General features: G+C 48.1%; 3 protein-coding genes across 3 annotated transcripts in view; all 3 read right to left on the bottom strand.

The window, feature by feature from the left end:
• LOC119978279 (ataxin-7-like protein 1) overlaps positions 1 to 25,450 on the bottom strand; it is a 38,980-nt gene extending 13,530 nt beyond the window's left edge. The window contains 9 exon segments of the mRNA XM_038819778.1: positions 420 to 615; positions 8,916 to 9,142; positions 12,431 to 12,513; positions 14,514 to 14,833; positions 16,177 to 16,393; positions 21,077 to 21,181; positions 21,398 to 21,460; positions 25,322 to 25,429; positions 25,432 to 25,450. Coding sequence (XP_038675706.1) covers positions 420 to 615; positions 8,916 to 9,142; positions 12,431 to 12,513; positions 14,514 to 14,833; positions 16,177 to 16,393; positions 21,077 to 21,181; positions 21,398 to 21,460; positions 25,322 to 25,429; positions 25,432 to 25,450 — 1,338 coding nt within the window.
• A 6,120-nt stretch (positions 25,451 to 31,570) lies between these two features.
• Positions 31,571 to 52,464, bottom strand: sypl2b (synaptophysin-like 2b). The gene is made up of 6 exons (XM_038820714.1): positions 52,254 to 52,464; positions 52,066 to 52,137; positions 43,098 to 43,216; positions 41,102 to 41,303; positions 34,479 to 34,670; positions 31,571 to 32,291 (listed from the first exon to the last, which is right to left on the bottom strand). Exons 1-6 carry the CDS (start codon positions 52,269 to 52,271, stop codon positions 32,166 to 32,168), a joined length of 729 nt encoding a protein of 242 aa, XP_038676642.1. The 5' UTR covers positions 52,272 to 52,464; the 3' UTR covers positions 31,571 to 32,165.
• Positions 52,465 to 66,023: 13,559 nt separating this feature from the next.
• On the bottom strand, positions 66,024 to 143,120 carry LOC119978681 (serine/threonine-protein kinase TBK1-like). Its single transcript, XM_038820471.1, has 21 exons — positions 143,032 to 143,120; positions 130,195 to 130,313; positions 126,913 to 127,053; positions 126,165 to 126,294; positions 124,226 to 124,407; positions 120,848 to 121,008; positions 120,377 to 120,487; positions 117,189 to 117,368; positions 108,815 to 109,011; positions 106,957 to 107,015; positions 103,681 to 103,772; positions 95,294 to 95,395; positions 92,105 to 92,162; positions 87,930 to 88,042; positions 84,281 to 84,357; positions 83,343 to 83,382; positions 82,052 to 82,153; positions 80,484 to 80,580; positions 78,846 to 78,952; positions 75,370 to 75,441; positions 66,024 to 67,349 (listed from the first exon to the last, which is right to left on the bottom strand). The coding sequence occupies exons 2-21, from the start codon at positions 130,279 to 130,281 to the stop codon at positions 67,319 to 67,321; spliced, it is 2,139 nt and encodes a 712-aa protein (XP_038676399.1). The 5' UTR covers positions 130,282 to 130,313; positions 143,032 to 143,120; the 3' UTR covers positions 66,024 to 67,318.
• Positions 143,121 to 144,179: the final 1,059 nt, after the last annotated feature.

Below are 144,179 nucleotides of genomic sequence, written 5' to 3'. Positions count from 1 at the left end.
TGCTATATAAATGGCAGGAGGGCTGGTAACCAGGGGGCCAAAGATTTTAGATAATTGACAAGGGACAAAAAGCGGGGATGAGGGGAATATTTTTCTTTTACACAGCGAGTTGTTGTGATCTGGAATACAATATCTGAAATGGCAACAGAAGCAGATAAATAGCAACTCACAGAAAGGCAATTGGAAAAATACCTGATGGGAAAAATGAGAAGGGCAATGGGGAAAAGAGCAGCGAGATGACTAATTGGACAGTTCGCTCAAGCAGTCGACGCAGACATGACGGGCTGAATGGCCACCTTCTCTGCTGTACCATTGTACGCAAGTACAGAGAAACCTCAACGTTCCCAGTGAGACAAATGAAAAGTGGAGAGAGAGAGAGAGAGAGAGAGTGAGAGAGCGCGAACGGAAACAGTACGTACTGCCAGAGGCTTCGGATGCAATCGTGAATAGTGACAATCTGGCTGCTCCGATTCCTCCATCATCTCTCCGTCACTCTCCTCACTCGATAGCCGACTGTTTATCTCAAACCTGAACAACGGATAGGGGAGCTCGGGGTGTGGTACGGGATCAGCAGGGGGTGCCTCATCATCAGTCAGTTCACTTTCCAAAGAAACCCTGTGTAAAAGAGATTAAACGTATTAACGTGGCAGCGAGATCTCAGCAGAGAGAAACAGCCAACAGACCCTGGATCCACTGTCCCTGGAAGCGAAGAGAGTGTAATTTCTTTATTCCACAATACAACTGTGGGTTTCAAATGAACATCTGTGTTGATCAAAGCATGACATAATACCAGGAAAGGGAGATTCTTGGATTTTAGAGGGGAGGGTGTGTGATCCAAAAGTGTGTTCTTCATACAAACCCAGAGGGCAAGATCCTCCAGTCGTTCATGTTGGCAGGATCGTCCCGTCCCATCAACAGCGCATCCCAGCTGCCGGTTCCCCAGAAGCGTGGGGTGGTTTCAATGGGAAATCCCATTGGCAGTGGCGGGTTCTTCCAACAGCGATCTGCTTCCCACCATCGAGAAACACCCCACGGGCAGGCCAGAGACTCTCGCCCACAGTTTGAGAAAGAAATTGAATGAATTGTAAATGCAAATTTCACTTGGGAGGGCTTGACATGGTAGCCATTACAGCGACATGTCTGCAAGGTGGGTTATAAGGTCTGCAGGAAAGATAGGGGAAAAAAGGTAACACAGGAGGAGCAACCAAAATGATTAAGGGCAGAATCGTTTCAATGATGAGAGAGGATGCAAGAGGTAAGGAGGCAGCTGAGACGTTATGCGTTGAATTAAGATACAGAAGAAGGATTTATGAGTGAGTGTTGTGCACAGGCCTCCTGGTAGCAGTTGTGAAGTGGTAGGCCATATAAATTCTGCAACTAGGCAAACATATAACAAAGGCAAAGTGATTTATAATGGGAGATTTTTAGCTTGTAAAAAGATTGGGATAAGCAGATAAGCACCGCAGAAAAGTAGTGAATTTCATGAGTGCAGATGGGATAGTTTCATGCAACAATGTGTCTTGGAACCAACAAGGAGGTAGGGTGGACATATTGAATATTGAACAATGGGCGCAGGATGGGGATTGGGGCAGGGGCGCAGGTTGCAGAGTGGAACGGGGGCGCGGAATGGGGAGTAAGATGGTGCCGCGGGACAGGGTGGGGAGTGCGGCGGGGTCAGTGTAGGATGTGGACTCGGGTGGTCGGTTAGTTGGGGAGGGGTGGGGGAGCGGAGGTGGAGATCAGGTGTTCAGCTCATCAGTGAGGCGGAGGGTCGCCGGATCTGTGGTCAAGGGGTCTTGGGTGGTCAATGGTTTTGCGTTGATCGGTGAAGAGAGGTCATCGGCGAAGACAGTCATGTGTTTGGGGTTCAGTCGGGAGATTGGAAAATAGTCGGTAGGTCAGTAAATTAGTGGTCCCCAGCGCATCTTTGGGGTATCCCCACCCCGATCAAAAGTTACGGGCCTATAATTAAGGAAATTGCTTGAATTATTTGAGGAGGTGACTAAAGCAGTAACAAGGGAATGTTTATGGTTGTTATTTATATGAACATCCAAATGGTGTTTGATAAGATCTCTCATATAGACTGTGAGCTGAACTGAAGACAAATTATTGAGCTGGTGAGGAAATTGTGTGAAAGGCAGGAGACAGAGAGTGGGAGAAATTGGCAGGTGCTTGAATTGGCAATGGTGTGACGCATGTGCTGCAAAGCTGCGTGTCGGGGCCTCAACTATTCATTAACGATTTTGATGATGGTTTAGAAAGCCACATATCCAAGTTTGCTGATGACACAAATATAGGAAGTATGGTAAACAGTAAAGGTGGAAACCTAAAATTACAAAGAGATATTGATATTTCAATGTGAATGGACGAAACTGGCAAATGGATTGCAGTGCGAACCAATGTGAAATCATTCACTTTGGATAAAAAGGCTATGTGTAAATGGTGAAAAGCGTGAAACAATGGTGGTCCTCAGAGACCTGTCTGGAGCACTTCTGGGCACCACAATCCTGTGAAGGATATAATGGCATTGGAGGGCGTGAAGTTTAGATTTACCAGAAGGATACCTGGACTTGAAGAGTGAAGTTGCGAGGAGAGATTGTACATGCTAGAATTTAGAAGGCTAAAGGATGATGTGATTGAAATTTTCACAGTATTAAGGAGTGGGTAAATTGGGAGAACCAATTCCAATGTTTGGGGAGTTCAGGACTAAGTGATGTAGTCAATAAAATTAAGGCACATCTTTTAACAGTGAAATTATTAAACACCTCCACACACGGTGTTTGTGGAGTCTCCTTTACAATTGACACCAGATCAGTTGTTAATTTTAAAACTGAGATTAATAGATTTTTCTGAGGCTAAGGCTGTCTCACTCTGTCACACGGTAACCACATCTCCCAAATGCATTGTGCGACCGACTGGATCTCTATTAAGGTTAATCCAACTCCCTCCGAGCCCAGCATCGGTTAGCAGTGCCACAAGAGATATCACAAAGCAAATTGCATCGTCTGATTTCACATCCAGTGATACTTATTAAACGGACCACAATTTTTACAGTAAATTATGATTTCAACATTGAAAATTAAAAATACTTAATGCTTGTTGTTTTTGCAGAATACTTCCTTGCAGTGCATCATTCGTACAATTCATGAAGAAGTATCACAAATCAGGGCCCAATGGGAGATTTATATAGTCAGGCCAATGAGTGAGCGTAATGTGCGACCAGCGGGCAAGGTGCATGTGCACCATCTGCTGGCTGGAACTGTGTACTGGAAGACACACGAGCCAGATGGCAAGGTGCTGCTCCATGGACCACCTTTACTTCCAATGATGCATTTTAGAAAAGAGTTTGTACTCTTGTCTGAGGTGCTCCTAAGAAATAACATAATTCTGCAAATTGCAACAGCATGGAAAAAAAATAGCTAAATAAATCAGTTGAAGATGTTCACAGAGTCGCAACTCCAGCTTCCCGCAGTGGAAACCCTTACTCCAGAGTTGGATGGAGTGTGTGGGAGGAGACTTGTGCAGGGAATGGACACCAGCAGGGATCAGCTGGACCATATGGCCTGTTTCTGCACTGTAAATTCCATGTAATACAAAATAAGCTTCAAAATCCCATTTTCAGGTGTATCAATAATTTCTAAACGTGGTGATCAGCTTCAGTTGACTTTCTACCCTTTCACCTCTGAATCACGAGGTTACCCAATTGGTTTCAGAACAGAATCCAGGCCAACATTCTCACTGCCGTACTGTGGAATTCCACTGGCAACCTTGCGAGAGCAAGCAACGCAGCACAAAGCAGAGAAACTGGAGACTTGACCAGCCTGTGTTGTTCAATAACCATTAAGGAACGTAGAAGCGAGAGGAGGCAATTCAGCCCCTCGAGCCTGTTCCATAGACACAGGAGGAAGCCAGCCAGTCACTTGAGTCTCCTCTGCCCCTCTATGAGATTGTGGCTCATCTGCACTCACCTACATTTTCCCACCTTTGTTCTAGGTGTGATACCCGTATCCATCAAAATCCAATCAATCCCAGTGTTATAAACACCAAATGAGACCCAGCAATCCACAACAATCTGACGGAGACTGTTGAATATTTCCACTGTCCCATGTGTTAAGTAATGGGTTAAGAGACATTGCAATTAGTTGTCTCATTTATGTTAAGTGTTCAATGATTGTCTCATTTATGTTAAGTGTTCAATGATTGACACTGATATGTAAAGAGGCTTCAGGTGGACTCTGTAGCTTGTGATAATCTGTAGAGTTCTGTGCAGAGTGAGTTTGAACCATTAAAGGTGTGTTGGTGAAAAAGGAGCTGAACTCTTGCCTCTTCATACCACAGCATCTAGTACATGTTAACAATGGTAGCAGAGGATGGGTGCTGTGTAAATGTGAAGGCTTGAAAGATACAATTTTTCCAGATCAAACCAAGGAGTGAAAAAAAAGGGAAACAAGGCTGAACCCAGGACAAAGATGGCTGGTTATGATTATCCTCCCCTATTTTCTGAAAGGGAATCATATGACCAATGGAGAAGTGCAGTAGTTATGTGGACTAAGGTGACTGCTTTAGGAAAGAGAAAACAAGGTATGGCATTAGCTCTTTCTTTACCAAATGGCAGTAAAATCCAAAACAAAGTGTTTTCTGAGCTGGAGTTGGAAGAGTTAGACTCAGAAGAAGTCTTCTGAAGCTAGACTCAGCTTCAGTGCTTGAAGCGACACATGACATGGAAGAGTCAGAAGAGGAAAAAGATAGTGACCAGAAAGAAGGCATTGTCCTATTAATAAGCTGTTTTACGCCAGTAATGAGGGTGTAGGTTGCAGAATCTTTTAACTGTGCTGTATTGGACAGTGGCTGCATATCTACTGTGTGTGGGATTGACTGGTTAAAATGTTATCTGGACTTATTGGATGCTGAAAATCGTAACAAGGTTAAGGAATTGAAAAGTTCCACAAGTTTCAGGTTTGGGGATGATAATACTCTGAAGTCGCTGAAAAGAGAGGTGATCCCTTGCAATATTGCTGGAGTGAATCATTTTATTAGCACGGATGTTGTATCAAGTGAGATACCTTTGCTTCTGAGCAGACCGTCGATGAAGAAAGCACACATGAAGCTGGATATGGAACAGGAAAAGGCAACAGTTTTTGGAAAGACGGTGGACTTACAATTTACACAGTCGGGACATTATTGTATTCCATTATTGACAAATAATGTTTCAAGTAGAGTGGTTAAGGATGTATTAATGACAGTTGATAATGCGACTTTAGCTGGTAAAAAGCTTATTGTAGTAAAACTGCATAGGCAATTTGCACATCCGTCTCCTCGGAGGCTGAAAAATTAATTAAAGGATGCAGGGGTACGGGATGATGACTATTCTAAGCTGATAGAACAGGTTAGTGATCGCTGTGAAGTTTGCAGGAAGTACAGAAGGACATCAGCACGACCGATAGTAACCCTACCTTTGGCCAGGGATTTTAGTGACATTGTGGCCATGGACCTTAAGATCTGGGATAAAGCAAATAATATATTTATTTTGCATTTTGTAGATTTAGCAACCAGATTTAGTCAATCAACGATTGTACGAAGTAAAGAAATGAGAATAATTCTGGACAAAATTGTGGAAAAATGATCGGGACAGGAATGGGTCCACCAGCAAAATTCTTTACGGACAATGGGGGAGAATTTGCTAATGATGAGTTTAGGGATATGTGTGAAAACATGAATATCAGAGTTAGGAACACGGCTGCCGAAAGCCCGTTTAGTAATGGTGTCTGCAAAAGAAATCATGCTGTTATCGATGATATGCTTTGGAAAATTTTGGGAGATCGACCAAACTGCACACTAAATTCAGCTTTAGCATGGCCGGTACATGCAAAGAATTCATTGCAGATGGTTGGGGGCTATAGTCCTTATCAATTAGTGTTTGGTAGAAATCCTAAAATTCCCTCCATTTTGGATGACCAGCCTCCAGCTTGGGAAGGGACTACAATTAGCTCAGGTTTTGCTGAACATTTAAACGCGTTACATAGCAGTAGAAAAGCTTTTTTGGAAGCAGAAGTCTCTGAAAGAATTCGCAGAGCTTTAAGACATAATGTACAGCCATCAGATGTCGTTTTTCAACAAGGAGAAATGGTATATTATAAGAGAGAGAATTCTAATGAATGGAAAGGCCTAGGGAAGATCATAGGCATAGATGGCAAAACATTTATTTTGCAACATGGTAATCAAACTGTTAGGGTACATTCATCAAGGATAATGGGTACCGATTACAAATTTAGACAGAGCAGACAGACAAGACGAGGAACCAGAGTCATCTGGTACACATGTGTTACAGAACTATGAGGCCCAGTTAACTGATATAGACAGGGTTTCTGTAGAGGAACACGACACTTCTGATAAATTAGATCAGGCCATTTTTCCGAAAGGGCAACTGCCAAAGGTTGGTACAAAAGTGACATACTTGCCTGAAGGGTCTAGTCAATGGAAGGAAGCAACTGTTATTAGTAGAGCAGGGAAGGCCACTGGAAAGCATAAACATTGGTTGAATGTACAGCATTCAGGGGAGGAAGTTAAGACAATGGATTGGGAAAACAAAGTTCAAAAATGGAGGCCACAGAAACGCAGTGCTAGTTCAGATAGTACATCGGATAGTGAACAGGTTCACAGGAAAAGGTAGAGAACTATTGAAAGGACATCCCGCTACAGAAGAGAAAGATCAAGCAGTAGCAGTACAGAACGAGATACCAGGCAGGAAAGGGGACGTAGTTTATCAAGATCTTGGAACAGGAGTAAGACTACGAATACTAACAGAAGTAGAAGCCCACATGCACGTGAGATTTTGGTGGCTTCAAATAAATTAGATGAAAAAGTTATCAAAGATGCTAAACAGCAAGAATTGCATATTTGGAGTGAATTTGGGGTATACACGGAAGTACCGGATAGGGGACAAAAAGCTCTATCCCACAGATGGATTTGTACAGAAAAGGTTCTTCCAGGTGGAACTTATAAGGCAACGGCCAGGCTTGTGGCAAGGGGATTTGAAGAAAACTTAGACGATCAGGACTTAAGGGTAGATTCACCTACAGCAGGAAAGGTTATTTTAAAGATCATCTTGGCTCTATTAGCCACAAAGGCATGGGACTGCAAATCTGCAGAAAAATCTATAAAAGCTGCCTTTTTGCAGGGGCATCAGCTCCAGAGAGACATTTTTCTCCGTCCTCCTAAAGAAGCAGGTAACACAGAAGGGGTACTGGAGGAAGTTGAACAAATGTGTATATAGATTAAATGATGCATGTAGAGTGTGGTACTTTTCGGTGAGGTCAGTCTTGTTAAAGTTAGGCTGTTGACAGTTGAAAGCAGATCCTGCAATGTTTTACTGGCACTATAAAGGAAATCTTGCTGGCATCTTCATGGTGCATGTCGATGATTTTTTGTGGGGTGGGACTAGTGATTCTGAAGCTATTGTAATCTCTGGTTTGAGGAAAGAATTCAGGGTTGGAAGTCAGGCTTCCGGTGCATTTAAATATATTAGTTTGGAGATCGGACAGACTCAGTTAGGGGCAACTTTATGTCAGCAATCTTACTTGGAAAGCATCAGTCCAATAGCAATTAGTCGTGGCCGGGTTTCACAAAAAGACGCAATGGTTTCGAAGATTAAAAAAGAGCAACTGCGAAGTTTAATTGGGCTACTGAACTGGTTAGGAAGACAGACTAGACCGGACGTGAGTTTTGATGTTTTAGAGTTGAGTACAAAGGTGAATGATCCCAGTGGAAGACATAATAAGAGCAAATAAAGTGTTGGCCAAACTAAAAATGCAGGAGTGTGTTTTGAAGTTCCCTGTTTTAGGTGATCCTAGGCATTTGAAACTCATAGTTTATAGTGATGCGTCCTATGCAAATTTATGTGATGGAGTTTCAAGCGCAGGAGGTTTTATAATTTTTCTTTTGGGGAACAATGGTAAATGTTGCCCTCTTGTGTGGGAAACAAAGACAATAAGGAGAGTGGTCAAAAGCACTTTGGCTGCTGAGACATTAAGCTTAGTGGAAGCGGTGGATATGGCCTTTTATATAAGTCAAATATTGACAGACATTTTGGGATTAGAGGATTTAAGTAATATACCTATTGACTGTCACATTGACAATAAATCTCTGTGGGAAAATGTGCACTCTACAAAAAGTGTCAATGAAAAGAGGTTACGGATAGACATCGCAAGTTTGAAGCAGATGTTGGACAGAGGGGAAATAACAAAAATTAAATGGGTTGACAGTAGCTATCAACTGTCAGACTGTTTCACGAAAAGAGGGGCTAGTTCACAGAAACTTTTAGATATCGTGAATGAAGGAGGCCGGTTTCTGTGAATTTTTTTTTCTTCTACTTAAAAAAAAAAAAGGGGGGGAATCAGGTGTGTGTTTTAGTTTCTTGAAATTTTGTTTTTACCTAATTGTTTTTTTTTCTCCAAGGAAGGGAAGACTGTTAAGTAATGGTTTAAGAGACATTGCAATTAGTTGTCTCATTTATGTTAACATAAATGAGACAATCATTGAACACTTAACATAAATGAGACAATCATTGAACACTTAAGTGTTCAATGATTGACACTGATATGTAAAGGGGCTTCAGGTGGACTCTGTAGCTTGTGATGATCTGTAGAGTTCTGTGCAGAGTGAGTTTGAACCATTAACGGTGTGTTGGTGAAAAAGGAGCTGAACTCTTGCCTCTTCATACCACAGCATCTAGTACATGTTAACACCATGTGTGGAAAAGAACTCCCTGATTTCACTCCAGATGTACGATTATCACCCCCACCTTGTTCTAGATTCTCCAACTAGAGGGAACAGTGTCTCTAAGTGCACCCGACCAAAAGCCCTGAAACCCCAAGCAGGGCTGATGGGCATCAGACGCCTGGAGATTTGGATCGTACCTCGAAGCAGAGCAGCTGGCAACCTTTGGCTGGTTCGGAGACAGCCCCAGCATCACCGAACTGGGAGCGGTCTCCTGCACAGGAGAGAGCGGCACGGTCTCCTTGGCCTGTTGCTTTCTCTCTTTACCGGTTTCCTTGTACTTCAGACTTGCCCGATGTTCTGCCAGCAACTCATCAAAGGCAAGCCGGCGCCCGGGCACACTCCTTCTCTGAGTCAGCGAGTGCGTCTAACACAGAAAAGAGAGAGAGAGACGAAAGTTTAACATCAGCCGATGCCAAGCAAAGAGATCAATCTGCATTCATAGAGCGCCTTTAAGGTAGCAAGACATCCCAAGGTGCTCCACAGGAGCATAAATGAAGACAAAATTTGACATGGAGCCAGAGAGAGAGATGTTAGGACAGGAGATTGGTCAAAGAGGGAGGTTTTAAGGATGCCTTAAAGGTGGCCGTGTGGAGTTTGCACATTCTCCTTGTGTTTGTGTGGGTCTCACACCCCACAACCCAAAAAGATATGCCGGGTAGGTGAACTGGCCACGCTAAATTACCCCTTAATTGGAAAACAAAAGAGAATTGGGTACTCCATATTTTTGAAAATGGATGCTTTAAAGGAAGATAGAGGTGGAGAGGTTAGAGAGGGAATTTAAATCTGGAATGTTCAAGAGGCCAGAATTGGGTGAGTGCAGATATTTTGAGACAACATGGTTCACCATCGAATCCCTACAGGATGCCATACAGCCCACCGAGTCTGCAGTGACCCTCTGAAAGCGCATCCTACCTAGGCCCACTCCCCTGCCCTATCCCTTTAACCCCACCTGACCTGTGCATTATTGGACTGTGGGAGGAAACAGGAGGAAACCCACGCAGACACGGGTAGAACATGCAAGCTCCACTCAGTCACGCAGGGCTGGAATTGAACCCATGTTTCTGGCGCTGTGAGGCAGCAGTGCTAACCACTCTGCTACCATGCTGTCCTGGGTCTCCAGCAGATCAGAGAAAGGGAGAGGCAAGGCCAAGGGAGGTTTCAAAACAAGAATCCGAATTTTAGACTCAAGTGAAGTATATCCATCAGAATGGACTAATTGGGCTTTTTTCTGTGTTGTATAAACTCTGTAATTTATGTTGCTAAACTAGTTGCACCCGAGTCAGAGGGTTCAAGTCTCAATCTAGATACTTCAGCACATAATCCAGAGGGAGCGCTTCACTGTAAGAGGGTCAGTATTGAGGGAGTGCTACGCTGTTAGAAGGTCAGTGCTGAGGGAGTCCTATGCTGTTTGGTCAGTACTGAAGGGCTGCTATGCAGTCAGAGGGTTGGTGTTGGGAGAGTGCTGCACTGTTGGAGGGTCTGTACTGAGGGAGTGCTGCACTGTCGGAGGGTCTGTACTGAGGGAGTGCTGCACTGTCAGAGGGTCTGTACTGAGGGAGTGCTGCACTGTCAGAGGGTCTGTACTGAGGGAGTGCTGCACTGTCAGAGGGTCTGTACTGAGGGAGTGCTGCACTGTTGGAGGGTCTGTACTGAGGGAGTGCTGCACTGTTGGAGGGTCAGTACTGAGGGAGTGCTGCACTGTCAGAGGGTCTGTACTGAGGGAGTGCTGCACTGTTGGAGGGACAGTACAGAAGGAGCGCTGCACTGTCAGAAGGTCAGTACAGAGAGAGCGCAGTACTGTCAGAAGGTCAGTACTGAGAGAGTGCTGCACTGTCAGAGGGTCTATACTGAGGGAGTGCAGCGCTGTTGGGAGGTCAGTACTGAGAGTGCAATATGTCAGAGAGTCAGCACTGAAGGAGTGCTGCACTTTCAGAGCTGCCAGACATCAATGAAACTTTAAATTGAGGACATCTGTGAATCATGTTGCAAAGAGGAGTAGAACGTTCACCCGGTGCCCTGGGAACAACATTCCTTCTTCCCACTATCACAAGCAAATACAGAATTATGGATCAGTCATCTCATTGTTTTTTGTGGGATACTTTTGCATGTAAATGGCTTCAGATTTACAACAACTGCATCCACACAGAAGTTCAGCGTATTTGAGCAGGTTGTGAGGAGCAGAAAGGTACCACGTGTGTTAGTGACCAGCCGGCATTTCCTGACACAGTAAATAAGAGAAAATCGGATGATGCTATACCCCTGTATCAATATATTACCATTTTACAAAACTGTTGTATCATTTTATTATTGGGGTGCCTGCTCTGTGCAAAAAGTGCAGGTTCACAGGACTCCAAATATGTAAGACCTTCATACTGTTTAAATTCTGTAGCTATTCTAATCTCAGATTCGGATGTTAGGAACAGGCCTGAATTTAATCCCTCCTGAATTGAAGGTTCATCCTTTTTGTTGCTCTGGAATAATGTACTTGCAGTGACAGAAGATGTGACAGAAAAACATTCCAAGCTGATGGGCAGGAAAAGACTATTGCCTCCATCAAGCCTCTTCACACCACAATGACCACAACATCCAGAATAAAGGTTTCTTCCCTCCTTCCCTTTTCAGGAGAGGCAAAAGGCCCAGGGCCAATAAGGGTAAGAAATACTACCCTCCGAAAGTGCAGCACTCCCTCAGTACTACCCTCCGACAGTACAGCACTCCCTCAGTACTGACCCTCTGAAAGTGCAGCGCCCCTCAGTACTACCCTCTGACAGTGCAGCACTCCCTCAGTACTGCCCTCCGACAGTGCAGCACTCCCTCAGTACTGACCCTCTGAAAGTGCAGCACTCCCTCAGTACTACCCTCCGACAGTACAGCACTCCCTCAGTACTGACCCTCTGAAAGTGCAGCACTCCCTCAGTACTACCCTCCAACAGTGCAGCACTCCCTCAGTACTGACCCTCTGAAAGTGCAGCGCCCCTCAGTACTACCCTCTGACAGTGCAGCACTCCCTCAGTCCTGCCCTCCGACAGTGCAGCACTCCCTCAGTACTGACCCTCTGACAGTGCAGCACTCCCTCAGTACTGTCCTCCGACAGTGCAGCACTCCCTCAGTACTGCCCTCCGACAGTGCAGCGTTCCTCAGTACTACCCCTACAAAAGTGCAACGTTTCTCCAGTACTACCCCGCCAACAGTGCAGCATTCCCTCAGTACTGCCCCTCCAACAATGCAGCACTTCCTCAGTACAGCGCCTCCGACAGAGCAGCACTCCCTCAGTACTGTCCCTCCGACAGAGCCGCACTCCCTCAGTACTGCCCCTCCTAAGTGCAGTATTCCCTCAGTAATGACCCTGCAGAAAAGCCATTTCTGACCACTCAGGTGATCAATGCTAATCCAGAAGATTACATGCACCAAGTGTTATCTATAAAAAGACAAAAAAGCTTTTATTTTCTTGAAATTACAGTGCTAACTCTTAAAATGGGTACCTCGTCTAGTCCTTTAAATTATTTTCCTTTATTTACAGTCAAAAATCTGGATGCCTTGACACTCTAAATCCAGAAACTGAGCCCCTGGAAACATTGGATTAGGTCCTTTTCCTGCATTTTACTTAAGGCAAAGTAAAAATAATAGCTGAGACAGGAGAGAGACAAATTACCTTACAAGTTAGCGAACGTGTGCAGTGTTTCTTGGTGTCTGGGTCCATGACTCCGCAGTGTTTATTGAGGTCACTTTCTTTCTCTGCTAACAGATGAGATAGAGGTTACGCCTTACGACAGCTGTTTCCTGCTAAAGGCCCTGAGACACCTCAGAACTCCCCCCCCCCCCCGCTCCACCCCCACCACCACCACAGCTCCTGTGCTACTGAACTGCACAGTAACTACATTTAATAGTGCCTTTAACGAGAATGATTATCAAACGTAAATTTGACATCGGGTCACTTGAAGAAGTATTGCAGGTGACCAAAAGCTTGGTCAAAGGTACGTTTTAAGGACCGTCTTAAAGGAGGAAAGAACAATAACACAGGGTGAGATACAGTGTAACGTCCCCTCCACATTATCTCCAGCAACCACTCCCAGGACAGGTACAGCATGGTGTTAGATACAGAGAGGCGGAGAGGTTAGGCAGGGAATTGTAGGACAGTTCCGACCCTATTCTCTGTTGGCTAGTCCCAAAGAGAACCACATCAGCCTGCTTCCTGGTCCTGCCTTTATCCATTGATCCACGCCAAAAGATGATTCTGCATGGAAATAGAACCCAGCTCAACTGTGACAACCCACGGGTAAGATATGCTCTTGTAGACCTTGATTCTTCCGGTTCTGCAGGTGAAGTACCTGACACAACTGGCCATTCTTTCAGCACTGGCCAAGACAGCTGATTTTCTGAAAGGCATTCGATCAGGTCCAATTCTGCACCCCCTCAACCAACACATGCTCATATCAGGAAAGGATTATTGGACAGCAATCAGGGGAATGTGCCCTAGTTTCCTTCCTGTCCTTAGAATGGATGCGAGTTGGGGATTGCCACTGCATCATCCCATTACTGCCATTCAAACTAAAGTCAGGTAACTCCATGCAAGCCAGATGTGAAACACCTTCTTCGTACAGAATGATACGCACACCCATCAGCAAACAATCGTTTGATACCAGAAGAGAAGAAACACTTGAAACCACAATATTTCCTTTTTGAGAAAGAGACAAGGATTTCACATAGAATGCTGAAGTTTCTTTATGGAGAGGCCCTCACACATACCTGGAATGTTTTACTTTTTTTTGAGATGGAGATGTTTGAAATGTGATCGACAATGGAAATATCCCAACTATGCAGAGAGGTCAAAGGTGAGAGTTCACTGTATGCACACAAATTTGAGCTACCACATTCCCCACTTTTCTCCCAATTTCTCCTCCTGCTCCCCGCTTAGTGTGCTTGCTTATATTTCAACTTTTTAAATTACATGAATTTTGTGTTAATGAAAGAAGCATTTCCTTGAGTTACAGAATGGGTTTGATGGAGAGTAAAGCCCCCTCTACACTGTCCCCAGCAAACACTTCCAGGGCAGGTACAGCATGGGGTTAGATACACAGTAAAGCCCCCTCCACACTGTCCCCATCAAACACTCCCAGTACAGGTACAGCACAGGGTTAGATACAGAGTAAAGCTCCCTCTACACTGTCCCCATCAAACAGTCCCAGTACAGGTACAGCACGGGGTTAGATACAGAGTAAAGCTCCCTCTACACTGTCCCCATCAAACAGTCCCAGTACAGGTACAGCACTGGGTTAGATACACAGTAAAGCCCCCTCCACACTGTCCCCATTAAACAGTCCCAGTACAGGTATGGCAATGGGTTAGATACAGAGTAAAGCTCCCTCTACACTGTCCCCATCAAACACTCTCAGGACAGGTACTGCACGGGGTTAGACACGGAGTAACACTCTCTCTACACTGTCCCCATCAAACACTCCCAGGACAGATACAGCATGTGGTTAGATACAGAGTAAACCTCACTCCACACTGTTATCATCAAACACTCCAAGACAGATACAGCACAGGGTTTGATGTAGAGTAAAGCTCCCTCTACACTGCTCCATTCCTAGTTAGTGAACATTACTGATCTAAGTCCTGAAAATGCAATAAATTATTCAAATCAGTTTTAAATATAACAAACGAGTGCCCATCTCCTGTCTCCCTCTTTCCACCATTTAACCCTCACAAGATTTTATGATAACTGTAAAACTCACCCATTGTTCTTCTGTGAATTTTATGGTTGTTTCTCCTGTTACTAAGTGTCGGCTCCTCCAGCACAGGTGACCTCCCCCTTTTACCGTTCTGAATCACCGCAGCCGGCAGTAGAGGATCGGCCGCCTTTGGGATTGCACTCGCTGTCATAGTCTTTGACGTGGGATCAAGGGCAGGTGCCGAAGTGGGTTTGGAAGATGGCAAGGTGGGATCGGGAGGGGACAGGGAGACGGCAGGGAGCTTGGAGCTCAGTTTGATGCAGGAGCTGTCCACCTTTCTGAGAGTTGGGATCTTTTCCAGGTTCACCACAGGAACAAACAAGCTTGAGAGGAAGAAAAACATAAAATTTGATAAATAAATTCCAGGCACTTGGTTAAATCCAAACTCACTCCAAGTGAGCCTCCACAGCAAGTACCGGTACAGGTATCCGTCCAGATGGGACACTGCAGCACAACTCAATCCGTGCTTCGCTCAACATCCACACACACGCGGTTTCCAGCAAGATGCCCAAGAGGAATGGGATTGAAGGAGTATTTCGGAACCTGCAGCAAGAGCTCTCCCCGTTGCTTAGTGGGTATAGACACCAGCTGTGAAACTAGTCACACCAAGAAAACCTCAGGTCCAACCTGTGACTTACGCCCCAACATCAGACTGGTCCAGCGTGAACCTCAGATCAGGTTTAGGATCTAAGGGCAGCAAGGTGGCTGGTGAGGTCAGCACGGTAGGATAGTTGGGTAGCACGGTAGCACAGTGGATAGCACAATGGCTTCACTGCGAAGAAGACTGGACAGGCACCGGGCCTGACCGTGAGGCTCTTCACGGTCAAATAATCAGCCTGACATTGCCTCATGCATGAAGAATGGCCACTTATGTAAGATACCACCTGCAGCCATGAAACTGCACCCGAGAAATAGTGAATACCTTCAGAAGAGCACAGCGGTAAACTGGAGAGTAAAATTAAAACCACTCAGCATCACTGCACACATTTTGAGACTTTCTCATCAGTTACCTTAATATTAATGCTCCTTGGGGGGAAAAAAGAATCAACTGGGACCCCTATTCCCAATCAGCATCCAGTGAGTCTTGCTTGAAAGTTTGTGCCAATGACTATCAGGTTAATGTACAATGCTACCCACAGTCAAATAGCTAGATGATACTAACTGTCTGGAGCTGAGTACTAAACATTACCCCCATTGCGTGTGTGCTGATTCCATGAAAGAGCTCTCCTATCAGTCCTACTCCACTGTTCCTTCCCTTTAGTGCTTGCCTTTCCAATATTTGCTCAATTTCCTTTTGAAAGCTACTGCTGAATCTGCTTCCCCCCCCCACCCTTTTCCAAATCATGATTTGCTGCGTAAAATAATTTCTCTGGTTCTTCTGCCAACTCCCTTCAATCTGTGCCGGCTGGTTAATGGCCCTCCTGCCATTAGAGTCAGTTTATCCCCATCTACTCTATCACAACCCTTCATCATTTTGAACGCCTGTTTCAAATCTCTCCTTAACCTTCTCTGCTCGAAGGAGAACAATCCCAGCTGCTCCAGTCTCCCCATATTACTGACGGCCCACACCCCTAATTCTATAGTAACGGCCATCCCTTTAAATTAGAATTAAGATCTCTTTTTTCCTCTCTCTGCTTTATCACAGCCAAAAAGTAAATCGAATTACCACAGATTTTCTTTTGGTCCCATTGAAGGCACTTCTAACTGTAGCACCTTGTTACCAGGGCTCTGTAGCTTCTCTTTGGAGGAACTGGTGCCATGGTTAGAGGTAGCTGCAGTTTGGACACTGTTGTATCGCGATTTCTGTAGGACAATGGAGCTTGGGGAATTCAAGGCAGGAACCCTTCGTGCTGACAGTTTGTTCAGAGACCCATGTCTTCTCTCTGAAAAGAGTTCAAGTTATTGAGATGCTCAATTCAATGGCTTCACATAAAACACACAACATGTAATCCAAAGAATGAGAGTTCAAATCCCACCCATCCAGTTTGAAAATTGAGATGTAGCCGTGGCTTTGTGGGTAGCCATTCTCTCACTTCGCACACAGAAGGCTCTGGGTTCAGGACCCATTCCAAAGACTTGAGAGTATAAGCCAGGCTGACATTTAGTGTAACACTGAAGGGGCTGCTGTACTGTGGAGGTTCCATCTTTCACATAAGGCGTGAAATCAATAACCCGTCTTCCATCTCGAGTGGGCGGAAAAGATCCCACAGCATGATTTCAAAGAGCAGGAGGGCTCTCTTTGGTGGCCCCATCAACATCACAAAAACATGGGATCTCACTGTGCACAATTGGCTGCTGCGTTTTCTACATTACAGTGGGGAATACACTTCACTGACGATAAAGTGCTTTCGTAACTTTTGAGGTTGTGCAAGGCATTACAGAAATAGAGGCATCGGGACTTCCGGTGATGGCGGGCGGGAGGCAGGCGCACACTGGAGGGCTCCCGCTCGGAATAGGAATTTTGGAGTTTTAACGCCCGGTCCCGGGGGCAACGGAGGCTGAAAAGGCTGTAAGAAGGCACAGGGAGGAGAAATGTCCAAGTTTGGGGGAAAAACGGCCGTGAAAAAGGGGGTTAACGTTACTCCACCGGGGTGTGAAAAGGTCAGCGCAGGAACTGTAAGGAAAGCGGAGGCTGGAGCACCAGGGGAGGCCGCATCGCGGACAGCAGAAGAAATGACCAAAGTGATGGCTGTAGAACTTGAAAAACAGTTCACAAAACACATGGAAGCGATGAAGAAGGAGATAGGGGCGGTGTTGAAAGTGCTGGTGGAGGAGGCGATTGCCCCGGTGAGGGTGGCGGTATCAAGCGCAGCGGCGGAGGTGCAGGAGCAAGGCGAGACACTGAAGGAAGTAGAAGAGGCACCAGCGCAACACAGTGATCAACTCACCTCGATGGAGAAGGAGTTGCGGAGGGTGATAGAGATCAACAAGGCTCTGTGAGCCAAAATGGAAGACCTGGAAAACAGATCCAGGCGACAGAATCTGAGGATTGTGGGTCTACCCGAAGGGGTGGAAGTCCCGAGGCCGACAGAATAATTTGCCACGATGGGGGGGGGGGGGGGGAGAGAGGAGAGAGAGAGAGAGAGAGAGAGAGAGAGAGAGAGAGAGAGAGAGAGAGCCCTCCTGATATGAACTGGATCGGGCTCATCGGTCCTGGAGGCCTATAACCAAAGGCGAGTGAGCCGCCAAGAGTAGTAACTGTGCTTCCGTAGGTATAGTGTGAACGACAAGGTCCTGTGCTGGGCAAAGCAGAAGCGGGTGGTGCAGTCGGCTGGAGCTGGTATACGCATCTACCAGGACTTTACGGTGGAGCTGGCGAGGAGGCAGGCTGCCTTCAGCCGGGTGAAGAAGGCACTGTACATCAGCAAGTACAGTGCGGCATAGAATACCCAGCTAAGTTGAGAGAGACCTACAAATCCAAGGACTTTTATTTTGGGACAGCGGAAGCAACAGAGGAGTTTGCGAAGGCAGAAGGACTGTGGCAGAATTGAGAAACGGTCGTGTACTGATGTAACTTTATTTTTTCCCTTCGTGTTGGTTTATGTACTAAATGAGTCAACGTTGTATATATTTGGACAAGGGAAGAGATGGGACTTTCACTTGCAATGATGATCTTTGGGGCTTGGGTGTGTATGCGGGGGCTGTATGTTAAAGGGGATTTCTTGGTTTTCCTGGGACCGTGCAAGGGGGAAGGAGACCCGGGCGGGGTCCTCCACGCTGGCCGGTTTAAGCCGGCCAGTCAACGAAAGTGAGGTGGGGGGAGGGGCTGCAGCCATCGGAGCCTGGTAGAACAGGTTTCGGTGAGTCTAGCCGGGGTGAAAAGTTGGGGGAAGGAACCGAGGTTGGGGGAGGAGTTTCCAAGAGGCAGTGGAGGGGAGGAGTCTGGGAGGGGGGTGTCTACAATTCATGGGTGTCATTCACAGTACTCTTTTGGGGATTGGATGGCATGGAATATTGGGGAGGGGTTTGGATTATATATGTCAATGGTGACCATAGGTGATTCCTGATTCCTTTGTCTCTTTTTCTTTTTTTCCATCTTGGGAGGTTTTGTTTTATTTGATGCTTATATTGTCAGGCGAGTCGTTGTTTGGGGGTTGGTGGGAGGATGGGATCGTTGTTGTTTATAAGGGGATTGACATTGTATTCGTTACCATTTACTGTTTTTGAGGGGGGGTGTAAATTCTGAAGAAAATGTGAAAATGGCGAATAAAAATATTTATTAAAAAAAAGAAATAGAAGCATCGAATCCCAACAGTGCAGTAGGAGGCCATTCAGCCCATCGAGTCTGCACCGACCCATCAAAAAACCGCCAGTCAATGCAAATCTTCCTTCCAAAAAGAAAATCTGAAGATAAAATGCTGGTAGCCATAAAAGTGACCATAAAGTTGTTGGACTGTTGTTTAAAAACCCAATTCGTTTGTCAATGTTCTTTAGAGAAGGAAACCTTGGCTGAGCCTGTACATGTCAATGTGGGTGGTGCTTAACTGGCTCTGAAGTGGCCGAGTAAACCACTCAGTTCAACAAACACAACAACTTGCATTTATGTAGCACCCTACATAGGAAAACATCCCAAATTGCTTCACAGGAATGTCATCAAACAAAATTTGGCACATCAGGAGATATTAAGCCATGTCAAAAGCTTGTTAAAAGAGGCAAATTTTAAGGAGCATCTTAAAAGAAGAGAGGAGAAGGGTTTATGAAGGGAATGCCAGAGCTTTGAGCCTTGGAAATTGCAGGCACAGCCAGCGACGGTGAAGTGATAAGATCGGGAATATGTAGAGGCCAGAATTGGAGGCGTACAGAGTTGTTGAAGAGTTGTAGGGCTGCAGGAGGTCACAGAGATAGGGAACGATTTGAGCTCCAGGACAAGAATTTTAAACTCTAGGTGCTGCGGGCTGGGAACCAACGTAGGTGAGTGAGAGTACAGGCTGATGTGCAAGGGAACCTTGGTGTGAGTTAGGCCATGGGCAGCAGAGTTTTGTATGCACTCAAGTTTACAAAATGTGCCATGTGGGAGTCTGACTGGGAGTACATTAAAATAGTCATGTCTGGGGTCAACAGAAATGTGGGCAAGGATTTCAGCAACTGATGGGTTGAGGCAGAGGTGGAGATGGATAACAGTAAAGGTAAACAGTTGGAACAATACCAGTGCTTCACTGAATGGCTATTGCTGGTTAAATTGCAACAATAGCCCAGTTAGCATACAGCACTCTTGGCACTCTGTGGCTGTTTTATATTAGACAAAACCAAAACCAAACTGGACCTATTGCCGATCTTGTACCTATCCTGGGAGCGAGCCTTGATCATCCAGCCAGATTTCTCCACATTTGGGTCAAAACAACTTAAAAAAGAAACACTTTGAATGTTTTGGGTAACCAGAGTTGGAGAACTAAATACTTCAGCACTCAGGACAGAGTTAGATACAGAGTAAAGCTCCTTCTACAATACACTGTCCCAGCAAACTCTTCCAGAATAGGTACAGCACGGGGTTAGGTACAGAGTAAAGCTCCCTCTACACTGTCCCAGCAAACACTCCCAGGACAGGTTGAGCACAGGGTTAGATCGAGCAAAGCTCCCTCTAACTGTCCTCGTCAAACATTCCCAGGACAGACACAGCACGGGATTAGGTCCAGAGTAAAGCTCCCTCTAAACTGTCACCATCAAATACTCCCAGGACAAGTACAGCAGAAGGTTTGATACAGAGTAAAGCTCCTTCTACACGGTCCCCATTAAACACTCCCAGGACAGGTACAGCATGGGATTAGGTACAGAGTAAAGCTCCTTCTACACTGTCTCCATCAAACACACCCAGGACAGGTACAGCAAAGGTTAGATACAGAGTAAAGCTCCCTCTGCACCGTGCCCAAACACTCCCAGGACAGGTACAGCACAGGGTTAGATACAAAATAAAGCTCCTTCTACACTGTCCCCATCAAACACTCACAGAGCAGGCACAGCACGGGGTTAGGTACAGAGTAAAGCTCTCTCTACACTGTCCCCATTAAACACTCCCATGACAGGTACAGCACAGGGTTAGATACAAAATAAAGCTCCATCTACACTGTCCCCATCGAGCACTCCCAGGACAGTGCCTGGGCTAAGAAGGTGTGCTATAACAATGAACGGGATCGCTTCTCAGCCTTTTGGCTAAGATGAGCGTGAGGTCAGGTGTAATGCCTGGATCTAGTATGTCTCTCTTGTGGGGACCATGAATTGGATTCAATTTGAATTGGTCTTTGAAGCAGGCTAAGAGCTGAATTAGGGGTTTGCCCCTGTCCACACACTGAGCTCTGGCTTTGTAACTCTGATAAAGTAATTTAAAAAAACAATGAACGGAACATAAATTGAAAAGCGTAGCCTGTCTGCACAATGCATTTGCCCAAACAGCCCTCGACAGAGAATCCTGGACACAAATAATCTTTCTCAATCACAGGGCTTGTGTGAGGGAGGGCTGAAAAGCAAGTGAGTTTCAAAGATTGTTTTTCAGGCACATCAGACTCGCTGAGTGAGCAAACAAGTTTTTTCATTTAAAAAAGACCAAAAGACTGACACACAATATCACTTACCACAGTGCATCTGGAATGCCTGAGGTTTAACTACCTGTCCACACTGGTTACACACCACGAGGAAGAACTCATCATGGGCTGGACAGTGACCAAAGATTGGCATATCTGAAACAGAGGGGAAAACAGCAGGTACACACACTGACTGCGCACAAAGAAAACTGGGAGAGGGAGGTGGGGGAAAGAGGTATTCTGGTCTCAATAACTCTATCACACATTCCACCTGCCACCACCACTCCCAGCAAAATTGTGATGTTCAGATCATTCAGAAATACAAGTAACTGTGACTTGCTTCTTTCATTTATATCCAGCCCAGTCCCTTACCTTCTCTAATGAGCCTCATTGTTTCAAACTTCTTTCTCACATCCTTGCCACTATCTTCCGATTCTGTAGATCGAAAAACAGGAAATGCTCAAACGGTTACAATGCCTGGATGCAATCACCAAAAAACAAATTCACGCACCGTACTGTAACGAAAGGAAAAACCTGACCTCCTGTGCTAGCTCACCTTGTTCAGTAACCCTCCAGCCCCTCTGCAACATTCACCCATTGTTACATTAATCGTACAGCACAGTTGGCCATTTGGCATTGTGTCTGAGCAAGCTCTTTTGAATGTGTTATCCGATTCTTCCCACTCCCTCCGCTCTTTCCCCATATTCCTGTAAATTGTTCTTTTCAGCTATTTATCCAATTTCTTTTCAAAGTTTCCAATGAATCTGCTGCCCCTTTCAGGCAGGGAAGCCCCAATCATATCTTGTTCTATAAAATATTCTCAGTTCCTTTCTTCCGCCAATTATCTTACAATTGTTGTGTGGTTCATTCTATCAAAACCCCCCAAAGTTTTGAGAACTTCTGTTAATTAGGGGCTTTTCACAGCAACTTCATTGAAACCTTAACCTCCTCTGCTCCAAGGAGAACGGCTTCAGCTTCTCTAGTTTCTCTGCGTTACAGAAGTCCCTCATCCCCAGTACAACTCAAGTAAATCTCTTCTGTAATTTCTCTGTTGCCCAGACATGGACCTAATGCTCGAACTCAGGCCTAACCGGTGAATTTTGTTTCTGAGGAAGATACAGCCCCAAGAAAATAAGCTGAGAGCAGAGTCAGTTAAGAACAATTTGCATCCGTACAGCATCTTTAACTTGGTGAAACGCCCCAAAGAATTTCACAGGAATGCAATCAAATACCATTTGAAGCCAAGGCAAACAAGAAGATATTATTAAAAACAGAAAATGCTGGAAATACTCAGCGGGTCAGGCAGCATCTGTGGAGAAAGAACCTGAGTTTATCTGAAATAAATTTAGAGTACCCAATTTTTTTTTTCCAATTAAGGGACAATTTAACTTGGCCAATCCACTTAACCTGCACATCTTTGGGTTGTGGGGGTGAGACCCACGCAAACACGGGGAGAATGTGCAAACTCCACACAGGGACAGTAACCCGGGGCCGGTATCGAACCCGGGTCCTCAGCGCTGTGAGGCAGCAGTGCTAACCACTGTGCCGCCGTGCCACCCAGACAGAACCAGAGTTAATGACCTTTCATCAGAGCCGAGCTTCCAGTCTTACCTGTCATTTTAATTTCCAGTCTCACTCATTTCTACAGGCTTACACTGGTCCAAGTGCAGCTCATGCCAGCAACTCCGATGAGGCACTTTACACCCATCGAGACGCAATAATGATTTCAACCACTTCAGACCATAACCATGCCCCCATGCGTTTGGACGGGAGCTACTGGTGATGATCCTGTCCTACTTGGACCTTCTCCAGCCACATCAGATGAACCATTTGCCAGAACTGAAAAAAGTTAAAACTTTAAGAAAGTACAGAAAAAACAAAAGGGAAGGTCTGCGACAGAGTGCCGTCAAAAAACAGTGATTATGATCTGAAATGTTTGACCGCATTAGAGAATCTGTAAAGGTGTAAAGTACCTCATGAAAAGATGTGGTTCCGTTCTTTGAGCTTATGCTGACCCTCACTGGAATGATAATCGGAGATAGAGAGGTCAAAATGGGAGTGGGATGAAGAATTGAAAATGACTGCCGACTGGTGCCTTGGGTCCAGTTCTGACAAACAGTCAGCTGAGTGTTTCCAGCAGTTTTTACCTTCATTTCAGATTTCCAGCATTTGCAGTATTTTTGTTTCTGTGCCAAGGAGCCTGAAGTAGGACTTGAACCCACGGCCTGGCTCAGAGGCCAGAGTGTGATACCCACTTGAGCCACACCGGCACTAATGACCCGGAACTCACTGCTACCGGGGTGTTGGAAGCAGAGATGATTTCAAAAGGACGCTGGATGGGCACTTGGAACTTGCAGGGCCACGTGGGATATGGGGGATAAGGCCGACTGGATTTCTCCACAGAAAGCCAGCATAGACTCGTTGGGTCGAACAGCCTCCTTGCGTATTAGAAGCAAAAAACTGCAGATGCTGGAAATCTGAAATAAAACAGAAAATTTTGGATAAACGCAGCATACCTGGCTGTACCTGTGGAGAGAGAAACAGAGTTTCTCTGTGCTACGACCAAGTGCCGTTTAGCAGATTGGGGGGGGGGGGGGGGGGGGGCATGCTCTGTGCAGGGTGGTATCCTGACTCTCCTGATGCACTGCCAACCTAGCTCCCTGGCAGTGGCACCATGACAATTCTAGGGTACCAAGTGTCACTGCCAGCCTGACAATGCCAAGGTTACAGGGTGGCATCTTGTCTATGCCAGGGATTGGGCCCGGGGGTGCCCTGTCCTTATGAGGTGGGGTTTGGGGGGCTCGAGGGCCCCCTAATTGATAAGTTGGAGCATTAGGGGAGAGGTCCGAGGCTGTGGTGGGGAGGCCATGCCCCCCTCATAAAAAATGGGGCTGGTTTAGCACACCGAGCTAAATAGCTGGCTTGTAATGCAGAACAAGGCAGCAGTGCAGGTTCAATTCCCGTACCAGCCTCCCCGAACAGGCGCCGGAATGTGGCGACTCGGGGCATTTCACAGTAACTTCATTGAAGCTTACTTGTGACAATAAGCAATTATGATAGGGCAGCACAAGTGGTTAGCACTGTGGCTTCACAGCGCCAGGGTCCCAGTTCGATTCCCTGCTGGGTCGCTGTCTGTGCGGAGTCTGCACGTTCTCCCCGTGTCTCCATGGGTTTCCTCCGCATGCTCCGGTTTCCCCCCACAGTCCAAAGACGTGCAGGTTAGGTGGATTGGCCATAATAAAGTGCCCTTAGTTACCAAAAAGGTTAGATGGGGTTATTGGGTTATGGTGATAGCGTGGAAGTGAGGGCTTAAGTGAGCTGGTGCAGACTCGATGGGCGAAATGGTCTCCTTCTGCACTGTATGTTCTAAAACAAAAAGAGTTAACATTTCAAATCCATATGACTCTTCTTCATTGTGTCCTGTAATGACTATGTTAGGTATTAAGACAATACAGCTAATTGCTAGATCCTGGCAGGAGCCTAGATGTCTTCCCTTAACTGATGGGCACTCAGACCCAGCAGGAGCAGAGTTGCCAATTTGGAGGAGTGAGTACGAGGACCTGTTGTACAGATACCAGTATAAAACCTTGACCCTTGGACCAAGCAGGAGCCCCAGTGCCAGTCTGAAGTTGTCGGCACTAGGGCCCAGCGGGAACCCAGAGGCCACATTGGATAAGTGCACAACAGGACCCAGCAGGAGCCCAGATGCCAGTTTGGAACAGTGAGCATTAGGACCCAGCAGGATCCCAGATCAGTACAGCAGGCATTAGGACCCAGAAGGAGCCCAGATGCCAGTCTGGAAAGTGGGCAATAGGACCCTGCAGTAGTCCAGATGCAGGTATGGAATAGTGAGCACTAGGTCCGAGCAGGAGCCCAGGGGCCAGTCTAGAGTAATGGACGTTAGGACCCAATGATAACAAAGATACCATATGAAGCATGGGTATAAGGACCCAGCAGGAGCTCAGGTGCAGTGTGAAGCATAAGCATGAGGACCCAGATGACAGTCTGGAGTACTGGGCATTGGGATCCAACAGGAGCCCAGATGCCAAAAGAAACGGTGGGCACTAGGACCCAGGAACCCAGATGCCAAAAGTGAGGTGGGCACTAGGACCCAGCGGGACTCCAGATACTGAACTGATGGGCGCTAGGACCCGGCGGCCGCTGTCTGTGAGGGAGGAGGTCGGTCGCAGGTTGTCCGTTTAAACCATTTCAAGGCACTCGCAGCCAAACCGTTAAAGGCCCCGCGACCTCCCCGGAGCCGGGCGAGCGCTTCCCCCGGACACCGCAAACACTCACCGTCCGACAGCCGCAGCACCTCGGCCCGCTCGATCCACTTGCTCCAGGACTGGCCCACGAACGACTCGGGACTCGGGAGCCTGCGCTCCGAGGCCGCCATCATCACACCGCGCGCTCCCGAGCCGCCATCACCGCGCGCGCGCCTGCCCGCCCGGCACGCTGCGTCTCCAACGCGTCACTGAGCGGGGGGGAGGAGCCTGTGCAGCTCCTCCTCCCAGCCGCCAGAGGGAGTCGGAGACCTGTGCAGCTCCTCCTCCCGGCCGCCAGAGGGAGACCGGAGGTTGCACTGCAGGAAGCGTAGACGAGCAGCAGGGGGCGAGCCAGCAGTCTGGAGCCAGCCCAATGTATTAACTAATCTGTAATCTTTATACTGCATTAACCAACCAGCGCAGTGCATTAACCAGTCTGTAATCTTTATACTGCATTAACCAATCAGCGCAGTGTATTAACCAGTCTGTAATCTTTATACTGCATTAACCAACCTGCGATCAGCACAGTGTATTAATTAGTCTGTAATATACACACTGCATTAACTAATCTGCAACCAGCGCAGTGCATTAACCAACCTGCAATCCTCGCTACCAATTAACTAGTCTCAAATCAACACACTGCATAAACCAGTTTGCCAAGAGCACACTTAATAAAAACAGGAAATGCTGGAAATATTCAGGCGGTCTGGCAGTTATATTGGACACGAATCGTTAACTGTGTCTCTCTCTCCACAGATGCAGCCGGCCCTGCGGGATTTTAATAATAATAATAACCTTTTATCGTCACAAGTATGAGGTTACTGTGAAAAGCCCCTCGTCGCCACATTCCAGCGCCTGTTCCTGCTGGTACGGGAATTGAGCCTGCGCTGTTCGCCTTGTTCTGCATCACAAACCAGCTGTCTAGCCCACTGAGCTAAACCAACCCCAGAATTTCGTTTTTATTTCAGATTTCCAGCATCTAGTGTTTTGCTTTTATTAGCACAAACTCGTCTGCAATTAACAACACGCTGTAATGCATGTTGCATGAAATGCAAGAAGCAGACTTCATTAAAGGCTTTGCAATCGTCAATGTGAAGAAAGTAGTGTCCAGGTGTAAAATTGCTCAGTTTCCGGTATGTCTTGTCCACAATACAGCAGGTCAAATCCAATCCTGTTAATTACCATCTCACCAACACCTTTTATTTATATTGTCCCTTTTATGCAAGAAAACGTGCCAAAGACGCTTCTTCGAAATGATTATCCGCCAAAACATTAATGAGCCACATAAGGAGCTACGGGTGCAGCTGGCTAGGGACTTGGACATGGCAGGAGAGACAGGAAAGGTTTAGGGAGGAAATCCCAGCATCTCAGTTAGGCCGGGAACCACCGAAGGCACGATCGTCAATGGTGAAGGGATTAAAATAGAATGGACAAGAGGCAAGAATTAGAGGAGCGGAGATATCTCAGGAGATTACAGTCAGAGGGAGGAGATGAGACATTTGAGGGAACCAGAGGGTGTGAGTTTTAAAACCAAGGCATTGCTTGACCACGAGTCAATGTGCTGGATGGTGTTGGTCTTAAAAAAGCCTTTATCCCCTTTTTCCGTATGTTAGCATCAAGTCTTTATTGATTTATTGTATCTATATCCAAATTAACAGACCAGATCTCATGCTCTTGCCCTGCTATAGAAGTAGAAGCTAGTTATTTGGTGAGAATTTCAACTGCTATGAGGAAGCAGTGGAAAAATAGACAACAGTGACTCAGGTGCTGAGCTCTGAGGGAGGAGGAGGCTGAACAAAGTGGTTAGCACTGCTGCCTCACAGTGCCAGGGCCCCGGGTTCAATTCCGGCCTCGGATGACTGTCTGTGTGGAGTCTGCACCCTCTCCCCGGGTCTGCGTGGGGTTCTTCCGGGTGCTCCGGTTTCCTCCCACAGTCAGGCATTTCGAAGTCTGCAGACGTGACTGCAGGATGGTGTGTTGTCTTCCTGGTGCCAGGGTCAAGGATGTTACTGAACGGTTGTAGGGCATTCTGAAAGGGAGGATGAACAGTCAGAAGTTGTGGTAGACACTTGTACCAATGACATAGGTGGAAAGAGTGTTTGAACTAATTTGGCAGGTGGATGGGGTACAGAATGGAGCTGTGGTGGTGGGGGGGTGATGCACAGCCGAATACAGAAGAAAAGTCAAGTCAGTCTACAAGGCAGAGAGAGGATAAACATGTTAAGGCACAAGGGAATATGGCAACGCTGAATGGCATTTATTCTAATGCAAGGAGTCTAAAAAGGGCTGGTTTAGCACACTGGGCTAAATCGCTGGCTTTTAAAGCAGACCAGGCAGGCCAGCAGCATGGTTCAATTCCCGTACCAGCCTCCCTGAACAGGCACCGGAAAGTGGCGACTAGGGGCTTTTCACAGCAACTTCATTTGAAGCCTACTTGTGACAATAAGCGATTTTCATTTCTCATTTCATGTGAGTCAGATTAATTGAGGGTGTTGATTAACACATAGGAATAAGATATCACAGACAAGGAGTCAATTGCTGCAGTGAGGAGGAATTGTATTTTAGCAGGCTCCTCAATTGAAGCCATATGGGTAGAACCTAACAACAGAAGGGGGGCAATCATATTGCTGGGAGTGTACTATAGGCCCCCAGTCAGGGAGAGATAGAAGGGCAGATATGTAGGCAGATCTCAGAAAACTGTAAAAACAATAGGGTAATAGTAGGGAATTTCAACTTTCCCCGATATTAATAGGGATAGGCAAAGTGTGAAAGACTTAGAGGAGGCAGAATTCTTAAAGTGCACTGGACCTAATTTTAGGGAATAAGGCTGGGCAGGTGGTAGAGGTGTCAGCGGGGGAGCATTTTGGTGATAGTGACCATCACTCACTAAGACTTAAGGTCATTCTGGATAAGGATAAGATGGAATGGTAATAAAGGCTCTGAATTGAGAGATGACCAATTTTAATAGGATACAACAGGATCTGGCCAAAGCAGACTGGGAGTTGCTGCACTGAATCTGATTAAATCCAAATAAAACTGCATTAGCCCAAGCTTTTTACGATGGTTTAATTGCACCCCTGGTTCCCAAACTTTCAAATGGCAGCACGGTAGCACAGTGGTTAGCACTGTGGCTTCAAAGCACCATGGTCCCAGGTTCGATTCCCGGCTGGATCACTGTACGGAGTCTGCACGTTCTCCGTGTCTGCGTGGGTTTCCTCCGGCTGCTCCGGTTTCCTCCAACTAGTCCCGAAAGACATGCGGTTAGGTAATTTGGACATTCTGAATTCTCCCTCTGTATACCCGAACAGGCACCCGAATGTGGCTACTAAGGGCTTTTCACAGTAACTTCATTGCAATGTAAGACTACTTTTGACAATAAAGATTATTAAATTAATTTTAAAACGTGACTACAGTAGGGGAGGCACAGTGGTCCAGTGGTTAGCACTGTTGCCTACAGCATTGAGGACCCGAGTTCGATCCCGGCCCCGGGTCATTGTCGGTGTGGAGTTTGCACATTCTCCCAGTGTCTGCGTGGGTTTCACGCCCACAGCCCAAAGATGTGCAGGTTAGGTCGATTGGCCATGCTAAATTGGCCCTTAATTGGAAAAAAATAATTGGGCACCTTTTTTTTTTAAACGTGACTACAGCAGTCATACACTAACTCAGACGTTTAACCCTTACTGCACCAAATACCTCTCCCACAGTATAAAGGTCATGAACCAATGGCCACTCAGTGCCAGAAATGCAGCTCGTCACAGCGCAGTACCAAATGCCGTCACCAGTACAGAATGCAGCTCATCACAGCGCAGTACCAGAAATGCAGCTCGTCACAGCGCAGCACGGCCGATAAAAACGGAGATCTCCCACTCTTGGGATCTACCCGGCCCATAGGGCCTCACGAGATCCAACGCAATCTCGGTAGACGTTGTGATGTAAATCCTGCTCATTGGGGGCAGGATCACCGTTTGGCAAATCTGCATATTAAAGCGAGACTTACTATCTCGCTCGAATGTGCAGATTCCCGAGGCTTTGGGATTCATTCCCGAGGCTTTGGGATTCATCCCCGAGGCTTTGGGATTACCCCCTTTGCCTCAGAGACCATTGGGTGAGTGCCATTCAGCACTGCTCAACACAAACAGGAACCAGACTTAAAAGCATTCATGGGGGTCCCCCAGGGGCTCAGAGGCCCCAGCTGCATTCCCTTTGGGCAGGGTGGTACTCTGGCAGTGCCAGCCTGCCTTGGTCACAGCTAGGACAGATAGTAGTAAACTTTTCCCCTTTAGTAGAGGGGTCAATAACGGGGGGCATAGATTTACGGGAAGGGGGAGATTGAGAGGGGATTTGAGGAAACGCGTTTTCACCCAGGGAAAGCCTGAAAGGGCGGTAGATGCATAAACCCTCAACGTTTAAGCAGCATTTTGTTGAGTACTTGAAACATCATAGCATACAGCGCTACGGACCAAGTGCTGGAAAATGGGATGATAGGTGCTCAATGGCTGACACATACCCAATGGGCCGAAGGGCCTCTCTCTGTGCGGTAAACTTGACTCTATAGATGCCTGGCCAAAAGCAAATGGGACCATGGTCGAGGTCATGTACCGCTCACATCACTGTGTGGGTGGTACTGCACTCAGTCACACTATATTAACTCCGTATATACCAGACCCCAGTACAGCACAATGTCGGGTAGTGATTTAGGGGATGATGGGTGAACAGGAATTGGTACAAGTTAGGACAAGAGCAGCAGAAATGCGGGGGGAGGGGGGAAATCAGAGTTTCTAGAAGATGGGAAACTATCGAGGTGTGGGTCGGAATAATTGAGTCTTTAGATGGGAAGGGTATGGATGAGGATTTCAACATCAGATGATCTGAGGCGGAGCAGGATCAGACAATATTACAGGCGAGTGGGCCGGAGTAGGGTGTTCTTTCAAAGGGTCAGTGCAGATTCGATGGACCAAATGGCCTCCTTCTGCACCGTGGAGATTCTATGAATTTTTGTTTTACAGAATTGTTGGACATGTTTTGGAATGATCTCATTCTCAGACTGGATCAGTTTGGGGATCCAGGTAACCTCTCAGTTCTGGTATCATTTGTTTAAATTCGACAGCGTGCCTTTTGCTAATCCGATTGACAGAGAGGCAAATTCACACCGAGTCAGTGACTGGGTTATCAGCAGTGATCGGTTCACTGGTTACTGCAAACTTCCTTCTCGACCACCCCTCCTCCGCCCCGATGAACACGGACGCACAATGACTTTTCAATAGTTTAATTTCAATCACAGCATTTCAAGCGATCACAGTGTTACATTTTCTTCATGTTTAAAGTCAGTATATTGTCACTGCAGGAAACTGCTCGCACGCCTGATCAGCGGGGAGTGTGACACAAACTCACCACTTGCTGCAAGGGTGTGTCTCTCTGCTCACAGCTTGGATCCACTTAAAAAAAAAAACGCAATGTTTTGTAAACCAGCTCCCTGCTGGAGACAGGAAACATTTATAGATGATGAGGCCTGTGTTTGGAGTGAATGATGAGGCAAGTACCTAACTGGCTCTCAAGCAAGTGCTAATAACCCTCCTAAATCATGTGTACCCTCACCCAGTGTGTATGCTAGACCTGGCATTGTAACTCCAGCACCCCCCCCCCCCTCCCCTCCCCCCCCCCCCCCAACCCCCCACCCCCACCCAAAATTAGCGTAATAGTTTCCCACCACCTTACCTGATTTCAAGTCAATTAGCTTTCCCCTCGGGTATTCCATCCTGTGGCCTCTCCTGCTCCATGAGAGAGATTTGCTAGTAACCTCCATTCCTAGGAGGATCCCACAATCCCCCCCCCCCCCCCTCCCCCGACCCACGAGAGTTGTCTCTTGGTGTTTCCCCAGAATCAAATGCATTCTGGGTGCTCACTTTTTCGATGATTGGACAGAATTGAGGCAGAATTGTAACACTCAGGCACGCTAACCGATCATTTTTAAATCGATCAGCTCCCAGACCCAACCCCACCACACCACTCCTGTTCAACGTTTGTCAAGAAACATGGACGGAGGACACAAGAGTTCAAATGCACATCGACAGGAAATAAGAAAGGAAAAGCCTGGGATCCGAAGTGATTAACACACATGATAAGGATTCAATCTATATAAAGTGATAGTATTGCTGAGCAAAAGCTTTTCCAGGGCGGAGGATCTCGGTACAACGTTAGAAGGATATCGCATTCCATTTTACATTTAAAGTCCCAATTGACCCAGGAACTGGTACCCAGCACCAAGATATGGAATTACCTTCTCTGATATTACCTTTGTTACTCTGATATTAGCACAAGTTAAAGCTCAGTGGAGGATACAGACTCACAGCTACAATCAAATGACCAACTGAGAACCATTTAAATGTAACAAGCACAAAATATAAATATGTCAGCAACAGGGGGGAGTGAAGAGTCTGTTTAAGGTTCAAAAGTATTTATCATCATTGGGAGCGAGGGTGGGCGGAGGTGTGGAATGGTCAGAGCTGAATGGAACTCCCTGCACTCGGCTGCGTAACCATTTATTCGGCTGTGTAACCATTCACGCAGATCGCCAAAGCTCCACATGATCACTTGGGCAGGTTAAAATCTGAAAGTGACAGTAATGATCATCCGAAAAATCTGATTGGTATTGGATTTGAAATGTCGAAACATTCTACCCATTACGTTAGGTGGTCCCAGGGCGTGTGCATTGTCTAACCTCTGCCTGCGGGCAGCTGAGCAAGGTTCTACAGTAGAGGGAGGGGTAACAGCGGAGTGGGAAGGGGATGGGTGGAATGGAGGGGCAGAAAGACAGGCACAGCAGGAAGAGGAAGAGGATGAGAAGACGGCAAGGGGAACAGCAGTTGGAGGTCACATCAATGTTCCACACTGGCGCCTTGCTCAGCAACACCCTGTGGATTGGCTGGTTTATGCCAGGAAGTTTCCTTGAACGCAAACCAGCTGTTCCCTGACCATAGGATGAAGTTCATGAAGCCAAATATCTGTGGAGAGAAAGAAAATTAACAGGTCATTTCCAGTCATGGTGAGCCGTGAACCCCTAACCTTTAACGGAGGCGGGAACGGAAATGGAGTTCCAGCAGATTTTTAATTTTTTTTATGTTTAAGGCAGGCAGGCCAGAACTTGGAATGTTAACAGAGACAATAAAATGGCAGCTGATCTGCTCACGAAGAGGGAAAATATTCTGGCTGCAAATGAAAGTCCACCTGTATCCACAGGCGACCCTTTATAGGGAGAAAGGACCTGTTGCAAACTGATGCCAGTTTTCGGCTCATCTTGCCCCCAAGCAAGAAGGTTCCTGCTCCAGAGGCTCAATAGTATAATCCAGCTGGTCATTCCCAGTGCAGTACTGAGGGAGTGCCACACTGTTGGATGGGCACCTTTCAATGAAATGTTAAACTGAGGTCCTGTCCGGTGAATGTATTATTAAGAAGAGCAGATGATACACCCAGTGACCTGGTCAAAATCCATTCCTCAATCAACGTTACTAAAACCCATTATCCAAATACTCATTTAATTTCATTCTGTGGGCTCGGGGGCGGCAGGGTGATGCAGTGGTTAGCACTGCTGACTCACGGCGCCGAGGTCCCAGGTTCAATCCCGGCCCCAGGTCACCGTCCCAGTGGTGTTTGCACATTCTCCCCGTGTCAGCCTGGGTCTCACCCCCACAACCCAAAGATGTGCGGGCTAGGTGGATTGGCCACGCTAAATTGGAAAAAGAATTGGGTACTTGAAATTTATTTTTAAAAATAATTTCATTGCGTGGGACTTGCTGTAGACGAAATGGCTGTCCCAGCTCCGACACAACAGTGACCACGCCATGAAAAAAAAAAGCACTTCATTGGCTGTGAAGCAAATGTCGACATCCTGAGGTCATCAACAGTGTGATACAGATGCAAGATCCTTTTTTAACTATACGGAGCGATTAGTGCGTTGAATGAGAAGGTTAGTCTTGAAGTTAGCCACTCAAAATCATAATGTACTAGAGTGATCCTTAGCCTATCAGAATATACTGAGGTTATCCTTAACCTATCAGAATGAACGGAGGTTAAATTTGGCCTATCAGACTGTACAGAGGTTAATTTCAGCCCATCAAGTTCATTTGCAGTGTTCCAGAAATCAGACGTTCAGAATAATCTCGTTGGTGGGTGGGATCGAAACAACTACACAGATAGAAATAATTAAAAGTGATTCCTTAAAATGAAAGAAAGACTGCTAATTCTAAAAGCCGACAGAAACAGGTGCAGATACGAATCCACATTTCAATTTGCAAAGACAGCGGCCTCCACAAACCTCCGTTTCTGTAATATTTTACAGATGGAAACTTCCTCTATAAATTATCTCAAAACCATAAAGGGCTTTGTTGGTTAAGTGGTTTACTGGTTCTTCGTTGTTGACTTTGGCTTTACGGAAATATTTCATTTGTATATTTCACTCGCCCAATTTATCCTAAATCCAGATCACGACTAAGCAGCAATTAATGATCCTGATGTAAAAAAATAATGCTCCAGATAAAGGAGTAGGCAATGTGTCCACACATAACCATCCCATCGATGTCATGTCCGAGGGGACAGGTGTCTGACATTTTGTCTGCCAATACAAGTCAGCACTGGGTGAAAATCCGATTGCAACCGTCATGGCTCGAGACATACACTGGATGCTTCCAGTAATAAACACAAAGTGGTTTATTGATGAACGGTAAAGGCTGTTAGTTAACAGGCACAGAGCAGTAGACAACAAATCTTTACTCTTCAGCTCCCCGGTCAGCACTGTCTGAGGTCCTGCACCCAGGGCCCCACGCAAACACCCCCAATGGCCGGGTTTCGCGCTCTCCCACGCGATTAGCCCCGAGTCTGTCATGTGGAGCCCACCCGCTTGAAAGGGGCCACGCTACCACAGTAACAAGCATTTAGTGAAGTTCAAATCCAGAGGCTTGAGTTTGTAGTCTAAAGCTGTCACTTCAGTGCATTGCACTGTTGGAGTTGCTGCTCTTTTTAAGATGTTAAACCATGGCCCCACCTGCCATCTCAAGGGGACATAAATGACCAAAGTGCCTCATTGACTGAAGTCACGATCGGCATTGTAATAATTCCTTTTCGCATGAGCAGCAAGGGCAGACAGGTGTTGAACTGCCGCAGCTCAGTGACACTCTGTAACCCCCTGCACTTACCACAGATGCATTCAGGCGCCCCATTGAAGGAAGAGCACCCTGTGTGCACACAACATTCTTCACCTGGCACACGCTTATAGCACGGATGAGGGTCGTTGGCCTCGTACTGTTCTTAACATCAGTCAGACCTTGCGCCCAAGCCGAGGAGGAGACCAACCAGAGGAAAGTAAAAAGTGCAGTCACTGCAAAATCCTAGAGGGAGAAGAAAAGAATTTAGTTCAAGAAGTGATTGCTGTCAAATTTACCAGTTCAAGCTGGAAGACGTGCTTGCAGTTCCAAGCAAGGAAAGATTGTTCCTATTCACAAACACCACGTTCATCCGCATTTGTTTAGTCGATGCAGAATCTGATTTCTTCCTCCCTCCAGGTGGTAATCCAGGAGAATTTAATCTTTTTAAAAAAATTTCATTCAAATTTCAACAATTAAACATATCAGACACATAGCAACAAACCCAAAATAGCACAAAACCCAAAGCCCTCCCGACCCCTCCCCTCCCCCCTAGCAGTTAGCAGCAACCAGTTCCCCAAAATGCAATATAAACAAACCCCAAAATTTTGTGGAACCCCCCTCCGAGCAAATTTCCCCAAATTCAAGAATTGCATTAGAACCTCTAGACACACCGAGGCACAGGGTGGAGAAGCTTGACCCCCACCCCAACAGGACCCGCCTGCGAGCAATCAACGAGGCAAAGGCTAAAGCATCTGCCTCCGCTCCCGTCTGCAACTCCAGCAAGGCTGACACCTTGAATATGGCCCCCAGGGGACCGGGCACTAATGTCCGCATGTAGAATTGCCGCCATGGTGCTGAAGAACGACCTCCAAAACGTCTCCAACTTTGGCCAGGACCAGAACGTACGTATGTGATTGGCCAGGCCCCTCCCACACTGCTCACAAATTCACAAATATACTCCACCCCCTCAAACAGCCGGCTCATCCTCGACTTTGTCAGGTGCTCTGTGCGCTGCCTTTAGCTGTATCGACCCCTCGCACACAAGGTTGAGGCAATCACCCATCACAGCACCTGACACCACAGTCCCTCCTCCAGCACCATCTCCAACTCCTCTTCCCACTTGGTCTTATCCTCCTCCAAAAATCCTCCCATAAAGCGCCGAGATGACCCCCCCACCCCGCTCTCCAACCCCATCACCTCCAGCAACGAAGAGGGCGATGCTACTGGAAAGGTCGGACAGACCTTCTTCACAAAATCCCGCACCGCATGTACCCGAAACCCTCCCGTTGCGGAACCCCAACTCCTCCAGACTTGCAAACCGTCCTTCTAGGAACAGATCCTTTATTTCCAACTTCACTCGCTGCTCCCATCCCCGAAACCTCACATCCATCCTCCCAGGCTCAAACCTATGGTTCCCCCAAATTGGCATCAACTTCGACCCCGCCCCCAACTTTATACCGCTGCTGAAACTGCCTCCATGTTTTCAGCGTGGCCACTACCACGGACTTCCGGAATACTTCCCCGGGGCAAACTAAAGTGGCGCCGTTTCCAATGGCTGCAACCCTAACCCCTTACAAAAACCTGCCTCTTCATCCACAAAGCCTCCATCTGCTTGTTCCAGCCCTACACCTCCTCAGCGTCTGCCACCCAGTAATAGTATAACAAATTCAGAAGGGCCAAGCCCCCCACCAGCTGTCACCCTCTCGGGAGCACCGTCCTCATAACCCTTGCTGCCGTACCTGCCATCACAAAAGAACAAAATCAGCCTCTCCACCCCCATGAAGAACGTTTTTGTCAAAAAGACTGGCGGGCACTGAAACAAGAATAAAAACCGCGGCAAAATGTTCATCTTAACCACCTGCACCCAGCCTGCCAATAGGGGAAGGCTATCTCACCTCAGCAAATCCGTCTCGACTCTGCCCACCAAACTCGTGAAGTTCAGCTTACGAGTCAAGTCTAGTCCCGAGCCACCTGCCCTCCAGATACCTAAAGTGGGGCTGTTGCCACCTGAAATGGCAATCCCCCCCACCCCCACCCCAACTCCCACCCATGGAGAAGATAGCATAAAACACTCACTTTATAAAAATCATTTATTCCTCATCAATATCTTCAGCACATTGTTTTTCAGTAAACTGGTACAGCTCCCCAACCTCCCCTACTCTATGTTATTCTACGCCCCCCGGCCACCCCGCTGACGATTAATTCTCCACGAAGAAGTTGACGAGTAGTTTCCACCTCCGGGCGAACCCCGATAGTGATCCTCTTCAGGTAAACGTAATTTTTTCCAGGCCAAGAAAGCTCAATGTCATAATATACACCAGTATATCATGGTGCAGCCACACACTGATGGACACACACAGGGACCAATCAACATGTACAAACACCGCAGCCAATCACCAGTTAGAATACACACACTATAAAGGCAGAGGGCACCACGGTTCCTGCTCATTCTGGGTGCTGCCTCTCAGTGTAACAAGAACTCATCCAGCCCAGCACAGACTCACACCACGTGCTGAGAGAATCAACTGGTTCGGACAAGGTTTAGGTCTCTAGTTTAAGTTAGCAATATTTAGACCCACAGTCATTGTGTGTTAGTTAGTTAGAAGTAGTTAATAAAATTGAGTTGAACCTTCATCAGTGTTGGAAGTGTCTGTTCATCTCTCAAGCCTACACTAGCCAACACATCACTCAACATGTCCGAAAGCCATACTTCGGTCTTTGGGGGCTTTGAGTCCCTTCAGGCCAACAGTACTCATCGCCGGGCTACCAGGGAAGCAAAGGCCAGACCGTCGGCCTCTATCCCCTCCTGGACTCCTGGATCTTCCGAGACCCCAAAAACTGCCACCTCTGGACTCATCGCCACCCTTGTTTTCAGTACCTGGGACATGACGTCCGCAAATCCCTGCCAGTACCTCTGTTCCCATAAGCTCTTTATAAATATCCAAGACTCTCCCCTCTCCGCTGGAAACTACCCTGTCCTGGATCCCCCTCGGTGGAAGGCGTGGAAAGGACGGGACCTGTCTATGTACGAAATCCCGTACCTGCAAGTACCGAAAGTCATTCCCCCTCGCCAGCTCAAATTTCTCCTCCAGCGCCCTCATGCACAAGAAGCTCCCTTCCAGGAACAAGTCTCCCATCCTTCCCACCCCAACCCTCCACCACGCTCGAAACCCGCCATCCATTTTCCCCAGGGCAAATCAGTGGTTGTCACATATTGGGAACCAGACCGACGCTCCCACTTCCCCCAAATCTGCAGAGCCGCCACCTCTATGGGGCTGGTGGAGTACCTGGCCGGCGGGAGCGGCAGAGGAGCCGTGACCAGGGCTGCCAAGCTGGTGCCCCTGCACGAAGCAGCCTCCACCCGCTCCCAAACCAACCCCGTACCCACCATCCATTTCCTTATCATGGCTATGTTAGCCGCCCAGTAGTAGTTGCTGAGGTTCGGCAACGCCAGTCCCCCCTCACTACGGTTCTTTGCAAGCCCAGGGCACGAGGTGAGAGACAAAGGGCTTTTACCCCCCAACGATGTCGAAGGCCACTATCGCGCGGATATTGAAACGGGATAAAGACCCCGAAGCATGTGGGTCCTATAGGCCTGTAAAGCCCTTTGTCTCTCACCTTCTTTTCCCCAGCCCCTCTACTAATCCCCTTCTTTACCCGCGGGGACTTCCCCACTCAAACAAATCCCAGGATGTTTTTATTGATCCTTTTAAAGAAGGACCGCGGAAAGAAAATAGGGAGACACTGAAAAATAAACAGGAATCTCGTGAGGATCGTCATCTTCACCGTCTGCACTCTCCCCGCTAGTGACAGCGGGAGCGCATCCCATCTCCGAAACTCACTCCTCATTTGCTCCACCAGTCTGGACAAGTTCAACTTGTGCAGCCTGCCCCAGTCCCGTGCCACTTGTATCCCTAAGTACCTGAAACTGTCCCCAAGCAGCCTAAACGGCAGCTCCCTCAGCCTATTCTCCTGACCCCTCGCCTGCACTACAAACAACTCGCTCTTTGCCATGTTCAATTTATACCCCGAAAACCGCCAAATTCCCTTAAGTTTTCCATAATCACATCCATCCCTGCCACTGGATCAGACACGTATAAAAATAGGTCGTCCATGTAGAGCGAGACCTTGTGTTCTATCCCCCCCGACCATTTCTTTCCAGCCCCCTACAGCTCTCAGAGCAATTGCCAGCGGTTCAATGGCCAACGCAAACAGCAGTGGAGAGAGGGAGCATCCCTGTCTTGTCCCGCGGTGTAGTCTAAAATATTCAGATGTCGTCCTATTCGTCCTTACGCTAGCATCCGGGGCCTGATATAGCAGTTTAACCCAGTCCACAAAGCCTTCCCCGAACCTAAACCGTCCCAGCACCTCCCATAGATAGTCCCACTCAACCCGTTCAACAGCCTTTTCGGCAACCATTGCTACCACTACCTCCACCTCTCTGCCCTCCGGGGGCATCATAATCACATTAAGGAGCCTTCTTAGATTGGCTACCAGCTGCCTGCCCTTTACAAACCCAGTTTGGTCCTCCACAATCACGTCCATTACAGAGTCTTCAATTCTGAACACCAGGATCTTGGCCAGTAGCTTAGCGTCAACATTAATCAGGGAGATTGGCCTATAGGACCCACATGCTTCCGGGTCTTTATCCCGTTTCAATATCCGCGCGATAGTGGCTTGCGACATAGTCGGGGGTAAAACCCCTTTATCTCTCACCTCGTTAAACACCCTAACTGTGCTGTCTACCTCGAATTGAACCCATTTGTTGATCATGATAACAATCCCTCTGGTCTTAGTGTCAAGCCCCGAATGGAAGACCTGGCTAATCCAGCCCTTCCTTAATCTAATCTGGTCCACCACTTTCAAATGCGTCTCCTGCAGCATAATTACATCCGCCTTCAGAGCCCGTAAATGCGCAAGCACACGTGCCCTCTTGACTGGCCCGTTTAGCCCTCTAACATTCTAGGTGATCAGCCTGGTTGGAGGGCACCTTGCCCCCCCCCCCACCCCAATCAACCATCCCCGTTCTTGGGCCCACCCCTAGTCAATGTGCCGCGCCTCTCCTGGTCCGCCTCCTGGCAGCTCCCACCCCTGACCTCTTCACTGTTACCTGGTTCTGTTCCCTCCCTCGTCAACAGATCAACTCCCCCCCCCCCCCAGCAACAACCCCCTGTAACCCGACCCCTGCCATATACTGGCTGTATGCACACCCCCACCTTGCTCCCGTTGACTAGCTCACCCAGCTAGCCTATGACTCTCCACTCCGGCGCCAACCTGTCTCCCACCTATTGTTCCCCCGCTCCCTTCCCCCCCTCCCCGCCCATCAACACCACTTCCCCAGATCAGCCCTGTTCGAGCAATCGCTCTGGGGAAAAAAGAAAACGAACAAAGAACAAAGACCACCCCAACAATAGTCCAATTCAAGTTGTGTAAAGCGGTGGGCGCTACCAACTACCCCCCTCCGAACATTAAAAGAAAAATAGCAAAAAGAACCCGTAAAGCCCCCCCAGCACCTAATAACTTTGACTCCCGTTGTTTCTCAACAACGCTTCCATACACAAGAGGACACAAAAAACAAACGAAGAGCACCCTGAATTGTGAATAAAAGAACGTGCAGAGCCAAATAACTAAACAGAAGGGCAATCGAAGAAAACATGTAAAGGTCACTTAAAACACTCTAACTTGAGTCCATGGGTCCTCATTTCGGAACCAGTCCATGTCTCTTTGCGAAGTCCATCACGTCCTCGGGGTCCTCAAAATAATGTTGCTGTTCCTAGTATGTGACCCAAAGACGCGGCGGGAAAAGTAGTCTGAACTTCACCTTTTTGTACAGAATCTCTTCAATTTGTCTGTAGGCTGCCCTCCTTCTGGCCACCTCCTGGCTCAGATCTTAGTAGATGCGCAGGACACTGTTGTTCCGTGTGCAGCTCTTCGTGCTCTTGGCCCACTGTAGAATCAGCTCCTTGTCCACGAACCTGTGGAACCTGGCCACCTGTGGAACCTGGCATCCACTCCCTCGGCCCCCTCCGGGAGGCCAATGATTCTTCGGTTCTGCCTGTGAGACCTATTTTCCAGATCCTCCAGCCTGACCATCAGCCTTGTTTGTTGCTCCTTCAACTTTCTAATTTCCACGTCCGCTACCATTTGGAAATCCGGCTGCTCCTCCACTGCCTTCTCCCGTGCCTGGACCTTCTTATCCTGGGCGTACAGCCTTTGGTCCAGCCGCTCAAACGCTTTCTGAAGCGGTGCCAGATTATCTCGCTTCAGCGCTGCGAAGCTCTCTTTCATGACCTTCAGCATGTTGTCCAGCGCTGTTTGGACCGTCCGTTCCGTGGTCCGTTCGTTGGCCATCTTTCCTCCCGCTTGAACTTCCACACCGCCTTTGTTCAGCCCCTTCTTCGCCTGTTTTCGCTCCCTTCTACTCCTCAAGTCCATACAACTCTAGAGTGCTATTGTTTTCCACTCCAGCGCTCAAAAGTTTTAAAAGTCGGGGGAAAAGGTCTAAAAGTCCGGCCGGAGTGAGAGCCATCAAATGTGCGACTTACTCCTTCATCGCCGCCACCGGAAGTCCTGGTTTAGATTTTCAATTAGGAACAGGGTAACACTAGCAAACTTCAGAACAATCTGATTAAGCATTTCCTTATACTGGCTGATAGGGAGTTCAAGACACTTACAGCAATTGGCAAGTACTTGTTCTGTTGGTAGAGTCTCTGGTATCCCACATACAGGACTAGGGCAGCTGTACAGTACAGGAAAGTAAGCACTCCGACAGCAACAAAGAATTCTGCAGACGAGGAGAAGTCTCCAATGAGATCCTGGGTCTCGTAAGTGGACCCATTCTTGCAGGTGGGTGCTTGGTAGGAAATCTTATTTAACCTGGAACACAAGACCACAAAGTGGTGAGGAAGAGTCACGAGTCTACGAGAGCCAAGAAGCTCGACCTACCAGGAAACACTGAACCGGATGAGACTCTTAGAGAAGAGCGAACAGAAAGCCAAGACAATTTTATATTCATGTTGAAAGAGTTTGAGGGGTAATAGAAAGATGTTTCCACTTGTGGAGAAACAAAATCAAGGGCCACAAATACAGGACGGTCGCTAATACATTCAACAGGCAATTCTGGAGAAACAGAAATTTGAGACGAAACAAATTGCCACAGGGGGTAGTTTGAGGTGAAAAGCGGACATGTATTTAAGGGAAACTAGATTGGCACGAGGGAGAAAGGAATAAAAAGGACATGTGTATGGAGACGTGGCGGGGGATTGAAGAGTGGACCATAAAAACCAGCATGAACCACTTGGGCTGAATGGCCTGTTTCTGTGCAATAGATTATCTGCCATACTATGTAAAAGATAGCCGATTGAGACCCTGGGAAATTCTGGAGGCCAAGTAGAGAGGAACACAAAGTGTGGGGAGGGGGGGGGGGGGGGGGTAACACTTTGGGCTTTTGCTCTCTATATCCACGGCTACACTCCGCAACCCCCCACCCCCCACAACACCGTTTAAACACTTTTTTGGAAAAAGCCTGCCCACTCCCCATTCCCACTGACAGGGCGAGCATAACATTCGTGTTTAACTGGCTTGGTAACAAGCACAATTGCCATTAATTATTTATACAAAATGATAGGTGGACTCCTCATTCCCCTGTTCTATGGGGACTGGGTCAGAGTCATATTTTACGTGCCCCCTCTCCCTGCCGTCTGCCAAAAAACATGCCTGGCGAGGGGGGGTGGTGGTGCACAAAACCAGGTCATCATGTATGGGCTCAGCTGCCGTCCTATCACATCCACCATTCATAAACAACTCGCGGCCTAATTTTGGAAAGAAGATGGATGGAGAAAAACTTTGACAATATAAACATTCACTTCCCACATATTCCCACTCTCTGATTCACTGGATTGGATGTCCCCGACAGAGCCTGTATTTGTTGCCCAACCCTAGTTGCCTCACTTTCCTGAATCGTCGCATTTTCTGTACTGTGGGTGCACTCAATGCTGTTGGGATTTCTACTCATGGATCATGTGGATGGGCACTTGGAGGGAGATGGTCCCATGCGCCTGCTGCCATTCCCTTTCCAGGTGGCGCAGGTAACTACAGGCAAGTTCCATAAATCCTGCGACATGCAACACTTCATCTATTTCAAGCTGCCTTGGCTTGTCTCAGTGGGAATAATCCCACCAGATGTAAGTCCCACTTCAAAGACATAATCCAGGTTGACGTTCACCAAGAGCAATACTGAGGGAGTGCTGCACTGTCTTTCAAACAAGGCAATAAATCAATGAATGCAGTGCGTGTTTTACCTCTTAGGTATCCCTCTTCCTTCACCCCACCATAACCAGCCAGACCTTTTAGCTGTCTAGACCCGAAACCCTAGGGTTCTCTCAGGAACGTTGGGGAGGTGACAAGCTGTGCAGAGAGAGAGAGGTAGCGAGGCGAGTAAGGAGTTAGGTGGACGGTTGTAGAGTGTGGGGGGAGTGGAGATTCTGTCAGTGATGATAAAGTGAAATGAACCCTGTGCGAAAGGCAGGAAGAGGCTTGCCCAGCAACGCAGGAGAATGTTGTAGAGCAAGGCAGAGTGCAGCCAACAGAAGGATTACTGAGGACAGCAATGGAAGCAACAAACTTCAGAGACAATGGTTGGTTGAACTGCACTGGTCCAGCGTTACTAACCTGAAAGGATAACTAAAATTGATGGAGATAAGATCTTCCTTGCTGTTCAGACACTTAACAGAAGCCATACTCGTCCCTGTGTAACCTCCACAAGTGGCAAAGGCAAATATAGCAAAAACCTGCAGCAAGAACACAAACGGAATAAAAAACAACAATTTACAGAAACAGGCCATTCGGCCCAACTGGTTGATGCTGGTATAAATGTTCCACACAATCCTCCACCCAAGCCCCTTCAACTCACGATCAGGGTTTCCTTCTTTCCCTTTCTCCCTCATGTGGTTGTCCAACTTCCCCCTCAAGTGCATTATTATTATTCATCTAAATACTGCCTGTGGTAGCGAGTTACAAATTCTCACCACTCTCTAGGTAATGACGTTTCTCCTGAATTCCCTGTCGGATTTCTTAGTCGCTCTCTTATATTGATGACTCCTAGCTTTCACCTCTCCACAAGCGGAAACATCTGTTTCTCTATGTTGACCCGACCTAACACTTTCAGAATTTTGAAGACCTCCATCAGCTCAGCCCCTCAACCTTTTCTTCTAATGCAGGAAAGAACCCCAGCCTGTTTAACCTTTCCTGATGGTTCAGGTATCAGCCTTGTAAATATTGTTTCAGCTTTGCAGGCTGCCTTGATATTTTTTTAACAATGTGGCGGCCAGAAATATTCACAGAGCTCCAAGAGTAGTCTTAAAAAAGGAGAACCATTTGCATTTATATCTCACTTTTCACAACCACTAAGTGTTTTACAGCCAATGAAGTGTAGTTAATGTTGCAACAGAGGAAATGCAGCTACTAATTCATTCACAGCAAGATTCCCGCAAACACTGTAATAAGCAGATACTCTATTTTTGAGAGTTTTTGAAAACGTTTCAACTAAATTTACAGTATCCACTTTTTTTTCCAAATTAAAGGGCAATTTAGCGTGGCCAATGCACCTAACCTAACCTGCACATCTTTAGGCTGTGGGGGTGAGACCCACGCAGGCATGGGGAGTGTGTGCAAATTCCACACGGACAGTGACCCGGGGCCGGGATGTAACCCGGGTCCTCGGTGCCGTGAGGCAGCAGTGCTAACCACTGCGCTACCATGCCACCGGATTTGTACAGTTGACTGAGGGACAAATATCAGCCAGGACACTGGGGGGAACTCCCTTGCCCTTCAAAATAGTGCTCTGGGATCTTTTACCTCTACTCAAGGAGGTTGATGGGACCTTAGTTTAACGTCACACCCAAAAGACAGATCCTCTACAGTGCAGCCCTCCCTCAGTATTGCAGTGCTATGTCAGTCTTGATTTTTGCACTCAGGCCTGGATGGGATTTAAAACTGGAATCTTGTGACTCAAGGAGGCCAGAGCTGACTTCTCCTAACCAAGACGTACAGAAGCCAGAGCAGGGAAATGATCCTGTCACTGCGATCACTGAGACACCAGGCATTCATCCTTTGCACAAAGCCACAGGGTCAGAGGGGAGCAGGCGTTACAATCGGACATGGCACAAGTCAGGTTATTACACCAAGATTCGGTGTCCATCAGCAAGTCAGCCCACATCAAGGGGCATAATTTTTTTAACAGATTACATTAAATTATTTAACATATATACACTGCAAGTGAAGGCTAGCCTAACCACTGCCCTGATTGAACATGATGCACCATAATCCTGGGAAAGAGGGGTCAGAGACAGATACAAAATTAGCACCAGGAGGAGGGAGACACAGAGCGGAGGGAGAGTGGTGGAGGGGGAAGAGGCAGAGACAGACAGAGAAAACAGACGCAGAGAGAGAGAGAAAAACTGAAATTATATTTTAAGAATGTAATAAAAGAGTGAAGCGACACCATTAGGCCTGTTCAAATACTGGAATGTTGGGACCAAGCTGGATAGAACCAGGAATTCAACTACCTCTCCCAGGATGGTGGGGGGGGGTTAATCTATAGACAATGCAATCACCAAGTGCTGATTATCGTTGCATAAAGTCCACTCAAGGAGCTAATAATAGGCAGATAATGGACAGCCGCAGCAAATGCAGTGAGAGCACACCACACTGGTGGGAATCAGACACACACTCCACGAGCTAAGCTTAAATAAGACTTCACATTGGGCAGCACGGTGGCCTAGTGGTTAGCACAACCGCCTCACGGCGCTGAGGTCCCAGGTTCGATCCCGGCTCTGGGTCACTGTCCGTGTGGAGTTTGCACATTCTCTCCGTGTCTGCGTGGGTTTCGCCCCCACAACCCAAAAATGTGCAGAGTAGGTGGATTAGCCATGCTAAATTGCCCCTTAATTGGAAAAAATAATTGGGTAATCTAAATTTATAAAAAAAAAAAATTTTTTAAATTAAGACTTCACACAAGGAGAAAAAAGGCTATGGAAAGTCCCAAACCGCCAGCCAAGCAGCAGAGCGTCTCGTACAAGGGAGGACAGTGTTCAGTCTAAGCTGCTGAGGGGGATTTGTACCCGTCGGGGCAGAGTCAGCTGATGTGACGCCAGCTGGTGTTGTCCCTGCCCATTCCTTATATCCCTCGATTCCCTAAGAATTCAAAATCTACCACTCGGAGTACTGGATATACTCAACGTCAGAGCAGCCCTAACTCGATGGGGTAGACAATTCTCTCCACTCATATTCCTCTGAGTGAAGAAATTTCCCCTCTTCTGAATCCTAAATGGCCAAACACCTATCCTGAAATTGTGATTCCGAGTTCTAGATTCCGGTCAGCGGAAACACGGGTTTGTCAAAAATTTACCTGAATAAGTTGTGACTTTGAGAAGTAAAGACCTGCCGTCATCTGGAGACGTCATCCCCCCCCCCCCCCCCCCCCCGCCCACCCCCAAAAGTGATTTACAGCCAATAGCGACAGTGAAGCTTTACCATCGAGTCAACAGTTTTTAAAGTATCATCTGAAAAATGGCATCTTCCTTATTACGAACACTAAAACACAGCAGCAAGAAGTGGCTATTCAGCCTCTTGAGCCTGCACTGCTATTCAGCACCTTAGATACATAGAAACATGATGCAGAAAGAGACCATTCGGCCCAACTGACTGCGCCGACCAGAAAAAGAAAGAAACGAGCCAGTCATTTAAATCCCACTTTCCAGCACCTGGTCCGTAGCTTTGCAGGTTACAGCCCTTCCGATGGACGTCCTTTTGACTGATTGGAGAGTTTCAGCCTCAACCACCATTCTCAGCAGTGGTCCCTTCTAGAAGTTTATCCAGTCCAATTTCACCAGGTTGTAAAATTGCTCTTCCCTTTCTCAGCAATGAGGTCATGACTGATTTCTCATGGCACTGACTCCACTTTCCTGCCTGTCCCCCATAACCCTGGACTCCCTTGGCAATTAAAAATCTGTCTGACTCAACCTGGAATATGTTCAGTGACCACTGCCCTCTGGGGAAGAGAACTTCTGATCATCCGCATCTTAAATGGGAGACTCCTCATTTTTAAACTGCCCCCCCCCCCCTCCTTCCCCCCCGCCCCCCCCCCCCCCCCAGCTCCAGCAGAGTACCTCTGTCGATTCTGCCACAAGAGGAACCATCTTCTCAGCATCCACCCAGTCAAGTTCCCTCAGAATCTTATAGGCGCAATTCTCCCATTGGGAGACTAAGTCCCGACGCCGGAGTGAAAACCGGAGTGTTTCACTCCGGCGTCGGAGGCCGCTCCTCTTACGCGCGTCGGGCCTTGGCACCGCATAAAAGTGGCGCCGTGTAAATTACACGTCCACCGCCGTGTAAATGATGTCGCCCGCACATGCGCGGTTGCCGTCCTTCCTGCGGCCGCCCCGCAAGAAGATGTCAGATCGATCTTGCGGGGCGGCGGAGGAAAGGAGGTCCTCCTTCAGAGGCGCCGGCTCGCCGATTGGTGGGCACCGATTGCGGGCCAGACCCCTTTGAGGCCCCCCCCGGTGCAAGAATCCCCCTCCCACAGGTCGCCCCCCCCCCCCCCCCCCCCCCCCAGCGTTCCCGCACTGTTCCCGCCGGCAGCGACCAGGCGCCGGCGGGAACCTGTTGTGTTGGGCAGGCCGTTCGGCTCATCCGGGCCGGAGAATCGCCGCTCGCTGATTCTCCCAGCGGCCAGCCGTGAATCTCGCCCTATATGTTTCAATGAGATCACTTCAGATTCCTCCAAGCTCCAATCTGCTCAACCTTTCCTCTTTCGACGACCCCTCACCCTAGGAATCAGCCCAGTGAACCTTCTCCGACCTGCTTCCAATGTGCACCAGGTTTCCGGAATGAGACGTGAACCCACAACCTCAGACTCGGAGGCGGAAGCACCGACCACAGTACCACAAGCTGGGAAGTGGCACAGATTTAAAAGTTATGTTTTGGCAACTCAGATTATTGTAGCAGGTTTAGCACAGTAACAAATGGCCCAAGGTGCCTCACAGCAGGAGTCCAACAAACAAATATTGACGCTGAGCGGAATAACGGGACATTAGGACAGGAGACCAAAAGATAAATGAAAGAGGCAGGATTTAAGGAGATGACATGGCAGAAGGGTTCAGGTTGTGAGTTCTAGCGTTGTGGCCGTGCAGTGAAACAAGTGGCAGAATTAGGAAGATTGATATATAAAGGGATACTAGGAGATCAAATTACCAAGTGAAAAGAAAGATTCACAACAACCAATTACTCCCAATGCACTCCAGACTGGACTCCTCCAACCTCCGTACACTTAAATCCTGCTGCCCAATCCCACCATGTCCCATTTATCCATCACCCATCAGCTCACTTGGCGTACACTGGTTCCTGGTATGGCAATGCCTCCTTGCTTTCAAATCTCTCCATGACCTTCCCCATCTCTCCTCCAGTCCCACAACCTCTGTGATAATAAGAATCTTTATTAGCGTCACAAGTAGGCTTATATTAACACTGCAATGAAGTTACTGTGAAAATCCCCTAGCCACCATACTACGGCGCCTATTCAGGTGCACTGAGGGAGAATTCAGAACGTCCAATTCACCTAACAAACAAGTCTTTCAGGACTCATGGGAGGAAACCCACGCAGACACGGGGAGAACGTGCATATTCCCAAGCCAGGAACCCGGAACCCTGCGCTGTGAAGCAGCAGTGCTAACCACTGTGCTACCGTAATGTCTACTCTCCTCCAATTCTGGCCTCCTGTGCATCCCCAATTTCTATCATTAAATCATTGGCGGCTGTGTTTTTAGCTACCTTAACCCCAAGCCTCTCGGTTCCGTTAAGAGATCACCTTAAAAGCTACCCCTTAGGGGCGGCATGGTGATGCAGTGGTTAACACTACTGCCTCATGGTGCCGAGGAACCGGGTACGATCCTGGCCCCAGGTCACTGACCGTGGGGAGTTTGCACATTCTCCCCGTGACTACTTTGGTCTCACCCCAACAACCTAAAGATGTGCAGGGTAGGTGAATTGACCATGTTAAATTGCCCCTTAGTTGGTAAAAAAAAAAATTAAGTACTTTAAATTTATAAAAGTAAATAAATAAAAGTTACCCCTTGACCAAACCTACCTTATAGAACAGTACAGCACAGAACAGGCCCTTCGGCCCTCGATGTTGTGCCGAGCAATGATCACCCTACTCAAACCCACGTATCCACCCTATACTCGTAACCCAACAACCCCCCCCTTAACCTTACTTTTTTTAAGGACACTACGGGCAATTTAGCATGGCCAATCCACCTAACCCGCACATCTTTGGACTGTGGGAGGAAACCGGAGCACCCGGAGGAAACCCACGCACACACGGGGAGGACATGCAGACTCCGCACAGACAGTGACCCAGCCGGGAATCGAACCTGGGACCCTGGAGCTGTGAAGCATTTATGCTAACCACCATGCTACCGTGCTGCCCCTTCTTCTCCAAATAATTATCACCTCCTTTTGTGGGCTGGGTGTCAAATATTGCTTCAGGGCACCATGATACGCTGTGGGAGGTTTTAGGTGAAGGGTTCTATATAAATGCAATGTGTCATTTAACGCAGGATTGAAAAAGGGTGGCAAGGATGATAAGAATTGATTGGAAAGGAGTGGGTCAGGAATACTTGCTCCCAAAATAAAAAGCTGCATTGGAAGAAGTCTGATCCAGCTTTCACATTCCAAACCATCGGGCTCTGCCCTCTACTCAAATCGGGAGTGCAGTAAACACCAGCCCGTGCCAGCCTCGCCCTGAACAAGAATCTGCACACAGCTGTACTCAATCTCATATCCCTTTCATAGGATGTGCTGAGCAGAGACATGCTGCCATTAACATGCTATAACTTCACTCCTCCACAGCTTCCAACTGCCCTCTTTCCCTTCCACGTCCAGGTATGTTTGCAGACCAAGAATACTGATGGGTTGGGTGTAACAGAATCAAATAGGACATCCAAACACTCGCAGTGACTGAGGTTCACCAGCAAATTTCCGATCTCGGTCATGTGATTCTGTCAGTAAGTCAAGTGCTTTCACGGTGAGAAGGGATAATGTGGGGGATCACAGAATGCTCTCATTCTGTGCTATAACCATTCAGATCAAATCCATGTCAGCTCCCATGAGAACAATGCAGCTATTCCCCCTTCCCACCGCCTTTAATTCAAAGTCCCTCAATGTTTTTCAGCTAATGATCCAATTCCCTTTTGAATGTCTCGATTGAATCTGCCAACACCACTCTCAGAGCATTCTACTTCCTACTGCAGAAACAAGCTTTTCTCTCGTGTTGCCCCTGTAGCTTCACCCAATTAACTTAAATTGGTGTCCTCTGGTCCCCTACCAATGAGAACAGTTTCTCTATATTTAATCTCCTCTTCTTAAAAGAAGACTAGCCCCTAGCTTCTGCAAACTATCCACCCTGCTGAAGTCCCTCATCTCTGGAACCATTTTGGTGAATCCCTTCTGCACCCACTCTGATGTCTTCACATTCCTCCCAAAGTGCAGTGCCGAGAACAATACTCCACTTGAGGTTGAGCCAGTATTTTTAAAAGATTCAGCGTTAATTTTTTTACTTTTAAATGCCACGCCTCTATTTATAAACCCCAGGATCACGTATGCCATTTTAATCACTTTCGCAACCTGCCCTGCCATCTTCAATGATTTGTGCAGATACACATCCAGGTCTTCCTGTTGTCCAGGAATGAATGAGAAAGGAAAATAACCTAGGGGTAACCCTATGTGTGGTTCGACTTCTTCACGTGTGTGTCAGCTCTTCCACTGCTCCAATTATACATCCCCAGTCTTTCCATGTTTTCGTCTATTTTCTTCTTCTCCAAATAATTATCCAATTATCTTTTAAATTATGTTATAGCCTCTACTCCCGGGCCTGGCCGAACAAGGTGGCTAGTAGTAGGTTCAGCGTGTGGACGGTCGCGTGGAATTGTCTGATCCGACTGTCTAAACCTCTGCCATGGCTATATTTATGGCTGGGAGCACTGGGAGAGCGGGCAGGTGGTGCCCACTGGTACGCTTGAGGTCTTTAACAACCGGTGGGCACTGCAAGGGCTGGAGTGCACCAAAGATATTTGGTCAGGGGTCGCTTTGGGGCCTTGGAACGTCATTTAAAAATGGTGTCCCGCTCTCTCGCGGCACTGGGGAGTTCCGTCAAGCGGAGCTCATCAGTGTACAAAAGGGGGTTACGTTTGGCCTTGACCATGCATTCCCCGCTGAGGCCCCTTATACATACAACGTGAGTCACATGTACAAACATGTGTTTCCTAGCACTCACGCAGTTAAACGCGCTCGCTATGGGACTTTCTTCTCATTTCGTCGAACCGCGCGCTTTGATTTAATTAAATAAGTTTCCTATGGACTTCTCATTTGGTTTTAACCCCTCTAAGTGGATAGCTCTTTAATTTAATTTGTTAATTTGCTCATTGGCTTTGTTCAAAAGAGGTTCTGCTCTGTTCAAATAATCAATTATACAAAACATAGCTGCTAAATGCCTCAAATAATCTTCCAGTGTCAAGGGAGCTTTACTCTGTAGCTAAACCTGTGCTGTCACTGCCTTAGGAGTGATTGATAGGGGCAGTGTAGAGGGAGCTTTACTCTGTACCTAACCCAATGCTTTACTTGTCCTGGGAGTGTTTGATGGGGACAGTTCAGAGGAAGCTTTACTCTGTATCTAACCCCACACTGTACCTGTCCTGGGCATGTTTGATGGGGACAGTGTAGAGGGAGCTTTATTCTGTATCTAACCCCATGCTAACCTATCCTGGGCATGTTTGATGGGGACAGTGTAGAGGGAGTTTCACTCTGTATCTAACCCCATGCTAACCTATCCTGGGAGTGTTTGATGGGGACAGTGTAGAGGGAGCTTTACTCTGTATCTAACCCCGTGCTGTACCTGTCGTGGGCATGTTTGATGGGGACAGTGGAGAGGGAGCTTTACTCTGTATCTAACCCCGTGCTGTACCTGTCCTGTGCATGTTTGATGGGGACAGTGTAGAGGGAGCTTTACTTTGTATCTAACCCCGTGCTGTACCTGTCCTGTGCATGTTTGATGGGGACAGCGTAGAGGGAGCGTTACTCTGTATCTAACCCCATGCTAACCTATCCTGGGCATGTTTTATGGAGACAGTGTACAGGGAGCTTTGCTCTGTATCTAACCCAGTGCTGTGCCTGCCCAGCCAGTGTGTGATGAGCACACCCAGCGTACTGGGTGCAGTTGCCCAGGGTGTTACAGGGAGTTGAGTAGAACACAGACCAATTCTCACTGAATGTGCTTTGTGGTTCGGTTCAACCTGCTGTACGCTATTTAAGATCCTTTCTTTACAAACCAAGGGTGTGCACTCCGAACCACAGGTACAAACCTCACAACCCAGACCTTAATCCTGACATGAGTCACATTAATTTAGGGCTGCTCCACACAGCAGTAATATAGACAAAAGCTTCAGCTTTTGATGCAAACGACCCCGAGGTTAATCATAAAATTACAAAGTGCTCCGCCCAGCCCGGGGAGCCCATTCACACACCCACAGAAATAACTCTGAAAACCCTGGGGACAAGTTAGAGTGGAAGGCCTGTTACACACCCATTGCAAAACTTTGATGAATCCGAGCGGCTCTTTAAGAGGGCTGATGTCCAGTTTAAATGCGGGGAATTTCTGAAATCACAAAGAAATAAAGCTTCAACAAGCAAATAAAGAACGCGCGCGTCAAAAGTAAACTTGAACAAAAAAAAACTTTTGAAACTTTCCGAACTTTCGGCAGAGTCCCTGACCTGAGCCGCCGCCTCCATTCCGTCAGTCCCTGCAGTTTATTTTCTGGCTTTCTGCTGCAAAGATCGCGGTTCGGAGGCAGAGAGAATGAGATGTGGGCGAGGATGATTCGATTAGCGAGAATTAAGCAGACGCAAGAAAACACTTCCGCACTTTCAGCAAAGAACTGAAACAAGCGGCACCACAGCAGCATGTGACCACGGACTGCAACTCAGTCCCAACAGGATGTCATCAGACACAACTCCTCTTAACGGTGCAGATCACACACTCAACACAATTACAATGTGCCATATCCAAATCTCGCAATGTGGAGCAAACAATACCTTGACCCCCCCCCCCCATTGTAAACACTGACATCAACCACACACCCCTAAATACTGATATCACCCCCCCCCCCAACACTGACATCATCCCCCCCCAAACACTGACATCAACCATCCCCCAAACACTGACGCCAACCCAGACCCCCCCCAAACACTGACATCAACCCAGACCCCCCCTAAACACTGACATCACCCCCCCCCCCAACACTGACATCACCCCCCCAAACACTGACATCAACCCACCCCCCTAAACACTGACATCAACCCAGACCCCCCCAAACACTGACATCAACCCAGACCCCCTAAACACTGACATCAACCCACCACCCCTAAACACTGACATCAACCCAGACCCCCCTAAACACTGACATCAACCCAGACCCCCCCAAACACTGACATCAACCACCTCCCCACACACTGACATCAACCCAGACCCCCCCCCCCGAACACTGACATCAACAACACCCCCTAAACACTGACACCAACCCAGACCCCCCCCAAACACTGACATCAACCACCCCCCCAAACACTGACACCAACCCAGACCCCCCCAAACACTGACATCAACCCACCACCCCTAAACACTGACATCAACCCAGACCCCCCCTAAACACTGACATCAACCCAGACCCCCCCCAAACACTGACATCAACAACACCCCCCCTAAACACTGACATAATCCCCTCCCAAACACTGACACCAACCCAGACCCCCTCTAAACACTGACATCACCCCCCCAAACACTGACATCAACCAAACACTGACATCAACAACACCCCCCAAACACTGACATCATCCCCCCCCCCCCAAACACTGACATCAACCATCCCCCCAAACACTGACACCAACCCAGACCCCCCCCCCCCAAACACTGACATCAACCATCCCCCCAAACACTGACACCAACCCAGACCCCCCCCCAAACACTGACATCAACAACACCCCCCCAAACACTGACACCAACCCAGACCCCCCCCCCCAAACACTGACATCAACCATCCCCCCAAACACTGACACCAACCCAGACCCCCCTAAACACTGACATCACCCCCCCCAACACTGACATCAACCACCCCCCCCAAACACTGACACCAACCCAGACCCCCTCTAAACACTGACATCAACAACACCCCCCTAAACACTGACATCATCCCCCCCAAACACTGACATCAACCCACCCCCCCTAAACACTGACATCACCCAGACCCCCCCAAACACTGACATCAACCCACCCCCCTAAACACTGACATCAACCCACCCCCCCCCCAAACACTGACATCAACCCAGACCCCCCCCAAACACTGACATCAACCCACCCCCCTAAACACTGACATCAACCCACCCCCCTAAACACTGACATCAACCCAGACCCCCCTAAACACTGACATCAACCCACCCCCCTAAACACTGACATCAACCCACCTCCCCCCCAAACACTGACATCAACCCAGACCCCCCCCAAACACTGACATCAACACAGACCCCCCCAAACACTGACACCAACCCACCCCCCTAAACACTGACATCAACCCACCCCCCCCTAAACACTGACATCAACCCACCCCCCTAAACACTGACATCAACCCGATCCCCCCTAAACACTGACATCAACCCACCCCCCCTAAACACTGACATCAACCCAGACCCCCTAAACACTCACATCAACCCACCCCCCCCAAACACTGACATCAACCCAGACCCCCTAAACACTCACATCAACCCCGACGCCCCCTAAACACTGACATCAACCCACCCCCCTAAATACTGACATCAACCTCGACGCCCCCTAAACACTGACATCAACCCAGACCCCCCAAACACTGACATCAACCCACACCCCCTAAACACTGACATCAACCCACCCCCCTAAACACTGACATCAACCCAGACCCCCTAAACACTGACATCAACCCACCCCCCCAAACACTGACATCAACCCACCCCCCCTAAACACTGACATCAACCCAGACCCCCCCTAAACACTGACATCAACCCAGACCCCCCCAAACACTGACAAAACCCACCCCCCGTAAACACTGACATCAACCCAGACCCCCTAAACACTGACATCAACCCCGACGCCCCCTAAACACTGACATCAACCCACCCCCCTAAACACTGACATCAACCCCGACGCCCCCTAAACTCTGACATCAACCCAGACCCCCCCAAACACTGACATCAACCCACCCCCCCAAACACTGACAGCAACCCAGACCCACCCCCTAAACACTGACATCAACCCAGACCCCCCTAAACACTGACATCAACCCAGACCCACCCCCTAAACACTGACATCAACCCAGACCCCCCTAAACACTGACATCAACCCAGACCCCCCTAAACACTGACATCAACCCACCACCCCTAAACACTGACATCAACCCAGACCCTCCTAAACACTGACATCAACCCAGACCCCCCCAAACACTGACATCAACCACCCCCCCAAACACTGACACCAACCCAGACCCCCCCCAAACACTGACATCAACAACACCCCCCCTAAACACTGACATAATCCCCCCCCAAACACTGACACCAACCCAGACCCCCTCTAAACACTGACATCACCCCCCCAAACACTGACATCAACCTAACACTGACATCAACAACACCCCCCAAACACTGACATCATCCCCCCCCCCCAAACACTGACATCAACCATCCCCACAAACACTGACACCAACCCAGACCCCCCCCAAACACTGACATCAACAACACCCCCCTAAACACTGACACCAACCCAGACCCCCCCCTAAACACTGACATCACCCCCCCAAACACTGACATCAACTACCCCCCCCAAACACTGACACCAACCCAGACCCCGTCTAAACACTGACATCAACCACCCACCCCTAAACATTGACATCACCCCCCCAAACACTGACATCACCCCCCCCCCAACACTGACATCACCCCCCCAAACACTGACATCAACCACCCCCCAAACACTGACACAAACCCAGACCCCCCTAAACACTGACATCAACCCACCCCCCCTAAACACTGACATCAACCCAGACCCCCCTAAACACTGACATCAACCCACCCCCCTAAACACTGACATCAACCCACCCCCCCTAAACACTGACATCAACCCAGACCCCCCCAAACACTGACATCAACACAGACCCCCCCCAAACACTGACACCAACCCACCCCCCTAAACACTGACATCAACCCACCCCCCTAAACACTGACATCAACCCACCCCCCCTAAACACTGACATCAACCCAGACCCCCTCCAACACTGACATCAACCCAGACCCCCCTAAACACTGACATCAACCCACCCCCCTAAACACTGACATCAACCCACCCCCCTAAACACTGACATCAACCCAGACCCCCCCCCCAACACTGACATCAACCCAGACCCCCCCTAAACACTGACATCAACCCAGAACCCCTAAACACTGACATCAACCCGATCCCCCCTAAACACTGACATCAACCCACCCCCCCTAAACACTGACATCAACCCGATCCCCCCTAAACACTCACATCAACCCACCCCCCCCTAAACACTGACATCAACCCAGACACCCTAAACACTGACATCAACCCAGACCCCCTAAACACTCACATCAACCCCGACGCCCCCTAAACACTGACATCAACCCACCCCCCTAAACACTGACATCAACCCCGACGCCCCCTAAACACTGACGTCAACCCAGACCCCCTAAACACTGACATCAACCCAGACCCCCCCAAACACTGACATCAACCCACACCCCCTAAACACTGACATCAACCCACCCCCCTAAACACTGACATCAACCCAGACCCCCTAAACACTGACATCAACCCACCCCCCCAAACACTGACATCAACCCACCCCCCCTAAACACTGACATCAACCCAGACCCCCCCTAAACACTGACATCAACCCACCCCCCTAAACACTGACATCAACCCAGACCCCCTAAACACTGACATCAACCCACCCCCCCAAACACTGACATCAACCCACCCCCCCTAAACACTGACATCAACCCAGACCCCCCCCAACACTGACATCAACCCAGACCCCCCCTAAACACTGACATCAACCCAGAACCCCTAAACACTGACATCAACCCGATCCCCCCTAAACACTGACATCAACCCACCCCCCCTAAACACTGACATCAACCCAGACCCCTAAACACTCACATCAACCCACCCCCCCCTAAACACTGACATCAACCCAGACACCCTAAACACTGACATCAACCCAGACCCCCTAAACACTCACATCAACCCCGACGCCCCCTAAACACTGACATCAACCCACCCCCCTAAACACTGACATCAACCCCGACGCCCCCTAAACACTGACGTCAACCCAGACCCCCTAAACACTGACATCAACCCAGACCCCCCAAACACTGACATCAACCCACACCCCCTAAACACTGACATCAACCCACCCCCCTAAACACTGACATCAACCCAGACCCCCTAAACACTGACATCAACCCACCCCCCCAAACACTGACATCAACCCACCCCCCCTAAACACTGACATCAACCCAGACCCCCCCTAAACACTGACATCAACCCAGACCCCCCCAAACACTGACACAACCCACCCCCCTAAACACTGACATCAACCCAGACCCCCTAAACACTGACATCAACCCTGATGCCCCCTAAACACTGACATCAACCCACCCCCCTAAACACTGACATCAACCCGCGCCCCCTAAACACTGACATCAACCCAGACCCCCCCAAACACTGACATCAACCCACCCCCCCTAAACACTGACATCAACCCAGACCCACCCCCCTAAACACTGACATCAACCCAGACCCCCCCTAAACACTGACATCAACCCAGACCCCCCTAAACACTGACATCAACCCACCCCCCTAAACACTGACATCAACCCAGACCCCCCTAAACACTGACATCAACCCAGACCCCCCCAAACACTGACATCAACCCACCCCCCCCAAACACTGACATCAACCCAGACCCCCCCTAAACACTGACATCAACCCAGACCCCCCCAAACACTGACATCAACCCACCCCCCTAAACACTGACATCAACCCACCCCCCTAAACACTGACATCAACCCAGACCCCCCCAAACACTGACATCAACCCACCCCCCTAAACACTGACATCAACCCACCCCCCCTAAACACTGACATCAACCCACCCCCAAACACTGACATCAACCCCGACCCCCCTAAAAATTTACATCAACCCAGACCCCCCTAAACACTGACACAACCCACCCCCCAAACACTGACACAACCCACCCCCCCAAACACTGACATCAACCCAGACCCCCCCCAAACACTGACACCAACCCAGACCCCCTAAACACTGACATCAACCCACCCCCCCAAACACTGACATCAACCCCGACCCCCCCTAAAAACTTACATCAACCCAGACCCCCCCCAAACACTGACATCAACCCAACCACCTAAACACTGACATCAACCCACCCCCCTAAACACTGACATCAACCCAGACCCCCCCAAACACTGACATCAACCCAGACCCCCCCAAACACTGACATCAACCCAGATCCCCCCTAAACACTGACATCAACCCAGACCCCCCCTAAACACTGACATCAACCCACCCCCTAAACACTGACATCAACCCTACCCCCCCCTCTGTAAACACTGACATCAACCCGACCCACCCCCCCCCCCCAATACTGACATCAACCCAGACCCCCACCCCTAAACACTGACATCAACCCAGACCCCCACCCTGTAAACACTGACATCAACCCAGACCCCCCTCAAACACTGACATCAACCCGACCCCCCCCCCCAAACACTGACATCAACCCGGACGCCCCCCCCCCAAACACTGACATCATCCCAGTGACCCCTCTGTAAACACTGACATCATCCCAGTGACCCCCCTGTAAACACTGACATCATCCCAGTGACCCCCCTGTAAACACTGACATCATCCCAGAGACCCCTCTGTAAACACTGACATCTTCCCAGTGACCCCCCTGTACACACTGACATCATCCCAGAGACCCACCCCCCCTCTGTAAACACTGACATCATCCCAGAGACCCCCCTGTAAACACTGACATCATCCCAGAGACCCCCCCCCTCTGTAAACACTGACATCATCCCAGAGACCCCCCTGTAAACACTGATATCATCCCAGAGGACCCCCCCCCCCCCCCCGTAAACACTGGCATCATCCCAGAGACCCCTCTGTAAACATTGACATCATCACAGAGACCCCCCCTCTGTAAACATTGATATCATCCCAGAGACCCCCCCCCTCTGTAAACACTGATATCATCCCAGAGGACCCCCCCCCCCCCGTAAACACTGGCATCATCCCAGAGACCCCCCTGTAAACACTGACATCATCCCAGAGACCCCCCTGTAAACACTGACATCATCCCAGAGACCCCTCTGTAAACACTGACATCATCACAGTGACCCCCCTGTAAACACTGACATCATCCCAGTGACCCCCCTGTAAACACTGACATCATCCCAGAGACCCCCCCTGTAAACACTGACATCATCCCAGAGACCCCCCTGTAAACACTGACATCATCCCAGAGACCCCTCTGTAAACACTGACATCATCACAGTGACCCCCCTGTAAACACTGACATCATCCCAGTGACCCCCCTGTAAACACTGACATCATCCCAGTGACCCCCCTGTAAACACTGACATCATCCCAGTGACCCCTCTGTAAACACAGACATCATCCCAGTGACCCCCCCTCTGTAAACACTGACATCATCCCAGTGACCCCCTCTGTAAACACTGACATCATCTCAGTGACCCCCCTGTAAACACTGACATCATCCCAGTGACCCCCCTGTAAACACTGACATCATCCCAGTGACCCCCCTGTAAACACTGACATCATCCCAGAGACCCCCCTGTAAACACTGACATCATCCCAGTGACCCCCCTGTAAACACTGACATCATCCCAGAGACCCCTCTGTAAACACTGGCATCATCCCAGTGACCCCTCTGTAAACACTGACATCATCCCAGAGCCCCCCCCCCCCCCCCCCAGTAAATACTGACATCATTCCAGTCTTCTGCCATATATGCTGACATCATCCCAGAAACCAAAGGTTGTTTTTGTGATTAAAGCCTGTGTTCAGTGGTGTAACATAGGGAACGCTGCAGGGCCCCATGTAGTGTACATTAATGATCTAGACGTGAAAGTAGGAAGTATCATCAATACGTTCGCAGATGACACAAAATTGGTGGTGTGGTAAATAGTGGGGAGGAAAGCCTTAAATTACAGGGTGATGTAGATGGGCAGGTCATCTGGACAGAACAGTGGCAAATGGAACTTAACCCTGAAACGGGTGAGGTGATGCATTTTGTGGGGACCAACAAGGCAAGGGAATACAAAAGGAACGGTTAGACACTCGGAAGTACAGGAGGACAGACCACCTTGGGGCTCCAACACCTTTGGTTTCTGGGATGATGTCAGCATTTATGGCAGAAGACTGGAATGATGTCAGTATGATGATGGAGTATTTCAGCTAAGAAGAGAGGCTGGTTAGGCTGGGGGTTGTATTCCTTAGAGCAGAGAAGGATGAGGGGGGGGGGGGGGCTGGTTGAGCAGTGCTACATTATGAGGGTCATAGATTGGGTAGATGGGGAGGAACCTTCCCCTTTAGTGTTGGGGTTCAGTAACCAAGGAGGCATAGATATAAGATCAGGGGCAGGAAATTTAGAGGGGATTTGAGGAAAAGCCTTTTCACCCAGATGGTGGTGGGAACTCACCGGCTGAAAGGTTGGTAGAGGCGGGAACCCTCAAACCTTTAAAAAGCATTTAGATGAGCAGTTGAAACACCGACCAAGTGTTGGAAAACGGGATTAGAATGCTTGATGGCCCAGACAGTCACAATGGGCTGTTGGACCTGTTTAGGTACTGTGAAACGCTCAGACTCTGTGATCCCCCCTGGAAACACCGTCATCTTTCCAGAGACGGCTTGGAAACACCGACATAATCCAGAGACCCCCCCCTCTTTAAAACATTGAATCATTACAGATCCCTTGCTTATATTGTTATATCCTCAGCAACCCCCCCCCCCCCCCCCACCCCTCGCGACGCCAACGTAAAGATTTCTTTGCAGATATTGACATATCTGCCCCTCCTGAGAATATATTGAATCGTGGCCAGGGATATGTAGGAATCTGTGGAGCCCTTTCCACAATGTCCACAATCTGCTCGGACCCCCTCACTTTGCCGGGCTTTCACGTTCACAACATTAGGTTCCAAAGGGCAGTGTCAGGGGCCGAATTGTCTTCATTGTCGAACATGTTTGTTCTAAAATAGTAATCACTGTAAGTGTATCGTTTGCAGCCCTGGCAATCTGCGCCTGGAATTTGACATCATATCAGCTCAGTCCGCTTTGTGTTTATATTTCACTCACTGGTTCGTCCTGTTTGACTTTTGCGGCTCCAGAGGTTTTTATAGGGTTGTTCCGAGGGCTGCTGCCTCATTGGTGGACGAATCAGAACTTTCAGACCCACTCGTATCAGTAACCGGAGTAAACCAACAACCAACCACCCCCCCCCCCCCCCCCCCCACTGGTCCAAGTCATAGGAATAACAGGCTTGGAGACTGACAATGAAAGAAATTCCATGACCCTGTCACCTACTGGGTTCCCACAGAGAACACTAACACATCTGCTTTTCCAACACCATTAGATTGCCCAGGCCACCCAGCCTGTTACACAGAGGTGTTTTCAAACTAAAATTGACACCAGGCTCCACGAGGAGGTAATCGCTCAGGAAGAAGAAAAGTTTGTTCACAGATTTAGGTTTTAAGGAGAAAACAGTAAAAAGGGGGAAATTAGATCACTGGTCTGAACTGGTCTTGTAGATTATAAAATGGAACACCAGTGAAATGGGGTAATAGGAATATTGATCCAAACTATTTTGATCCCTTCCGGGAGTACTTAAAAGAGAGAGAGGATAACAGGTTTAATAATAATCTTTATTATTGTCACAAGTAGGCTGACATTAACATTGCAATGAAGTTACTGTGAAAAGCCCCTAGTCGCCACACTCCAGCGCCTGTTGGGGTACATTGAGGGAGAATTCAGATGTCCAATTCACCTAACATCACATCTTTCGGGACTTGTGGGAGGGAACCGGAGCACCCGGAGGAAACCCACGCAGACACAGGGAGAGCGTGCAGACTCCGCACAGACAAGCCGGGAATCGAACCTGGGACCCTGGAGCCGTGAAGCAATAGTGCTGTGAATTCCATGATGTGGAGATGCCGGCGTTGGACTGGGGTGAGCACAGTAAGAAGTCTTACAACACCAGGTTAAAGTCCAACAGGTTTGTTTCAAACACGAGCTTTCGGAGCACGGCTCCTTCTTCAGGTGAATTCCAGGTGAATTCCAGAGATTTATGCCCTGTGAATAAGGTATGGTCACTGGTGGATGGAGTGATTAAAATTGGGGGGTGGGGGGTGGGGGGGGGGGGGGAGTACACAGGAAGCCAGAATTAGAGGGGGACAGACATCTCGGAGTGTTGTAGGGCTGGAGGAGGTTGCAGAGATGGGGAGGGCTGAGGGAAGTATTTGAATAGGAGGATGAGAATTTTAAAACGGAGGCATTGCGGAACTGGAAACCAATGCAGATCAGCGAGTCCGGTTGGTGGTGGGGGGAAGCTTTCTGCAAGTTAGGATTTGGGCACCGGAGCTTTGGATGAATTTGTCGAGAGTGAAGAGTGAAAGGTGGGGGGGGGGGGGGGGGGGGGGGGGGGGTGACCAGGAGAGCGTTGGGATAGTCAAGTCTGGAAATAACAAAGTTGGGGATGAGGGTTTCTGTGGCAGACGAGCTGAAACAGCGATCGCCATCGGCATGTTAAGCAGGAGGAATAGAACATAGACGGAGAGGGTAATGGGCAGGATTTTACTGCCCCTCCTGCCAGCGGCATATTCCATTCCCACTGAAGCCAGTGGAGTTTTGAACTGTTCGTTACATTTTGTGGCCCAACCCCCACCGTGACTGGGCTGAAAAATTCCATCCAATTAGATCAAATGTGGTATTGATGCATTCCATAACCAAATGGCTGGCGGGATGTGATCCATGACAGTGAACGACCTGCCAGACGAGGGACTGGGCAGCAGCTGCTGCCAAGGACTCAGAGCACAGAAAACAGTAAATAGCTTCCATGGGATGGGGGGTGTTATAACTCGCACGGTCTTACGGGGTAGGGATGATTAACTACCCCGCGGATCTTGCAGAATACGAGCTCCTCCGTTATGGGGGGTCCTTTAACAATAAGACGGGGTGGTAATACCTTCCAGCTGCATAAAACCAGTGTTAATAACATTAAATTCAGAGAATTTAAATGGTGGAGGTTCTTTCATAATATAAATGGGGATAAAAAGAAGCCCATGGGGTTAATCTCTGGCCCCCAGTATGGCGGACCCTATGCAGAATGAAATGAGATGAAATGAAAATCGCTTATTGTCATGAGTAGGCTTCAATGAAGTTACTGTGAAAAGCCTCTAGTCGCCACATTCCGGCGCCTGTTCGGGGAGGCCAGTACGGGAATTGAACCGTGCTGCTGGCCTGCCTTGGTCTGCTTTAAAAGCCAGCGATTTAGCCCAGTGTGCTAAACCAGCTAAACAGAATGTTGTGGAGTCAAATTCTGTTCCAGAGACAAGAGTCTATGATCCAGATTAACATCCCCAATGCAGTCCTGTGGGAATGCTGCACTGCCAGACGTGCTGCCTTTTGGGTGAGATGGTAACTCAAAGGTCCTCTCAGACAAGTGTGAAAGATCCCATGGCTACTTTTTTGATGCAGAGCAGGGGAATTCCTCCCCGAGTCATGAACTAGCTTTTCTCCTTTAACCAAATCATAAAGGGAATATTCCGGTCATTTATCTCATTGCTCTGTGTGGGCGCTTCTTGTGTGCAAATTGGCTGCTGAATTTCCTGCATTACAACAGTGACCGTCCTGAAAGGTGCTATAGAAATGCAAGCCTTTCTGTAAAAGGGCAGGGATGAAGAATAAAGAATGGTCGAGAAAAATATTATCGCTGCATTTATGGGGAAGGTCAGAAATTGAGGTTATGTTGATAAGGAGATGAAGAGGCATGAGAAGACATTCATATAGAGCATTAACTCTAGCTGAATGTCCCGTGATTCGTGGATTTTGAGCTTCCCAGATAGGGGGCTGGAGCTCGTTAAAGAGCTACACCTAAAAGCCGGCCCAAGCAGGACCCGGAGCTGTTCGGCGTCCCAACAAGGACTGGATTGGGAGAGAGTTACTGCCGTGGACAGAGTTCTGTACAGAGTTCAATAAATCCTTGTTCCACTATCGCTGGCTTCCTCAAGTTACTAAAGGCTGTTAAGGGAATTGAGGGATTTAGGGATAGTGTGGGAAGTTGAGATAGAAGACCAGCCATGATCTTGTTGACAGGCAAAGCAGATTCGAAGGGTGAAATGGCCTCCTCCAGCTCTCTCTTTCATATATATTTATGGATGGAGAAAGTGCGCCACATGGTGGAACACAATAGTATGACAGCATTTGGCAGTTCCTTTTTAAGAAACTACGGTGATATTCCGAGTCTTGTGCTGCACTGTCGGAGGTGTTGTATGAGACTTTAAAAACTTTTTTAAAGCATGTCTTCATGCATGTTTTCTTACCCAATGGAGAATAGTGGGGGAAGGATCCTGAAGCCGATTATCAGGCCTTTGCATCGTGCTAGGAATCCTCCTCCCGTGGCCAACAAGTCCCGGCGTCGGCCTCAAACCCGGAGGTGCACTCTGGGCCACAAAATCTCCGACTTGGCAAATCCTTTGGGAAATATTATAACAAGGAATGGAGTTCCCAGTTTCAAGTAATATTCATGGACAAATGTTGATTGTGCAACATTTCTTCCCATGAAACGAGCAGGGTTTTGATAATGTTTCTGTGCGGTTGTGAACTGGGGAGCCTTTCATCTGCAAGACAAACATAACAACCACCACACTACACAAACATCTGGCAGTTCTTGTTCAACTATCGCATTGATAGATTTCAGATGTTGACAATAAAAAGACCCAAATCCACCTCCTCGTCCCCACCAACTCCAATCTGTTTCTCCTTGATGCGACCATCAATTCACACGAGATGTTGAGTAGAAGTGAACAGTGGTTTTAATCAGCTCGATCCGTGCCTGCCTGCGACTGCTCTGTACTGAGTGCCACCTACAGGCGGCAGATCTATATACCTCCTCCTAGGGGGCGGAGCCATGGGCGGAGCCCACAAGGGCATCAACATAATACAATACAGTGTAATGCAATACAATGCTGAATGGTAGCAGTAATACATTCACCACATTCACCCCCTGTTAAAATATTGAAGACCAGCGGGGGTGAAGTGGGCTCACAGATCGAGTCTGTCCGGCGCCTTGATTGTTCGCTGCGATCGCCTGAGCTCTGGCTTCGCTGCGGGCACGGGTGTTGGGCTCGTTGACTCCTGGAGCGTATCGTCTGGAGCTTCATCACTGTAGGTCGGTGATGGGGGGAGGGGGGTGTAGGCCATGCCGGGCGGGGGCGGTGTTCGGTGTAGGGTGGGGGGGGGGGGTAGGTGATGGTCGCAGGGGAACCAGCGGGTGCCAGGTCCCGGAGGGAGACTGTATCTTGTCGGCCATTGTGGTGCGCCACGTAGGCATACTGAGGGTTGGCGTGAAGGAGCTGGACCCTCTCAACCAGGGAGTCGGGCTTATGGCTACTCATGTGCTTTCGGAGGAGGACAGGCCCCGATGTTGTCAGCCAGGATGGAAGCGAGACCCCGGAGGTGGATTTCCTGGGGAAGACAAATAGGCGGTCGTGTGGGGTCTCGTTCGTGGCTGTGAAGAGGAGCGACCTAATGGAGTGGAGTGCGTCGGGGAGGACCTCCTGTCAGCGGGAAACTGGGAGACACCTAGACTGTAGGGCAAGAAGGACGGCCTTCCAGACCATCGCATTCTCCCTCTCCACCTGTCCGTTTCCCCGGGGGTTGTAACTGGGAGTCCTGCTCGAGGCAATGCCCTTACCGAGCAGGTACTGATGCAGCTCGCGCTCATAAACGAGGAGCCCCGGTCACTGTGGACGTAAGTGGTTGCCGGCTCTCTCTTCATTTCAACAGCACTTCATTGACTGATAGGTACCATTGCTGCAGAAAGTGTACTTGGAATAGAGTGTTGAATATCCACATTCATAAATGGCACTAAAGTAGAAGGCACAGTAAGCTATGTGCACGGGGGAGGTAGTTATAAATGGGCATTGACAAACTAACTGAATGGGCGAAACTGTGGCAGATGCAGTTTAATGTCAGAAATGTGAGATTATCCACTTTGGGTCAGAGAAAGACAAAGAGATTTTTTAAAAATAGGTAGTATCTGCGAAGGAGCAAAGGTACTTAGGCATTCACATGAAGAAATCAGTAATGGACACATGCCAAAAAACGACCAAAAAATATCAATAGAATAATGGTCTTTATTCCAAGGAGGTCGGAATGCACAAATGAGGACGTTAATGCTTACAGTTGAATAGAGCCTTGGTCAGACCCCACCTGGTGGACTGCCTTTCGATTCTCGGATCACACCTCAACAATGATGCATTAGCCTTGTAGGGGGTGAAGTGCAGATTCAGCTGTATAACGCTGAGGTTTAAATTATAGGTACACGGTTGCATTGACTAAGCTGGTATTCTCTTGCATTGAGAAGATTAATCCGATTGATGGATGCTCCCTTTGCTGGGAAATCCAGAACAAGCGGGCGGAACCTTAACATTAAAGTCAGGTCAGAAAGAAGTGAAATCAGGAATCAATCTTTCAAAGGGGATTGGAAATTCAGACCTCTCTTACCCTACCAAAAGTGGTGCATGCTCGGAGTCAGTTGGAACTTTAGAAATTGAGGTGGATAGGTTTTTATTGACTTCGAGCATCAAACTGCAAACTTTGTTTCACAGTCCCTCTGGTCCATTGTGAGATAGTGGGCCGAAAGATCCACAATAAAATATCTGGGATTAAAAGTCTCATGATGACCATTTGCCGATTGTCGTAAACAAAACCCGTCCGGTTCGGTCATGTCCTTTAGAGAAGGAAATCTACCATCCTCACCTGGTCTGGCCTATATGTGACTTCAGACCCGCAGCAACATGGCTGATTCTTAACAGGCCTATGGAATGCCTGAGAAAGCCTCTGTGTCAAGGTCAATTTGGGATGGGCAACAAATGCTGGCCCCCGCCAGTGACATCCACATCCCATGAACAAATTAGAAACAAAAGCCAAAGTCTGTCGATCTGTAGCCCAGCAAGATTAGGCACAGGGGGAGGGACTGGTTTTCTTGGACAGGCTATTGAGCCGGATTCAAAGTTGACAGGGAAGATCAGAGTTCCAGCACTTCCAATGAGGTTACGCATGCAAGGGTGTAGACTTTGTTCCATAGTTTATACAAAGGTTAGGGAGCCAATAGCCAGTTCTACATTTCTGCTGGTTTATCTCTCCATTCAAGTTGTTGAAATGGAAGTGAGGAGAGCTGTAAAATGAGCCGCTCATTTATCGGTGCTTATTATACACAGTCACTGAGTCATGACCTACCGCGGGGAATTGGGGATTTACTTTGCTTTTTAATAAGAATGTTCACCCAGTTTTTGGTGCAATCTCAGCCATGGCACGATCGTTCAAATGACATGCCAATGAAATATAAAGTCACAGCACGGAAAAGTCAGGCTCTCATCATATCCTGTGTCCCGTCTTCAACAGCCAGGTCTCACACACCATGAGGCTTCTGAACACTAAACCTAATGACAAGAGCGCACACAGTTACTTCACATCATTGATTAAAGGAGTGTCACATCCAGTAACACAGTGTGTTATTATATATTATATAGTGCTATACCAGTAACACACGGTGCATTATTATATAGTGTTATACCCAGTAACACACGGTGTGTTATATATTATATAGTGTTATACCCAGTAACACACAGTGTGTTATATATTATATAGTGTTATACCCAGTAACACACGGTGCGTTATTATATATTATATAGTGTTATACCCAGTAACACACAGTGTGTTATATATAGTGTTATACCCAATAACACACGGTGTGTTATTATATATTATATAGTGTTATACCCAGTAACACAGTGTGTTATTATATATCATATAGTGTTATACCCAGTAACACACGGTGTGTTATTATATATTATATAGTGTTATACCAAGTAACACAGTGTATTATTATATATTATATAGTGCTATACCCAGTAACACACGGTGTGTTATTATATATTATATAGTGTTATACCCAGTAACACACGGTGTGTTATTGTATATTATATAGTGTTATACCCAGTAACACACGGTGTGTTATTGTATATTATATAGTGTTATACCCAATAACACACGGTGTGTTATTGTATATTATATAGTGTTATACCCAGTAACACACATTGTGTTATATATTATATAGTGTTATACCCAGTAACATACGGTGCGTTATTACATATTATATAGTGTTACACCCAGTAACAAACGGTGTGTTATTATATATTATATAGTGTTATACCCAGTAACACACAGTGCGTTATTATATATTATATAGTGTTATACCCAGTAACACACGGTGTGTTATTATATATTATATAGTGTTATACCCAGTAACACACGGTGTGTTATTATATATTACATAATGTTATACCCAATAACACACGGTGTGTTATTGTATATTATATAGTGTTATACCCAGTAACACACGGTGTGTTATTATATATTATTTAGTGTTATACCCAGTAACACACGTTGTGTTATATATTATATAGTGTTATACCCAGTAACACACGGTGTGTTATTGTATATTATATAGTGTTATACCCAGTAACACACGGTGTGTTATTGTATATTATATAGTGTTATACCCAGTAACACACGGTGTGTTATTATATAGTGTTATACCCAGTAACACAGTGTGTTATATATTATATAGTGTTATACCCAGTAACACACGGTGTGTTATATATTATATAGTGTTATACCCAGTAACACACGGTGTGTTATTATATATTATATAGTGTTATACCCAGTAACACACGGTGTGTTATTATATATTATATAGTGTTATACCCAGTAACACACAGTGTGTTATATATTATATAGTGTTATACCCAGTAACACACGGTGTGTTATATATTATATAGTGTTATACCCAGTAACACACGGTGTGTTATATATTATATAGTGTTATACCCAGTAACACACGGTGTGTTATATATTATATAGTGTTATACCCAGTAACACACAGTGTGTTATATATTATATAGTGTTATACCCAGTAACACACGGTGCGTTATTATATATTATATAGTGTTATACCCAGTAACACACGGTGTGTTATATATTATATAGTGTTATACCCAGTAACACACGGTGTGTTATATATTATATAGTGTTATACCCAGTAACACACGGTGTGTTATATATTATATAGTGTTATACCCAGTAACACACAGTGTGTTATATATTATATAGTGTTATACCCAGTAACACACGGTGCGTTATTATATATTATATAGTGTTATACCCAGTAACACACAGTGTGTTATATATTATATAGTGTTATACCCAATAACACGCGGTGTGTTATTATATATTATATAGTGTTATACCCAGTAACACACGGTGCGTTATTATATATTATATAGTGTTATACCCAGTAACACACGGTGTGTTATATATTATATAGTGTTATACCCAGTAACACACGGTGTGTTATATATTATATAGTGTTATACCCAGTAACACACGGTGTGTTATATATTATATAGTGTTATACCCAGTAACACACAGTGTGTTATATATTATATAGTGTTATACCCAGTAACACACGGTGTGTTATTATATATTATATAGTGTTATACCCAGTAACACACGGTGTGTTATTATATATTATATAGTGTTATACCCAGTAACACACAGTGTGTTATATATTATATAGTGTTATACCCAGTAACACACAGTGTGTTATATATTATATAGTGTTATACCCAATAACACACGGTGTGTTATATATTATATAGTGTTATACCCAGTAACACACGGTGCGTTATTATATATTATATAGTGTTATACCCAGTAACACACAGTGTGTTATATATTATATAGTGTTATACCCAATAACACGCGGTGTGTTATTATATATTATATAGTGTTATACCCAATAACACGCGGTGTGTTATTATATATTATATAGTGTTATACCCAGTAACACACGGTGTGTTATTATATATTATATAGTGTTATACCCAGTAACTCAGTGTGTTATTATATATTATATAGTGTTATACCCAATAACACACGGTGTTATTATATATTATATAGTGTTATACCCAGTAACACGGTGTGTTATTATATATTATATAGTGTTATACCCAGTAACACACGGTGTGTTATTATATATTACATAATGTTATACCCAATAACACACGGTGTGTTATTGTATATTATATAGTGTTATACCCAGTAACACACGGTGTGTTATTATATATTATTTAGTGTTATACCCAGTAACACACGTTGTGTTATATATTATATAGTGTTATACCCAGTAACACACGGTGTGTTATTGTATATTATATAGTGTTATACCCAGTAACACACGGTGTGTTATTGTATATTATATAGTGTTATACCCAGTAACACACGGTGTGTTATTATATAGTGTTATACCCAGTAACACAGTGTGTTATATATTATATAGTGTTATACCCAGTAACACACGGTGTGTTATATATTATATAGTGTTATACCCAGTAACACACGGTGTGTTATTATATATTATATAGTGTTATACCCAGTAACACACGGTGTGTTATATATTATATAGTGTTATACCCAGTAACACACGGTGTGTTATATATTATATAGTGTTATACCCAGTAACACACAGTGTGTTATATATTATATAGTGTTATACCCAGTAACACACGGTGTGTTATTGTACATTATATAGTGTTATACCCAGTAACACACGGTGTGTTATTATACATTATATAGTGTTATACCCAGTAACACACGGTGTGTTATTGTACATTATATAGTGTTATACCCAGTAACACACGGTGTGTTATTATATATTATATAGTGTTATACCCAGTAACACAGTGTGTTATTATATATTATATAGTGTTATACCCAGTAACACACGGTGTGTTATATATTATATAGTGTTATACCAGTAACACATGGTGCGTTATTATATATTATATAGTGTTATACCAGTAACACACGGTGTGTTATTATATATTATATAGTGTTATACCAGTAACACACGGTGTGTTATTATATATTATATAGTGTTATACCCAGTAACACAGTGTGTTATTATATATTATATAGTGTTATACCCAGTAACACACGGTGTGTTATATATTATATAGTGTTATACCCAGTAACACACGGTGTGTTATATATTATATAGTGTTATACCAGTAACACATGGTGCGTTATTATATATTATATAGTGTTATACCCAGTAACACACGGTGCGTTATTATATATTATATAGTGTTATACCCAGTAACACACGGTGCGTTATTATATATTATATAGTGTTATACCCAGTAACACACGGTGTGTTATTATATATTATATAGTGTTATACCCAGTAACACACGGTGTGTTATTATATATTATATAGTGTTATACCCAGTAACACACGGTGTGTTATTATATATTATATAGTGTTATACCCAGTAACTCAGTGTGTTATTATATATTATATAGTGTTATACCCAGTAACACACGGTGTGTTATTATATATTATATAGTGTTATACCCAGTAACTCAGTGTGTTATTATATATTATATAGTGTTATACCCAGTAACACACGGTGCGTTATTATATATTATATAGTGTTATAACCAGTAACGCGCGGTGTGTTATATATTATATAGTGTTATACCCAGTAACACACGGTGCGTTATTATATAGTGTTATAACCAGCAACACACGGTGTGTTATATATTATATAGTGTTATACCCAGTAACACGGTGTGTTATTGTATATTATATAGTGTTATACCCAGTAACACACAGTGTGTTATTATATATTATATAGTGTTATACCCAGTAACACATGGTGCGTTATTATATATTATATAGTGTTATACCCAGTAACACACGGTGTGTTATATATTATATAGTGTTATACCCAGTAACACACGGTGTGTTATTATATATTATATAGTGTTATACCCAGTAACACACGGTGTGTTATATATTATATAGTGTTATATCCAATAACACACGGTGTGTTATTATATAGTGTTATACCCAGTAACACACGGTGTGTTATTGTATATTATATAGTGTTATACCCAGTAACACACGGTGTGTTATTATATATTATATAGTGTTATACCCAGTAACACACGGTGTGTTATTATATAGTGTTATATCCAGTAACACACAGTGTGTTATATATTATATAGTGTTATACCCAGTAACACACGGTGTGTTATATATTATATAGTGTTATACCCAGTAACACACGGTGTGTTATTATATATTATATAGTGTTATACCCAGTAACACACGGTGTGTTATTATATATTATATAGTGTTATACCCAGTAACACACGGTGTGTTATTATATATTATATAGTGTTATACCCAGTAACACACGGTGTGTTATTATATATTATATAGTGTTATACCCAGTAACACACGGTGTGTTATTATATATTATATAGTGTTATACCAAATAACACACAGTGTGTTATATATTATATAGTGTTATACCCAATAACACACGGTGTGTTATTATATATTATATAGTGTTATACCCAGTAACACACGGTGTGTTATTATATATTATATAGTGTTATACCCAGTAACACACAGTGTGTTATATATTATATAGTGTTATACCCAGTAACACACAGTGTGTTATATATTATATAGTGTTATACCCAGTAACACACGGTGTGTTATTATATATTATATAGTGTTATACCAAATAACACACGGTGTGTTATATATTATATAGTGCTATACCAGTAACACACGGTGCGTTATTATATATTATATAGTGTTATACCCAGTAACACACGGTGCGTTATTATATATTATATAGTGTTATACCCAGTAACACGCGGTTTGTTGTATATTATATAGTGTTATACCCAATAACACACGGTGTGTTATTATATAGTGTTATACCCAGTAACACACGGTGTGTTATTATATATTATATAGTGTTATACCCAGTAATACACGGTGTGTTATTATATATTATATAGTGTTATACCCAGTAACACACGGTGTGTTATTATATATTATATAATGTTATACCCAGTAACACACGGTGTGTTATTATATATTATATAGTGTTATACCCAGTAACACATGGTGCGTTATTATATATTATATAGTGTTATACCCAGTAACACACGGTGTGTTATTATATATTATATAGTGTTATACCCAATAACACACGGTGTGTTATTATATATTATATAATGTTATACCCAGTAACACACGGTGTGTTATTATATATTATATAGTGTTATACCCAGTAACACACGGTGTGTTATTATATATTATATAGTGTTATACCCAGTAACACACGGTGTGTTATATATTATATAGTGTTATACCCAATAACACACGGTGTGTTATTGTATATTATATAGTGTTATACCCAGTAACACACGGTGTGTTATTATATATTATATAGTGTTATACCCAGTAACACACGGTGTGTTATTATATATTATATAGTGTTATACCCAGTAACACACGGTGCATTATTATATATTATATAGTGTTATACCCAGTAACACGCAGTGTGTTATTATATATTATATAGTGTTATACCCAGTAACACATGGTGTGTTATTATATAGTGTTATACCCAGTAACACGTGTGTTATTGTATATTATATAGTGTTATACCCAGTAACACACGGTGTGTTATATATTATATAGTGTTATACCCAGTAACACACGGTGTGTTATATATTATATAGTGTTATACCCAGTAACACACAGTGCGTTATATATTATATAGTGTTATACCCAGTAACACGTGTGTTATTGTATATTATATAGTGTTATACCCAGTAACACTCAGTGTGTTATATATTATATAGTGTTATACCCAGTAACACACATTGTGTTATATATTATATAGTGTTATACCCGGTAACACACGGTGTGTTATATATTATATAGTGTTATACCCAGTAACACACGGTGTGTTATTATATATTATATAGTGTTATACCCAGTAACACACGGTGTGTTATTATATATTATATAGTGTTATACCCAGTAACACACGGTGTGTTATATATTATATAGTGTTATACCCAGTAACACATGGTGTGTTATATATTATATAGTGTTATACCCAGTAATACACGGTGTGTTATTATATATTATATAGTGTTATACCCAGTAACACACGGTGTGTTATTATATATTATATAATGCTATACCCAGTAACACACGGTGTGTTATTATATATTAAATAGTGTTATACCCAGTAATACACGGTGTGTTATATATTATATAGTGTTATACCCAGTAACACACGGTGTGTTATATATTATATAGTGTTATACCCAGTAACACACGGTGTGTTATTATATATTATATAGTGTTATACCCAGTAATACACGGTGTGTTATTATATATTATATAGTGTTATACCCAGTAACACACGGTGTGTTATTATATATTATATAGTGTTATACCCAGTAACACACGGTGTGTTATTATATATTATATAGTGTTATACCCAGTAACACACGGTGCGTTATTATATATTATATAGTGTTATACCCAGTAACACACGGTGTGTTTTATATTATATAGTCTTATACCCAGTAACACATGGGGTGTTATGTTATAAAAATTGTGTTATATCCAGTAACATATGTTATAAAATATATACAGGAGTGTAACATCCTATGACCCAGTGTGTTCTTCATATAATAACAGCCATTTGCATTAATGTTACTCCTTAAGGTTGAATAATATCACAAATTACTTTACTCATGCATGCTCCGAAAAACACGGAGCCAAAAAACAGTGGGTGACCATAGATTGGTCAAGGAAGTGGGTTATTGGTCAGGAGGTGAAAGAAAGGGGATTTCACAGCATGCTGCCTAGGTGGCTGAGAGAGGTAGAGATGGGATGGTGCAGCTTCTGGTGGTGGTGGAAGAAGTAAATACATTAAACTGGAGGGTGAGATTTTAAAATCTGAGGCACTGGAGGATTTCTTAATAACTTTCAAAAGGGAAGTGTGAAAATGCAAAGGTGTAGCTCTAAATTGTTAGATTGAATAGCCTCTTCTGTGGTGCAATATTCATCGGTTCTACTCTATGATTGAGAGTCAAAGCTAACCAATAAGGGCAGGAGTGATGGGCGAGAAGGACTTGGTGCAGGATTGGAACAGGCAGCAGGGCTTTGGATGACCTTATACGTGCAGATTGTAGAAGATGAGAGTGCGGCCATTGGAGCGTGGATTAGTTGAGTCTCGAGATAACGGAAGCACGGATGTGGATTTCAGGAGCAGAAGAGCGGAGGCAGGGGCAGAGCCAGGTGATGAAATGGAGGTAGAAATAGGCAGTCTTCATGATGAAGAGGATATGGGATTGGAAGCTCAGCTCCAACTCCCATCAGACGCTGAGGTTGTGGCTAGTCTGGTGAAACCAATGGTTGGGGCTGGAGGTAAGAATTTGTGACGGAGGTTGAAAACCGCTGCTTTATTCTCCCCAATCTTTAAAATACCAAAGAATGGTTTTGTTCACCTTTCGATGATCACGTTGTTGTACTGAAGTTCCCGCAATAGGACTTCCATTTCCAGTTTGAGCTCCTTCATCCTGTTAACACACAGATAAGTTCAAAGCTCCTCATCGTCACTGAACAATGATCACAACTTTAACGAGCTGGACCAAAAATGACTGAATCGTTTTGCACAGCACACGCTCAAAGCTCAGTTGTAGCGTTTGGAGAAGATACAGGACGCAATGTGTTAGATTTCTGCAATGACCACCTTGTGCTGCTCCACCTCGCAGGAGGCGGTGAGCATGTTGATGACTTCTCCACAAATAATGTCAGTAGTGTCTAGGAGATGTAATTGGGACAAGGTGATTGCCCCAATGTTTCCCTCCTTCTACCACTGCCTCCAGGAAACTGACATCCATTGACCTGACAGATTGATTGAAAGCTTAGTCTCCATCTAACGTCACGGGGCAGACTGCAAACATATAGAATCATTTCACACTGTGTGGTTGCTAGATCATGCTCGGGAGGATTAGGTAGGTAAACCATGTGCACCCTGATGGTTTTTCTCACCTGGGAATATGAAATAGTGGCATTGCCCTGCGGTCCTGAGGTGTAGGCTGTTGTGATGTTGGTGTGTAGCAAGGGAAAGTTTGGAATTATAAACCCAAGTCTTTCAGGTGCACTGTAAAGTGGAATGATAATCAGCCTGCACCGTGACGTGTACAGAAACTGACCCCAGATACAAAGTACTTTTGCTTTGGATGGTTCAGGGAGATGATGGACAGGAATCAGGAGCCGTTCCCTCGAGGTGGAGGAGACACTGGAAGGAATAGCCTCAGCGGAGCCTCAGTCACTCTCTCCATTCATCTTTCATTGGACCTGGATTACGCGCCCTTCCGTTGAAATGAGTGAAACCCAAGGAGAGATTTCCCGCTTCTGCACCAGAGTCTAAGGGCGCAATTCTCCGCACTCACGACGGTGCGGAGAATAGCGGGGGTCGTAAATTTTTACGGCCACGCTAGTGTGACGCCCTCCCGCTATTCTCCCCCCCCCCCCACGCCCGACTCCCGACGCGAATCGCTGCCGCCGTTTTCTTACGGCGAGCAGCGATTCTCAGCTGGCCGATGGGCCAAAGTCCAAGCCCTTTACGACCGTTTTTAGGAACGTTAAACACACCTGGTCTGACCGTTTGTAAAAACGGCCGTAAAGTTCGGATCTTGGCAACCATGGCACCGATTGGCACAGCAGTACAACGGCCATGCCAAGGGTGCCATGGGCCCGCGATCGGTGGGCACCGATCGCGGGCAGCGGGTCCGATTCCCACGCACTCTTTGTCCTTCCGCCGCCCCGCTGTATCCATTCGCGGGGCGGCTGAGGGGCATCCCGGCCCGCGCATGCGCGGGTTTCACGCAAATGCGCGATGACGTCATCCGCGCATGCGCGGGTTGGAGTCTTCCAATCCGCGCATGCGCGGCTGACGTCATGTGACATGTCAGCCGTCGCAAACTCTGGCAAGCGGGCTTAACGAAATTCGTTAAGCCCGCGATGCCGGAGTTCACGGCCGCGGCATGCTAGCCTCGACCGGGGACCAGAATCGTTTCCCGGTCGGGGGGGGGGGGGCGGAGGCTGGCATCAAACCCGCCCGTTTTTGACGCCAGCCTTACGATTTCTCCCGGTTTGGGAGAATCGCGCCCTAAAACCCACAGCCCGTGACCCTGGCCCGTGCTGAGAGAACTGGTCCGATTTGACTCCTTAGTAAGTGGGTATCAAAACTGGTGTAGGTGCCTATGGTTTGGGTGTGGGGAAGGTCCCTCGCCCATCAGCTTTATCAAAGAACAATACAGCACAGGAACAGCCTTCCAAGCCTGTCGCGATACCATGATATCCTGTCACACCTTCTGGTAAGTATGTGTGCGGCAAGTCATTGAGCGAGGGTGGTGGCTCTCATGTCCGCATTAGTGAATGATCGCTCACTGCCTGAGGTCAATCATGAAGAATAGTCATTTGGACAAGAAAATACAGGTCACCCTCTTCAGGCAGTGGAAAGCTAAGGAAAGGTTTGACAGAGCTGCTTAAAATCACGAATGATTGTAATCGAGTAAATAGGGGAAACCATAGGTCGGGGGTCAGTAACCAGAGTACACAGAGTTAATGCTCCGACAAAAGATCATCGACCTGAAACGTTAACTTTGTTTCTGTCTCCACAGATACTGCTGGACCTGCTGAGTATTGCAAGCATTTTCTATCTTTATTTAAAATTTAAAGTAATTAGGAAAACAATCAGAGACAACTGGAGGGCAGTCGTTATTAGACAGCGAGTTTTTTTGAAAATTTAGAGAACCCAATTCTTTTTCCAATTTAGGGGCAATTTAGCGTGGCCAATCCACCTAGCCTACACATCTTTGGGTTGTGGGGGCGAAACCCACGCAAACACGGAGAGAATGTGCAAACTCCACGCGGACAGTGACCCAGAGCCGGGATCGAACCTGGGACCTTGGCGCCGTGAGGCAGCAGTGCTAACCACTGCGTGGCCGTGCTGCCCAGACAGCGAGTTGCTAACGGGCTGCCTGAAGGAGCGGTGGAAGCAGATTCATTAGTAAGTTCCAAAAGGGAATGGGACAAATACTGGAGAAGGGAATATTTGCAGGAATTCTGGGGAATGAGTGCGAGCTCAGTTGGTTCGATGACAGGAGTGTGGTGCAAAACGACGCTAACATCACATGTGCAATCCTGGTACATGCCAAGGCAATTCATGAGGCTCCCTCCTCATGTTACACCTGCATTTGATGCAGACTGGTGCCCCTCAAGACATAACCGTCTGTGTGTCCCTCTCTCTACTATAGTTGTTCCTGGTACCCTGTGGACTATGGCTAACTATGGACAGAGAAAGAGCAGGGTAATGGGACGAATTGGATAGCAGCAAAGATGGCATAGGCATGATGGGCTGAATGGCCTCCTTTGCTCTGTATCATTTTATCTGTAGAATGAGTGAGAGCGTGGGGAAATTAAAATGAGTAAACAGGAGGGATTTACCAGGGCAGGGTGACTGGGGAGCTGACAGTGCTGGACAGCCAACAATATTTGGTTTGGGGCAGCAAGGTGTCACAGTGGTTAGCACTGTTGCCTCACAGCACCAGGACCTGGGTTGAATATCAGCCTTGGGTGACCGTCTGTGTCTGTGAGGAGTCTGCACTTTCTCCCCGTGTGCGCGTGGGTTTCCTCCTTGTGCTCCGGTTTCCTCCCACAGTCCAAAGATGTGCAAGTTAGGTGGATTGGTCACGCTAAATTGTCCCTTGGTCTCTAGGGATACACAGGTTAGGTTACGGGCAGAGGGCAGGTGAGTGGGCCTAGGGAGGGTGCTTTTTCAGAGGGTGGGTGCAGACACGACGGGCTGAATGGCCTCCTTCTGCACTGAAGGAAGTCTATGGTCCTTTTGTTCTTTATAAAATTGGGAAAATTTCTCAATTTGGGGAAGTCCCTCTGAATAGTCGCTCCCCACCTGATTATCATATCCATGTATTTCTGTTCAGAGTAATCAGCAGCAGCTGGTAATTTGGTCACAGTTTGTTGTTCTTCTTGGAGTCTTGGCAGTTCCACATCTAATATCTGCAAATCAGAAAGGAGAAGGAAGTTGTGATCTGTAATTTCTGTAAACTCCAGCACTCCTGGAGATTTGGCGACTGCAGCTAATTTAGAACAGAATAAAGTATTAAAGGCGCTACTAACACTTTGCAGTTCTGATCTCCAGGCTGTGCATTTATGGCATTCGTCTATTTGAAGCATGGCCGTGATTTGTCTAATTCGATCTTTAACTCAGGCAGTCGTCCATTTTTGAAATCATGGCACTAAAATAAGCTCAGCTACCCAGAATGCATTTGTCATAACACTGTAGTGATCTCTGTATGTAGTAATACATGATCAGACTATGTTAAGCAAGTACAGGCAATTGAACACTAGATGGCCACACTATCAGGACCTATAAAAAGGTTTCCCCGCTCTTTCCTTGAGAAGAGTGTGTCTGGAGTGCAGAGAGTACGGAAGAGAGGCAGCTAGAGAGAGGAAGTTAATAGATATCAGTATTTAGCCTTATCTTAGTTAATAGTTTAATCAACAATTATTTGTTTGTTTATTAGTCCCCGAACAGGCGCCGGAATTTGGCGACTAAGGGTTTTTCACAGTAACTTAATTGAAGCCTACTTGTGACAATAAGCGATTATTATTAGTTCAGTATTAAGTATCAAGAGCTCACGAGATTATTTTATATTACTCATTAAATTATTTTATCATCACAGGACGTCTATATTTCAACAAAGAGTAATATATATATTACAATATTGTGATATAACAAACACTGCTGTAACCAATGGGGTTATAATAACAATGCCCAATTTGTGAAATTCCTGAGAAAAATAAGAACATTAGTAGGGTAAACGCTCTGATTATACTCAAAGGAAAACCTCAACTGTGCCCCATTTAGGACACAGTGCTCTATTAAGTCACAGCTCTACAGAAAGGTGTGACTTACTTCTGTTGTGTCGGAACGATGGCTGTTTCTGCTGTTGAATGGATTCGCTGTTCAAACTCATGTTTAATGTTCTATAGATTCCAAGTAAGCACATGTGCTTTTGTTATAAAGTCCAAAAATACCCAAACCACTTCCCATTCCATTGCTGCGACACAACATGTTCAGTCCGAGAATAACATTTTAATTTATGACAATCCACCTGTTCCACTTTCAAACGCTCACAGCAGCCATTCCCTCTGTCTCTGTCTTATGTTTATAGGACATTTATATGCTGAACTGCCCTCCTCAATTTTCCTGAGCTTCTTCTACCTCCCACTTCCTTCTGTGTGGACTGTGCAGAGAAACAAAATTATCCCACTGTTTCTCAATCTCACTCATTATTTCCAAGAATCGTTTAACTCCCTCAGCCTTTCCTTCCTCCTGTTTATTTCCAGTGCCCACATCAATTGTTGTCTTGCCAAATAGTCAACACCCCCCAACCCCAGAGCAACAAATACATTTTTTCAAAAAACTAAAACAACGTTTGCCTAAAAGATCACACCTGTCTTCAGAAATGACTGCCCTTTAACTTGTCCTGAAAATTAATGTTTTCATGAGGGGCGTCGAATGTACCTTGTTCAAATGAGCTTCATAGTTCTCCAGGTTCTCTCCGAGGTCCACACTCTGGCTATTGAAGGATCTCAGTTGCTTTCTGATCTCACAGGCTATCCTGGAAAATGCATTGTGATTACAAATCCAATCTAAATGTTCATCCACAAACTCTTATTATAGAACATACAGTGCAGAAGGAGGCTATTCGGCCCATCGAGTCTGCACCAACCCACTTAAGCCCTCACTTCCACCCTATCCGCGTAACCCAATAACCCCTGCTAACCTTGTTTTGAACATTAAGGTCAATTTTATCATGTCCAACCCACCTAACCTGCACAGCTTTGGACTGTGGGAGGAAACCGGAGCACCCGGAGGAAATCCCGCAGACACGGGGAGAACGTGCAGACTCCGCACAGACAATAACCCAACGGGGAATCGAATCTGGAACCCTGGCGCTGTGAAGCCACAGTGCTAACCACTTGTGTTACCGTGCTTCCTATCTCATTATTCTCTCACATCTCTTTAAAATGCTCTTTGCCAGATTCCCAATGCCTATATAAACAAGGAGATGTTTCATTTTATTCATCCTCTGGATCGGTGTTGCTGCCAAGGCCAGTGTTATATAAAGCTGAAAACCAGGTAACATCGGCAAGTTGACTTCCCTAAATCCCCCTTCTTTACCCACAAGTAAATAAGTTGTCTTTTTTTGCCACAATCCAACTTTTGACTGGCATATTCAAATTCTTAAGTTGCCCTGTGGGACTTGAACTCATGTTCTCTGGATTCAGGGTCCTGCAACTTCGGGGGACAGGTTAGCTCAGTTGGCTAGATGGCTAGCGTGTGGCTCAGAATAACACCAACAGCCTAGACAGAGCATACACAACATGACAACGTAACTGCTGCACTATCCTGTGGTAAGGATCGGTGCTCATGCCAGTCCCAGCTCTTTCACCAAGCATTTGATCACTTGTCCAATTATGTGTATCAATGGCAAATATTGGCTGATTACACAAATTAAACAACATTGGGAGATTTTATTACGTCAAGGCGCGATACAAGTACGAGTTCCTGTTGTGTTGAATTTAACATTAATGCTGCTCAGTCACAGAGCCAAACATTTATCCAGCTATGGGCAAGTCTAAACTTCTGACGCTGTGTGAAGTGAAAAGCAACCTATTCATCCTTGGCTTTCCAGAATCGATGAAGATGTCTTCTCTTATACTCAAGTTTCTGAGCAGTGAATGGTCAATACTCTGAAATACTCACGGACGGTCTGTAGCAGTTAGACACTTATCCAAGCCCGATTCAGTTGTCTGCCCGAACAGCCGTTAGTCATCCAACTGACCATCAGCTACTGGCCAGCTCTCAGGAACTAACCCCCAAGCTAATCCTGAGGCACTAACTGCAAATGGTTCTCAGTTATTAACCAACTGGTCTCGAGTCACTTACATCAGTCCTAGGCCAACTACCATAGCAACCTTCAGACACTTTTCCCATCTGGGCTTCAACCTTCAGGTCCTCCATCATCATCTCCGATGGATGGAAACAAGCCCTCAGTCACCATGTGCAAGACAGTCTTGGTTACATACCTCATCCAGTCTTTGGTGGAGGCCAAGAGCTTCAGATATTTCTGCACAGATTCCTCTTTGACTAACATCTGCACCTTCTTCGCGTGCATTCCCATTTTGATCCTGGAACATGAAAGGAATACTAAGAATGCAAGATGTCCATCCAGTTGGGCAATATATACTCAGGTGATAGTGAAAAGCTCAGAGACGGGACACCAACAAAATTGGAAAGTGTTGAAACGCATGCAGAGGTTTTTACACTGAACAGGTATTAAGAATGGCAATCTTAAAGACCTTATTTTTAATCTAAATCCCTCTGATTAGTTTTTCAGATACCCATAAGGAAGGAAGATAGAACAACTCATTGTGAACCTTTTATAAATCTCTGGTTGGGTCCCAGCTGGAGGATTGTGTCCAATTCTGGGCTCCACACTTTACGAAGGATGTCAAGGTCTAGGAGAGGATGTGGAGGAGATTTATTGAATGGGGAGCAGAGATGAGGGGCGTCAGTTAATGTGACAGGCCTGGAAAAGCTGGAATTGTTCTCCTAGGAGCAAAGAAGGTTAGGGGAGCTTTAATAGAGGTGTTCAAAATTATGAAGGGTTTTGATATTTTCTTCTTATCTATGTTATTTCCACTGGCAGGAGGGTCAATTGTCAAGAGACACTGATTTTACATTCTTGGCAAAAGGTCCACCAGACGAGAAATGTTCTTTTTTCAAATCATATTGAAAAAACATAAGAAGTTGTTGTGGTCTGGAATATTCTATGAAGGGGTGTTGTAGGCAGATTCTGTGGTAACTTTCAAAAGATAATTGGATAAATACATGAAAAAAAAGACATTGAAGGGCTATGGGGAAAGAACAGGGAAGTGGGATTAATTAGATAGCTCTTTCAAAGAGCCTACACAGGCGGGGTGGGCCGAATGGCCTACCTTTGTCACCTTGCCACCAGCTCTGAAGATTGGTACGGTTACCATGGGTCACTATAGCTTCTGCAATGGGCAAGAGTTTAAATTTATACAACATCTTAATAAATATTGCAGCAAATTTACACACAACACACTTACTATAATTACTCCATGAGATCTGTAATGCACAGCTGAATCACAGAACAATCTCTGTTCAGCATCTCATCAGATAGATGGTACCCATGGCAGTGCAGCACTCCTTCAGCACTGCACTAGAGTGCTAACCAAGACAATGTACTCAGGTCATGGAGTGGGATTTGAACCCACAACCTTCTGAATCAGAGGCAGGAGTGCTTTCTTACACTTTTAAACTGAGGCGAGACAAATTATAAAACAAACTTACTTCTCGAATTTGTGAATTTGCTCCTCATTGTATTGAAGTTCTGAAAGAAACAAATACTGGATGGTTAGGTCACTGTGATTTTCAATTCTTAATACAAGCAGAGCCTGCATCTGATATGTAGGGATCATTAAACCTGGCTCCCATTATGATCATTCATGGACTCCCAGTTGGAAATGCTTGTGAGAAAGTCTTGCATTTCCACAGCACCTTTTACAATTTCTGGATCATCCCAGAGCACTTAAAGCCAATTAGTGCAGCCAGTGTTATAATTTAGGACACATATCAATCAATTTTCACACAGCAAGATCAATGGTGAGCTGGTTTGGTTTTAGTGATGTTCGGTGAAGGGTTGATGTTAGCTAGAATTCTGGAATGAATTCTGCTTTTCTTCAAGATACACAGAACCTGGGGCAGCACGGTGGCACAGTGGGTTAGCCCTGCTGCCTCACGGCGCCGAGGTCCCAGGTTCGATCCCCGCTCTGGGTCACTGTCCATATGGAGTTTGCACATTCTCCCCGTGTTTGCATGGGTTTCGCCCCCACAACCCAAAGATGTGCAGGGTAGGTGGACTGGCCACGCTAAATTGCCGCTTAATTGAAAAAAATTAATTGGGCACTCTAAATTTATTTTAAAAAAGGATACACAGAACCTTTTCTGTCGACTTGAGAAGGTGCAAAGGGCCAGGCTTAACATCTCATCTGAAAGATGGTACCTCTGTTAGTATCGTGCTCCCTCGGTAAAACATTGGAAATATCAGTCTGCATTTTGTGCTCAAATCTCTGAAGTGAGACTTGAACCTATAACGTTCTGACTCAGAGGAGAGAGTGAAGGGTATAGAGGTGCCAGCTGACTCTGTGTCCAATCGGAGCCGCTGAACCATGTTTAACACTATCACATCACCTGTATAAGCCAAGTTCGAAAATAAATTGGGTCCTTACTCATTTTCAATCTGTCTTTTCTGAGCAGTTGGTGAATGGCAAACACTTTCTCCAGTAAAACTTCCACTTTTCCAATTCTATGAAATAATTAGACCACAGAACAATCAATTATTCATGTTCTTTTCATTCTGCATTTTTACCACTCCTCCCTTCCTGGGTTGCTCAGGTCTCACTCATTCACTCGTAGTGAGTGAAGGCTGGTGTATCGGAACATCACAGCCGAGGGGACCCTGTCCTTAACAGACATTGACATAGAAGCATGTCTTCCCGTAAACATGACCGGCAATCTAATAAAGAATTCCCATTTCCGTAGCGACTTTCGTGACATCAGAACGTCCCAAAGAGCTTTCCAGCCAATGAAGCACTTTTGGAAGTGTAGTCACTGTTGTAATGCAGGAGAAGCAGCCACTAATTTTCACACAGCAAGATCCCATAAACAGGAACGCGAAAATCGGGACTGATAATCTATCTCAGTGATGTTGACTGAGGGATAACTATTGACCAGGACAGCAGGAATAGCTTCCCTGTTCATCTTTAAAATAATGCTGTGAGATCAGTTACTTCTGAGGGTAGACCATGCCTTGGTTTCATCATGTTTTATCCAAAAGGACAGGGCTTCAACACTCCCTCGGCACTGCGGTGGGTGTGTTGACCTAAGTTACTTGCTTACGCCTCTGAAGTGGGACTTGAACCCAGAACATTGTGACTCAGAGACAGCAGTACTGTCCATGGAGCCAGTATCAGGGCAGGATTCTTCCCCTGTGTAACCCTAGGGCACTGAAACCAACTGTGGCCATGACTCCTGCCCCAAGTAACTCATCGCAGATGAAGTATGGAACGTGGATTTTGACAATTCTGCGCTAATGTCAAGAATTATGCGCTTTCAAAGGCACTTAAAAAAAGGGAGTTTGGGGCAGCACGGTGGCGCAGTGGTTAGCACTGCAGCCTCACGGCGCCGAGGTCCCAGGTTCGATCCCGGCTCTGGGTCACTGTCCGTGTGGAGTTTGCACATTCTCCACGTGTTTGCGTGGGTCTCGCCCCCACAACCCAAAGATGTGCAGGCTAGGTGGATTGGCCACGCTAAATTGGCCCTGAATTGGAAAAAAATGAATTGGGTACTCTAAATTTGTGAAAGAAAATGAGAGATTGGTGGCCTGTTTAAAACTTGCGGGAACTGGCCACGGGGGGGGGGGGGGGGGGGGGGGGGGGGGTCGTGTTGTTGAGAAATTCACTTTGATCTACAGTTGGGAGTTTCTTGGTTGTCAACCCATGTTGCTGGGTGACAGACATCTTCTTCACTGTCAAACTGATTGAAAGAATTGTGGGTAATTTTAACGAAGGTTGATATCAAGTTCTCTTTTCATTTGACACCTACCCAATACTCCCTCCGATTAGCTTCAACTGGAAGGTAAATTTGGGAGTGGCAAATATCAAGCAGCAAATTCAGTATCATCTCATTTCCAACATATACATGAATCCTTTGTCTTAAATAGCCACCTGAAACGGATGTCAATTGAACCTGTCGGACAGTAAACTCATTCATCGTGGATAAACTTCTCTCTCGGCCTCTAGACTTTGCTCATTGGAATTCCCGGCCCTATAGCTCCTTCCACGTTGGGGAAAAATAAAACAAGGCTGAATCCCTGGAAACTGTGCTGATTTGAGATCCTCGCTACAGAAAGGCCATAGAGAGTGCACAGTATAGATTCCTCAGTAAAATGCCAGGGATGTGGAACTATAAAACTAACACTGGAATTGTTCCCAAGCCAGCAGAGAAAGTCAAGAGGAGATTTATGACAGGTTTTGCAGTTATCCAAGATTTTCTTAAACCATGTACAGGGTAAGGCCATTTCCTACAGCTGGGAAGAGAACAAGAAACAGTCGTTCATTTACAATTGTCACAGAGATTGAGGATAGAAAAGAGATTAGGGGGAATATCTTTACATATTGGAACGTGGAATGCTTAGCCGTAGGGCATGGTCAAGGCAGGGACCATTACACTTTTTCTGAAACAAATATAGCGGAGCAAAGAAAGGTACAGGGATCCTGCAAAAGGCAGAGTAGCCATGTGATTATCTCGGGATTAATACAGGGCTCTGAAGATGGAGCAGGGAAGTGAGATTAGCTCAGGACTGATACAGGGCTTTGGGTAAGGGACAGGATAGTGAGATTAGCTCGGGACTGACACAGGGCTCTGGGGATGGAGCAGGCAAGTGCGATTATCTCAGGATTGATACAGGGCTCCAGGGATGGAGCAGGGAAGTGTGATTAGCTTGGGATTGATACTGGGATCTGGGGATGGAGCAGGAAAGTGGGATAAACTCCCCAAATTCCAGGGAGGGAGAAAGAGATGGGAAGTATTATGTCAGAGCATTAGAAAGCCTGCCGAGCCTGCTCCGCCATTCAATGCAATCATAGCTGATCTTGGGTTCCTCTCCAATTTCCCATCCACTCCGCATATCCTTTGATTCCCCGAGACACCAAAAATCTGTCCCTTTCAGTCTTAAGTATATTCACAGATGGAGCATCCACAACTCTTTGGGGTCGAGAATTCCAAAGATTCGCAAACCTTTCAAATGAAGAAATTTCTCATCTCAGTCCGAGCCAATTTATCCCTTATCCTGAGACTACGCCTCCTTATTCTAGATTCCCCAGCTAAGGGAAACATCCTTTCGGTGTTTACCCTGTCAAGCCCCTTCATAACCTTGAATGTTTCAATGACATCACCTCTCATTATCCTAAATGCCAGAGAATGTACACCCAATGTTTACTCAGCCTCTCGTCAAAAGGACAACACTCTCATCCAACAGTCCAATCTAGTGAGTCTTCATTGCATTACCTCTAATGCAAGAATATCCTTCCTTAAATATGGAGAGTGTTATGTTCTGTGTTGTGGCCGTAGTACAGATGCTTACAGAACATCTAGTTCCTTGACTACTAAGATATTTTATTAACAGAATGAACACGTGGAAAGATAACGAACTGTGATACAAACGGTAACAAGTAAATGAATTCAGTGAATTCTCCTGGCACTACTTCTAGCGCGCCAATCCTCTCGTACGACTTACTACCAAATGCCAGATATTTTGAGTCGCATGGTATATCTGTATCGCCACCTGCAGGTTAGAGGTCAAATCGATAACTTTATACATTAATAGGTAACTATATACACTGTGCATGGGCAAAAGTTGCATACAGTGTGGTCTCACCCAGCCCTGTACAATTGTAGCAAGACCTCGTTATTCTTGTACTCCAATTCCCTGGCAACAAAAGGTAACATGCCATTTCCTGTATTAATTGCTTGTGATGCTTCCATGCTACCTTTTTGTGTCCCTCGTGTGGGTACACCGACGTTTCTCTGAACAACACCATTGACAAATCTCATGCCCTTTAAAAAATATTCCCCTTTTCTATTCTTCTACCCAAAGTCAATAATCTTAGACTTCCCCACATTATATTTCATCTGCCACCTGGTGGGATGCGTTTAGGATTCGTTCCAGGTTGACACAGGACCGTAGGAAGTGTCGGGCAGTGGGATTAGTTTGGGATTGTTCTGTCAAAGAGCCAGCAGAGATCGAGTGGGCCGAATGACCACCATCGGTGCTACAATCCTCTAGGGTTTCTAGTTGCTGAAGTAAACTGTGCTCACGTGCTGTCCTCATGATGTGTTTCGCTGCTTTTGGACCATTCAGCTGCCATCAGATCCAGTTGTTTCTGACTGTTTTGAACATTCTGGGAACTGGTCGACATGAGTTCCACAGCCTGTAACACAAAATAATGAAACTTGCATTTAATTTTTCATATGTTTGTCCTACTGTAAAGAATATATTACATTACAGTCATCCAGGATAGATGCAGCTTGAGTTAGATACAGTGTAAATTTACCCCTCTATACTGTCCTATCAAACACTAACAGACAGGTACAGGAGACCTCTCGGGTGTATTAACTCATGCATTGTGCTTCCAATTATAATAAGAACATAAGAACATAAGAACATAAGAACTAGGAGCAGGAGTAGGCCATCTGGCCCCTCGAGCCTGCTCCGCCATTCAATTAGATCATGGCTGATCTTTTGTGGACTCAGCTCCACTTTCCGGCCCGAACACCATAACCCTTAATCCCTTTATTCTTCAAAAAACTATCTATCTTTACCTTAAAAACATTTAATGAAGGAGCCTCAACTGCTTCACTGGGCAAGGAATTCCATAGATTCACAACCCTTTGGGTGAAGAAGTTCCTCCTAAACTAAGTCCTAAATCTACTTCCCCTTATTTTGAGGCTATGCCCCCTAGTTCTGCTGTCACCCGCCAGTGGAAACAACCTGCCCGCATCTATCCTATCTATTCCCTTCATAATTTTAAATGTTTCTATAAGATGCCCCCCTCATCCTTCTAAATTCCAACGAGTACAGTCCCAGTCTACTCAACCTCTCCTCATAATCCAACCCCTTCAGGTCTGGGATTAACCTAGTGAATCTCCTCTGCACACCCTCCAGCGCCAGTACGTCCTTTCTCAAGTAAGGAGACCAAAACTGAACACAATACTCCAGGTGTGGCCGCACTAACACCTTATACAATTGCAACATAACCTCCCTAGTCTTAAACTCCATCTCTCTAGCAATGAAGGACAAAATTCCATTTGCCTTCTTAATCACCTGTTGCACTTGTAAACCAACCTTCTGTGACTCATGCACTAGCACACCCATGTCTCTCTGAACAGCGGCATGCTTTAATATTTTATCGTTTAAATAATAATCCCGTTTGCTGTTATTCCTACCAAAATGGATAACCTCACATTTGTCAACATTGTATTCCATCTGCCAGACCCGAGCCCATTCACTTAACCTATCCAAATCCCTCTGCAGACTTCCAGTATCCTCTGCACTTTTCGCTTTACCACTCATCTTAGTGTCATCTGCAAACTTGGACACATTGCCCTTGGTCCCCAACTCCAAATCATCAATGTAAATTGTGAACAATTGTGGGCCCAACACGGATCCCTGAGGGACACCACTAGCTACTGATTGCCAACCAGAGAAACACCCATTTATCCCAACTTTTTGCTTTCTATTAATTAACCAATCCTCTATCCATGCTACTACTTTACCCTTAATGCCATGCATCTTTATCTTATGCAGCAACCTTTTGTGTGGCACCTTGTCAAAGGCTTTCTGGAAATCCAGATATACCACATCCATCGGCTCCCCGTTATCTACTGCACTGGTAATGTCCTCAAAAAATTCCACTAAATTAGTTAGGCATGACCTGCCTTTTACGAACCCATGCTGCGTCTGCCCAATGGGACAATTTCTATCCAGATGCCTCGCAATTTCTTCCTTGATGATAGATTCCAGCATCTTCCCTATTACCGAAGTTAAGCTCACTGGCCTATAATTTCCTGCTTTCTGCCTACCTCCTTTTTTAAACAGTGGCGTCACGTTTGCTAATTTCCAATCCACCGGGACCACCCCAGAGTCTAGTGAATTTCGGTAAATTATCACTAGTGCATCTGCAATTTCCCTAGCCATCTCTTTTAGCACTCTGGGATGCATTCCATCAGGGCCAGGAGACTTGTCTACCTTTAGCCCCATTAGCTTGCCCATCACTCCCTCCTTAGTGATAACAATCCTCTCAAGGTCCTCACCTGTCATAGCCTCATTTCTATCAGTCGCTGGCATGTTATTTGTGTCTTCCACTGTGAAGACCGACCCAAAAAACCTGTTCAGTTCCTCAGCCATTTCCTCATTTCCCATTATTAAAACTCCCTTCTCATCCTCTAAAGGACCAATATTTACCTTAGCCACTCTTTTTGTCTTATATATTTGTAAAAACTTTTACTGTCTGTTTTTATATTCTGAGCAAGTTTACTCTCATACTCTATCTTACTCTTCTTTATAGCTTTTTTAGTAGCTTTCTGTTGCCCCCTAAAGATTTCCCAGTCCTCTAATCTCCCAGCAATCGTTTGCCACTTTATATGCTTTTTCCTTCAATTTGATACTCTCCCTTATTTCCTTAGATATCCACGGTCGATTTTCCCTCTTTCTTCTGTCCTTCCTTTTTGTTGGTATAAACCTTTGCTGAGCACTGTGAAAAATCGCTTGGAAGGTTCTCCACTGTTCCTCAACTGTTCCACCATAAAGTCTTAGCTCCCAGTCTACCTTAGCTAGTTCTTCTCTCATCCCCTTGTAATCTCCTTTGTTTAAACACAAAACACTAGTATTTGATTTTACTTTCTCACCCTCCATCTGTATTTTAAATTCCACCATATTGTGATCGCTCCTTCCGAGAGGATCCCTAACTATGAGATCATGAATCAATCCTGTCTCATTACACAGGACAAGATCTAGGACCCGCTTGTTCCCTCGTAGGTTCCATTACATACTGTTCTAGGAAACTATCGCGGATACATTCTATAAAACTCCTCCTCACGGTTGCCTTGACCGACCTGGTTAAACCAATCGACATGTAGATTAAAATCCCCCATGATAACTGCTGTACCATTTCTACATGCATCAGTTATTTCTTTGTTTATTGCCTGCCCCACCATCTCGTTACTATTTGGTGGCCGATAGACTACTCCTATCAGTGACTTTTTCGCCTTACTATTCCTGATTTCCACCCAAATGGATTCAACCTTATCCTCCATAGCACCGATGTCATCCCTTACTATTCCCCGGATGTCATCCTTAAATAACAGAGCAACACCACCTCCCTTACCATCCACTCTGTCCTTCCGAATAGTTTGATACCCTCGGATATTTAACTCCCAGTCGTGAAATGATTTGAATTGAATGAAATGATTTTGTTTCTACCTAACAGATCATTCATTCTCTCTCTCCCTCTCCCTCTCTCTCTGGGAGTAAAATATTTTGCTGGTATATCTTCTAAATCTAATCTCTTTTGCTTCTGATTAACACTGAAAGAATAATCAAAGTATTTATTACTTAGTCCCACAAAGAGATTCCCCTGTAACCTTTCTAGACATAGAAATAGGAGAAGGCCATTCAGCCCCTCGAGTCTTTTCCGTCACTTATGTCAGATAATAGCTGATCTGTACATTAACCCCATTTACCTGCCTTGGTACAGTATGCCTTAATACATTAGCAGTCATTAGCACTCTTCCCCCTTGGTTTCTGTGGCCATTAGCATCCGGTTTCCCTGGGTTTCTGTGGCTATGACTCATCTTTCATTCTCACTCCACAGTATAATTATTTCCCACTTTCTCTGTCTGTTAGCTTTGACAAAGAGTCATCGGACTCGAAAAGTTAGCTCTTTTCTCTCCCTACAGATGCTGCCAGACCTGCTGAGATTTTCCAGCATTTTCTCCTTCGTGCCTTAACACCTTACACTCATGTCTAAAATCAATTGATGTCAGCGGAGAAGATTTCAACAGATCCCAATCAGGGGGTTTGGAGGAAGAGATTGCTACCAATTTCCACTATACTTTGTGTAAAGAAGCTCCTCCTGACTTCACTCCTAATGAAATGAAAATCGCTTATTGTCACGAGTAGGCTTCAATGAAGTTACTGTGAAAAGCCCCTAGTCGCCACATTCCGGCGCCTGTCCGGGGAGGCTGGTACGGGAATCGAACCGTGCTGCTGGCCTGCTCGGTCTGCTTTAAAAGCCACCGATTTAGCTCAGTGAGCTAAACCAGCCCCTAATGGCCAAATGTGGAGTTTGGATATATTCCTTTTGTACCGAGCAAGGGGGTGAATTGGATAATAATTTCCCAAGTACCTGGATCTATCTGGGGCTGAGGTAGAATGTGTGCGGATGTCAGTCAAGACCGCACCAACTAATGTCATAAATGAATGACTAACTCACCGACTGCAGCTTATCGCGAAGACTACTCACTTCTGGCAGATTCGCCTGAGGCCCAGATCTAGAAGGGAAAATTTCAGAATGAGTGTTCTGATTTTGTATCAGTGTCAGTCATGGCTCTGAGGGTCGCCTTTGAGTCAGAAGGTCAAGGATTCAGCACAACACCAAAAGGCTTTGAGTCCATAACTTAGGCTGATAGTCAGCGTGCTGAGGGAGTGCTGCACTGTTGGAGGGTCATACTAAGGGAGTGCTGCACTGTTGGAGGGTTGTACTGAGGGAGTGTTGCACTGCTGGAGGGTCAGTACTGGGAGGGTGTTGCACTGTTGGAGGGTCAGGACTGAGGGAGTGCTGCACAGTTGGAGGGTCAGTACTGGGAGGGTGTTGCACTGTTGGAGGGTCAGGACTGAGGGAGTGCTGCACAGTTGGAGGGTCAGTACTGGGAGGGTGTTGCACTGTTGGAGGGTCGTACTGAGGGAGTGTTGCACTGTTGGAGGGTCGTACTGAGGGAGTGCTGCACTGGTGGAGGGTTGTACTGGGAGGGTGTTGCACTGTCAGAGAGTTAGGACTGAGGGAGTGCTATGCTGTTGGAGGATCAGCAGTGAGGGAGTGCTGCATTGTTGCGAGATCAGTGCTGAGAGAATGCTGCACTGCCAAAGGAGGGGGGAGGGTGAGCGAGGAGGAGATGGGGAGAAAATGGGGAGAGGAGATGGGAACGGGAGATGGGGGAAGAGGGGTGAGAGGGTGGAGGGGAGAAAGGGTGAAGAGGGGAAAGAGCTTGTTAAAAACGCAGTAAATTAACCATGCCTGACTTTAACCTGAATGTGGATTGGGAAAATCAAATTTTCAATGTTAGCCTTGAGGAAGAACTATGAGGAAGAATATGGGCGCGATCTACCAGCCATGTTGTGGCCAAAAACGATGCAAGGCCACTGGTGGTGAGGTCCGCTGGGCTTCCCAGCAGCCACTACGCCTCTAACCAATCTCGCAGAGTGAAGTCAGCGGAGAAGATGACTTACCTCTGCCTTCACCAGATTGAACGGCAACCCGGCATCTACCGGCCTCATCGAGGAGACCCCCAGCTCGGCGTTGTTCAGCACTCGACCCCACAAATGGGGACAAGGTGGAATGGTACCCGGGGGGTCTCCCAGGTGATCGGAGACCCCGGGGGTTGGCCTCCGGGCAGGGTGGCACCCTGGCACTGCTGGTGCCACCCAGGCACCTTGGCTCAGCCAGCCTGGTACCCTGGTGATGCCACCTGGGTGCCAACCTGGCACTGCTCGGGAGGCACTGCCAGGGTGCCAGGCTGGCAGTGCAAAGGTGCCAAGCTGGTGTTGTGTCAGTACCGGGGATCGGGCCCGGGGTGTCCTGCCCCTATGCGGTGGGGTACAGGGGACCCAAGGACCTCCTGACAGATAGTTGTGGCGTTGGGGGCTTGCATTTGGTGGGGCAGGGTGTGGTCATAAGATCGGGGCGCCAGTGCAGGAAATGTGGCGAAGTGCGGTCTCGGCGGGGAGTTATCCAGCGGGGCACAAAAACAAGATAGAGTGCCGGTAGATGGGGATTAATATCTGCCGCTACAAACCCCGGAAACGACCCCGCTACTCCCAACCAGAACGGCACTTTCAGTTTTATTTTGGTTAGATTGCGCCGACAGTTACCTAGAACAATATGTTATGGGTCCAACCAGGGATCAGGTTGTTTTGTATCTGTTAATGTGCAATGAGGTAGTTTCATAAACAATCTCAGATTAAAAGACCCCCTAGGAAACATTGACCATAACATGGTAGAACTTAGCATTCAGTTTGAGAGTGAGACACTCTTGGTCAGTTTGCTGGCACTGACCAGTGCTGCCACCGTTGCCCAGGCTGGATTTGTGACCTGGCTGGCGGGTCTCCTGCCAGTCTGAAGGTAGATAAGTTGCCCTTCTCTCCTCCAAGGCATCTAACGTCCTTGTGAGGGCCCCCTCAGTGAATCTTGGAGCTGGCTTCTTGGCTGCCATCCTCCTCTTGTCTGTAAGCAACAGCTGTGGAGCCGTTTAAATGCCTTGTCCCCTTCACTGAAGTGCTCGATCAGAATTGCATTGATTTCCTTGCTGAAAATGACACTTCGCCATTTTTGGGGGAAATTCCATCCATTGTGTCTCTCTGCGGACTTCAAACCGCCTCATCAAATTAAGTGATAGTTATTTTCCGGTGCAATGACCCTAACCTTTTAAAAGCTTATGAATATAAACTCTTTTTGCTTTACTAAGAAACGGAGTACAGTCTCTCAATATGACTCGGGAATTATTCTGTATCTTTCAAGTCATTTTCAATTATTTAAAACCAGATTGATCACAGGTGGCAGGCGACACTCTCTGATATAAAACATTTATTTTTTGTGATGAACCCATTTTCAACCTGCATTTATAACATTTATCGCTAGAGTATATCAAGGAGTAATTCATGAAACAACATTTTTAGAAATTCTAAAATGAGGTCCAATCGCGTTGGTACATAGATCATAGAATAGAATTTACAATGCAGAAGAAGGAGGCCATTCGGCCCTCGAGTCTGCACTGGCCCTCGGAGAGAGCACCCTACTTGAGCCCACGCTTCCATCCCATCGTCGTAATCCCACCTAACCTTTTGGACACTAAGGGGCAATTTATCATGGGCAATCCACCTAACCTGCACATCTTTGGACTGTGGGAGGAAACCGGAGCACCCGGAGGAAACCCATGCAGACAGGGGGAGAAAGTGCAAACTCCACACAGTCACCCGAGGTCGGAATTGAACCTGGGACCCTGGAGCTGTGAGGCAGCAGTGCTAACCACTGTGCCACCATGCCGCCCCCATGGCTGGCTTGCATTCGGAGATATGCAAATATGTTTGGGCAGGAAACCGAGGTTTAAAAAAAATACTTGATTTTGTGGCCTAATCATAATGTGTCAAAGTGAAAAAGATCTTCTAAAGTTTTTAATCATTGTGTACAGGGAGGAACAGAAGACCAGGCTAATTTGGGGTCCAGTATTGAGTAACATGGATTTGGGGGGGGGGGGGAATTAATTCCTGTGACTGGTCAATAACTCCGTTATCATTGTATCATGTGACTACCGGACCGAGGTAGGAGGAATATGGATACATGTTGGTCTTTTATCACCTAACAATTCCAATACTCCTACTGGGGAATGAAAATATCATCAATACTCACAGCGTTTTAATTTTCATCATGGCGTTCTGACAGAAACTCAGTTTCAGGTTCAAAGTGGTAAATTGCTGAAGAGTTTTCCTACAATCTTCCTTTAAAATCACACTGGGAAAAAAAATTATCATTCATCTGTCAATCAATCAGTCTATTAATCAAGTGATCGCCAGTCTATTACTAAATCTACCAATTTGTCATCAATCTACAAATCAATAATCTGTCAGCCACCCCCACAAAGGATTAAAAATTAGTGCCTAATTTCTAATTACGTAAGTAGGCTTTAACAAACAGCTGAAGACCCAAATTGCTCAGCTATGAATCACAAGGTAGTCATGGATGTAGAATGTCATTCTGTCCTTCTTAATTCACCCACTCAGACAGACTCTACAAATTCCCCTTATTGTAATATCCAATTGTTTCTGTATTACCCCTTGTATCAGAACCAAGGAATTCATTCCGCACGCTGCTAATTCTTTGTCTGAAGAAGGAATTCCTTTTACCAGTCCTAAACTTACCTTTCAATAGTTTGAATCAGTATTCCCTAGTCTGACTCCCACAATTTGAATTAAAGCAATATTCTGGGTTAAGTTTCTCGATACGTCTATGTAAGGGCAGCACGGTAGCACAGGGCAGCACGGTAGCACAAGTGGATAGAACTGTGGCTTCACAGCTCCAGGGTCCCAGGTTCGATTCCCCGCTGGGTCACTGTCTGTGCGGAGTCTGCACGTTCTCCCCGTGTCTGCTTGGGTTTCCTCCAGGTTCCTCCAATTACTGACTGTCCAAGACCCGGACGAAACACCCGCAGGCACTGGGAGAATGTGCAAACTCCACACAGGCAGTCACCCAAGGCCGGAATCGAACCCGGCGCCCTTGCGCTGTGAAGCAGCAGTGCTAACCACTGTGCCACCCTTCATTTAATCTTTTCTAAGGCCCTGACACTGGGCTATGTTTTCGTGCTCTGCTCTGTGTTCGAATGTCATTCCCATGTCTTGACAGCCAGAACTGCCCAAAACATTGATGGTACAGTCTAACTGGAGCACGATATATTTGATCCAACAAATGTGGACGTGCATGGTGTTTACCAGCAGGCTGTCGAAGGATGGGGAGATCTCGCAGTCAGATCTAACATACTTCTCATCACACCTCCCCCACACAAGAACTTTCCAATCAGAGATCATCGCTTCAAAATCGAGGGCTGACGCCTTGGCTGATTTTTAGCCTCTCTAACCGAGGAGCACCATCCCAATCATGCGTCTGGCCGAGAACAGCGATCAGAGCACAGATTGAACGTCAAACTCTGGCCTCGTCTGACCTGACTGCTCAGCACAGCAGACCAGACAATATAGCATAACCCTTGTTGGAGCGTATGTGGATTATTTTTTTTTTTTTTTTAAATAATTTTTATTGAAAGAGTTTTTCCATACAGACATTTACCCCTACTAATTTTAAATTATTTACAACACAATCCCTCTAGGCAAATGTCCCTCCCTCGCCCGCCCTCTCGCGCGCACCAGTCCTCCCCCCCCCCCCCCCCCCCCCCCCAGGCAACCTTAACAACCAAGGCAGCCTACAGTTTCAGACATGAGCAGCGAGCAGGCTTGCCCGCGTTACAGTCGTGCGTGTCCCCCCACGACCCTTGCTGCCCCCCCCTCCCCTCCCTCCCCCCCTCCCCCCCTCCCCCCCTCTCCCCCCCTCCCCCCCTCCCCCCCTCCCCCCCCCCCCCCCCCCCCGGGTTGCTGCTGCCACGACCCCGAAACGTCTATCTCTGATCTAAAAAGTCAAGGAAAGGTTGCCACCCGCCTGGCGAATCCCTGTACCGACCCTCTCAGGGCAAATTTGATCCTTTCTAGCTGAATATAGCTAGCCATATCGTTAATCCAAGTTTCAACGCTTGGAGGCCTCGCGTCCTTCCATTGAATTAATATCCTTCGTCGAGCCACTAGGGACGCAAAGGCCAGTATTCCGGCCTCCCTAGCCTCCTGTACCCCCGGTTCTACCCCGACCCCAAAGATCGCAAGCCCCCATCCTGGTTTGACCCTGGACCCCACCACCTTCGACACCGTCCTTGCCACCCCCTTCCAGAACCCTTCCAGCACCGGACATGCCCAGAACATATGCACATGGTTCGCTGGGCTTCCCAGACATCTGACACACCTGTCCTCACCCCCAAAGAACCGGCTCATCCTTGTCCCCGTCATGTGAGCTCTATGCAGCACCTTAAATTGAATGAGGCTCAGTCTCGCACACGAGGAGGAAGAGTTGACCTTCTCCAGTGCATCCGCCCACGTCCCGTCTTCTATCTGCTCTCCCAGCTCCCCTTCCCACTTGGCTTTCAGCTCCTCCCCCGATGCTGCTTCCGCCTCCTGCATTATCTTGTAGATGTCTGATATCTTCCCCCCTCCGACCCAGACCCCCGAGAGCACCCTATCACTTGCCCCCTTACTGGGGAGCAGGGGAAACCCCTCCACCTGCCGCCTAGCAAATGCCTTCACTTGTAAATATCTGAACATGTTTCCCGGGGGGAGCTCAAACTTCTCCTCCAGCCCTCCCAGGCTCGCAAACCTCCCCTCTATAAACAGGTCCTTCAGCTGCCGTATGCCCACCCTGTACCAGCTCTGAAATCCCCCGTCGATGTTCCCCGGGATGAATCTATGGTTCCCTCTTATTGGCGCCGCCAACAGACCTCCCATTTCACCCCTATGTCGCCTCCACTGCCCCCATATCTTGAGGGTGGCCGCCACCACCGGGCTCGTGGTGTACCTCGTGGGGGGGAGCGGCCATGGTGCCGTTACTAGGGCCCCCAGGCTTGTGTTGCCACAGGACGCCCTCTCCATTCGTTTCCAAGCTGCCCCCTCCCCTTCCATCATCCACTTGCGCACCATTGACACATTTGCCGCCCAGTAGTACCCCGAGAGATTGGGCAGTGCCAGCCCTCCACTGTCCCTACTCCGCTCCAAAAAGACCCTCCTCACCCTTGGGGTGCCATGCGCCCACACGTAGCTCATGATGCTACTCGTCACCTTTTTGAAGAAGGCCCTAGGGAGGAAGATGGGCAAGCACTGAAATAAAAACAAGAACCTTGGGAGGACCGTCATTTTGATTGACTGCACCCTCCCCGCCAGCGACAACGGTACCATGTCCCACCTCTTAAACTCCTCCTCCATCTGTTCCACCAGCCTGGAAAAGTTCAACTTGTGGAGGGTCCCCCAGTTCCTTGCCACCTGCACCCCTAAGTACCTAAAGCTCTTTCCTGCTCGCTTGAAGGGGAGTCTCCCAATACCCTCTCCCTGGTCCCCCGGGTGTATCACAAAAACCTCGCTTTTGCCCAAATTTAATTTGTACCCCGAAAAGTCCCCAAACTCTGCTAATAGTTCCATTATCTCCGGCATTCCCCCTTCTGGGTCTGCCACGTACAGCAGTAGATCATCCGCATACAGCGATACTCGATGTTCCTCCCCTCCCCTAGTCAGTCCTCTCCACCCCCCTGAACCCCTCAGTGCCATCGCCAACGGTTCAATCGCCAGTGCGAAAAGTAGGGGGGATAGGGGACATCCCTGCCTGGTCCCTCGGTGGAGCCCGAAATACTCCGACCTCCTCCCGTTTGTCACTACACTCGCCGTCGGGGCCGAGTAGAGCAACTTCACCCACTTAATAAACCCTTCCCCAAACCCAAACCGTTTCAACGTCTCCCACAGGTACTCCCACTCCACCCTATCGAATGCCTTCTCCGCGTCCAGCGCTACCACTATCTCAGCCTCCCCCTCCACTGCCGGCATCATAATTACATTCAGCAATCTCCGCACGTTCGTGTTGAGCTGCCGCCCCTTCACGAACCCCGTCTGGTCCTCATGGATTACCCCTGGCACACAATCCTCTATTCTAGCTGCCAGGATCTTTGCCAGCAACTTGGCATCCACGTTCAGAAGCGAGATAGGCCTGTAGGACCCGCACTGCACGGGGTCTTTATCCCGCTTCAATATCAGGGAGATCAGAGCCTGCGACATTGTCGGGGGCAGAACCCCCCCCTCTCGCGCCTCATTAAAGGCTCGTACCAGTACCGGTCCCACCAAGTCCACATTTTTCTTATAGAATTCCACCGGGAACCCATCTGGCCCCGGCGCCTTCCCCGCTTGCATCTGACCTATTCCCTTGACTAGCTCCTCTAGCCCTATTGGCGCCCCCAGCCCTTCTACCAGCCCCTCCTGGACCCTTGGGAACCTCAATTTGTTTAGGAAGTCCTCCATTCCCCCTCTCCTTGTCGGCGGCTCAGACCGATACAACTCCTTGTAAAAATCCCTGAAGACCCCGTTCACTTCTTGCCCCTTCTGCACTACCTTCCCGCCCCTCTCCTTCACTCCCCCAATCTCCCTAGCCGCATCTCGTTTGCGAAGCTGGTGTGCCAGCATCCTGCTCGCCTTTTCCCCATACTCATAGACCGCGCCCTGTGCCCTTCTCCACTGCGTCTCTGCCTTCCTGGTGGTCAGCAGGTCGAACTTGACCTGCAGGCTGCGCCGTTCTTCCAGCAGCCCCTCCTCTGGTGCCTCCGCATATCTCCTATCCACTTCCAATAGCTCCCCCACCAGCCTCTCCCTCTCCTGCCTCTCCTTTCTTTCTCTATGCGCCCTTATGGAGATCAGCTCTCCCCTGATCACTGCCTTCAGGGCCTCCCAGACCATCCCCACCTGCACCTCACCCGTGTCATTCAAGTCCAGATAGCTCTCAATGCTCTTCCGGACCCTTTTACACACCTCGTCGTCCGCTAACAGCCCCACATCCAGCCGCCACAGCGGGCGCTGGTCCCGCGCCTCCCCCATTTCCACATCCACCCAATGCGGTGCATGATCAGAGATCGCAATGGCCGAGTACTCAGCTTCCCGTACCCTCGGGGTCAGCCCCCTGCTCAACACGAAGAAATCGATTCTGGAGTACACTCTATGGACGTGGGAGAAAAAGGAATACTCCCTCGCCCTCGGCCTACCAAACCTCCATGGGTCTACTCCTCCCATCTGCTCCATGTACCCCCTCAGCACTTCTGCCGCTGCCGGCCTCCTATTGGTCCTTGCGCTCGATCTGTCTAGCCCGGGGTCCAGCACTGTGTTAAAGTCCCCCCCCATGATCAAGCCCCCTGCCTCCAGTCCCGGAATGAGGCCCAATAGGCGCCTCATAAAACCCGCGTCATCCCAGTTCGGGGCATATACGTTGACCATCACCACTTTCTCCCCCTGCAGCTTACCCTTCACCATCACATACCTACCCTCCTTATCCGCCACCACCTCCTCCGCCACGAACGACACCCTCTTTCCCACCAGAATCGCCACCCCCCGGTTCTTTGCGTCCAATCCAGAGTGGAACACCTGTCCCACCCACCCCCTTCTCAGGCGAACCTGGTCCACTACCTTCAAATGGGTCTCCTGTAACATTGCTACATCAGCCTTCAGTCCCTTCAGGTGTGAGAATACCCTTGATCTCTTGACCGGCCCATTCAACCCCCTCACGTTCCAAGTGATCAGCCGGGTCGCGGGACGACCCGCCCCCCTCCCCTGCCGATTAGCCATGTCCTGTTCCCTGCTCGCCCCGGGTCGACCCTCCCCTTCTGACCCGCTCCCCATGGCGATGTCCCCCTCCCCCCACCTCTCCAGTCCTCCACTTCCCGTTTCTGGTCTTTTCAGCAGCAACCCGGTGTCCCTCCCTAACCCCCCTCCCCCCCCCCCCAGGCTAGGACCCCTCCTAGCCGCGATGTACCCTCCATCGTACTCCCGTAAGTCAGCTGGTTCACGCTGACCCGGCTGCTCCTGCCCCACTCCGACTCCCCCCGGCTCGGGGGGGGGCCTCCCCCCCCCCTTGCCACTCCTCCCTGGCCCCGCTCCAGCGCGGGAAAGGTCGCCATTGCTAGCCACGCCCCGCACTCCTCCCCTCCCCCCTCCTCTGCCCCGCGCGCGGGAAAACAGAGGAAAGCCCGCGCTTTCGCCCTGCCACACCCCACCCCGCCATCTTCAGTTCCACCCCCGTCCCCGTCCATGCCTGTAAAAGAACCCCCCCCTAGGAGCCCATATCCCCGATCTGCTCTCCCCCCCGTCCCACCTCCCCAACTTAACATTATAAATAACAGATAAATAACAAATAACAATGTACTTAACAGTCGCCCTCTACCAAACAGCATAAATAACCATAAATAACCATGAATAACCACAATAACAATAACTAAGGGAAGTTGGCAAAGGGGGAAAAAACATCAGAAGAAAAACCACAGCAAGAGTTCAAAATCCAAACAAAGAATTCAGCTGAAAGTACCCGAGCGGCTACGGCCGCCAAGTATCCCCTGGGTCTAATTCGAGTCCAGTTTCTCTTCCTGTACAAAGGCCCACGCCTCCTCTGGGGACTCAAAATAGTGGTGTTGGTTCCTGTAGGTGACCCACAAGCGCGCTGGCTGCAGCATTCCGAACCTGATCCGTTTTGCATGTAGCACCGCCTTCGTCCGGTTGTACCGGGCCCGCCGCTTTGCCACCTCCGCACTCCAGTCCTGGTAGACCCTCACCGTCGAATTCTCCCACTTGCTGCTCCTTTCCCTCTTGGCCCACTCCAGCACTCTCTCACGGTCGCTGAGTCGCTGGAACCGCACCAGCACCGCCCTCGGGGGCTCATTTGCTCTTGGCCTCCTAGCCATGACCCTGTAGGCCTCTTCCAGCTCCAGGGGCGAAGGGACGGCCCCTGCCCCCATCAGGGAGCTCAGCATTTCTGCTACATATCCCGGGAGGTCTGACCCCTCCAGGCCTTCTGCCAGGCCCAAGATCCTCAGGTTCTTCCGCCTCATTCGGGTATCCAGCTCCTCAAAACGGCTCTGCCATTTCAGGTGGAGTGCCTCGTGCACCTCTACCTTTCCCACGAGGACCGTGGCCTCCTCCTCCCTCACAGTCATCTCCTGTTGCAGCTCCCGAATCGACGCCTCTTGGGTCGCCTGGGCTCCCATCAGCCTGGTGGTCGTCGCATTCATTGACTCCAAGAGCTCCATTTTCAGCTCCGTAAAGAAGCGCAGGAGAGCGGCCTGCTGCTCCTCCGCCCATTTCCTCCATTCCTCGGGTGCTCCACCGGCCGCCATTTTGGTCTTCTTCCCCCGCTTTTTTTTGGGAGCTGCTGTTGCTTTCTTTACCACCCCACTCCGGGTACCGACCATAAAGTTGGTCTGGTTCTCTTCAGGGAGCCTTCCCCCACCGGGATTTGTCCTTACAGCGCCGTTGGGGCCCTCCAATCGGCCCGAAAACACCTTTGTAGCAGGAGCAGCCAAACGTGCGACTTAGCTGGTCATAGCCGCAACCGGAAGTCCGTATGTGGATTATTAAAAGACACAAAACCAGTTGGAATGAGTTGACTATTTCAATTCAGTCGGCCTCTTATAATCCATGCTCCATAAACTGGATGCCCTGCTGAGCGTGTTCCAACTCACCTTAAACCCTGTGGATTGATCACTCCTGTGCTCACTGACCGATACCAATTACGAGTTAAGCATCACCCCAATTTTAAAACCCTCATTCTTGTTTTCAAATCCCTCCTTGCCCTCGATCCCTCCCTATCTCTGCAATCTCCTCCAATCTACATCGCTCTCGAGATATCTGGGCTCTTCTATTTCAAGCCTTTTGAGCATTCCCCAACTTTAATCACTCCCGCCATTGCCACCATTCCTAACCTCTGGAATTTCCATCCAAAATCTCTCCTCGTTTAACTTGCCCCTTAAAATCTACTTCTTTGAGCAAACCTTTGTCCTAATATTTCCTCAAGCAGCTTGGTGTCAAACTTTGATTGATAACAGTTCCCGAGAGCTCCTCTGTGGTTTAACATGTTAAAGGTGCTATGTGAATCAAAGCTGTCGTGGTACATCCCCTCAGCTGGCATTTAGAGAGCGTCCTAAATGTTGCAAACCAGCTCGAGACTCAGCATCAGAAAAATACATCCAACATAGGGCTTTGCAGCAGTTTGAGAGATATGCACACTGGACCACAAACCTCCTTTGAAATTCAATTACTGACTGTGAAATGGGAAGTAATTCTGTAATATCTTGGAAAAACTGGCGACCACCAGGTAGATTAACGAATAAATGGTTTATTCAGGCAACTAACTATTTACAGCAGGTGAGATAAAGGCTGCCATACTCCACCCCTCCAAACTCCTCACTCACAGTAAAACCTGGGCTCAGTCCCAGGATTTGCGCGTTCCAACCTGATTGGTCCGATGGGTCACATGACCCTCCAAGATATCATTCCCCCCCCCCCCCCAATAAAGGAGCACAATTTCTGTATCAAACTGGTAATGATGTCACAGCATTCTGCAAAAAAAAAGCAATCATTCTCCTAAGGGGGATCTTTTCAGCAAAATTGCTTTTCGCTTTCGCAGATACTCACAGTATCCAGTACATTCCTCGCAGCATTAAGTCTTGACATTTCATCAGAGATTTTGTGATCCTCAACAGGTGGTGAACAGCACTGGTCACTGTCTGAAATTGGAAAATAAAAACACACACACGCTTTAGCAAATGCAGATTGAGCTAGTCTTCATATTGAGGACACTCTCCGTCGTGTTGTGTGGCACTACCACCGTGCTGAATGGAATAAGTTTGGAACAGATCTAGCAACCTCAAGACTGGGCATCCATGAGGAGCTGTGGGCCATCAGCAGCAGCAGAACTGTACTCAGCCGCGATCTGTAACCTCATGGCCCAGCATACCCCCACTCTATCATTAACACCAAGCCAGGGGTTCAAGCCCTGGTTCAACAAAGACTGCAGTAGGGCATGCCAGGAGCAACACCAGACATACCTAAAAATGAGGTGTCAAACTGGTGAAGCTATTTGTGTGTCAAACAGCATAAGCAACAAGTAATAAACAGAACTAAGTGATCCCACACCCAATGATTTAGATCTAAGCTCTGCAGTCCTGCCACATTCAACCAGGAATAATAGTGGACAATTAAACAACTCACTGGAGGAGGAGACTCCACACAAATATCCCCGCCCTCAATGATGGAGGAGCCCACGTCTGCGTGGGTTTCACCCCCACAACCCAAAGATGTGCTGGTTAGGTGAATTGGCCACACTAAATTGCCCCTTAATTGGAAAAGAAAAATAATTGGCTACTCTAAATTTATTTTTAAAAATGATGGAGGAGCCCAGTACATCAGTGCAAAAGATAAGATTGAAGTAATCTTCAGCCAGGAGTACCAGGCTGCTCCAGTACAGCTACAACACCGGCATCTACCCAGCAATGTGGAAAATTGCCCAGATGTGTCCTGTACACAAAAAAAAGAACAAATCCAACCCAGCTAATTACTGCCCCATCAGTCTACACTCGATCATCAGCAAGTGATGGAAGGGGTCATCAACAGTGCTATCAATCAGCATTTTCTTAGCAATAACATGCTCACGGACACTCAGTTTGGATTCTGCCAGGGTCACTCAGCTCCTGACCTCATTATAACCTTGGTTCAAACATGGAGTTGAACATCAAAGGCGAGATGAGAGACTTTCCTTTATATCAAGGCAGGATTTGACTGAGAGTGGCAACAAGGAGTCCTAGCAAAACTGGAGTCCATGTGAATTGGGGAGAACGCTTCCAGCTGGTTGGAATCATACTGGGCACAAAGGTAGATGTTTGTGGTTTCTCAAAGGTCAATGATCTCAGTCCCAGGATATCACTGCAGGAGTTCCACAGGGGTGTGTCCCAGGCCCAACCACCTTCAGCTGCTTCATCAAAGACCTTCCCTTCACCGTAAGGTCAGGTGGGGGTGTTCACTGATGACTGATAAATGTTTCAGCACCATTTGTGATTCCTCAGATACTGAAGCAGTTTATCCCCATAAGCAGCATGATGTGGACAACATTCAGGTTTAAGCTGATAGGTGGTCAGTAACATTTGCGCCACAAGTACCAGGACATGACCATCCCGCGCAAGAGAGTATCTAATCATCTCCCCTCGACATTCAATGGTATTACCATCACTGGGTCCCCCAGTATCAACATCCTGGGGTTTACCATTGGCCAGAAACTGAACTGGACTGGCCACTTAAGTACTGTGGCTACGCGAATAGGTCAGAGACTGGGAATTCTGCGGAGAATAACTCACTTCCTGACTCCTCAAAGCCTGTCCACCATCTACATGGCTGAAGTCAGGAGTGTGATGGAATACTCTCCATTTGCCTGGATGAGCGCAGCTCCAACAATACTGAAGAAGCTCAACGCCATCCAGGACAAAGCAGTCCACTTGATTGGCACCCCATCCACCACCTTCAACATTCACTCTGTCCATCACCGAAGCACAATGGCAGCTGTGTGCACCACCAACAAAATGCAATGCAGGCTTCGTAGCCAGCACCTTCCAAAACCCACAACCTCTACCACCTAGAAGGACAAGGGCAGCAGATGCATGGGAAACACCACCACCAGCACGTTCCACTGCAAGCCACTCACCACCCTGACTTGGAAATATATCACTGTTTCTTCACTGTCACTGGGCCAAATTTCCTGAAATTCCCTCCCTAACAGCACTATGGGTGTACCTACACCTCATGGACTGCAGCAGTTCAAGAAGGCAGCTCAGCTCACCACCACCTTCTCAAGGGCAATTAGGGATGGGCAAGAAATGCTGGCCTCGCCAGTGAAGCCCACATCATAAGAAAGAATAAAAAAATTTCAGCATGGCAAAATCTCCTACTTCAATTAATTTAGGATAACCATCAAAGAAAGGCACATTAGTGACAAAGAATTGTAAACTTCCTCCATGCAAAGATCCCATCAAACATCCTCAGAGTAGGTGCAGCACGGGGTTAGATACAGAGTAAAGCTCCCTCTACACTGTCCTGATCAAACACTCCCAGGACAGGTACAGCACGGGGTTGGATACAGAGTAAAGCTCCCTCTACACTGTCCCCATCAAACACTCCCAGGACAGGTACAGCACGGGGTTAGATACAGCGTAAAGCTCCCTCTACACTGTCCCCATCAAACACTCCCAGGACAGGTACAGTACAGGGTTAGGTACAGAGTAAAGCTCCCTCGACACTGTCCCCATCAAACACTCCCAGGACAGGTACAGTACAGGGTTAGACACAGAGTAAAGCTCCCTCTACACTGTCCCCATCAAACACTCCCAGGACACGAATAGCACGGGGTTAGATACAGAGTAAAGCTCCCTCTACACTGTCCCCATCAAACACTCCCAGGACACGAATAGCACGGGGTTAGATACAGAGTAAAGCTTTTTCTACACTGTCTCCATACGCTGTCCCCACCAAACACTCCCAGGGGCTGTACAGAATGGGCTAAATGCAGAATAAAGCTCCCTCTACATTGTCCCACGACTGGGCCCCAGACCCACCCTACAACAGTTACCCCTTACTGTGCTAGTGCACCCAATTCCATGTGTTACACCAGTCATCCATTGACCAATTTAACCCAGCGCAGAATATGGGCCATTTTGCAATCCGACTAACCCAAACAAGGAACCAGTCGAAAAGTGTGTACTGGCAGCAGAGTGGCAGCTGACTCTACCCCATCCAGCAGGACTGAAATCGGTTTCAGGTCGCTGTGATGAAAGGTCACTGTCCAAAACAACACCCATCTTGTCCCCTTCCACTAGCTCCTCCCTCCAAACACCCTCGCACCCGCCATTACAAACCCACAGTTACCTTTGCAAGATTTGCATCGTTGATTAGATCAAACTTTGGAGGAAACATTGGTATCTCAGCTGTGAACAGAGGGAACAAGAGAAAATGGGTGAAAAATTAAAGACCAGAATCTCCCAGAATTCTTTTCATCAGGAAGCTTCCATTGATTTATACAGAAGCGGATGTCTCTCCGTGTGATGCATATTGCCATGTTATGTCAACAAACAATAAGTTTCCTCAAACACTATTTTCACAATTGAATTCTTCTCAGTACACACAATTAATAAGTCGAATATTCAACATCCGGAGACATCCGAACATATGAAATAGACGGAGAAATAGGCCATTTGGCCCCTCAAGCCTACACCGCCATTGACTAAAATGATGGCTGATTGGTTTGTGTTTCGAATTCCACATTCCCCATTTAACCCCGATGACCTTTGGTTCCCTTACCTAACAAGAATCTATCTATCTCTGCATTAAAAGTATTCAATGACCCCGGCCTCCACCATTTTCTGAGGCAAAGGGTTCTTTTCTTTTGAAAAAAAAAATTGCTTATTGTCACAAGTAGGCTACAAATGAAGTTATTGTGAAAATAGTCGCCACATTCCGACGCCTGTTCGGGGAGGCTGGTACGGGAATTGAACCTGCGCTGCTTGGCCTGCTTTGAAAGCCAGCTATTTAGCCCTGTGCTAAACCAGCCCCAAACTGGCATTAAAGGCTAGCACATCTTTGAGATAAAAGTTTGGATTTAAACAAAAGAACTGAGTAACAAAGAGTGAATAATCACCAGTTCAGTGTAAAATGGAGCTTTGTTCAGCATCTAAAGGAACAAGAGGAGGCCGTTTAGCCCTCGAGCTTGTTCCACCAATCAGAGAGAGGCAGATTATAACTCCACACAATCCCTTAGCCCCATACCTCCTTATACATTTGATAAACAAGACTTCATCAATCTCAAATTTTTATTTGATTTATTTATTTTTTTATAAATTTACAGTACCCAATTATTTTTTTTTCCAATTAAGGGGCAATTTAGCATGGCCAATCCGCCTACCCTGCACATCTTTGGGTTGTGGGGGTGAAACCCACGCAGACACGGGGAGAATGTGCAAACTCCACACGGACAGTGACCCAGGGCCGGGATTCGAACCCGGGTCCTCAGCGCCGTAGGCAGCAATGCTAACCACTGCGCCACCGTGCCGCCTTCAATCTCAGATTTAAAATTAACAATTGATCTAAAAGCAATACCAAACTCCACCTTTCTTCTTAAAGAAATGCTTCCTAATTTCACTCTTAAGACCTGGCTGTCATTTTTAAATGATGTCCCCTGGTCCCAAAACTCCCCAGCCAAGTTTTCCCCATCTATAATAATAATAATATTAATAATCTTTATTTGTGTCACAAGTAGGCTTACAATAACACTGCAATGAAGCCACACTCTGGCGCCTGTTCGGGTACACTGAATTCAGAATGTCCAATTCACCTAACAAGCACGTCTTTCGGGACTTGTGGGAGGAAACTGGAGCACCCGGAGGAAACACACGCAGACACAGAGAGAACGTGCAGTGACCCAAGCCGGGAATCGAACCTGGGACCCTGGAGCTGTGAAGCAACAGTGCTAACCACTGTGCTACCGTGCCACTCATTCCCATTTATTCCACACAAGGTTTTGAAAACTTTGATCAAAGCAAAATGCTTTGTGCAGAGGTTTCTGACACTTGCGCTGAAACCTCATCGAGACTGAAGATTACAAAGAAACCATAACTTGAGTTTTAAAGACAACTCTGCAATTGTAACCTGGACTGAAACAAGAGCCCCATCTACCGCACTCAAACTAAGAGCCTAGGCTAAATCTCCAGTCAGAAATCCAACTACTTACGCCCTTTGTAAATGACTCCAATGGGCACGGTGGGTTCCACGCTCACCAGTATGATGGGCCTATCCTCTGTTATTTTAGGAAGGCAGTGCACCTCTTGAGTCAGCTCCAACTCCAAGCGATGCCCCTCGTAAATGAACTCTTGATTCTGAGGCGAGATCTTCGTCTGTTTGAAGATGGCGCCCAACAATATATTGATTCTGTGAAAAACAAAGGCATGTTTTTGATGCCAAAATGATGAGAGGACACAAACCTACCCATTTCTGTCTCAATTCTTCTCATCTCTATACATTTTAAATCACTGCTTTTATGATTATTGCAGTCACCAACGATGTCTTTTAACAACAGCACAGTCTCCTGTTTCCTCGCTGAAGTGTCATTAAAACGCGTTCCAACCCATTCTTTCCCAAACACCTCCCATCCATAATTTACAGACATTGAAAATGCAAGTTTGGGATCTGCCAACCAATATTTCATTATTACTTCTTCTCTCCTACACTTCTCAATCTGTATCTGATCTTGACACCCTCGTCACAAACAGTGACCACCTTTTAAAACAACTTTATTGGCGGTGAAACCTCTTTGGACTTACTGAAAAGTTTCTATGAAATGCAACCAATTTCTCCAGATCAAACAATGGACGCGTTGACATCTCAGAATTCTAGTAATTCAAGAGGATTTCAATAGCTTTTTAAAAAAAATTTAGAGTACCCAATTCATTTCCTTTTTCAAATTAAGGGGCAATTTAGCTTGGCCAGTCTACCTAGCTTGCACATTTGTGGGTTGTGGGGTCGAAACCCACACAAACACGGGGAGAATGTGCAAACTCCACACTGACAGTGACCCAGAGCCGGGATCGAACCTGGGACCTCGGCGCCGTGAGGCCGCAGTGCAAACCCACTGCGCCACCGTGCTGCCCAGGATTTCAATAGTAAGTGGAGCCTGGGACTGGCTAAAAGTTGGGTGACGTGAAGAGACCCAAGCAGGTTGGTGAAGCTGAAGCCAATGCACAGAGCTTTTCATTATTGAGGGAGTTTATTGAATTGGTCGCTCTCGGAGCTCTCCTCCCACACAACCCAGTGTCCCAGCTATCCCCATTTATAATTTATACATGCTCAAAGACAACAATTACCCATCACCTGTTTCGTTTAACCGTAACAATGGAAATGATATTAACAAACATTAATAATGTAACTGACAAGACATTAAGAGGTGGGGGAAGTTGGGGGGGGGGGGCAGTGAGGTGAGTAAAAGGGTACCATATCAAAATGCTAAGCTGCACATCCCATCAATGATACTTCTGGTAAACGTTTATACGATAGTTGGGTGTATGACCTCCTGACAGACAGGAAGCTTATGGTTTCGAACCAAAGATAATCAAACCTACAACAACAACTTGTATTTATATAGTATCTTTAATATCGTAAAAACAACAAATGACCTTATTAGCTGTGCTGCACAATACAGAGAGAGCAAAGTTATCCAATTATGGAGAACAAGGAGGTGACAGCAGGGGAGAACCGTGTATTGTGCCGTGAAATCTGTGATCGGGCCAAAGCTACAATTACAACATCAGGAGCAAGTTCACCACCAAAAGCCAAGTCCGTAAATCAGGCAACCTCCTGCACAGAGTGAGTTACTGGAATCAGAACGTGAACCAGCTGAGGAGAGAACTCCAGAACCTGTCTCCAGCTTTTACTCAAAGTTCTGAACAGGGTACTCACCGGCCGTCTGTTGTCCATGTGTGCTCTGGTCAAAGGTCAGACCTTGGCTCATTGTGTACTGATGCTTAACTCTGAACCTGGCAGTTTTGGTCAGTGGTGGTTTGCCATTGCCTTCCCCTCTCAGGAGCAGGCCGAGGGGGAAGGTCCCAAGCCGATCTCAGCTGGAATCAAACCCATGCTGTTTGTGTTCATCTGAACCACACACCATCCATCCAGCCTACTGACGCCAACCAGAACCCCAACACCTAATGCAAGCTTTTAAAATACTGTGAAGCCAGGCACTTTTAGACTATCTAAACTAAACAAATTATAAGCAGACTGAGAGAATTGGCATGCAAGTTTTGGATCAGTGGGATTGTTGCGGGATATCCTCGAGTTAATGCTGTGTCCATTGTGACCCTCACAACCTGCCGAATGGTGATGACGTTCTGAGTAACAACAGGGTTGACGGTGAGAGGATCAGTGGTGAATGAATACTGCGTGGATTGGATTGGATGAGAGCCAGAGTCCCTCAAGATCTGTTGGGTAAGGTGAGGCATTCTGCTAATGGGAACAGGTTTTTTTTTTGTGTTTATCTTGCCTAAACCAGTCATCATTTTGCATACCTCGATCAAATCTCCCCTCAGTCTCATTTTCTCAAAAGAAATCAACCTCAACTTCGAGCAAATTTCCCTCATCCCTGGCACCATTCTAATAAATCTCCTTTGCGCCCTCTCTAGGGCCTCACTGCCTTCCGACAGTGTGGTGACCAGAAGTGGACACCATAGTCTTGACCTAACTAGAGGTTTATAACGGTTCTGAATAACGGCTGGTTCTATGTCACGTAAAGTGGTGTGGCCTCAGCAGAGTGTTTGCGTGGGCTTTGAGCAGATCACTATCTTGGTTGTTTGAGCAACGCCCTTAATAAAGCTCTCATCGTGTTTTGCTCAAATCCAGGATGTAGCCACCTCCAAACCTTCTCTCTTTGCGGCGGCACAGAAATCGAACAGGCGATAAAACTGGCTCTAAGGATTGCGGCAGGCGAAATCAGTGTAAGGAAGATTTTCTGCGAATAATTTTGTGATGGCGTCGGGAGCAAGGGTAGGTCCATCTGGGACCAGACCCACGCACACAGACTTCGAGCGAAGCACTGCCGCTGATGTGAATGTTTAACAAAAGTTTTCGACAGCAACTGTGAATAAGGACAGCGAGAGTCGGGAAAGGCTTGCATGCATTGAAATGAGTGGGGTCTGGGCGACACGGACTGCGTAAGTGGTGAAGATAAACGGGCTGCAGGAACTCGGATTTCGAAGTCTGCCAACTCTGCATGGGCCACTACTCGGCCGGACGTCAAGGTATACACAGGCAAGAAGGGAAAGAATTTCTAGATGCATGTTCAAGGGATTCTTATTGCCACATTTCCAACAGTTGGAAAGGAGGAGTGTAAACTCTAAGAGCTGGGATCCAAAAACGATGAAAAAAAAACAAAGGTCAGAGATGGGTTTGAGGAGGATTATCATAGATAGAATTTACAATGTAGAAGGAGGCCATTTGGCCCATCGAGTCAGCACTGGCCCTTGGAAAGAGCATCCAACTTAAGCCCACATCTCCACCCTATCCCCGTAACCCCACCTAACCTTTCTGGACACAAAGGGCAATTTAGCATGGCCAATCCATCAAACCCGCACATCTTTGGACTTGTGGGAGGAAACCCGAGCACCCGGAGGAAACCCACGCAGACACGGGGAGAACGTGCAGACCCCTCACAGACAGTGACCCAAGCCGGGAATCGAATCTGGGACCCTGGAGCGGTGAAGCAGCAGTGCTAACCACTGTGCTATCGTGCTGCCCATTATGAAACATGGAATGCAAATAAAGAAATGAATGAAGAAGGATTTCAATTGGTTTTAAAATATAATCAGACACCCGAGGACCTAAAGTTCGCAACATTTCTCAGCTCAGTTCTGCTCCAGAACCTTGTTCACTGGCAAACCCAGGTGCAAGTCCTTCAGTGAGTTCATGAAAATTGTAGAGGGACATTTCTCTTCTAAACTGTTACTGATTGCAGAAAGGTTCCAATTCCACCGCCACAGTCGGGAAGAAGGTGAAACCATGTTACAGTTTATAGCGCCTTGAAGAAGACTAGTTAGATATTGGGAATTTGCTACAACACTTGCTGATACTCATTGAGACCGACAGGCAGGTTTGTGGGTCACGCAGTGAAGCAATTCAGAGGAAGCTGCTTTACTGTAAGTGAATTAACTCAGAACGCTGCTGTGGACTTTGCCACATCGATGGAACATGCAACGAAAGTGGTTTCGCAGATAGTGGCTGGAGCGAAGATCCACAAAGTGGATACCTCGAGGAACAAGGCTGCAAAGGTGCAACCATGTCGCTCTTGTACACAAGTTGGATACTCAGCGGGGGAATTCCAGCGTCAACCAAATACATGCAAGAACTGAGGCAAGAAGGGTCTACATTGCGAAAGCATGCTGGACTCAGAAAATGTCTTGTACATTAAGAAGGTGCAAGTAGAACAATGAAAGTAAATACTCTACTTGTGTCTATAAATTAGTGGATGAAGTTCAGGATCACTCAAACGACAGTGAAACCGAGCTACAGCAAAGGACTAAAGCTAGGTGCTTGGTCAATGTCGGGCGATCAACGTTTTTGGGCTTATCCAAAACTTGGGAGGTCATGGAATTAAAATGGAAGTGGATTAGGGTACAGCAGTATCACTAATACCGGAGACAATTTATCATCAAAAGCTGAAGCATCTACCTTTAAAACCATCAAATGTAATCCTAAGCATGTACACTGAAGAGGTTGTACCATTAAAAGGATGCATTATGGTGTAAGTAGAAGCAAATAGACAGAGGGTGAAGTTGCCTCTTCCCGTTGTTCATGGAAACATTCCTGCACTATTTGGCAGAGCATAGTCCGCTGAGAATTGGGCTTAAGTGGGAAACATTGAATCCATTAGTGGATTTAAAGAGCAACAACGTTTGAAGTACAAAAAAGGTGTTCGAAGATTCACCTGACTCTCTGACTGTAATTGAGCTACACCTAAAAATCAAGCCGGACAGGATGCAGTTCTATTGTTGGGAACCCGTTGATTATCCCTCCGTGCTTATGCAGTAGAGTCCTTGACCAACTGCTCGAGGGATATCCTGGTGTGGTAAGGATGAAGGAATTGGCAGGCAGTTATCTCTGGTGGCCAGGATTAGATGCTCAAATTGAAGAGAAAGTTAGGCAATACCAATCTTGTGGAAAACTAAGCAACACTCCACCATTGCATCCATTACATCTGTGGGAATGGCCGACTCAGCCACGGCTGAGAATACACATTGGGCAGCATGGTAGCACAAGTTATTAGCACTGTGGCTTCACAGCGCCACGGTCCCAGGTTCGATTCCCTCCTGGGTCACTGTCTGTGCGGAGTCTGCACGTTCTCCCCGTGTCTGCGTGGGTTTCCTCCCACAGTCCAAAGACGTGCAGGTTAGGTGGGTTGGCCATGATAAATTGCCCTTAGTGACCAAAAAAGGTTAGGAGGGGTTATTGGGTTACGGGGATAGGGTGGAAGTGGGGGCTTAAGTGGGTCAGTGCAGACTCGGTGGGCCAAATGGCCTCCTTCTGCACTGTATGTTCTATGATCTATGATTATGCTGGAGGATCACACATTCTTAGTGATTGTGGACGCGCACTCGAAATGGCCAGATGTCACCCCCCCCCCCCCCCCCCCCCCCCCCGGGGATAAGACCGCCCGTCGATCGGTAGGCCCCGATCGCGGGACAGGCCATCGTGGAGGACACCCCCCCCCCGGAGTTGGATCCCCCCTCCCCCAAACCAGGATGGCCCCCCCGCAGCGTGAATGCCGAGGTCCTGCCAGGTAGGACCACACGTGAACGGCGCCGGCGGGACTCGGCTGAACTCGGTGGGCACTTGGCCCGTCGAGGGCGAAGAATCGCCGGGGGGACCGCTCCGGCGCCATTGGCGCCAATTCACCGGTCACCGGTTGAATCGGCAGACCGGCGTCGGAGCGGCGTCGCGTGATTCACGCCCCCCTCCCAGCCCCTTATATATTTTCAGTACACAGTACATGCTACCACCAAGAGTTCGCTGACAATGCTGTTGTTCAAGAGGAAACTATGAAACTATGAACACAGTTTGATTTGTGAACTCCACCAGAGATTGTCAAATGACAACAACAAATTGGTAGGAGGGAGAATATCTCTAAAAGACGAGTATTTAACTGGAGAGAGTGAGTGTTAGCATCACCAATGAGAAATGGGTATCCGCCATGATCCTAGCAAAGAGGGGACCAATGTCATACACCATACAGATAGATGATGAAAGACTTTGGTGACATCATGCTGGTCAATTACATGCCGTACAAAATTAATTCACAGAAGCTTCTCTAGAGTTTCTACTTTGGAACAGAGATCAGTGACAATGACTAGTTCTGATTCGGTTTCTGAGGACTTTTCAATGATTATGGTGACAGCTGCTGAAATAACTACTCAATAAGTAACATCCACAGAAAGGAATGAGGACACTTCTGAGTTCGCAAGTAGCCGAGTTCAGAAACGCCAAATTCAGCAAAAAAGGAATCGACGTTCACCACAGAGACTGTCTTATTAAATTGTATGTAAAGAAATAACATACCAGGGGATCTGTTGTATAAATGTTAATTGTTGCCGTTGCACTAATGAAGTAAAGACGGAAGGGTGTTATGTAACTGGGAACACAATATTGCTGGTTCTGCGTCAGGTGATGCGTAATAATGTCAGCAGAGTGTTTGCATGAGCTTTGAGCAAATCACCATTTTGATTGTATGAACCTTAATAAACCTCTCATCATGTTTTACAGGAATCCAGAGTGTGGATTCTCAATATGCACCTCAATATCTTTTCTCTTTGCAGCAGCACAGAAATAGAACAGTGCTCAATGCCTCCATTTATGAAGCCAAAGATCCCATATGCTTTGCTAACCACTCTCTCAATAGCACTCTGAGTGTACCAACGTGGACTGCAGTGACTCTAGAAGGCACGACCATCATCTCAAAGGCAATTATGAGGGGCAGTAAACGTTGGTCTTGCCAGATCAATAGATTTTTCGATATTAAAGATATCAAAGAATATGGGGACAGTGTGGGAAAACGACACGGAGATAGTAGGCCAGCCAAGATCTAGTTGAATGGTGCAGCAGGCTCAAGGGGCCAAATGGCCTACTCCTGCTCCTATGTTCCAAGAACAAATTAATAAAGCACCTTCGGCCTTCAAAGATCCATGCTCATTAAGTTCGGAAAACTGAAGTTATTGAAGAATAAATCAATGAACTTCTCCTCACACGGAGTTGTACTTTATTGGACAGGCACATGGAGCACACTAGAATGACAGGGAGTGGGATAGCTTGATCTTGGTTTCGGACAATGCTCAGCACAACATCGAGGGCCAAAGGGCCTGTTCTGTGCTGTACTGTTCTATGTTCTAACAATCAAGTAATGCAGAACTGTGTGGATTATTAGGTGGAGGGAGGGAGTAAGAAATGTATAAACCTGGCTGTTTGTCATGAGTATTTAAGTTTTATGAAGAGCTAAGATACATAACACATGATTGTAACACCTTTTAATCCCTCAACTAAGACAGCAAGTCTGTACGTACCAGTTTTTAGGTGCATTTCAAAGTAACTATATGGCATGCTGATAAGACAGTGACAACTGACATTCAATTTTAAAAACTGTATTGATAAGATTGCCTTTAACAACTGACAAGACCAGGGCAGCACGGTAGTGCAGTGGTTATCACTGCTGCCTCAGGCGCCGAGGACCCAGGTTCGAATCCCGGCCCTGGGTCCCTGTCCGTGTGGAATTTGCACATTCTCCCCCTGTCTGCGTGGGTTTCACCCCCACAACCCAAAGATGTGCAGGTTAGGTGGATTGGCCACGCTAAATTGCCCCTTAATTGGAAAAAAATAATTGGGTACTCTAAAATAAAAAATAAAATTGACAAGACCAGAGTGGTACGGTGGTGTAGTGGTTAGCACTGCTGCCTCACGGCGCTGAGGTCCCAGGTTCGATCCCGGTTCTGGGTCACTGTCCGTGTGGAGTTTGCACATTCTCCCCGTGTCTGCGTGGGTCACACCCCCACACCCCGACAACCCCCACACCCCTACCCCCACAACCCCCACAACCCCAAAAAAAAGATGTGGAGGGTGGGTGAATTGGACACGCTAAATTGCCCCTTAATTGGGAAAAAAGAATTGGATACTCTAAATTTATTTTTAAAAAGAAAAAAAATTTAAAATACAATCGACAAGACCAGAAAAAGTGTTTTATTCCTCAGCATTGGCACTGTTGCCTCAATTATGATATACATTCACACCAACATAGAGGGGTAAAGTCAATAAGACTGCTCTTCCACAGGAGGGCTGCTTTCGATGATTTGAGATTGAGTGACAGCACCACTTCTCCGTGCCCCTCCGTGTTCCTTCCAACACAGCTTCTCATTGGAAGTGTGGGATCAGTGAACAGGCAGGAGAGGGAAAAGTAAAATGAGCATCAGAGACCCAGAGAATGAAAAAAAAAGGCCGTCTGCTCAAACTCGAGATGTTTTCTAAACTTGCGACACGCGATCATCAAATCTAAGAAGCGACAGATAAACAAGGAGGCTTACGTGTTGTAGGAGTGAATGTAAATTTTAAGCAGGGTAGCTTGCTGCAATGAGAAGATGTGGATCACAACTCTGTGGAGGATGTCGTTGGCTTCAGCAAAGAACTGGTCAAATCCCCAGCATTTGGCTTGATCCGCCTCGAGGATATTGGTGAGGATGGGAACCAGCAGATCCTTCAAACCCCTGGAGGAAATCAGCAAAGGGAGAACGGGGACACAGTGGATCAGATCCATCGACCATTGGTAGACACAGAGATTATTAACCAAACAGAAGCAGGAGAAAGTGGAAAAACACAAGACCCATGAAGGTGTTATGCCTTTCACAAAGATCATGGGCGGAATTCTCCGTCCCCACGGGGGGTCGGAGAATCGCCCGGGGCCGGCATCTGGCCTCGGGGGGTGCCCCCACGGTGGCCTGGCCCGCAATCGGGGCCCACCGATCGGCCGGTGGGCCTGCGCCGTGGCGGCACCCTTTTTCTTCCGCCCCGCCATGGCCTTCACCATAGCGGAGGCGGAAGAGACCCCCTCCCCTGCGCATGCGCCGGTATGACGTCAGCAGCTGCTGACACACCGGCGCATGCGCAGACTTCCGCCTTTCTGCCCCGGCTGACGGGGTGCCAAAGGCCGTTCACGCCAGCCGGCGGAGCGCCAAACACTCCGGCGCGGGCCTAGCCCCTCAATGTGAGGGCTTGGCCCCTAAAGGTGCTGAGAATTCCGCATCTTTGGGGAGGCCCGACGCCGAAGTGGTTCATGCCACTCCGTCCCGCCGGGACCCCCTACCCCGCCGGGTAGGGGAGAATCCCGGCCCATATCTCATCTTATTGATCAACCCCATATTCCAACCTTATCGTTGGACCAGTGAGAGTCAGTACCTTCAGGAACTGTCCCCCAGTGAGAGTCAGCACCTTCAGGAACTGTCCCCCAGTGAGAGTCAGCACCTTCAGGAATTGTACCCCAGTGAGAGTCAGCACCTTCAGGAACTGTCCCCCAGTGAGAGTCAGCACCTTCAGGAACTGTACCCCAGTGAGAGTCAGCACCTTCAGGAACTGTACTCCAGTGAGATCAGCACCTTCAGAAACTGTCCCCGGTAAGAGTCAGGACCTTCAGGAACTGTCCCCCAGTGAGAGTCAGCACCTTCAGGAACTGTGTCCCAGTGAGAGTCAGCACCTTCAGGAACTGTGTCCCAGTGAGAGTCAGCACCTTCAGGAACTGTGTCCCAGTGAGAGTCAGCACCTTCAGGAACTGTCCCCCAGTGAGAGTCAGGACCATCAGGAACTGTCCCCCATGAGAGTCAGCACCTTCAGGAACTGTCTCCCTATGAGAGTCAGCACCTTCAGGTACTGTCCCCCAGTGAGAGTCAGCACCTTCAGGAACTGTCTCCCAGTGAGAGTCAGGACCATCAGGAACTGTCCCCCATGAGAGTCAGTGCCTTCAGGAACTGTCTCCCAGTGAGAGTCAGCACCTTCAGGTACTGTCCCCCAGTGAGAGTCAGCACCTTCAGGAACTGTCTCCCAGTGAGAGTCAGCACCTTCAGGAACTGTGTCCCAGTGAGAGTCAGCACCTTCAGGAACTGTTCCCGATAAGAGTCAGAACCTTCAGGAACTGTCCCCCAGTGAGAGTCAGCACCTTCAGGAACTGTCTCCCAGTGAGAGTCAGCACCTTCAGGAACTGTGTCCCAGTGAGAGTCAGCACCTTCAGGTACTGTCCCCCAGTGAGAGTCAGCACCTTCAGGAACTGTCTCCCAGTGAGAGTCAGCACCTTCAGGAACTGTGTCCCAGTGAGAGTCAGCACCTTCAGGAACTGTGTCCCAGTGAGAGTCAGCACCTTCAGGAACTGTGTCCCAGTGAGAGTCAGCACCTTCAGGAACTGTGTCCCAGTGAGAGTCAGCACCTTCAGGAACTGTGTCCCAGTGAGAGTCAGCACCTTCAGGAACAGTCCCCGGTGAGAGTCAGCACCTTCAGGAACTGTCCCCCAGTGAGAGTCAGCACCTTCAGGAACTGTCCCCCAGTGAGTGTCAGCACCTTCAGGAACTGTCCCCCAGTGAGAGTCAGCATCAACAGGAACTGTGTCCCAGTGAGAGTCAGCACCTTCAGGAACTATGTCCCAGTGAGAGTCAGCATCTTCAGGAACTGTCCCCCAGTGAGAGTCAGCACCTTCAGGAACTGTCTCCCAGTGAGAGTCAGCATCAACAGGAACTGTCTCCCAGTGAAAGTCAGCACCTTCAGGAACTGTACCCCAGTGAGATCAGCACCTTCAGGAACTGTCCCCCAGTGAGAGTCAGCACCTTCAGGAACTGTCCCCCAGTGAGAGTCAGTGCCTGGGGATTTGTACTGCTGTAACTCAATTAAATTAATCTAAAAAGATGGAACTTGCATTTTTGAAGTGGCTCGCCATGTTTTCAGGCCACCGCGACCAATTAATTGCTGTTGAAATGGGCAGCCTGATTCTGTAAGCAGTGAATTCGATGATCGTTGTGGTGTTGCTGTGGGGAGATACGCAGCCCCGTACGCATGCTCTTCTCCAGATCATGCAAGGAGATGTTTACCAAACAACTGAGCATAGGCTTTGGTTTGATGACTTGAACATTGCAGCACGCCCTCAGTGCAGTTTCCTAGAGTGGGGCAGGAACTCAGTCTGACTCTCAGCCAACTGAGCCTCCCTAACGCATCAGCTCGTAGTCTTTGATCACATCTGTCATGATCCAATCAACTAGTGAATCAGGCTCAAGGGGCTGAATGACCTCCTTCTGCTCCCAATGAGTCTGGGCATCTGTAGAAGGATCATTTAGATCCAAAACGTTAACTCTGTTTCTCTCCACCCACCTGCTGAGTTTATCCAGCATTTTCTGTCTTTATTTCAGGTTTCCAGCATCTGCAGTATTTTGCTTTTATTTATAGGCCAGTGCATCTTGTGGGTTGCCTGTATGATCATCCCTTGCCCGTTTTTCTCAACATGGCCGAGATTCTCCACTGTGAGTCCGCCCCGCTATCGCTGTCAGAGAGGACGGAGAATCCAGCACTCAGCCAAATCCCCCATTTACTACGGCAGGATTCGGAGGTAGAATCATGCCCCATGTTCAACTTCAGATTAACCTAATGCACTCCAACCGCCTAACTATGAAAATCCAGCCAGCAGTAAATGAGGGACAGCGGTAGACCCTGCCCCATTGTGACCCAGCTATGGGGGACTTACTGACAAAGCCTGCAACTGGTCGGCAGTTCATAACTCCACTCGACTGGTCCGCAGTCCCTCCACTGCACTCCCGCAATCGCTCCCTCTGGTTTCTCAGTTGTGATTTTAAACCTGGAATTAAACCACTTAGAGATTATACAAAGCTGGCAAATCTCAGAGATGGACAGATGGGACGGTTAGGAGGGAAGCGAGGAGGTGGGGGAATGAATAGGATAAAAGAACGAGTAAGGGGTTTAATGGGATACAGATAATGGGATGAGGTGGAAGGTATTGGAGATGGTATGGGGAGGACAGGAGATAGAAGTGGGTGGACTGAAATGAGACTAATGTATTGAGATAGGGTTTCCAAATGGATGGCATGAAATGGAATAGGAAGGCAAGACAGCTAAAGATGGGCAGATAGATGGGTCAATTTGTAGTGCGAAAATTGCATGGGTTAATATAAAGATGAGATTGCTAAAAGTGACATACATCATCTCCTTGTTCTTTCGGGGTCCTCCATACGGAATGAAGGGTAGACTGCCCGTGGCTGCTTGGTAAAATGTCACACCAATACTCCACAAATCCACCGTGACACCATACGCCTTTTTCTGAGGTTTCCGAAGTACAGCACGTTCATACATATCCGGATGCTGCCAGGGGGGAAAGGCAAACCAGTTGAGATTGTAAAATTGATTTCAATGATTCCCTCCCCTGTTCCCTCTCAACTCCCACCAATTCTGCTTTCATTAAGGCACTGACTGACTGTCACTGGGATTTAATTCAATAAGGGTCTTCTGGTGAGCATCAAGAGGGAAACAGTACTCAACAAACTATTGCAGGGGTGGGCAAACTACGGCCCGCGGGCCGCATGCGGCCCGCCAAAGGTATTTCTGCGGCCCACCAAGTCATTAAAAAAAAAAAAAAAAAAAAAATTTTTCTAAAAAAAAAAAATTTTTTTTTAAAAACAAATTTTTTTTTTAAAGGTTAATGGATGGGGGGGCTGTTGGATTACTTACTGGCATAGGGTGGATACGTTGACTTGAGTAGGGTGATCATTGCTTGGCACAACGTCGAGGGCCGAAGGGCCTGTTCTGTGCTGTACTGTTCTATGTTCTATATGAGGCGCCCAGAATCATAACCGGGTGAAGTAATTATTTTACTTAATATACTATGCGGCCCTTTGTGAATTGTGAATTTCTGAATGCGGCCCTTGCACGGAAAAGTTTGCCCACCCCTGAACTATTGGGATTGAAGGCACTCAAGTTCCCAGGGCCTGATGGCCTACATCCTCGAGTGTTGAAGGAAGTGGTAGCAGTATAGTGGATCTACTGATTATAATATTCCAAAATTCCCTGGACACGGGAAAAGTTCCAGTGGATTGGAAACATGCTAATGTAATGCCCTTATTCAAAAAGGGAGGGAGACAGAATGTAGGAAATTACAGAGCAGCTAGTTTAATATCTCTTGTTGGGAAATTGTTAGAATTCATTATTAAGGGAGTAATATAAGGACGTTTGGAAAGTCAAAATGCAACCCATCAGTCAGCATGGTTTCATGAAGGGCAAATCATGTTTGACTAATTTGCTAGAGTTCTTCGAAGATGTAACAAGCCAAGTGGATAATGGTGATCCTGTAGATGTAGTATATCCGGACTTCCAGAAGGCGTTTGATAAGGTGCCGCACAGAAGGTTAATACACAAGGTTAGGTCACATGGGGTTAGGGGTAATTTATCAGGTTGAATAGAAGACTGGCTGATGGATGGAAGACAGAGAGTCGGGATAAATGGCTCCTTTTCTGGATGGCAAAATGTAATTAGCGGGGTGCCACAGGGTTCGGTCCTTGGGCCCCAACTATTTATATTAACAACATGGATACAGGGATAGAGGTCTATAGCCAAATTTGCAGATTACAATAAAATAGTGGGTTAGTAAGTTGCAATGAGGAAATAAAAACCTTACAAATGGATATAGATAGGTTCGGTGAGTGGGCAAAAATGTGGTAGATAGAATTTTAAATGGATAAGTGTGAGGTCATCCATTTTGGTCAGAAAAATGGAAAAGGCAACTTCGAGAGACTTCGGGGTGCTCCGGTGCAGAGGGGTCTGGGTGTTGTTGTGCATGAGTCGCAGAAAGCTAGCATGCACTTTCAGCAGGTAATGAAGAAAGTGAATGGAATGTTGGCATTTACAGCTAAAGGAATAGATTATAAAGGTGAGAAATGTTGTTGCAACCGAACAAGGCATTGGTGAGACCATACCTAGAGTATTGTGCACAGTTTTGGTCCCCTTATATGAGGACAGTAGTAGCATTGGAGGCAGTTCAGAGGAGGTTCACTGTATTGATTCCAGAGATGAGGGGTTTGTCTTAGGAAGGAAGATTGAGCGGTTTAGGCCCATACTCTCAAGACTTTAGAAGAATGAGAGGAGATCAAATTGAGGTATATAAGATGATAAAAGGTATGGATAAAGTAGACGTGGAGCGGATGCTTCCTCTTGTGGGGCATTGTAGAACAAGAGTTCATAGCCTCAGGATAAGGGCAAGTTTAAAACAGAGGCTGAATTGTCAACCCCTGCTCCTAGTTCTCATAGTTCTTGGGCGTGATTCTCCGCTCCCCACGCGGCGTGGGAGAATTGCAGGAGGGGTTTAAATTCACGCCCCCCTCGCAATTCTCCCCCTGCTCGGAAGAATCGCCGCTCGCTGTTTTTCACGGCGAACGGCGATTCTCCGACCCGGATGGGCCGAGCGGCCTGCCGTTCGCAGCCATTTCACGACGGCGGCAAACACGCCTGGTCGCTGCCGTCGTGAAACGGGAGTGAGAAGCCCATTTGGGGCTTGTAGGTGGCCTAGAAAGGAAAGAGCAGCACAACTGTGCTCGGGAGGGGACAGGCCTGCGATCGGTGCCCACCGATCGTCGGGCCGGCGTCCAAATCGGACGCACTATTTCCCCTCCGCCGCCCCTCAAGATCAAGCCGCCACGTCTTGTGGGATGGCTGAGGGGAAAGGCGGCCACTGCGCATGCGCGGGTTCGTGCCGTCAACGTCATGATGTCAGCCGCGCATGCGCGGGTTGGAGCCGGCCAACCTGCGCATGCGCGGCTGACGTCATTAGGCGCGCCGGCCGCGTCATTCTCGGCGCGATGCCCCCACGGCCGAGATTTACGGAGCGCCGCTCCTATCCCCGCCGGGAGGGGAGAATAGGGGGCAAGGAACGGCCTCCGAGGCCGTCGTCGGCCGAGTTCACGACGGCCCTCCCGATTTTTCCCGGGAGCGGAGAATTCCGCCCCTTATGTTCTGATAAAGAACTATTCTGTTTAATTCCACCTTCCAGCTTGCAGTCTGTAGCCGTGTAGGTAACAGCACCTCAAGCACAAATCTGGTCTTCTTGATTAATAAGGGGATTTCTTGAATAATAAGATCAGGGGTTATGGGGAGAAGGCATGAAAATGGAGATGAGGAACATACCAGCAACGATCGAATGGCAGAGCAAACTCAATGGGCCGAATTACCTAATTCTGCTCCTATATCTTATGGTCTTATTATGCCCATCTGGCCAAATAATGACAGGTGGCTAGCCAACTGTAGGCAGATTGTTGCCAAGACTAACCCAGGACTTTATCTCATCTCCCCTTCATCCTTTTCCTCCAGTGGCTGTTATTTGACATTAGGTAAGTCGACAACGACAATGGACGCAATCAAGAACCTCCTGGCCGGTATAACTCCTTCAAGCTCCCGGAGATACAAGTAATCCCATTCTTTCTCACTAATATCCTCCCCATCCTCCTCCTGTTAGGTCTCCAACAAGACCATGTCTGATGATGAATGTCATTGTGTTACAGCTACATTCAATTAATTTTGGAAGGGTACTAACCAAATACTCCTCTGTCCCGTACAGCGACAGGAATTTTTCATCGTCCTCTAGTTCCCGTGCCGCTCCGAAATCCGTCAGTTTATAGATTGATTGACCATCATCCCCAACCACTCGCATGATATTCCCCGGCTTAATATCCCGATGGACAACTCCATTCTCCCTCAACTGGTTCATACCACCAACTGGTAATAGAAGAAAAAAACGAATGATAGTGGAGAAAACAGGGCGCGATTCTCCGCAAATGCGGAGAGTCGTAAAGGCTGCCGTGAAACCGGCCGTGTTTCACGGCAGCCTCCGCACCCCCTCCCGGGACCCGATTCACTCCCCCCGGTCGGGGCTAGCATCGAGGCCCCGTGAAGAACGGCATCGCGGGCTTAGCGAACGTTCGCTAAGCCCGGCCGCCAAGACTCACGGCGGCTGACGCGCACGATGACGTCAGCCGCGTATGCGCGGATTGGACGGGTCCAACCCGCGCATGCGCAGATGACATCATCGCGCATATGCGTCAAACCCGCGCATGCGCGGTCTGTCATGCCCCTGAGCCGCCCCGCGGACTGATCCTGCGGGGCAGCGGAGGAACAAAGAGTGCGCGGATATCGGATCCGCTGCCCGCGATCGGTGCCCACCGATTGCGGGCCCATGCCACCCTTGGCACGGCCGTGGTGCGGCCGTGCCAATCGGTGCCATGGTTGTGCAGAACGGCACTTTGCGGCCGTTTTCACGAATGGTGAGAGCAGGTGTATTTAAATTCGTGAAAATGGCCGTAAAGGCCTGGGAACTCAGCCCATCGGATAGGGGAGAATCGCTGTTCACCGTAAAAAAACGGCGAGCAGCGATTCGTGTCGTGGGGCGGCCGTGGGGGGGGGGGAGAATAGCGGGAGGTCGGGAAAAATGTCGGGAAGGCCCTCCCGCTATTCTCCGACCCGTCGTGGGGGGCGGAGAATCGCGCCCACAATTCCTGTAAAAGTGTCAACATTTTCCTTGTGGGACCTGAATGATGAAGTGACATCTCTCCAATCTTTATCCTTCAATCTGCATCACTAAAAAAAATAAAATCTGATGATCTGGTCATTATCACACTACTCTTTGTGGGAGCTTGCTGTGCACAAATTGGCTGGCACATTTCCTACTCTCTTCTGAAAGGTTGTTGAGGCTGGGGGGGGGGGGTCAATAAAAATGTCAAAACTCAGATTGATAGATTCTGATGAGCAAAGGGATTTAAGGATTAGGGAACTAAGGCAGGTAGATGGAGTTAAGATACAGGTCCTCCATGATCTCAGTGAATCACAGAACAGGCTTGAGAGGCAGAATGGCCTCTTCCTGTTCCTGTGATTTGGCTGATTCTTTAAGGGAACAAAGTCCAATTGATATCAAGGAACACAGTTCAATTGCTACTAGATGTGGGAGATTTTTCGATTGCTTGGCTTAGTAGTAACACGTGCACCTGCTCTCTTCAAGGTTCCTGTTCGCCTGTACTGAATGGAGTACAGCTGGTATGTTGCTGTTTGGTGAAGACATAGATCTGTCCTCCCCATCATTTATCCTTCAATCAACTCCACCTCACTGGATTGTCAGAGTTCAAAGTACTTTATTGGCTGTGAAGGATTTTGAACACCCGGGAGAATATGAAAAGTGCCATGTAAATACTAATTTTTTTCTTTGCCTGGTGTTTATAAATGGCAGCTCCAGAACCAACTTCAAACCTCCCTCAGCCAATGATCTGCGAGTGACTTGGGCCTGAAGTAGGTGAAGCATGGTGGGAATGTGACACTCTTAATGCCAATGGTTTCTGATTGGTGGCTGGGTTTAGGCCAGAGTATTAGACTGTAAATATCTCAATTCCCACCACCCACTTGCGAATTTTCTTCTTGTAGCACAGATCCACGAAATGACCTCCTTCAGTGTAATCAGGGGAATGCAGAGACAGTGAAATACTCACCAACACTTCCCATGACAATCAGAAACTCAGATTCCGACAATCCAAATGCATTTTCCGATTCTTCCAGAACATTGAGCAGACTCCCGCCAGCGCAGTACTCCATCACCAGGACTTTCTGTTTGGTGGCTCCCTAGAGGACAGGCACACTGAGAAACATCAAAACCCCACAATACACAGACCCAGGGAGCAGGATGCAAGACAGCAGCGAGCCTGTGTATATATCAGCATCTCGTAATTCTGCACCAAGGGTTCCGAGCATCAACATCAGCTAGGCCCGTATCGTGGGAATTCACAGCATAAAATTGAGCTCTTATGCGATGTTTCCTGGTTCGCAGTGTTTATTGGGAATTCTAGGAATAGGAAGAGGCCATTCAGCCTCTCAAGCCTCTTCCATCATTCAGTAAGGTCATGGCCAATCTGTGACTTAACTCCATCCAGCCAAGTGGAGTCTCTTCTGTAGGATGATTCAAGAGATGTCTCTGATGTTGCTCTGGGGGTGCCTCTTACATGTGATGGCTTGTGATGGAGTGGTGGGAGGGCAAGTGGCACTGCCCATAGCTCTGAGGGAGGGTGGGAGGGTCTCTCGCCCACTGTTTCTGCACAGGGGTGAGGGGGAAAGATTTCTGCTCCTGGTGCCAAGGTGAGGGTAAGGATTTCTTCCACTGGGTTGCCACGGTTCTGAGGGTGGGGGTGGGGTGGAGTTTGCAGTAACTGCGAAAGAGCATTGTTAACTGGATCAAATACTTACCACTTCCTCCACTGCAAACAGTTTCACAATATTCTTGTGGTTTAATTTCCGTAACATTTCAAACTCTCTCATTTGCACTTCATAAGGTCGCAGATAACTGACATGATTAAACACTTTGACAGCATACTGATCACCGGTTTTCTGAAAAAGTAGATTTTGAAACTTGTTACAAATCAGACAGGAACAGGAAAAGGCAGTGAGCCCAATCAACTCTTCACTTTTAATTAGATCAACCTTTTCACCATCGTTTTCTCTCCACAGAAACACATCTAATCAATGACCCCCTTCATCATGTCTGCCCCAACCTTCTCCCTCGTAAATTATTTCTTGTGCCTATTATCCTCTGGGTAAAATTAGTCCCCTAAACTTTTGTCTTATTCTTAATATCCTCATTTTATTTTTTTTAAATATAAATTTAGAGTACCCAATTTGTCTTTTCCAATTAAGGGGCAATTTAGCGTGGCCAAATCATCTACCCCGCACATCTTTGGGTTGTGGGGGCGAAACCCACGCAGACACGGGGAGAATGTGAAAACTCCACACGGACAGTGACCCAGAGCTGGGATCGAACCTGGGACCCTGGCGCCGTGAGGCTGTAATGCTAACCACTGCGCTGCCCTATATCCTCATTTTAACTGTTCCCTGGGAATTAAACTCCAATTGTGGAACAGTTCCTATTACATTTATATTTAATTTAATTTTATTCTTTTATCTGCAAGATGCTGACACCACTGTCCTGCAAGGAGCCAGATTAGACACCTGTCACAAGTGATTGGACAGTCGCTGGTATAACTACCTGGTTATAAATGGTCCAGTCAGAGGCAACAAGCTGTATCCTTCTCTATCTATCTCTGCACCCATCCCTATCTCTCCCACAATCTCTCCCTTTCTCTCTCTGCAAACCTCTCTCTCTCCCCTCCCATCTTTCTTTCTTTCTTTCATCCCAACTCACCCTGTCTTTCTCTCTCATTCGCTTCCCAAGCCCCTCTCTCTCCCTCTTCCTCCCAAAACCGCTCTCTCTCCTCAACCCTCCTCTCTCCCCCAACCTCTTCTCTCTCTCCTCTACACCCCCCCTCTCTCCCTCCCTCCCCTCCCTCTCTCTCTCTCTCTTCCCCCAAACTCCTCCCTTTCTTTCTCCACAATCCCTCTCTCTTCCACCCCCACCCCCCCAGCCCCTCTCCCTCTCTTTCTCACCCCAAGCCCCTCTCATTCTTCCTCCCCAAACCCTCTGTCTCTCTCTTTCACCCCAAATCCCTTCTGTCCTCTTCATTTTCTCCCCAACCCTCTCCCTCTCGTGCCCCCCTCTCTCTTTCTTCCTCTCAACCTCCCACTCGAACATTCTCCCCCAAGCCCCTCCCTCTCTCTCTTCCCCAATATCCCTCTCTCTCTAACTTTCTCCCAGCAAGCCCTGTCTCTCTTGCTCCAGCCTCCTCTCTCTCCCTCTCTTTCTGCTCCAAACCCCCTCTTTTCCCCAACCCCCTCTCCCTCTCTCTCATTCTCTCCCCAAACCACAAGCTCTCGCCCTTCCAACCTGCTCTCTCTTTCATTCTCCCCAGCCCTCTCCCTCTCTTTCTACACAAACACCTCTCCCTCTCTCTCACCCCAACCCCTACCTCTTTCTCCCCCAAACCCCTTTCTCCCCTACCCCTCCTCTCCCTCACTCTCTTTCTCCATCAACCCCCTTTCTCCCCCCAACCCACACCCGCTCTCTCTTTCTCTCCCAACCCCCCCCTCTTTCTCCCCCACCCTTCCTCTCTCTCATTCTCTTTCTCTCTCAACCCCCCCTTTCTCTTCTCAACCCCCACCTTTCTCTCTCTTTCTCCCCAACCCCTCTCCCTCTGAAGTAAACTGAAAGAATTTATTAAGTAATGACAAATCTAATAAATGAGTTCGACAGTCTACTGGCCTAACTCCAGCAATAAAGTAATAATAACTAACTGTACAAACTATATCTAAGCTACACGTGGTGGCTGGGCCGAGATCTCTCTGCTACGATGATGTTCTTCCTGTAACTCCTGCTGGAAAAGAGAGAGTGAGTTTCTGGGAGCTCCGGTTGGATAGTGGGTGGTGTAATGCCCTCTCGTGGTTATGCCACAGCTGGTTGTTGTGATTAACGCCTTAGTTACATGTCTGTCTACATATCATTACACTCTCCACTAACCCCCTATATTCTCTTTCTCCCCCCAAACCCCCCCCCCCCCCCCCACAGCGCGATAACCAAACAGGAACTATGTCCCATAGCGAGCGCGTTTAACCACATGTTGCCCAGTGCTTTCAGCGCTAAGAAATCCAACGCTATCTAATGTGACTGATTAGATACGGGGCATCAGTGGAGAATGCTCGGCTTAGGCCGCACTTAGTCCTGCTTCCTGCATTGAGGAGTCGCGCTCGTCCTGGGACCCCCTCACCCCAACTCACTGTGAAGTGTTTATTCACTCCAGTGTATACATCCATTCCCCATACCTTTTCCATAATACCTTACCATCTGGATGCAAAGATGGCCAACTTCACACCTTCATCCTAACTTCCTAACTTTATCTTGTGTCTCTTGGGGAGGAATTCTCCGCAAGGCCCGACGCCGTCGTGAAACCTGGAGAGGTTCACAACGGCGTCGGAAGCCTCTCCTGGCCCCCTATTCTCCCCTACCCGGGGGATAGGCGGGCTGTGCCGGAGGACTCGGCGGCCGGACCTTGTCCCTGGCTTCAAGGCCCGGCGCACCAATAATGACGCCGCGGCGGCGCCTAATGATGTCAGCTGTGCATGCGCGTGTTGGGCAGCTCAAACCCGCGCATGCACGGTTGCCGTCTTTCCCTTCAGCCGCCCCGCAAGACGTGGCGGCTTGATCTTGCGGGGCGGCGGAGGGGAAAAAGTGCGTCTCCTTGAGACGCCGGCCCGACGATCGGTGGGCACCGATCGCGGGCCAGTCCTCTCCCGAGCACGGTCTTGGTGCTCGATCCCCGATCCGCCCCCCCAGGCCCCACTTACCTGGCACGCCATGTTCACGACGGCAGCGACCAGGTGTGGTTGCCGCCGTCGTGAACAGGTCGGGAACGGCAGGCCGCCGGCCCATCCGGGTCGGAGAATCGCGGGCCGCCGTAAAAAACGGCGGCCCGCGTTTCTCCGAGCGGCGTGTCGGAAAACCGGACACGCCATTTTGCGGGGGGTGGGAGAATAGCGGGAGGCGCGGGAGCGGACCTCCCGCTACTCTCCCACCTAGCGTGGTTGCGGAGAATCACGGCCTTGGTGTTTGAACACTTCAGCCAAGAGGGAAATGTACTTTACCTTGTGACGTGCTTTATACACACTTGCTGTTGCTCCTTGTCCAAGGACATCATTGAGTAACCAGAGGTAATTAGCTGTGCTCTGCATCCTCCACCGGAGAGGAAATCTTTCTAGACAGGCTGCGGAATCAAGAATAAAGCACATCAGGCTGGAATGAGGTCCCAAAACTTTCTATTGAAATACCCACTATCGGTCAGCTGATGCACTAAATAATTTGTATTAAAACAATCAAAAAAGAACCGGATTTCAATCTTAGAATGTTTTGGAGAGCAGCAGCTGTATAACAATTAACTCATACATCTCTGGACTATGCAAGGTGAAAACACCCAAAACTCCACTCTGATCAGTGTCCTTATCTCTCTGTCTGTGACATAGAGCAAGAACTGGACTGGATACTGTTCTCTGTGTTCACATATAGAACATAGAACATAGAACAGAATCAAGCACAGAACAGGCTCTTCGGCCCTCAATGTTGTGCCGAGCCATGATCACCCTACTCAAACCCACGTATCCACCCTATACCCGTTACCCAACAACCCCCCCCCCTTAACCTTACTTTTATTAGGACACTACGGGCAATTTAGCATGGCCAATCCACCTAACCCGCACACCTTTGGACTGTGGGAGGAAACCGGAGCACCCGGAGGAAACCCACGCACACAGGGGGAGGACGTGCAGACTCCACACAGACAGTGACCCAGCCGGGAATCGAACCTGGGACCCTGGAACTGTGAAGCATTTATGCTAACCACCATGCTACCCTGCTGCCCCTATACAACAGTCACTTGGCAAGGTAGTGAATTAAGGGCTGATGGGAATTCTCCAGAAGTCCTGGACCAACTAATCACCACCAAAAAAGAGGTTATCTGGTAATTGTTGTTTATAGGGTGGGACAGTCACACTATCACACCTTTCTTTTCTTTTTAAGAACATACAGTGCAGCCATTTGAGCCATTGAGTCTGCCCCGACCCACTTAAGCCCTCACTTCCACCCTATCCCGTAACCCAATAACCCCTCCTAACCTTTTTTGGTCACTAAGGGCGATTTATCATGGCCAATCCACCTAACCTGCACGTCTTTGGACTGTGGAAGGAAACCGGAGTACCCGGAGGAAACCCACGCAGACACGGGGAGAATGTGCAGACTCCGCACAGACAGTGATCCAGCAGGGAATCGAACCTGGGACCCTGGTGCTGTGAAGCCACAGTGCGAGGCACTTGTGCTGCTGTGCTCTGGGTTTCTTGACCTTGGGATGTCCCCAGCTGCTTTACACCCAATAAAGTATGGTTACTGTCGTAATGTGGAAAAGATGGCAGCTAATCTTTACACAGTAAGATCCCACAAACAGCACTGTTGCTTCCCAGCGCCAGGGTCCCAGGTTCGCATCCCGGCTTGGGTCACTGTCTGCGCGGAGGTCTACACGTTCTCCCTGTGACTTTCTGGGTTTCCTCCGGGTGCTCCAGTTTCCTCCCACAAGTCCCGAAAGATGTGGGGCGGAATTCTCCGCTCCCTGCGTGGCGTGGGAGAATCGTAGGAGGGCCCCCCGACATTTTTTCCCCCCCCCCGGCGCCCCCGCGATTCTCACCCCCCCTCGGAAAAATCGGCACTCGCCGTTTTTCAAGGCGAACGGCGATTCTCCGAGCCCGATGGGCCGAGCGGCCGGCCCTTCACGCCCGTTTCACCACGGCAGCAACCACACCTGGTTGCTGCATTCGTGAAACGGGCGCCTGGATGCTCGTTTAGGGCATCCAGGGGCCCGATTGGGACGGGAGCACCGCGACTGTGCTCGGGAGGGGACAGGCCCGCGATCGGTGCCCACCAATGGTCGGGCCAGCGTCTAAAACGGACGCACTCTTTCCCCTCCGCCGTCCGGCAAGATCAAGCCACCACGACTTGCCGGGCGGCGGTGGAGAAAGACGGCACCACGATGCGCGGGTTCGTGTCGTCTGCGCGCTGATGTCATCCGCGCATGCGCGGGTTCCTGCGCATGCACGGATGACATCCGTGAAGCGCCGTTCGGGCGTCATTTCCGGCGGCCGATGTCGCGGCCGGGAACGACGGGGCCCGCTCCTAGTCCCCCGGGTGGGGGTGAATTAGGTGCGGGGAGCGGGCCCCAAGGCCGTCGTGAACCTCGGCCGAGTTCACGACGGCCTCCGCGATTTTTGGAGCCGGCGGAGAATACCGCCCGTGCTGTTAGGTAATTTGGAAATTCTGAATTCGTCCTCTGTGCACCCAAACAGGGGCCAGAATGTGGCGACTAGGGAATTTTCACAGTAACTTCATTGCAGTGTTAATGTAAGCCTACTTGTGACAATAAATATTATTATTTATTATGTGACAAAATCCAGATAGTCTTTTTTAGTCATGTTAGTTCAAGGATAAATATTACCTAGTCTCACTCCCACTACTCTTTCCCCTCAACAGGGTATTTATTTTCTTTTCCAAGTATTTTTCCAATTTCCTTTTGGAAGACCCCCTTGCGTCTGCTTCAGGTCAGTTTTATTTGAAGATCTGTGTGCACCACCAATGGTTTATTACAGAGAGACATTCAAAAATAATGGCAACAAAACAGTTGGGTTTGTTTCAGCTACAGGGCTAATTCCAAAATGCTGACATCGACTGCACAATCATGGGTGCAGAATCATCAGGTCTGTTAAGTTTATTTATTTTCTAGCTGGGGGTCAGAAACGAGGCGGTCACAAATGACAGGACAACATTCTTTAAAAAATTATTTCATGGGCTGTGGGTGTCAATGGCTAGGTCAACATTTATTGCCCATTCCTAATTGCCCTTGAGAAGGTGGTGGTGAGCTCCCTTCTTGAAGGGCTACATCCTGTGGTGTAGGTACATCCGCAGTGCTGTTAGGGAAGGAGTTCCAGGATTTTGACCAGGCAACAGTGAAGGAACAGCGATATATTTCCAAGTCAGGATGATGTGTGACTTGGAGGGGAGCTTGAGGGTGGTGCTGTTCCTCTGCATCGAGTGCCCTTGTCCTTCTAGGTGGCAGAAGTCATGGGTTTGAGAGTTGCTTTTGAAGGCGACTTGGTGTGTTCCTACAGTGCAGTGCGAGATGGCTGCTGGTACTGTGCTTCAGTGCTGGAGGGATTGAATGTTTGTGAATGAGGTGTCAATCAAGTGGGCTGGAAGATGTTGAGCTTCTTGAGTTTTGTTGGAGCTGTACTCATCCAAGCAAAAGGAGAGTATTCCATCACAGCCCTGGGGCGAAATTCTCCGACCCCCAGCAGGGTCGGAGAATTGCCCGGGGGCGCCTAAAATCCCGCCCCCGCCGTGGCAGAGATTCTCCGCCACCCGGGAAGTGGCGGCGGCGGAATCTCGCCACTCCGATCGGAGAGGCCCCTGCGGTGATTCTCCGGCCCGGATTGGCCGAAGTCCCGCCGCTGGGAGGCCTCTCCCGCCGCCGAGGTTTAAACCACCTCTGGAACGGCGGGATCAGCGGCGCGAGCAGGCCCCCGGGGTCCTGGGGGGGGCGATCGAACCCCAGAGGGTGCCCCCACGGTGGCCAGGCCGCGATCGGGTCCCCCCGCTCAGACTCCGGGCCAGTGCCCTGGGTGCACTATTTTCTTCTGCGTCCGCCACGGCCTCCGCCATGGCGGAGGCGGAAGAGAACCCCACATCGCGCATGCGCCGGCAGTGACGTCAGCGGCCAGCTGCCACTGACGTCACTGCCGGCGCATGCGCCGACCGGCGAAAGCCTTTCGGCCAGCCCCGCTGCCGGGGGCGCCGGTTTTTTGCGCTGGTCTTCTGGTGGCAACCGCTCCGGCGCGGGGCTGGCCCCCAAAGGTGGGGAGAATTCCCCACCTTTGGGGAGGCCCGACTCCTGAGTGGTTGGCGCCAATCCCCTACTCCGGAACCCTCCGTCACGCCGGGTAGGGGAGAATGCCGCCCCTGATTTGTGCCTTCTAGATGGTGGACAGACATTGGAGAGTCAAGAGGCAAGTTATTCACCACAGGATTGCCAGCCTCTCACTGGCTCTTGTAACCACAGTATTTCACTGACTGTTCCAGTTCAATGGTAACCCCCAGGATGTTGGTAATGAGGGTTTCATTGATTTTAAAGCTGTTAAAGGTCATGGGGAGGTGGTTAGATTCTCTCTGGTTGCCCATAGCAATTTGTGTGGCGCGAATGGTACTTGTTGGCATATTGTCCAGATCTACATATGGGCACAAACTGCTTCAGTACCTGAAGAGTTGAAATGAAATGAAAATGAAAATCGCTTATTGTCACAAGTAGGCTTCAATGAAGTTACTGTGAAAAGCCCCTAGTCGCCACATTCCGGCGCCTGTTTGGGGAGGCTGGTACGGGAATTGAACCGTGCTGCTGGCCTGCCTTGGTCTGCTTTAAAAGCCAGCGATTTGCAAATACAATGGGCGGAATTCTCCAACCCCCCCCCTGTCGGGTCGGAGAATCGGCACGGTGCCGTGCAAATCGCATCACAGCGCACTGACGCTGGGATGCAATTCTCCGCAGTGCGGAGAATGGGCACCATTGGCGCCGGCGTGGTGCCGGTCGGAGTATGCGCCGACTCTCCGGCCCGGGCGCGCTCATTCTCTGGCCCAAATGGGCCGAGCGGCCGTCATCAAAAAGCCGAGTCCAGCCGGTGCCGTTCCAACATCCTCTGAGCTGGCGGGACCTCGCCGTTGAACGGTCCGGGGGTGGCCGGTGGAGGAGGAGGGGGGGTCCGACCCCGTGGACGGGTCTCCGTAGTGGCCTGGCCCGCGATCGGGGCCCACCGATCAGAGGGCCAGGCTCTCTGCCCCCCGCCCTCCTTTCCTCCGCGCCGGTTCCTGTAGCCCTGCACTATTTGGCGTCGGGGCCGGCATGGGGAAGAAGGCGACTGCGCATGTGCTAGTGGGCGCCGGCCCAGCTGTGCAAGCGCGGATCCCGTGGCGTCGGGTTCAGACCGGGATTGGCAGCACCTTCCTAGCCCCCTGTGGGTCGCAGAATGGGATCCCGGAATGGGCGGTGACGCCGGAGTAAAACACTCCTGTTTTTACTCCGGCGTCGGCACTTAGCCGCCCGATGGGAGAATCCCGCCCAATGTTTCTGACCTGTACACAGCCCTGGTGTATGAGTGTGGCCTAATCTTCCTGCCAGTGAGTGTTTGCACAGGCAGGTAGAATATTAACCCTGTCTGCAGTAACAACTTGCATTTATTTAGCACCTGTAACATAGCAAAACATCCCAATGTGCTTTACAGGAGCAACAAGTGAAGAGGGCACTTGGCAGAGTGCCCATTCTGTGTTAACACATCACTCTTCCTGTCACGTGGTTATAATGATATAAAGGCACCAGCTCGTAAGGGATTCGGTAAACGTATTTTATTAATTCTAGGAACATGTGAACATACATACAGAGGTATTAAAGCTTGAAGATATCAGAGCTACAGAGCTGTGTGTGTGTGTGTGTATGTTGCTGCAAGAAAAAGTGAAAGTAATTTAGGACTGAAAGACATACCACTGTCCCTGAAAGGCATACCAGGCATACTAGAACAATTACAATTACATGGCTCTTCCTTGGGGTGTTTCTCTGCCTGATTGATGCGATGCTCTGTTTATTACAAAGCTGAAAAAAATAAATCTTTTCATTAAGAGCTTCCACCTCACTGAGGAGGCTTCAGGCCAATCCACATCCAACAAGCTGCTCTGAAAACTCTGCTCACATTTTAACTAGTGTGAAAATTTCACCACAACAGCGAGGAAATCTACAAAATTCCAAAACAATCCGCAACATTCCAAACAAAGAAAAAGTAAATCTGTCCTACGTCTTCATGGTAACGGAATCTTAAAAAAATTCCAAGATCTCAATCCATATCTCTGCCAAAAAACTAATCAGTTCTTCCGTGAGTCATATCCTCTCCATGTACTAAGTTCCAGTAAAATCCATCCATTATTTTTGAGACGTTCTCTTTCAAGATGAACAGACTAACAGGAGAAAAAACATTACCTCTGCCCACCTTCAGTAGAGGAGGTTATTATCACAAAATAATCTGACACTACACCACATAAGGAGGTGTTTGATCCAAAGTTTGGTCAAAGAGGTGGGTTTTAAGGTGAATTTGAGAGAAGGAATGAGAGATAGAGAGGTGGATAGATTTAGAGAAGGTATCCCTGAGTTTCTGGGCTGAGGGCTGGAGACAAGGCCATCAATGCGGAAGATGCTCGAGTCTATTATAAAAGACGTGATGTCAGAACATTTGGGAAGCATTAACTGGATTGGGCAAAGCCAACTTGGGTTTATGAAAAGCAAATCATGCTGAAAAAAATCTATTGGATTTTTTGAGGATGTAGCTAGTAGAAGAGATAAGGGGGAAACCAGTGGATGTGGTGTATTTACACTTTTAGAAGGCTTTTTATCCCACATAAGAGGTTAGTGGGCAAAATTAAAGCACATGGGATGAGGGTAATGTATTGGCACGGATGGAGAATTGGTTGACAGACAGAAAACAGAGTGTGGGAATAAATGGTTCTTTTTCTGAGTGGCAGGCAATGACTAGTGGGATACCGCAGGGATCAGACTTGGGCCCCAGCTGTTCACAATATATATAAATGACCTGGATGAAGGAACCAAATGATACGTTACCAAGTTTGCTGTTGACACAAAACTGGGTGGAATTGTAAGTTGTGAGGTGGATGCAAGGAGGCTTCAAGGTGATTTAGACAGGTTGAGGAGTGGGCAAACACATTGCAGATGGAATACAACGTGGCTAAATGTGAAGTTGTACACTTTGGTGTGAAAAACAGAAAGGAAGAACATTATTTAAATGGTGATATATTGGAATTGTGAGCGTACAAAGAGACCTGGATGTCCCTGTACACCAGTCAATGGGAGTGGAAAGGCAGGTACAGGGAGCAATTAGGAAGGCAAATGGCATGTTGGCCCTCATTGCAACAGGATTGAAGTTCAGAAGTAGGGATGTCTCACTGCAGTTATACAGGACCTTGGTAAGACCACACCTGGAGTATTGTGTGCAATTTAGGTTTCCCTATTGAACAAAGGATATATTTGGTGTCGGATTGGTTGGGTCAGACCTTTGGGAGCTGGGGGAGTCAGGCCAGGTTTGGGGGTTGTGCTGTGTTGATGTTGGGTTGAGCCTTGGTGGAAGAGATGTTAGATGGACTTGGGGGACGGGGGGGGGGGGGGAAAGAGTCGGGCCTGGCAGCAGGTGGGTGGGGGACGGAAAGAGTCCGGTGGGGGTCGGTGTGGATATGTACAATAGTTATCCAGAAGTGGTTTTGATCGTTCTAACTTTTCTGGGTGACTATTGATGTAACACAGGCAGAACCATTCGACATTTACAATGTAAATCGCATTTTCGCGTGATTTCCAGTGCAGGGACTATTTCCCATCACACATTTATGAACATAGGAGCACAAGAATTAGGAGAGAAGTAGACAATTCAGCCATTTGAGCCTGCTCTGCCATTCAATCAGATCATGGCTGATCCCATCCTGGTCTCAAATCCACCTCCCCATCTGTTTCCCATATCCCTTTAACCCATTTTTAAAATCAGAAACATATCTATCTCATTGAAACCATTTAATGACTCTGAGTCCTCCATCCTACCATGAGCTTTTGCAGTATGGTTTGCCCTAGTTTTTGGCCTTTATGTCTTCCGTGACTTCCTTGTTTAGCAACGGAGTGTTTTACTCCCTTTTGCAATTCCTCTTCCTCTCAGGAATATACTTTAATTGAGAGGTATTTAATATCTACTTGAACATCTAACATTGTTCTTCAACTGTCCGACCCTCAATTTTAAAAAAAATATTTTTATTTAAGGCATTTTCATATATACAAACTGAATCAGAAGTACAACCAAACAACTCAATAAAGACCCATACCCACTCCCCCCGCTCCCCTGTTGCCACCTCCTCCTCACATCCCGCCGTCCCATTTTAACCCCTGCACCCCCCCATCCCCCCCACTCCCCCCTCCCCCCCATCCCCCCCACTCCCCCCTCCCCCCCATTCCCCCCTCCCCCCTCTCCCCTCCCCTCTCTCCCCTCCTCCCCCCTCTCCCCTCCTCCCCCCTCTCCCCCCCTCTCCCCTCCCCCCCTCTCCCCTCCCCCCATTCCCCCCCTCCCCCTCCCCTCCTCCCCCCCACCCTCCCCCCCTCCCCCCTCCCCTCCCCCTCTCCCCTCCCCTCCATTCCCCCCTCCCCCCCCCCCCTCCCCCCTCCTCCACCCCCCCTTCCCTCCCCCCCTCCTCCCCCCCTCCTTCCCTCCTCCATCTCCCCCTCCTCCTCCTCCCCCTCCCCCATCCCCTCCCCCTCCTCCCCATCCCCTCCCCCATCCCCCCTCGTCCCCTCCCCTCTCCCCCTTCCTCCCCCCCTCCCCCCCTCCCCCCCCTCCTCCCCCCCTCCCCCCCTCCCCCCTCCCCCCTCCTCCTCCCCCCCTCCCCCCTCCTCCCCCCTCCCCTCCACTCCCCCCTCCCCTCCCCCCCCTCCACTCCCCCCTCCCTCCCCTCCTCCACTCCCCCCTCCCCTCCCCTCCCCCCTCCACTCCCCCTCCCCTCTTCCCCCTCCACTCCCCCCTCCCCTCTTCCCCCTCCCCCACCCCCCTCCACTCCCCCCTCCCCTCTTCCCCTCCCCCCACCCCCTCCCTCTTCCCCTCCCCCCTCTTCCCCCTCCCCCCTCCCCCTCTCCCCACCCCTCTTCCCCCTCCCCCACCCCCTCCCTCTTCCCCTTCCCTCCCTCCCCCCACCCCCCGTCCACCCCTCCCGTCCACACCTCCCCTCCCCTCCCCTCCACCCTCCTCCTCCCCTCCGCCCCCCTCCCCGCCCCCTCCCCTCGCCCCTCACTCCCCCCTCCCTCCCTCCCTCCCCTCGCCCCCTCTCCCCCCTCCCCCTCCCCCCCTCCCCCTCCCTCCCCCCCTCCCCCTCCCCCCTCCCCCCCTCCCCCTCCCCCCCCTCCCCCCCTCCCCCTCCCTCCCTCCCCCTCCCTCCCCCTCCCCCCCCCTCCCCCTCCCCCCCTTCCTCCCCTTCCCCTCCCCCCCTCCCTCCCCTTCCCCCTCCCCTCCCCCCCCTCCCTCCCCTTCCCCCCCTCCCTCCCCTTCCCCTCCCCCCCTCCCTCCCCTTCCCCTCCCCCCCTCCCTCCCCTTCCCCTCCCCCCCTCCCTCCCCTTCCCCTCCCCCCCTCCCTCCCCTTCCCCTCCCCCCTCCCTCCCCTTCCCCTCCCCCCTCCCTCCCCTTCCCCCCCCCTCCCTCCCTCCCCTTCCCCCCCCTCCCTCCCTCCCCTTCCCCCCCCTCCCCTTCCCCTCCCCCCCCTTACCCCCCCCCCTCCCTCCCCTTCCCCCCCTCCCCTTCCCCTCCCCCCCTCCCTCCCCTTCCCCCCCCTCCCCTTCCCCTCCCCCCCGCCCCTTCCCCTCCCCCCCTCCCTCCCCTTCCCCCCCCTCCCCTTCCCTTCCCCTCCCCCCCTCCCTCCCCCTTCCCCCCCTCCCCTTCCCCTCCCCCCCCCTCCCCTTCCCCTCCCCCCCTCCCTCCCCTTCCCCTCCCCCCCCTCCCCTTCCCTCCCCCCCTCCCTCCCCTTCCCCCCCCTCCCCATTCCCCTCCCCCCCTTCCCCTTCCCCTCCCCCCCCTTCCCCTTCCCCTCCCCCCCTTCCCCTCCCTCCCCCCCTCCTTCCCCTCCCCCCCTCCCTCCCCCTCCCTCCCCTCCCCCCCTTCCCCTCCCTCCCCCTCCCCCCCTCCCTCCCCTCCCCCCCCCTCCCTCCCCTCCCCCCCCCCCCCTCCCTCCCTCCCCCCCCCCCCTCCCCTCCCCCCCCCCCTCCCTCCCCCCCTTCCCCTCCCTCCCCTCCCCCCCCCTCCCTCCCCTCCCCCCCCCCTCCCTCCCCTCCCCCCTCCCTCCCTCCCTCTCTCTCGCTCCCCCCCTCCTCTCTCCTCTCCCCCTCCCCCTCCCTCTCCCCCTCCCCCTCCCCCCCTCCCTCTCCCCCTCCCTCTCTCCCCCCCTCCCCCTCCCTCTCTCTCTCCCCCCTCCCCCTCCCTCTCTCTCCCCTCCCCCCTCCCCTCCCTCTCTCTCCCCCCCCCCTCCCTCTCTCCTCCCCCCCCCCCTCCCTCCCCTCCCCCCCCTCCCTCCCTCCCCCCCCCTTCCCCTCCCCTCCCCTCCCCCCCCCCCTCCCTCCCCTCCCCCCCCCCTCCCTCCCCTCCCCCCCCCTCCCTCCCTCTCTCTCCCCCCCTCCCTCTCTCTCCTCCCTCCTCTCTCCCCCCCTCCCTCTCCTCCCCTCCCCCTCTCTCCTCCTCTCCCCCCCTCCCCCTCCCTCCTCTCCCCTCCCCCCTCTCCTCTCCCCCCCCTCCCCCTCCTCTCTCTCCCCCCTCCCCCCCCTCTCTCTCCTCCCTCCCCCTCCTCTCTCCCCCCCTTCTCCCCTCCCTCTCTCTCTCCTCCCTCTCTCTCCCCCCCTCTCTCTCCTCCCTCCCTCTCTCTCTCTCTCCCCCTCTCTCTCTCTCTCCCCCCTCTCTCTCTCTCCCCTCCTCTCCCCCTCTCTCTCTCCCCCTTCTCCTCTCCCCCTCTCTCCTCTCCCCTCCTCCCTCCCCCTCCTCTCTCTCCCCTCCCCCCCTCTCTCTCTTCTCCCCCCTCTCTCCCCTCTCTCCCCCCCTCTCCTCTCCCCCCCTCTCTCTCCCCCCCTCTCCTCTCCCCCCCCTCCTCCTCCCCCCCTTCCCTCCCCCCCCCCCTCTCCTCCTCCCCCCCCCCTCTCTCTCCCCCCCCCCTCTCTCTCCCCCCTTTTCTGACCTCTCAAACCTCCTTCAAGAAATCAATAAATAGCTTCCGCCTCCAGGCAAACTTAACCTTTTCCAACCACAGGAATTCTGCCAAGTCACTCAAACCCCCCCCCCCCCCCCCCCATCCCCCTTTCAGCAGCTCCAAGACCCATGTGAATGTGATTCACGGGCCCCTCCCCCACGCACCGCCCACACCTATCTTCCACCCCCTCGAGGAAACTACCCATCCTCGCCGCCCTCATATGAGCCCTATGTACCACTTTGAACTGGATGAGGTACACGACTAGGACATGTTCAAACTCATCAAGACCACTGACAAGGTCTTGGCCACCACCTCCTCTGTCCTAGCCTCAATTATCTGTGCCCAGTCCACTTAGGGCAACTTTTTCCTCAGGTCTGTAAGGGTATAATTACCTCTGCCCAACACTAAAACTCGAGTATGGCACGCTGTCTTCTCTCGCTTAATTCAAATTTGGAATTCTAGCACGCTGTGATCACTCATTCCAAGAGGATCCTTAATGACAGACTATTTATCAACCCTTCTTTATTACATAACAGTAAATCTAAAATAGCCTGCTGCCTGGTTAGCTCCATAATATGTTACTCTAAGAAACAATCCCTCATACACTCTATGAAATCTCCCTCGAAGCTATCCTTGCCAATTTGATTAATCCAGTCAATATACATATTAAAATCACCCATGGTTATCGTTGTGTCTTCTCACAAGCCTTCATTATTTATTGCTTTATACTATACCCCACTTTGGAAGTATTGCTTGGGGGCCTGTAAATTACTCCTACAAAGCAGTTTTTTCCCCTTGTTTTTGATTTCCATCCAAATCGATTAAATACTTTTTTCAAATTGTAGAGTACGCAATTCATCTTTTTTGCCAATTAAGAAACAATTTAGCGTAGCCAATCCACCTACCCTGCGCATCTTTGGGTTGTGGGGGCGAAACCCACGCAAACACAGGGAGATTGTGCAAACTCCACATGAACAGTGACCCAGAGCCGGGATCGAACCTGGGACCTCGGCGCCGTGAGGCAGCAATGCTCGATTAAATACTTTGACCCTTAGTGCCAATGTCATTTCTAAATACAACCTTGATGTTACTTTCACCCAATAAAGCAAGTCCACCTCCAGTTCCATCCTGTCTATCCTTTCAGAATACTGAGTACCCTTGGATTTTCAGAGTAACTTTTTTGCAGTGTTAATGTAAGCTTATTTGTGACACGAATAAAGATTATTATTCAACTCCCAGCCCCGGTCCTGCTGCAACTATGTTTCAGTAATCCCCACCAGATCATACCCATTTGTCTCTATTTTTGCTGTCATGAACCTTATTCTGAATACTGTGTGCAATTAGGTCCAAGGTTTTTAAATATGTCCTACAAATTTGACTTTCCTTTGCAGGATTTTCTTGCGCACTACGTCTTGCACACATTCCGACTTCCTTTATTACTCTCTGATAACACTCAGCGTCATATCCAACTTCCACGTTTTTACGTTTCCTTTCCCCTCTCCAGTCGCGAGACTGGCCCTGCCTGTTCACCCTGTTAATCTCTACCTTTTCCTTCCATGCTGACTTGCTGCTTTGATTCCCATTAACCATTATACTTCTTGTCGTTTATGCTCTCCCAGGCGATTGCTGTGCCAGTCGAACCTGGAAACATGGAGGAGGGTGTCCCCAGCACATAACCCTCCCCCCCCCCCCCCCAGTTACACTGCTCTGAAGCTGAGAAATTAGGACATATTGAGCATCCGTTGCAAGCTGCAATGTGACCACATCACTCAGTTCCCCTCCAACACATTCTCTTGTGACAGTGTACTGCCCCTTTAACACAATCTGTCAGCATTGTAATATATAGAGAAACTGCAACCAGGAGATTTACACCGAAACCTCTCAACAAATGGCAGGAGACTACTCATCCTAATGACATTTCTCCCTAAAAAAAATGTACTCATTAATCGTGGACAGAGACATTTTAAATGCAGAATTGGGATCGCTTTAAGTCAGAATGACTTTAGTTAAAAATTTGAAGTGAGAAGTCCTCCAAAGACATGGGAAAGTGGTCCCAAATTCTCCAGGTATTTGGTAAATTAACTCACCTCCAAACCCCACCTCCCAGCAAAGCCCCTGGTCTCAGACTTGCTCAACACACTTGCCGGCCTGATGATAAACTGAAACTAACCCGACTCACTTTCGATTACCTCGCTCTTCCGCATCTCCGGCCCCTCCACGCGTGTCTCCCGGGAACTGCAGCGCAGAACTGGCGCAGAAAGCGGCGCAGAAAGCGGCGCAGGGCCTGCGCGCAAAGCAACCTCCAGCCAGCCCTCCTGTGACCCTCATGGTCCAGTCCCAGGTACTGGCAGAGCCCCCCAACCCCCTTCCAATGAAAGAGTTCATTTCCAGGACTGGGGCTTAAAAACAAACGAGTATTTGAAATTTTGTTCATCAATTATTTTAAAAAATTGGGGAGGGGGGGGGGGGGTGAAGAGTGTGGTGTTGACAGCTAGTCAAACATCATCCAATGGAGAGTTTGCCAACCCAACCAACTGGAGTTGGCAAACTCATCGACAAGCTCTCTTCAGCCTTGTGTTATCGGGTTTCACAGCACAGAAAGAGGCCCTTCTGCCCATCATGTCTCCGCCACCAATCTATTCTTATCCCATTTCCCAACATTTGGGCATATCCTTGTCCGCTATGACGTTTGAAGTGCTCATCTAAATGCTTCTTAAATGTTGTGAGGGTGACAGTGAGCTCCAGATACCCACCACCCTCTGGGTTAATCAGCCATTTCTTTGTCCCCTATTATACATTCCCCTGTTTCTGACTGTAAGGGACCTACATTTGTCTTCACCAATCTTTTTCTCTTCACGTACCTATAGAAACTTTTACAGTCACTTTTTATGTGCTCTGCAAGCTTACCCTCGTACTCTATTTTTCCCTTCTTAACCAATCCCTTGGTCCTTCTTTGCTGAATTCTAAACTGCTCCCAATCTTCAGACCAGTTTTTTTTTCTTGACCAATTTGAATGCTCCTTCCTTGGATAGAATACTATCCCTAATCTCCCTTGTAAGCAGCCATGGATTGGCCACCATGAGGCGGTATGGTGGGCACAGTGGTTAGCACTGCTGCCTCACAGCGTTAGGGACCCGGATTCAATTCTGGTCTTGGGCGACTGTCTGTGTGGAGTTTGAACATTCTCCCTGCCTCTGTGTGCGTTTCCTCTGGGTGTTCCGGTTTCCTCCCACAG

The sequence above is a fragment of the Scyliorhinus canicula genome, chromosome 15 (genome assembly GCF_902713615.1).
Source record: "Scyliorhinus canicula chromosome 15, sScyCan1.1, whole genome shotgun sequence".
Taxonomy (NCBI): domain Eukaryota; kingdom Metazoa; phylum Chordata; class Chondrichthyes; order Carcharhiniformes; family Scyliorhinidae; genus Scyliorhinus; species Scyliorhinus canicula.
This window is presented reverse-complemented; position numbering and strand designations above follow the sequence as displayed.

Coding starts and splice junctions, on each gene's coding strand:
- sypl2b (XM_038820714.1), bottom strand. Junction 43,217..52,065: donor TCATCAAAGTTTTGCAATGG/GTGTGTAACAGG, acceptor TTCTTGCTGCAG/GTTTTTGCTATATTTGCCTT. Junction 34,671..41,101: donor ACAAGTACTTGCCAATTGCT/GTAAGTGTCTTG, acceptor TTCTCCCTCTAG/GATTTTGCAGTGACTGCACT.
- LOC119978681 (XM_038820471.1), bottom strand. CDS start 130,281: ATGCAGAGCACAGCTAATTACCTCTGGTTACTCAATGATGTCCTTGGA. Junction 107,016..108,814: donor TGGAGTCATTTACAAAGGGC/GTAAGTAGTTGG, acceptor CTCTGTTCACAG/CTGAGATACCAATGTTTCCT. Junction 83,383..84,280: donor AAAAGACAGATTGAAAATGA/GTAAGGACCCAA, acceptor TGTTTCTTTCAG/AACTTCAATACAATGAGGAG.